Source organism: Erythrolamprus reginae, chromosome 1 (assembly GCF_031021105.1).
Source record: "Erythrolamprus reginae isolate rEryReg1 chromosome 1, rEryReg1.hap1, whole genome shotgun sequence".
Taxonomy (NCBI): Eukaryota; Metazoa; Chordata; class Lepidosauria; order Squamata; family Dipsadidae; genus Erythrolamprus; species Erythrolamprus reginae.
The window spans coordinates 359914635-360019665 of NC_091950.1; the positions used below are offsets into that span (position 1 = coordinate 359914635).

General features: G+C 38.0%; 3 protein-coding genes across 5 annotated transcripts; 1 reads left to right on the top strand and 2 right to left on the bottom strand.

Moving 5' to 3' along the window:
- Positions 1 to 10898: 10898 nt before the first annotated feature.
- On the bottom strand, positions 10899 to 20789 carry FAM177B (family with sequence similarity 177 member B). The gene is made up of 5 exons (XM_070741075.1): positions 20627 to 20789; positions 18629 to 18784; positions 15986 to 16052; positions 15555 to 15652; positions 10899 to 12043 (listed from the first exon to the last, which is right to left on the bottom strand). Exons 1-5 carry the CDS (start codon positions 20654 to 20656, stop codon positions 11852 to 11854), a joined length of 543 nt encoding a protein of 180 aa, XP_070597176.1. The 5' UTR covers positions 20657 to 20789; the 3' UTR covers positions 10899 to 11851.
- Positions 20790 to 24673: 3884 nt separating this feature from the next.
- On the bottom strand, positions 24674 to 55060 carry BROX (BRO1 domain and CAAX motif containing). Of its 3 annotated transcripts, XM_070734364.1 has the most exons (14): positions 54947 to 55036; positions 48429 to 48540; positions 46186 to 46317; positions 45440 to 45546; positions 41537 to 41633; positions 40345 to 40440; positions 38379 to 38451; positions 35005 to 35110; positions 33516 to 33605; positions 32946 to 33031; positions 31629 to 31710; positions 30980 to 31130; positions 28197 to 28356; positions 24674 to 27679 (listed from the first exon to the last, which is right to left on the bottom strand). In XM_070734364.1, the coding sequence occupies exons 3-14, from the start codon at positions 46284 to 46286 to the stop codon at positions 27593 to 27595; spliced, it is 1236 nt and encodes a 411-aa protein (XP_070590465.1). In that variant the 5' UTR covers positions 46287 to 46317; positions 48429 to 48540; positions 54947 to 55036; the 3' UTR covers positions 24674 to 27592. The 3 variants fall into 3 exon arrangements, with proteins under 3 accessions (XP_070590465.1, XP_070590464.1, XP_070590466.1); XM_070734363.1 differs by lacking the exon at positions 48429 to 48540 and having other exon boundaries at positions 54947 to 55060; XM_070734365.1 differs by lacking the exons at positions 45440 to 45546; positions 46186 to 46317; positions 48429 to 48540; positions 54947 to 55036 and adding an exon at positions 44711 to 44827.
- Positions 55061 to 57321: 2261 nt separating this feature from the next.
- Positions 57322 to 94306, top strand: AIDA (axin interactor, dorsalization associated). The gene is made up of 11 exons (XM_070734366.1): positions 57322 to 57582; positions 68086 to 68155; positions 71473 to 71526; positions 71995 to 72049; positions 82127 to 82190; positions 83060 to 83166; positions 88741 to 88752; positions 89908 to 90030; positions 91056 to 91178; positions 91941 to 92058; positions 93854 to 94306. Exons 1-11 carry the CDS (start codon positions 57473 to 57475, stop codon positions 93948 to 93950), a joined length of 933 nt encoding a protein of 310 aa, XP_070590467.1. The 5' UTR covers positions 57322 to 57472; the 3' UTR covers positions 93951 to 94306.
- The last annotated feature ends 10725 nt before the right edge of the window (positions 94307 to 105031 follow it).

Below are 105031 nucleotides of genomic sequence, written 5' to 3' on the forward strand. Positions count from 1 at the left end.
ATTCCTTGTGTGTCCAATCACACTTGGCCAATAAAGTTTTCTACCCTACCCTACTCTACTCTACTCTACTCTACTCTACTCTGTGATTGTCTGATGATTGCATCCCAGATTGAGGTAGGTAGGTAGGTAGGTAGGTAGGTAGGTAGATAGATAGATAGATAGATAGATAGATAGATAGATAGATAGATAGATAGATAGATAGATAGATAGATAGATAGATAGATAGATAGATAAGACCCTTATGCCACCCCTCTCCCAAGAACTCGGGGCAGCTTACAACCTATAATAAAACAATGTATAACATTCTAGATCCAATAAATTAAATATAAAAACTAAAAACTCAAGCCATAAAAAGCAATCCCATTCAATCAACTTTCTCTCACCGCATTCATCGGCCAGGGGGCAAGAATCTAATAGCCCCAAGCCTGGCGGCATAAATTAAGACTCATGCGGAAGGCAAAGAGGGTAGGGGCAGTACGAATCTCTGGGGGGAGTTGATTCCAGAGGGCCAGATAATCCTTTCTTTGGCATTTAGAAATGGACTGTACAGGTAGTTCTCAACTTACGACCGCAATTGAGCTTTATGTTGCTAAGTGAAGCATTTGTTAAGTGAGGTTTGCCCATTTTACGACTCACTACTGTTGTTAACATTGACATTGAAATTGCTAAATTACTTAAGAATGCTAAGTAAATCTGGCTTCTCCATTGACTGCTTGTTGAAAAGTTGCAAATGCCCATCATATGACCTCAGGACAATGTAACCATCATAAATAAAAGATGAAAGATCATCTTCCATACGAATGTGCACTGATTAAAATTATGGAATAGGGGAATTCCTGCTTTCTAAAAGGGAATCAAGGAAAAGGACTTGTAGATTGAATGTTATAAAGATAGATTCTTCCTTCCTTCCTTCCTTCCTTCCTTCCTTCCTTCCTTCATTCATTTATTTATTTATTTATTTTGTCCAATGCATAATGAAGGTTACAGAGGATATAATCATAGTAAAATATATCAATGGAAGAATAGAAGAAAAGATATAGGAATAATATGAGATAAATAATCCTTGGGAATAATAGAGTTCATATACATATGCATGTAGGTAGTAGAAAAATAAGAGAGACAATAGGACGGGATGGAAGGCACGCCGGTACACTTATGCACGCCCCTTAGTGACCTCTTAGGAATCTGGAGAGGTCAACCGTGGATAGTCTAAGGGTAAAATTTTGGGAGTTGGGAGATGACACTACAGAGTCAGGTAATGAGTTCCATGCTTCGACAACTCGATTACTAAAGTCGTATTTTTTTACAGTCAAGTTTGGAGGGGATAATATTAAGTTTGAATCTGTTGTGTGCCCTTCTGTTGTTGTGGTTGAAGCTGAAGTAGTCGTTGACAGGGAGGACGCTGCAGCATATGATCTTGTGGGCAACACTTAGGTCATGTTTAAGGCGTCATAGTTCTAAACTTTCTAGACCCAGGATTGTTAGTCTAGTTTCGTAGGGTATTCTGTTTCAAGTGGTGGAGTGAAGGGCTCTTCTGGTGAAGTATCTTTGGACATTTTCGAGGGTGTTAATGTCAAAGAAGCCGTATAGGTTCAAAGCAGATGAGCTGTATTCTAGGATGGATCTGGCCAAAGTTTTGTAAGCTCTGGTAAATAGTGTGAGATTGCCGGAGCAGAAGCTATGTAGGATTAGGTTAACAAATCTTGAAGCTTTTTTGGCGATGTTGTTGCAGTGGACTTTGGCACTTAGGTCATTTGATATTAGTATTCCAAGGTAAGGCTGCGTTATTTAAAAAAAACAGTTCTCATAATTGATTGAATTGGAATTTAACCAATTGATTTAACTCAATGGTCTCAGTTTTCTGGGTTTTTATGACACTCTGAACCAAAGACAATCCACTGGTTTTGTTACACTAAACTATGCTAGACTAAATTTATGGTAATTTGTGGTTCAGAATGGCAATCACAGATCATATATGTTAAATGCTTCAGTGGCTGTAGCAAACACAGTGGTTAATTCTGAGAATATATTATATGATAGATTATAACAATCTGGGCAATCCAACACACAGTATATTGTTCTCCAGATGTTACAGTAATTAATTCCAGTTCTCATTAGTTACTAAGGATGATGACATTTGCAATCCAACCATATCTGTGGAGAAAGCGAGTTGTGTATCCTTCTGCTACAAAAAGGAAAAATATATTTACCAAGTTATGTTACAGTATCTAACTACCTTATCATATGACTTTTCTAGGTAAACTTTTTTTTTCCAGATGTACCTCATGTAGTAGGCAGTAATTCTACTTTAGTGGATTCCTTAATGCAGTAGCATTTTTTCAGGTTTGCCTGAAAGTCTGAAAAAAAATATTGAAATGAGTAACAGTATTGTCTTTCCACACAAGGTCAGAACAGTCTCCTCCTAACCAAAGCATACACAGCCTTGAAAATTATTTGCCCCCATTTTTTAATAGCAGCTTATTTTTCTAAGCCAATAGTATGGACGAATCCCAGCGACCAGTTAGATCCCACAGAGTGTGTCTTCTCCGGGTCCCGTCAACCAAACAATGTCGCTTGGCGGGACCCAGAGGAAGAGCCTTCTCTGTGGCGGCCCCGGCCCTCTGGAACCAACTCCCCTCAGAGATTAGAATTGCCCCCACCCTCCTTGCCTTTCAAAAGCTGCTTAAAACCCGCCTCTGCCGCCAGGCATGGGGGAACTGAGATACACTTCCCCCTAGGCCTTTACAATTTTATGCATGGTATGTCTGTATGTATGATTTGTTTTTATATAATGGGTTTTTAACTGTTTTTAGTATTGGATTTTGTTATATACTGTTTTATTGCTGTTGTTATCTGCCCCAAGTCTGCGGAGAGGGGCTGCATACAAATCCAATAAATAAATAAATAAATGGATGCAAAGATTTGTGTTGTCCAGGAGCAAGGAATTTGTAGGTCACTATTTGTAGTTAAGACTTTTCTTCCACCAATTGAAATGGCCTGTGTTCAAGTGTGGAAGGAATTGTAGTCTAACATTTGGTAGACCATGGTAGAACATCTGGTTTGCCATATGTATTGTAAGTAAACCTAGAGTGCAGAATTTGAGTTAAGACTTCATATGATAACAAGTAACTGGGGAGAAAAACCATGTTTGAGAGAAAAAGCCTTATTTAGTCATTTAAAGGTAAAGTAAACTATGGATAAATTTATATTTCCTTAAGATCTCATACTTTGGTTTTGATATACAGTGATCCCTCGAGTATCGCGAGGGTTACGTTCCAAGACCTCTCGCGATAATCGATTTTTCGCGATATAGTGGTGCGGAAGTAAAAACACCATCTGCGCATGCGCGCCCTTTTTTCAATGGCTGCGCATGCACAGATGGTGGAGCCGGTGGCTGGGGAGGTGGATTCGCCGCCCCCACCAGCCCTTCCTGCTCTGGGTCAGAGCCGCGGAAACCTTTGGCTCGCCGAGGCTGCGTCTGACCCCTTCGTTTGTATTGCAGCGAAGGACGCAAAGCAAGGCTCCAAGCTCGCCTGCTGCCACCGCCACTACGCCTCTGCCGCCTCAGCCACCCCCTCTGCTCTGCAGGGACCTCGCATGCCACGATCTCCCTCTCTCGCCCTCCCCGCGCTTCTCCTCGGCGGCGACCAAGCGGCAGGCTTAATGGGAGACCAAAGGCGAAAAAAGAAAAGAAAAAAAAATCCCCAAAAGAGGCAGGCACAAAGCGGGGGCACAAGGGGAGCTGCCCGGCAGAGGTTGCTTTTTTTCTTCTCGTGGGCAAGTGGAGGGGGGGGAGAGAGAAGGAAAGAGAGAGAAGGAAAGAAAGAGATGAGAGAGGGAGGAAGAGAGTGTGAGAGAGGAAGAAAGAGAGAGAGAAATGATAGAAAAAAGGGGAGAAAAAAAGAGAAATGAGAAAATGATTGAAGCAGAGAATGACAGGAAAGAAAGAGAAAGAGACAGAGAAGTGACTCTTGGTGATGACGTATGACGTCATCGGGTGGAAAAAACCGTGGTATAGCAAAAAAACCGTGGAGTATTTTTTAATTAATATTTTCTGAAAAATCGTGGTGTAGCGTTTTGCGAAGATCGAGATCGCGAAAATCGAGGGATCACTGTACTGTAGTTCAAAAATCTAGAACACAAATTAAGTAATTAATTTCTAACAGAATCACCAGAATTACTGCAAAACCCTATGAGAAATAACACCATAGAATTTTAACATGTAATCAGCACAATCAGTGAAGCAGCAGAAGGAGTTTTGGGAGTACGTTTGTGCAAATAACACTTCAGCAATGAATATGGCAAATACAGTAGGGGAAAGTGAGTTTCTTGAAATATTTGCCCCTCCTCAAGAAGCCTTTCCTGGAACCGGCTATTTTAAATAACTATCGTCCTGTCTCCAACCATGAAATATGCTATTAAGATTTGATTATTACGCACTTTATAAACTTCTAAAATATATTTTGGTCTATTTGAATTGATTTTCACCACTTTGACTCCCCAGGGTGTGTGCATAGAGGAAAAAATGTAAGGAAAGAAGTGCTAGATCAGCCCAAGGGCTATTTTTGACAGTGTTGTGTTTCCAGCATAGCAACCAGGTGGTGAAAGGAAGGCTACTAGCAGAAGACATTGACCACAGCTTTCTCACTCATGCTGACCTTGCAATCTCTGATAATGAAGTAATAACCGCAATGCTTGCTAGCTAGTGATCAGTAACCAGTCTTATCCCCTATTAATATTGATCTCCTTTTAAAATTATCCAGGTTTTTGGTCATTGCTATAGAGTGGGAGAGCAAGCTCCACAAATTGTGTACTGTAAAGAAATACTATTCCCTGTCTTAAATATTCACTATTCACCTCATTTTATCTGGCTGTCTAGATTGAAAGGGGGGGGGGCACCTTCCTCCATCACTGTTCCATGTGCATTCTTCCTGAAACTGCCTGCTCAAGGAAAAATGATGACCACTGCAAATAAAGTGTACTGTTCTTTTACATTTAAGAGGGAGGAGGAACAAGATTTAATTATCTGTTGAAAAGAAGGTTGGAAGTCATTTATGTATTTCTTAGCTTTAGTTTCTGTTTTCCTTTTCTTGCACTTTTTATATTTCTTTTTATTTCTTTTGCTTTGTCTTTTGTTTTCCTGGGGGGAAAAATCTTAATCATTAAAAGAAGTGTACCATTAATTGTTTGGTTAAGGTTATATGATAGCTTATCAAGTTTACCCTCATTCTAGTATTTTGCAGGGAACTATTTTTTGTCACTTCTTACTGAGTGCCAGGTATAATTTTACACAGCTAGCAAGCTTCTTATTATGTATAATTCAGCTCCAAATTTCATTAACTTCCCTCGTGGTACAGTTGATCATTTGCCTTCTCATAGTGCTTTTTTCTGCACCTTGTATTTATTTTAAAATGTCCTGAGCGTGATGCTGTATTCTAAATATGATCACCTTTCCTAATAATTGCTTGTATGGCTTTTGTATTTTTGTGGAGTGAAACTTGCAGTCTGCAAACTAACACTCAAGCTTGCATGTTGATATCTGTAATGGAATGACTTTGGAAGACAGACTGAGGAGCCCCAGCTTAGATCAAAGTTCCTCCTTTGGACTCCAATTGGGGTGGAAAAAGCATCTCAGAAGGGGTCCTAATTTTTAGGAAAACAAAACTAAGGGAGGAAAGAGATATTACAGACTTTCAAAATTCTCTCATTGTAAACTTACAGTAAATATAGTGTGAATACTCATGGTGGGTACTTGGTGTCTGGATTACCTTGAAGGGCTGACAATAACATGACTAGTGAAGATCATTACTGATGTATAGCACATTTACAAGATACCAGACTAGAACATGTTAAAGACAAGACTAGATTCACAAGTGATCTGTTGGGATATAAAGGTTATAAGGGGTTGGGACCACACCTGGTCCCAACCCCTTTATGCCCATGAAGCTGTCTTTTGACTAAGGTAGCCTGATGTCTATCTATCTTAGAATCTGTAAAACCCATTGGCTTCTCCTATTCAACTTAGCAGGGATGCTTTCTGATACATGTAAAGAGAAAGGACTCATAAAAATAGTGCTTGCTCTTTGGAAAGTATTTAAGAATGTGTATTTAAAACATATTTGCTGCCTGAATAATCAGAGACAACAGTTTAGTCATTTACATTTTCACATGATTAGTCTAATTTATTCATTAAACCCTTAAGTCTAAGCGTTATTCTGTACATAACCATTAGAAAAATGATTTTGCTGAAATGAGAATATAACCAGTTCAGTTAATTGTCTTCCTTTTGTTACATTTTCAGAAATAAAATCCCAATGCATTTCTTAGGATTTACAGGGAGGCACATGTTTAGCGTTAGTTTTTATTTATTTTATTTATTTGTTTTGTCAAGTACATACTGGTGGTATACAAAGATATAGGTAATAATATTTGTATACATGATACTAGTAAAAAAGAAACATTAGGATAGGGGACGGAAGGCACACTGGTGCACTTATGCATGCCCCTTACTGACCTCTTAGGAATTGGGAGAGGTCAACAGTAGATAGTTTAAGGGTAAAGTTTTGGGGGTTGGGTGATGATACTGGTAGTGAGCTCCATGCATCAACTATTTGGTTACTAAAGTCGTATTAGTGCAGGGTTTTTTTCTTTTCTTTTATCTTTTTTTTTGCCCCATAGACCTCTCCAATTTTGGCAACATGTTTACTAAAAGTTAGTGGTTTGTATCATTTGCTTCCACATGCTTACTAAAACAGTTTTGACAGTTATACTCCACTCCAGGAGGTGGGGGGAACCCACTACTTTACTTTATATCTTCATCCACCATCACCACCCCGCCTGCTGCTGGACACTAGTCTAGATCTACTCTAGTTTCTTTTGGTGTCAGATAAACCAGTTCCTTTCTTATACAGAATAATTGCTATTATTTTCTAAGTTAAAGGAGATCTTCCCCAGAGGATGAAACCATCTTGAATGATCTTTTTGTGCTGTCTAAGCCAGGAAACCCTAGAAAATGAGTTTACACATACACCAGCCGGAAAGATATAAGATGGAAATATACTGTATATTGGTAAAAATTGTTCATATCATCAAATAGGAACTGGGCAGCAGTCCATGGCTATTGACCTTTTCAGGCTGGAGTCCAAGAGCTTATTAAAAGTCTTTGAAGAGTCTATTAATTATTCGATAACTCACAACATTTTGGCAGAAGTCCTGGATGAGCAGTCTGTGGCTATTTACAGCTGTCTGGAAGCAAACCTATCTCTATAGCATGGAGAGCACGCCTTGTCATTGTTGGAACATTGTCCTTCGCACTGATTTCTTGCAAGACCTTCCCTTATAAAGTCACAAGGTGTGGCCAAGTATTCTATAGAGCTATTCACACCCAAAACTCTTCCTTCTCAAATAATCCTGTCTGGTCATAGTTCTGCATACCCTTGTGTCCATAAGTGGTTCATTGTCATCTCCTGAGTCACTCAACAACACCTATGGGGCTGCCACAGTCTCTGGTTGGCTTTCAGTCTCTAACTCCTCAGGTTCTCCACTCTCAGACTTGGTGCCAAGAACACTGGTCTAGGATGCCAATCGATCCATTTCTCAGTTGTTCCATGATCAGCTGAGCAGGAATCGGACCAGCCACAATACTTTTATTGAAAGATATTGCTGATAACAATGTGTCAATGTGGTATCTTTCCCTGACTTACTGAATGTCAGAGCTACGGTTTCTGAAGTTTGGATAACTTCAGTCTTCATTTTGTAGGGAAGGGGACTAGTGTAGCTAGCACAGGACCAAAAGTATTGAGATGAAACATGCTCTGTGCTTTTAACACAGGATAAAAAAAGAAGATATAAGCCATTTTCAGGTTGAACTGTATGCCATCCGGGAAAATCTTAGAATCAGTGATAGTGGCATTAGTGAGAACTAACAGTTTGTTATAAAAATAGCAGAATATACCTTTCTTTCAATAGCATGCTGTTTTAGGATCAAGCAAAAAGTTCTTCATAACTCTTTGTTAGGCTAAGTGTGGTGACACTCACAGAATTAGAACAATAACCGAAGTCCATTTGTTCCTAGACATTAAGGATTCCCATTACAGAGTGAAACTTATAGGAATAACCAAAAGAATACTTTTTATTTATTTATTTATTTTGTCCAATACACAATGAGGGTTTTAGTGGATATATATCTATATACACATAGTAAAATACATGATGAAGATTATAGAGGAGATACTCATAGTAAAATATATCTAAGAAATAATAGAAAAGAAGATATAGGAATAGAACATATCAATGAAAGAATAGAAGAAGAGATATAGGAATAGAAGAAAGGTATAGGACATATAGGACAGCAATAGAACAGGGGATGGAAGGCACTCTAGTGCACTTGTACTCGCCCCTTACTGACCTCTTAGGAATCTGGATAGGTCAACCGTAGATAATCTAAGGGTAAAGTATTGGGGGTTTGGGGATGACACTATGGAGTCCAGTAATGAGTTCCATGCTTCGACAACTCGGTTACTGAAGTCATATTTTTTACAGTCAAGTTTGGAGCAGTTAATATTAAGTTTAAATTTGTTGTGTGCTCTTGTGTTGTTGTGGTTGAAGCTGAAGTAGTTGCCGACAGGCAGGACGTTGCAGCATATGATCTTGTGGGCAATACTTAGATCTTGTTTAAGGCGTCTTAGTTCTAAACCTTCTAAGCCCAGGATACGTTAGTCCTCCACAAAACTAAAATAAGTATACAGTTACTCCTGGAATACTAGAAGAATTAGAGAGGAGAAAGCCAAAGTGCATTGAATCCCAAAAAAGCATATTGGTAGGGAATTCTGGGAGTTAAAGCTCAAAGATTTTAAAATTGCCACATTTAAAAAATGCTGCTTACTCTACCAGATATTCAGATTATCCTAACAAAGGTATTACCCAAGCTATGTTTTAGAAATTTGCCCTTCTATTCTACCTGACTGCTTTTTATCATTATTGTGCACTCGCTAGACCTTGTTGTATAGTGCCATCTTGAGGTGAAAGAAATAATCATTGCATTAAAATTGATGCATTAAAATTGATGCACAGTGTTAAAGTAATTTTTTCAACACAAATATTCAGTAATGCTGTTTATTTGAATGCTTTTCTTATTTACATTTTGGTTGTCTTATTGATACACTGGGCAATTAAGGCCTGTAATTCCAATATAGCACAATTGTTTTAGCTGGGTATAGTAAAAATTAAAGTCCAACAGATCTAGAGGTCACCAGATTGAAAACAGCTGCCCTAATCTTGGTTCTGCTGGGCTCTATGGTAAGAGTCTCCGAAAATTCAAGGGTACAAATTTCAGACACACACACACACACACACACACTTGAAAGTTCAAAAACAATGTTCTTTATCACAAAAGTTCAAAAGAAACAAAGCACCCTTTTTGTATTGCAAAGAGCACTTGTCCCAAAACAACCTGGTAGTCTGTACAATCCCCTTAATCAGTCCTTAAGTACTTCTTCCACGAAGTGAGACTCCCATACTCTGCTCTGCTTTGGTTTCAAAGTCGTGAAAAATCAACAAAGTCTGGAAACAGCAAGGCACGGTCCTGAAGAAACAACAATCAAATAATCTTCCACAACGGCCAAGCCAGCACGCTGCTATTTATATCAGCAGCTCTAATTACTGGAGCCCCACCCAAACACAGGTGGCCTCTCTCATCTCCTGTAATATTTCCTCAATTGGTCTCTTCTATGCATAATTCTGCACCTGCGTGGGTCTAACACTTCCTCATCCGAATCGACCGAAGATAATGGAGATTGGCTTCCTGGGCTGTGTACCAAGCCCCCCTCTTCCAAGTCACCCCCCCCCACCTTCTTCTTCGTCCGAGGAAACTGCACTACCTGACTCTATCGGCAATAAAACAGGCCTATGACATGTTGATGTTTCCCCTGCATCCACCTCCACATTCCTTGGGGCAGGAGCTGGGCCAGAGCCAACCACAACAATCTTTAGCTATAAAAAGAACAAAACTGGGGGAGGGAGCTGTGGATTGCAAAGAAAACTGCATCCCCTCCCCATCTTAGTGTGTCATTGAGAGCCTCCTCCCTCCAGAAAGGGGCTTACCTATCAATCACCAATACTGGCCAGCCAACCCTACCTCACCAGCATGAATATGAGACTCTCTCACCTTCCTTTGCTGCTTGCTGCCATTAAGAGATTTCAAATCTCAGGCCCTGTTCTGAAGCAGCCAATCATCACTCTCGCATTGGACTTTGCCATCAGCGAATTGGGTACAGCAGTGGAGTGCGAGTGACTTCCAACTTCCCGCCAGTTTCCTCATTGATTTTGCTCATTCATTCATTCATTCATTCATTCATTCATTCATTCATTCATTCATTTTATTAATTGGATTAATATGCCAATTGGGAAGCTGCCAGGGCGCATTAGAAATCACTGCTCTATAAGATATTTCTGGCCATCATAAAATGTCACGCGCGCATGCACACACTCAGTCTCTCTCTCACACACACCAAGGTCACATGACTGCATTTCGGTTTCATGGCAACTAGTTCAGACTTACAGCTAGTAGTGTTCCATGGTCATGTGTCAGCAACTTGTGAGGTTTTTGCAAGTGTCTGGCAGCAAAGTTTTGTGAGAATGGTTTTGGATTTATGGCTGCATGATTCACCTAACATCCTGAAAACAGTCACAAGTACTTTTTTATTTTTTTCAGTGTATAAGTTACCTTTGCCTAGAGATGCCGCAAAAAAAATTTATATTAATCATGATGAAGATGTAATGATTGAATTTATGATGTAATTATGCAGAATTGCAAATGCAGTTCAATTCATAAACAGGCCATTAAAGTTAAGGTGTTTCACTGTTTGATACTGTTATTTAGTGTTCGCTTATACAACAGATTAGATTAGAATAGATTAGATTTATTGGATTTATAGGCCGCCCCTCTCCGCAGACTCGGGTTGGCTCACAACAATGACAAAACAGTACATAGTAACAAATCCAATACCCACCAATCCAATTACAATTTTAAGCTAGAAAATTCATAAAAACAACCCCAGAATATTAAAAAACAAGCACACAATCAATCCAACACCAAAACAACATGGGCAAGGGGGAGATGTTTCAGTTCCCCCATGCCTGATGGCAGAGGTGGGTTTTAAGGAGTTTGCAAAAGGCAAGGAGGGTGGGGGCAATCCTAATCTCAGGGGGGAGCTGGTTCCAGAGGGTCGGAGCCGCCACAGAGAAGGCTCTTCCCCCTGGGTCCCGCCAGATGACATTGTTTAGTCGACGGGACCCGAAGAAGGCCAACTCTGTGAGACCGAACCGGTCACTGGGATTCGTGCGGCAGAAGGCGGTCCCGAAGGTATTCTGGCCCGGTGCCATGAAGGGCCTTATAGGTCATAACCAACACTTTGAATTGTGACCGGAAACTGATCGGCAACCAATGCAGACTGCGGAGTGTTGGAGTAATATGGGCATACTTAGAGAAGCCCATAATTGCTCTCGCAGCTGCATTCAATAGAGTCTCTTGTGGTATTTCTTCTTGGTTTCTTTTAAAAGATTGGTTTTTTTATTTTTTATTTAAACAATTTAATATTTCTACTCAGTCCATGACATGACTCTGAGTGGTACAACCAAAACCAAAATTTAATCAAGTAGAATCCAGAAATACTATAATAACAGCAGTAATGTTGATATATAACATGGTCTAAAACAGTCCATTTAATCCATAAAGACCAAACAATCCACCAATAGGACTGATTTAACCTCTCAATACACATACCTGAGGATTAGACATTTTGATCCAGCCCAAAACCATGCACATTTTATATACCATAATTTTGATTTATTTTCAATTTTGCAACCCACATTTGTCAAGTTCATTTATATTTGCAACAGTGTCCTTCTGGTGAAGGAATGGGGTATCATTACAATAAATAGACCCGTATCTTAGCTTCTTCATCTCTAGATGGTACTTTTCATTTGATGTGGTTGTCTCCTTCATTTTTGGCATCTCCTCACCATCTTCATCACATTCAATTTTCTGAAACAGCCCAGATAATAAATTATGCATTGTAAAAACAAAATATATTTTTGAAACTCTTATTGAAGAAAGGGAAGAATGATTGATAACTACAGGTTTCCCATTATTTTTCTTTTCAGATTTTTTTAAAAATTAGGATGCTGTTGTAGATTTTGTGTTACATGTTATATTAGAGCCTGCTGATTTAAAATGAAAGTTCTTTAACAGTTTACATGCTTTCGATTCATGCACAGATAACTAGCTCAATCCAGAGTGCAATTAATGTGGAAAGGACTTGAACTTAGTGAAATGAGGTGGACTATGCGCTCAAAGAAAGCATTAGGACCAAGATCTTACAAAAGATCTTACAAAAAAAACTTTTGCCAGACCCATCCTTGAATATAGCTCATCTGTTTGGAACCCATATCGCATCTCAGACATTAAGACCCTTGAAAATGTCCAAAGATACTTCACCAGAAGAGCCCTTTACTCCTCCACTCGAAACAGAATACCCTATGAGACTAGACTTTCAATCCTGGGCCTAGAAAGCCTAGAACTAAGACGCCTTAAACAAGATCTAAGTATTGCCCACAAGATCATATGCTGCAACATCCTGCCTGTCAGCGACTACTTTAGCTTCAACTACAACAACACAAGAACACACAACAGATTTAAACTTAATATTAACCGCTCCAAACTTGATTGTAAAAAATCCGACTTCAGTAACCGAGTGGTCAAAGCGTGGAACCCATTACCGGACTCCATAGTGTCATCCCCAAACCCCCAACACTTTACCCTTAGATTATCTACGGTTGACCTATCCAGATTCCTAAGAGGTCAGTGAGGGGCGAGTACAAGTGCACTAGAGTGCCTTCCATCCCCTGTCCTATTGCTCTCCTATACCTTTCTTCTATTCCTATATCTCTTCTTCTATTCTTTCATTGATATGTTCTATTACTATATCTTCTTTTCTATTATTTCTTAAATATATTTTACTATGAGTATCTGCTCTATAACCTTCATCATGTATTTCACTATGTGTATATAGATATATACCCACTAAAACCTTCATAGTGTATTGGACTAGATAGATAGATAGATAGATAGATAGATAGATAGATAGATAGATAGATAGATAGATAGATAGATAGATAGATAGATAGATAGATAAATAAATAAGATTTCATTTCAAAGCAGCAGAGAAAAATCTCGGTGCTGATACTTTTGTGAGTGCATAGTTCCACTAAATTCAAATCCTTTCCATATTAATTAGGTTATGGATTGATCTAGTTATCCATGCATGAATCAAAAGCAAGTAAAGTTGGATTAATAACACTGTATGAGCATTATAGAAACAGCCCAATTTTTTTGGTGTGTCTGTGCAAAGGTTCTCCATCAAAGGTATGTTTTTCAAAAGTCATCTTAATTGTATGATTTCCCCCTCCCCCCCGATCTCATCTACTACATTTTTGGAACATAGACCATGGCCACTCTAAAAGCAGGTTGATCTTGTGGTGTGTGGGTGTGTGTATAACAATCTTTTATTAGAATACTAGGATTAATATATTACTCTGATTTTTAACAAAAAAATAGCACAATCAATGTCATGTTATCGCACTTGATACAGTAGGAAGGTTTCTCTCCTTATCTATGATCTGTGGAATAAGGACATTATTATTGCCCGACTGTACAAATACTTCTGAGTTTGACTGTTAACATAATGAAAGTTTCTGTATTCAAAGGACCCACCCTCACTATTTTTTTTAAAAAACCTTTACGTCACCCAGGTTTTGTTTTACTCTTCATAAATTTATTTATTTATTCATCCATTCATTTGATTTTTTTATGCCACCCTTCTCCTTATACTCAGGACGGCTTACAACATGTTAGCAATAGCACTTTTTAACAGAGCCAGCATATTGCCCCCACAATCCAGGTCCTCATTTGACCCACCTCGGAAGGATGGAAGGCTAAGGCAACCTTGAGCCGGTGATGAGATTTGAACCACCGATCTGCAGATTTAGCAGTCAGCTTTAGTGGCCTGCAGTACTGCACTCTACCCACTGCGCCACCTCAGCTCTAATTTTCATGGTCTAATTTCATGGTCTAATAAGCTAATTGCATTTGCTTCTAGCTACTCTATCACACGATCAGATTTTAAATAGCTCAGCCTCCAACAAAATGCCAACTTTACAGAGCAAACAGGTTTGTCCACATTACAAGCTGACCAGTAACTTTGCTCTAAATTCTCTAAAAGTTATTAAAGCAAAAGTTGTGATAAGTTGTTACATAGGTGCAGTAATTTACAAGGATCAACATCCTGGACCATGAATCATAATTATGCATTAATTTGCAAAATACCTGATTAGTAATGATTTCTTAAAGGAATAAATGTTTGAATGCATTTTTAAAGATAAGCCATTCTTTTTTACTTGCTGCCTCCTTTCCAATCTTTTTTAGGGCCAAGGACATATCTGGTATTTCCAAATAATTATAAAAAACAAATAAAAATTCAGTTGGAGTAAGGGGCTTCCCAGTTATAATGGAAAATATCTATGAGCATATTGATGCCTATGGTTACTATTCGGGGTGGTGGGATGACTATAAATACTGCATGAAGCTTTTTAAAAAATGCAGTGACTGTTTTACAATCCTAGGATTTAAGCTCATCTTTGAATTCAATTATTGATGATTAATTTAAGGATAACAAGAAGCTTATATGCACAAAGTTTTATTGATATCAGGCTTTTTTCCTTGAAATCTGGACGGGAAACAGTTAATCCAAGAACAAGAATACAACTGCTCTGAGATTTATTATACAGAAGATAGAATAACAAGAATTCTAGCAAATAATCTATTTTTTAAAATGAAACACCTCTATATTAGCAATTTAAGGCAAAACCTCTTGTTCCTCCAACTGAGGATATTTCTTGTTATGTTTGTACTTTAAAATGGTGTTATATTTGCAAGCTGTATAATAAAGGTGATAGCTGATTGGAGCAGGGCGCCCAATAAGCAGCCTGCTAGCCCAACCAATGGGAAGCCTGGGCGCGACCAATGAGGAGCCTCCGGGCTCAGCCAATAGGAAGCTCCAGCGCGAAGTCTTGAAACATTGTCACCAATCCCTGTGCTAGTAACAATGTATATAAGGTGCGGGTTTTGCCGCTTGTTTGAAAGTCACTTTCTACCAGCGAGCTAGTCACTTCAACTGTTCCTGATTGCAAATAAAGAGCTGTTAACCTTCCCAAGCCTCCAGCCTCTGATTTAACATTTCTACTTCATTAATATAGTAAGAGCTCTGAGACAATGTTTAAAAAACAAAATCTACCCCTAACTTCATTTTAAACAGAGATGGTCCTCAAACCAAGCAAGAATATGATGTCTAGAGAAATTTGCTTCCTTGTTTTTTTTTCTTTTACAAATATCCGCAAATGTTTCAGCCATTTTTGGTAGTCAGGGTGCTGCAGGAGGCCCTGGAGGCCGAAAACAAGCCACTTGCTTGAGGCCTTTGCATTGCATTTGTTATATTTACCTTGTTTTGTGTCCTGTAATATTCATCCACTGCATACTGGTATTTAGCTTCATTGAGTCCAAGGAAGGTGGCAACTTTCCCACCAAGAAAATCACAAGCTGTGAGGATGTTGAAAAAAATAATAATTTGAACAAGTCACAGAATTTTGTGGGTGTGCATATATGCAAGTGTATTTTGGGAGTATAAGTACAATCAGAGTATCTATTAGTAGATAGTGGCCACTGGCCAGTATTAGTCCACAATTTTTTCCTTATCATATGCAATTTATTTTCTGATTGTTGGGCGAAGAAAATAAATTCTGTGGCTGGGGCACAATCAATTATTAATTTATTAGGTGTAAGACCATATAGAGGAATTGATGATGATGTACTAAACATTCTTACCTTATCACTTACTTATACTTAAACAGCCCCACCCCCAAATATACTTACCAAAAATTGCTGTGGCTATCATTTGAAGTGCCCAGCTTCGTAGATAATGACCCCAAGAGAGATTGGCCTATAAATAAAGCCAGAGGTGTGTTGGTAACAATACAGAGACTCATCTGCAGCTGCCACAAAGCAATCATACCACGAGGATGCATTTCAGTGCAAGATCATAGACTTCAGTTCAGTTGCAAAAAGAGAAAGAGGAAGTTATTGCTGTACCAAAATTACAATCAAGTGGTCACTTTTGCTGAAGTTTTGTTCTTACATTATATAAAGGAAAGCATCACTTTCCTGGAAAAGAAATCCCAAACAAAATGTAATAGTAATAAGGCAATTCTCTTCCCACCCACCCCTACCAAAATTATTTCTCTATCTTATCTTCCTTTTTTGTCCTTTTTCATGAATAAACAATACCCATAAAATAGAATGGCTATCAGTAAATGGTTAGCATATAAATTGAAAAAGAAAAAAGAAAGAAGATTGATCAGCAAACTACAAAATGAGAAGGGAAATATATGTCACCAAATTGATGAAAATAAAAATATTATTTATGACCTTTACAATAATATATATACAGTATATATAAGATGATTGCAACAGAGAAGAGAAAATACATTAATGTTTTAGGAAAGTGGATCCCCCCAAAGTTCCAGAAGAAATAAAAATTATGCTAAATGAAGATATTAGAATGACAGAGTTAATAGAAGCAATAAAAAGATAGAAAAACAACAAGGCACCAGGACCTGATCGGTTACAACTGAACTATACAAAGAATTAAAAGATCACTTAGGAGAAATACTACTGGAAGTATATAATGCAGTATTAAAAGAAGCAAAGACACCAGGATCCTGGATAGTAGCAAATAAACTCTAGTACCCAAAAGAAAATACAGGCTATACATTAATACAAAACTGCAGAATAATTTCCTTGCTAAATTTGGACTATAAAATATTTATGTTAATCATGGCTGAAAGATTAAAAAGATATTTAAATAATTTTTTACATATTGATCAAAATGGCTGTTTGCCTAAGAGACAAATAAGAAATAATATAAGAACGATATTAAACACGTTAAAATATTATGAAACGCACAATGAAAAGCAAGTTGCATTGATATTCTTAGATGCTCAAAAAGCCTTTGACAACATCAATTGGGATTTTATATTGTAACAGTTAAATTACATGGAATTTAGTAACAATTTTATAAATGTATTTAAGGTAATATATACAGACCAGGAAGCAAGAGTTATAATAAACAGGAAGGTAATGCAAAATTTCAAAATACAGAAGGAAACAAGACAGAGATGCCTGCTTTTGCCATTGTTCTTTATACTAACTTTAGAAGTCCTAACAAGAATGATAAGGAAAAAATAACCAAATTAAAGAATTGGAAATAAAAAAAAGAAATCTATAAATTACAAGATTTTGTGGATGATCTTGTATTTTTACTAGAGGAACCACTACAATCCAACCAGTGTCTCATGGAAGTACTGGGAGAGTATGGGGCGGTAGCAGGATTAAAAATAAACAGAGAGAAAATAAAAATGTTAGTCAAAAATATGTCCACAATAGAGAAAAAATAATAGATGGGGGAAATGAATCTTCAAATAACAAAAAAATAAATATTTGGGAAGAATATTAACAGCAAGATGTATAACAATCAAAGAGCAAGAGGTTGGATAAATTTGAAAAATAAACGAGTATTAACATTGGAAGGGCACAACATACAAGTAGGGTGGCATTCTTTTTTATGGGATGACAAACAAAAAACTCAACAGTAAGACATCATGTGAGATGAGCTATCTTAGCAGTATGGACAAAAATAAAAAAAAGAATATATAGGGGAATCCGTGTCTAGTTTCCACCACTAGAAGCAGTTGTACGCCCAAAATTTCTAAACTTAGGGAAAGTAGTTACTTATACAGAAATCTTAAACGAAGAAGGGGATATAAAATCTAGGAAGGAATGGCTGCAAAATGGATCAATTTGGAATGGTGGGCATATCTCCAGATCAAGTCACGCTATTTAAAAGACAAGAAAGAACAAGGTTCTGAGATGGAACTGACAATATTAGAAAAAATATTGCTGGAATCAGAGGATAAATCGATCAAAAAAATCTATCGATATCCATTAGAATACAAAATAGAAGAACAAGTTAAAGAAATTATGGTCATCTGGCAGCAAAATTTTGGGTATAACATTAATTTGGAGAAATGGCAAGAATCATGGCACAGGAATAAAAAATCAACTCTAATCACATCATACAAAGAAAACCTCTGTAAAATGTTTTACAGGTGGCATATCTCACCAATACATTTGCCAAAAATGGATAAAAAACTCTCACTACGTCTTATATTCTAAAAAATACAGTATTTTCCAGGTGATTGCTGCTGACATGATCAGCAATTGTGTTCATGTTGATTTTCAGTGGTAAAAAAGAGGAGGATCTATTGGTTGCCCTAATGTACCAGCAGTCCAGTGAAGGGCTACCAAAATTTTTACTACCACACTGTCGGCATGGCTTATGCAGGATACCCTCCATTTTCGCTTCCCCACTGTGTCCCCCCTGCCCCTGCCCAGGCAGCAGCCCACCCCTGAAGCAGTCATGCAAATTGATGATGATGATAATAGCCATCATAAACTCACAGTGTCAATTAATGGCTTCTGATTGTCCTCCTCAAGATCATCTTCTTCTGAACTGCAGTCTTCCATTGTTTCACCATTTGCAAAATAAATAATCTTTCCAGATTTATTTTCCTTTAGAGTATTATCTCCCAGTTCCCTTCCATCATTCACTTCCTCCTGTTCATCAAAAGGAAAATAAACTCAACCAAAACAATTTTAGGAAGATGACAACTTTGATTTTCATTTCATCTTCTAAAAATAGAATAAAAACATAATATTTGTAGCTCAGGGTTGAACTGTCGGGTCCTTGGGGCTCTCTGATCTTGGTTTCCCTGCCGATGTCCCATTATCAAACTAGGTAACATTTATTTTTATTTATTTATTTTGTCCAATACACAGTGAGGGATTTAGTGGATATATTTATATATATATATATACACATAGTAAAATACATGATGAAGGGTATAGAGGAGATACTCATAGTAAAATATATCTAAGAAAGAATAGAAAAGAAGATATAGTAATAGAACATATCAATGAAAGAATAGAAGAAGAGATATAGGAATAGAAGAAAGGTATAGGAGATATAGGTGAGCAATAGGACAGGGAACGGAAGGCACCCTACTGCACTTGTACTCGCCCCTTACTGACCTCTTAGGAATCTGGATAGGTCAACCATAGATAATCTAAGCGATGTTATATTATCTCCTAGTTATGTAATCAAATGTCTGCCAAAATGAAAGAAAAAAGCATTCAAGCTCAGCGAACACCAAGGATTTCACAGAATAAGAATAAACTTTTCAACTTTGAAGATTTTATTTGAAGGCTTCTAAAATTAAACTAAAACCTCACAAGCAAGAGGAGAAGAAGGTAGAGGTGGGAAGTGGGAAAAACAGACTGAGGAAAAGGAGCAGGAAGTTGCTGCAAAACAGGATATTGATTTAAAATGTATGTATATGTATATTTCAATGTATTGATATATAAATGGAATTTGTGGAGAAAAATAAAAAAAATTCTTTAAAAACAAAATAAGTAAGTGAGGAAAGTCTGATCTAAATTTTGTAAGTATTGTTTTGAGCAACAAGAAAAGGAAACACATTAATCAATTAGGTGGGAAATAAGAAAGAAATTGGCAACAACATTCTGTTTCCCCCCATTTTTTAGGGTGTTCTTATGTGCATTGTTCGTGAAGATATATTTTATGTGTACTTGAGACTGCTTTAATGTGTTAGAGTACAGGACACTTCATTTGGTCAATCTTCTGATGTTAGTCTTTTGAAATAAATTGGGACCTTTGGTACAGTAGTATCAATTGTTATGAACGTTATAAGATGAAATTGCACATTTTAATGTGAATAAAAAAATCAGATTTACTATTGTGGTATTGATTTGTTATGATACTATATACATTAGTGCTTGAAAATAGTGAGGGTTGGCTATCTATACTTTTAGTTTTCACTCCAGATGGGCTGTTAAATCAACACACACATACAAAACTTCCATCACTGTCTCATTTTTCACACAAAAAAATCAGGAGTAGGTTCTGTTATTTGCACATGGTTACAATGTTGAAAAAGCTTATGCCAAAGGATTATTAGGATATTCATAAGCCAAACAATGTCCTTATGATTAATATGTGCATACTTTGTTGCTATCCATCATGATTCCTGTCTACTTTCCTTATGACTGAAGCCCAAAGGAAACGAGAAAATGAAGCAGGCTTCATTCTTCATTTCTAAATCCAACTTTCAGCTTATATTCAACTTCTTTCAAAACAATACTTAACTATCAGCAGTGAATTTTCAAACCCATTAAAAAGAAAGATTGCACATCAACACAAATTATATGCGTTTTGTTGTAGAATAACAGCTTTCCCCAAACAACAGATTTATTCTCTCACATTATCTTTCAAGTCATTGTTGCAATGAAGTGTGTAAAGTCTTTGAAAAACACAAAAGCATTTCCTCTTGTATCAACTTCAAAGCAATTGAGATTTGACAGAACAGAACAAGAACTCACCTGTAGAGTTTTTTGGGAATTGTCCATCATGGAAATAATATCGGATTAAAATAATGCTGAGACAGAAGATTTATAACACATCACCGGGGGTCCAGGCAGAGAAATCTTGGAAAGAAGAGTATTTCAAAGGAGGTCAGCTGGGAATAAAATGGTATAATGCAGCAGGCTATCCCTTTGTCAACAAGGGTTGGCCAAGTTTGAAATGTGGGCTGAACTTTCTCCTTTCCTGTAATTTAATTACCAAATCTAAATATTTACAGAGATTGCCAGAAAGCTCAAGGAATGCAAAATGAGACTTTAGAAAATGGCTACACATATGATTACAATCAATACATTCTTAGTTTGGGGTGCTATCTTCCGCATCTTCTTTTCTATAGTCCACAATCTCTCTTCCCCCCCCCACTTTAAAGTCAAATGCTTTTGTGGTTTAGAAGTTCCAAAAGTACAATTCTTTTCCAGCAGATCTAATCAGCCACTAACAAATACTGCACCTCTGTTGAAAAACAACATTACCTGGGACTGCAGATGTTATGCCATCTATGGGCTGCTTTATAGCATTGCCGTGTCTTTTAAGATGTCATGACATAGCTTGCTGCATCTTAAGGTGAGTGAGGGAACAATATAAGAGAAAGCAAGGATGGTGGTGAGTGTGAAAAAATCAGTATGCCCTCCCATGCTTTTACACTTTAAATATTTACTGACCCCTCACATCCTGGACATAAACTGTTTCAACTCCTACTCTCAAAAGTCACTACAGAGCAATGCACGCCAAGACAACGACACACAGAAATAGTTTGTTCCCAAACGCTATCACTCCACTAAACAAATAATTCCCTCAACACTGTCAAACTTTTTACTAAGTCTGCACTTCTATTTCTACTTGTTTTTTCTCATCATTCCTATCACCCTTTTCCTCCCACTTAGGACTGTATGGCTGTAACTTGTTGCTTGTATCCTAAGATTTTTATTAATATTGTATCTTCATTGCTTATTTGACCCCTATGACAATCATTGTTATACCACATGATTCTTGACAAATCTATATTTTCTTTTATGTACACTGAGACCATATGCACCAAGATAAATTCCTTGTGTGTCCAATCACACTTGGCCAATAAAGAATTCTATTCTATTCCATCCCATCTCATCCTATTCTATTATAAATAGTAGCAGGACTTTGATCACATGTTTCTATTTGCTGTGCGCAAATTGAGAACAAGGCGTAGGTGTATATATTTCCTTTTTTGATATTTCCAATAGAGGGCAAATACTGAAGGGGTTCCCCACTGCAAACGTAAACATTTTGGATCCAGCTGCAAACTACGATAGACTTTTTGAAGTTTTTTTAAACCAATCTCTTTGTGTTTATTTCCAGACCTGTGTCATGAAATCAGAAAGCCTTGAATTCTGGCCATTCTTCAACTACCTGTACTCAGTCTCTTGGTAACATCATAAGTTTCTTCTTCTCTCCATACTTTGATTCTGATTCATGAAAGCTTATACTGTAATAATGTCAGTAATGATGATGATGATGATGATGATGATGATTATTATTATTATTATTATTATTATTATTATTTAGATTTGTATGCCAAATCTATTTGTAAGTCACACCCACCATCTGGTTGTATAAGATGGCATGAGGTGCAGCCGTAAAAAGTAATAATGATAACAGCTTGTCTTTAAGGTACCCCAAAACATTGGGTTTAATAAATAAATCTCACAGTGCAACACTGCCCTCTGGAGAACTTACAAAAAAAGTACTGTATATATTAGTTTTGTTTCATTTCTCAAGAGCCCCCCATTTAATTCTTTCTCCCTCTGCCCTTCAATAGTAATAACGAACAACCATAAATCGCTTCCTTGCTGCAAATATATGTAGATTGAAAATGAAAAAAAAAGATTTAACATTACAAACCAACTCCAATGAGGAGAGCTTATGTGAAAAGAATGTATCGATTCTGGAGAGAAAACTATCCTGAATCAGAAATGACAGAACAGAGGCTAGCAGAATGTTGATTTATAATATGGAATAGTTACTGTATTTAGAAACATTTATTTATTATTTATTATTAATTTAACTTACATGCTGCCTACCTCCCTGTGGACTCTGGGTGGCTTACGGCAAAGAGAATAACATCTAAAAAGAATAATTTAAAAAATAATTTAAAACCCCTTAAAACCATGCATATCTTTTGTGGACGGATCTAGATGATACCTCATTTGATCAACAGCCCCAGCCCCAGGCCTGTCGGAAAAACCAGGTCTTTACAGCTTTCAGAACATCAGAAGCTTTGCTATCCCACTTCCTTTACATGGACAATCTAAAGCCGTGTGGAAAAGCATGATCTGAAACTGAACTACTGCTCAACAGCCAAGATATTGCGATGGAATTTGGACTGGCCAAATGTGCCATACTCACCATCAACATAGGATAAATATTGAAAACTGAAGGACTCAAGATGCCCTATGGAAATAACATCAAAGGATGGTATGGAGCTGCTTGTTCTTGTGCAATGGAATTCTGGCACTGATGATGGTATTACTTTATTTAAATTTATATGCCTCCCAATTCTGGTTGGCCAAGATATAAAAGCAGATTTTATAGGCATTTCCACTCAAATAAACTCCTTGCTTTACCTCTAAAGTAGTGATGGTGAACCTATGGTACAGGTGCCACAGGTGGCACATGGAGCCATACCTGCTGGCACATGAGCCATTGTCCTATCTCAGCTCCAACGTGCTTGTGTGCCGGCTAGCTGATTTTTGGCTCACAGAGAGGTTCTGTAAGGGCGTTTTTGGTTTCCAGAGAGCCTCTGGGAGGATGGGGGAGAATGTTTTTACCCTCGCTCGGCTCCAGGGAAGCCTTTGGAGCGTGGGAAGGGCAAAACATGACCCTATTGGCCCCACTAGAAGTTGGGAAACTGGTCATTTCCAGCCTCCAGAGGGCCTCCAGGGGGCCTGGGAAGCTGTTTTTGCCCTCCCCAAGCATTGAATTATGGGTGTGGGCATTCACGCATGCGTGATAGCACACGATCATGGTTTTTCGGCACCCGAGGAAAAAAAGGTTTGCCATCACTGCTCTAAAGTCTCACAAAGGTGTGTTCTCTTATAAGTGATTAAACATCGAGTTGTGATAATATTTTGTATACAATTTTCACTGGTAAATGTCACATTAACATGAGAGAGAAATGCAAGAGGAAAAAAATAGGTAATTGAAAAGTTGCATCTTCTATGACCTCCACCTAGAGCAGTTTCCTTGAATCCAATAAGATTTTGAACTGTACGAAGAACTGTGTTCATTTCAGAGCCAATTTACTATAGAGATTAATGTATCATTTTAGAAAGCAGGAGTCTGTGAGTGATAATCCCACTTTAGGAGCCCTGGTTAGAGCAGTGGTTAGAATGCAGTATTGCAGGTTAACTCTGCCTATAGCTAGGAGTTCAATCATCATTCCATCCTTCCAAGGTCAGTAAAATGAGAATCCAGATTGTTGAGGGCAACATGCTGACTCTAAACTGTTCAGAGAGGGCTGAAAAGCCCTATGGAGCAGTATATAAATACTGTATAAATGTGCAATTATGCACAAAGCAGTTGGATGACCGTGGTCCAGTCATTCTTTCTCAGCCCTAGGAAGATGGTAATGGTACTTCTGAAATTTTGCCAAGAAAACCAGTGTCTTGTCCCAACAGTCACGAGTCAAAAACTGACTCAAAAGCAGCTCCCTACTAAATCACTAATTAAGTCTAATGATATTTAGAACGACAACAATTTGTTTCTTGACAATTTCCTGGGGAAAAGTTAACATGCCAGTCATTTTATTATTTATGAAGTGTTATCAGGCTTAACAGCTTTTATAAAACTATTTTAAGGTGTTAGGCTTAGTTCATATATTTGTTAATCAGGAAAGTGTAAAAGTAAGAGCTCAAGATGCAAAAAACATGTCTAATTTTCATCTTCTATAGATACCAAACCCAACTCTAGTAGGTCTAAAAATTCTGCAAACATATAAAGAAACAATTTCAAAAAATTAAACATGGAACATGTTGATATTGAATAATTTGATTATTTTTTAATGAGAAAAGTACATTGGTTGAAAGTAAACCTTTATATACACATACATATACCTTAAGAGTGTAAAATATTATATAGTTAAAAATCATATTTTCTATATTATATAGGATTCAAAATAATAGTAAACATTTTATCTTGAAAAACGCATTTGTCCGCATTTTACAATGGCTAAGTATTAAAATTAACGTATTTGTATTCTAAACCAATGTTGGGTTCGCACCAGTTCAAGAACTCACCCGCCTGGACATCACAAATTCTTTGCGCATGCACAGAATTGTTGCAGGCACACAAAGTGTGTAAGCGTGCTCCCAACCGGTAGCAAAGGTAAGTGGAACCCACTGCTGTTCTAAACATAATATAGCTGGAGTGTTTTCAGAAAAAGACAGAATTGTGTGTGTCTATGTCTGGATTTCTGTGCCCATGCGTGTATATATGTACACACAGCCAAAATAATTTAAAATAGCTGAACCATCACAAATATTACATTCTAATTATAGATGTACTATGAAGCCTTTTAAAAATATACATTACTTCAACTTCCAATTTTATGTAAGGTTCCCAGTGTTTCCATCCTAATTATTGATCAGGTTCACTCCTTTTAAAATGTAGCGATTCTGATATCACTAACCAATAATCTTAAAGATGCAATAAAAAGTTTTTCCTTCCATGGAAAAATAAATATATGAAAGATCTGAGGGCGGCAGATTAGATCAATTTACCGCCCTCAAAAGTGTTTATAGTTTGTAACACTTTTTTAATGGCCGACAACCTTGTTAAAGATATAGTGAAACAGATAATTAACTACTGTAATCTTTTGTCCGTTAAAAGAAACAAAACATGGCTGTGTAAATATGTGGAACTGAACAAAAACTCTCAAAATATACAATAACTGTAATACAATGTATTACTAACCAGAAAGTTTATCAAGACTATAGTTCCACATTGTAATTGCATAACTCAGTTATATTTGATCACTATTTAGAAGTGCTTAGATATCAAGATCTTTAAATATCTAGTAAAATATGTACAGAACAAATTTATGTTTATAATTCAAATATTTTCTTTTGATGGATTTATCTTGTTTACTTCAAGCAAGTAGGAAAATACTGACTTGGGTTTTTGGCGACAGTCAAAATACAGGATTGCAATAGGACTGTGTTGATGAACCTATGACACATGTGACAAAAGTGGCACGCAGAACCCTCTCTATGGGCACGCATGCCATCGCCAGCTGCTTTTCTGGTTTTCAGCACATGCATGAGCGCTGGCCCGTTTGTCCTCATGTGCATTCACATGCTGGCCAGTTTGTCTTTGGGTTTCCGGCGCATGCATGCACACTGGCCAGCTGGTCTTTGAGCACGCTGGTTTCCGGCACTCTGGTGCGCACGAAGACCAGCTGGCTAACATGCATGTGTACCAGAACCCAGAAGAGCAACGGCTGACGACTGACATGCCCAGAGAGACAGCTCTGCGTGCCACGGTGCTAGATAATATCCCTAAGCCACATTAAATATTCCCACTGTCTTCAAAATACAAGTCAAAGTAGTTTAGAGAAACTAATCTAGAGTAGTTTAGAGAAACTTACTATAAACAAATCCAATATATAAATTAACAGATTTGATGTTAATTATACCAAGCACATATGAACTGCAGTTCACCATTTTGAAATGAAATTTTATCAAATTTCATGTGAAAATTATTTAAACATTTGTTATCTATAATTTATCTGTTATTGATTTTTTAATATCAGAAAACATTTTCTGCTGGCAGAAAATACGCAACTGTTGGCAACAAACTGCATACTGCAACTTTCTAATTACATACATATGTATATAAGAGAGATATATAGTATCATAACTGCACAAAGAATATATTCAAAACAATCCTGTTTGTAGTTTTGTATACCATGAAATAATATTACTGAAGTATTACAGTACAAATCTCTCACATTTGAACAGAGGTGGAAATCAATAAGTAAAGATAAAAAGCATGGTTTTACATTTCAGCTTTTACTGCCAAATAAGACTTGATCTTGGTAATACCCCTTTGAATCTTCTGGTATCTAGCTTTCCAATTACATCAATAAAACCCATTTTTGTGCAGCAGTTTCTCCATCTTTAGCATGCTTGAATATTTTTTTATTCAATTTCTTTTCACATTTCTTTGTGTCAAAATTTATAAATGTTTAATAAATATTGACTGTGGAAAGCCTCCTTTATTTAAGGAAGCACCCTTATTGATTTGACTTAAAAGTGATTTCACAAAGTGATCTCATAGAATCAACCATAATTTGAAATCACTTAAGATTTCATTTGTAAAAATTGAAGTGCAAAGATGGCAGCAATCTATATACCTGCAGAAATTTAATTTATACTGTCTAGAACTTTCCTCTGTTTAACTACATTTTCCTCTTGTAATATTTTTCTGAATAATTGGAGGCTTGAATATTTGTCTTTAAAACAAACTAATACATTATTGTCCTGTCTGCTTCACTGTTGTGCAGACCTTACAAACCCTGAGACGAGCCTCAATCTCATCCCTTGCATTCACCATTATTTGTTCCAGAATCTAATGCCTGCTCATCTAAATGCTAATTTCCACTATGGTCCCAATCTTTTTCTAATCTAGCTTTAATCTCTTCTTCAATTTCTTCTTCTGAAAGAAAGCCATTTAACCCAGCCAATGAAAAGATGTGTGTATATTCATGTGTATGTATGTATGTATGTGTTTGTGTGTGCACATACACTCACATATACACACCAAATTGAAAGATAATATATTTTGTTACAGTAAAGGCAGCCAGAAGAACTAGCACACAGGACAGGCAATAATAATCCTTCAGTTTTCACAGAACGCAGTTTGCAAGGAGTGGTTCTTTGCTGTTGAGGATCTTATGAGATCTGGCACCCTGTGTCTTTTTGAGGCTTTATATCTGGTTCTTTCACAGGTTTCACTTCTTCCTCTGCCTTTGGTTTAGCCTATCAATTAAAGAAAAGTAGAAAACATGATAGTGCTTTGGAGGTACAATCAGAAGTGGGCTGCTAAGGTGGAACAGTGACGTGTGCTCTCCCCTGTGGCTTTGAGTGTTAGCGGAGTCCAGCACAATTCTGTTACTGCACCTGGGCAGGTAGCAAAATCGCGTGCGGACACGCAGGGGTGTGTCTGCACGTGATTTTGCAACCTGCCCAGGTGCAGTATCAGAATTGCGCTGGACTCTGCTAGTACTCAGAGCCACCGAAAAACGAGCACATGTCACTGTTCCACCTTAGCAGCCCACCTGTGGGTAGAATAAAGTAAAATACTTTTTTTAAAAAATGGCAGTAAAGTTTAAGCTATAGTCTTTGAGAAAGGATAACACACCCCATCCTTCACAAGACTTTGTCACCTACCCCTCTATCCCCAGCATTTCTCTTATCTTGAGTAAGAAAGAACCAATATAAAAACTGAACATTACAGATAACACTGGTGAAAAAAGCAACCTGTTTGTGTTCTTACATTGTCCTCCTTTGGCCTTTTGGTGAGATCAAATGCAGCAAGGGATTCTGGGGACCACTGAGCATGCACAGCCGGAAATTCAAAAGCAATTGGCTCAACTAGACCATAGTTTGCTTTCAGCTCAAGTTGGGGAGCCTCTGGAGGAATTTTCTGGAAGTAACTAAAAGAAAACCAATTTGAATATTAGCAGTTCTTTTCCACATAATTCTGTATAGTTTAGGAGCAAATTAATGCTACACATACCTTGCATCATTTTACTGCATGCAATTCACAATCTGCACTCCACTTTCACAAATATGATACATGCGAAATACACTGAAGATTATTTTTATAACCACATGTACCAACAAGTCAAAACAGAAAGACAGAAAGACAAAGAAGAGTTTTGGCTGAATGGAAAATTGATTCTTCAAATTACTTCATGGTGGCCAGTCAATGTTAGAGGAAAATAAACTCCTCCCATTATATATTATGATTTAAATAATGTTAATTGTAGAATTAAAGAATTATTCTGTTCAAGGAAGAACTGTCTCATTTTTGGAACTGATTAACATTGCAAGTCTCCCCTCCCACACACAAACACATAGACATTATACACTTACACACACATGCACACATTTCAGTGAAGAAGCTGCATGTTAAAACAGCATTCCCTTAAGGAATATTTGTGGAGGGAGGGAGGGAGGGAAAATTGTCTCTGAGTCAGGGTTGACTCCTGGTGACTCCCCCCACAAATCCATACAGTTTTCCTGTTGGCATTTTCAGAAGTGGTCTGCCATTTGCCTCCTTCCTAAGGCTGAGAATGTGACCAGCTCAGGGCTGCCCAATTGGCTTTCACGATTAGGCCTCAGGTTTTCCCTGACAGCCCTTCTAGAATAATTTGCTAAGGCAGTTCAATAATGGGATAAATATGTTCTTTATATAATAATAATAATAATAATAATAATAATAATAATAATAATAATAATAATTTATTGGATTTGTATGCCGCCCCTCTCCGTAGACTCGGGGCAGCATGCAAACACCCCATTACTGGACTCACTTTTAGGAGATAAAACAGGTACAGTGGTACCTCATGATACAAACCCCTCATCTTATGAACAACCCGAAATACGAACCCAGGGTTCAGAAAATATTTGCCTCTTCTTATGAACTTTTTTCTTCTTACGAACCCGCTGCCGCCGCCGCCAAAAAGCCCCACCGCCCGGCTGTCGCTTTTTGAAACAGTTGGGGGGCTTCCCAGCAGCCTCCTGAACCCGAACGCCAAACCCGAACTTCTGGGTTCGGCGTTCGGGAGGCCGCCGAGAAGCCCCCCGGCTGTTTTAAAAGGTGACAGCTGGGCGGCGGGGCTTCCCAGCGGCCTCCCGAATGCCAAACCCGGAAGTTTGGCAAATGTTCGGGTTCGGGAGGCCGCTGAGAAGACCCGGAGCCCGGTTGTCGTCTTCAAAAAAAGCCGGGGGGCTTCCCAGCAGCCTCCTGAACCCGAACACCAAACCCGAACTTCCGGGTTCGGCATTCGGGAGGCCTCCGAGAAACCCCCCGTTTAAAAGACGACAGCCGGGCTGCGGGGCTTCTCAACGGCCTCCTGAACCTGAACTTTTGCCGAACTTCCGGGTTCGGGAGGCCGCCGAGAAGCCCTGCCGCTCGGCTGTCACCTTTTAAAACAGCCGGGGGGCTTCTCGCAGGCCTCCCGAATGCCAAACCCGGAAGTTCAGGTTTGGTGTTTGGCGTTCGGGAGGCTGCTGGGAAGCCCCCTGGCTATTTCAAAAGATGACAGCCGGGCGGTGGTGTTTTTTTGCGGGGGGTTTTTTGTTGTTGCACGGATTAATTGACTTTACATTGTTTCCTGTGGGAAACAATATTTCGTCTTACGAACTTTTCATCTTACGAACCTCCCCCGGGAACCAATTAGGTTCGTAAGACAAGGTATTACTGTACATACTTTATATATATATATATATCTGTACTGCTTTATGCAGGCAATGTGGTAATTCTATTGCAAAAAACAGCTGGTTTGAGAAAAGCCATGAAGCTGCCATTCCACTTTGCAAGGAGGTTGCCTTGGGGACCACTTGGAAGCTGTAGTTAATCCAGAATGCAGTGGCGTGGGCAGTTAAGGGCATTTCATTGTATGCCCACGTAATATAGTTGTTTCATGAACTGCAGTAGTTACCAGTAGGCTTCTGTGTACAATCCAAGTGGTAGTTATTACCTATAAAGCCCTTCATGGCACAGAACTTTATTATATGAAAGACCATTGGTTTTCTATACTGTCTGCCCATACCATTCAATCAGACAGACTTGGCATTCTCCAGTCCCACTTGTCAGCAGTGTCATCTGATGGGACTGAGGAAGTAGGCCCGCTTTCTCCCAACATCTATTTTCTAGAATAGGAGTGTCAAACTTGTGGGCCAGATGCGTCACACACTGGCCATGCCCACCCCTGGTTTAATGAAGGGTGAAAAAGTTGTGATATTTCACATGACAACATGACGCCCCACATTTGACACCCCTGTTCTAGAATGGCTCCACTTTGACCTTATTTAAATGAGGCCTTAAAACTTGGCTCTTTCCCCAAGAGATTTGGACTACAGTAAATGTCATTTTCCAAAGTAATTGATCTGTTAGAGTTTGACAGTTTTTTCCTGGATATTTGCTTTTATATTATATGCTATCCTGAGACGTGATAAAGTTGGGTGGTCTAATCAGTTTATTAAATATATCTTAGAAAGACCAGACACTAAGCTGTATTTGTTTGAAAATGGTATTACAAATATACTTACATGAATCCATTTTCTCGCTGAGATTTTTCTAAGGTTTTTTTCACTACAGTTCCTAATTTCGTAAAGAAGAGATGTCCAGATGGCTTCGCTGTAGTCCCTGGCCCTTTGGTTTCACCATATTCTTTGCATAGTTTTTCTGCCTTGGCATAAACTTTACAAGAAAACAAAGAGTCAGTCTGTGTTCTTATTACTCTTTTGTACAATTTTTAATAAAGTGCAGTACTTCACTTTATAATCTATTGTATTCAGTCAAGATGCTTTATTCAATCAATAAACTGTTAAGATAGATACAAGGATATTAACTACTTAGAGATGTTGGGTGGCAGCCACAATTACATGGAAAAAGAACAAGTTTTGGGGAAAGAGGATTGCTTTATGTTTATTGTTATGTTTTTCATTCCAAATCTGATTATTTAAAAAAATGACAATTATTATGAACATATATTCTAATATATTTTTAAAGAAGCAGGACGTGATCATCTCTGCAGATTAGACTGTCACAAGAAAATCTATCACAGTAATCCTTACAACCTTTGAAGAATTAAAATTATGCTTTGATTATTCAAATTCAATTTCTTGAGTATTTGCTGGTTTAAATTTTTAGAAATGCTGAGGGAAAAATATTTATAAACTATGAAAAAGCACTTACATTTTTCTGCTTCTTGTAGAGACCTAATAGATTCTCCACATTTATCACTGGCCAAGAGGGTCTGACCATGGTAGCAAAAAGCCTGGGGAAAGCAAGACTTTCTTTAATATGCTTGGCATGCTCTGGAATTAGCCTAATTCCTTAGTTGCTTCACCAGTGATGGCAGAAGAATGAACTTCAAGATTTGGAAGGCACAGAGCTAAGAGAGAGCAATTAGCTATTTCTATACCTCTTACTGCCAGGGTACTCTGCAAAATAAAGGCAGGCTGTTCTAGCTGCACATGTTCACCAACACATTTACAGTAGCAGAGACTTTGATATATGGCAGTTAAGTACAATCCATTAAAAAAGAAAACTTCTTGCTTTATGTTCTCAGCTATCCCGGTACATAGCAAAAAGGGGGGAAAGCATGAAAATGGATATTTATATTCTGCCATATTTTGTTTCCTTATTTGAGATAATACTGTACACTGTTCCCTTGCTGAACAGACTCATGAGACAATAAAATGTCCATTACTTCAAATGGTTTAAATTTACCATTTTAAAGTCACCATTAATGACTTTACCATTAATCCGCAAATGGGATTTTGCAAACAGAAAATACTGTACATGAGAAAATATACTTTACAGGTAATAGGAATACTTTTTGAAATAAATCAGCAAACATCAATTTGCCAAACAGTTGGTTTGGTTCACTATTTGGAGAAAAATATGCTTGCTTGAAATTCAGATAAAACTCAGATATACAGATTTGGTCAATTAAATCTAAAGTCCGCTATCTTGAAGTCCATTAAAACAAAGGTCTACTACATACTCTTTCACTCTTAGTCCCCCTGAACCAGCAAAAGCTTGTGTGTGTAAATTAAAAACCACATCTCTTCTGCTGTTGGCCCAATGAGATCAAACAGAGGTGAAAACTCCAGGCTCCACCTTTAAAACATATCATTTGATAGGTCTCAGGATGCATGTCTTCTCTGTCCCAAGACCTGGGTTTTGGAATAGCAGCTTCCTGGTGATAAGAGTACTTTGGATCCTGCTGTCTTTTAAAGGAGTTCTGAAAGCTTCACTTTCCCCCCAAGCTCTGGTTTAGGGGGGATCTGTATTAAAAATTCTAAGTATATTGATCCCCTGGTGTTTTATTGTTTTTGATTTTATTGTTTAGGAATCATTATGAGTTGAGTTGCCTTTGATTTATAAATTACATTACCTCTAAAAGTTCATGTCACAAAAATATTGCTTGAATAACAAAGATTGCTATTTTTTTTTTAACAATTTCATAACTCTTTGAAAATTATTTTTAAAACCCCAAATACTCACATAAGCCATATAGAAGCATGACTTCAACTGAAGGTATTTTCTCCATTTCAATGCATATGCTGGATCCAAACTAGATAAAGTTTGATCTAGGAAAAGGTAACATTATTTTTAAAATAGTAACTTATTCATTAATTGCAATCATCATCATCATCATTTTAGCCATTGCCTATCCACTGCAGGATGAAGGCCTCTTCCGCATATCTCCAACCAATACAGTGCTGAGTTTTCTTTTGCCAGTTGGGCCCACAATACTTTCTGATGTTGTCGATTCATCTTGTATTTTAGAGCCGTGCTTAAAACCAAAACATTGTCTGTAACAATATACAGTATCTGTGCATGAACCTGAGATATATTCCAAGCCATAAAAGTGAAAGATGTAAGCTGACTTCTTGCCTTCAGTCATCATAAAAATGAAAGTAAATAATGCTCACGCAACTTTATTTGGCCAGAGATTTCATTTTTCATCCATGGTACTTTTTTGGTGTTCTGTCCACAGGTAAGAGTCTATGCCTTAAAATTGGTATCAAATATTCACCAACTTTTAAGTACCAGTAAGTAATAACAACATACCTGCTTTTTGGTAGAAATTGGCTGTTTCATAGGCCAGGGCTGCTATTAGACCAGGATTATGTTTCAGCTCAATAGCCCGGGCAATTGTCACTAAGACAAAAATAAGAAGTACTGTGAACATCTCCTTGCATCCCATTTATTTCTCTAATTGCTTAAAGGTGGACAATTTGTTAAACACATAAAACTACTTAGAAAGCAGTATATTTCTTTCCCCCCCCTTACTTCTAATGTTATGAGAATTGAGCTGAGACACTAGCCTATGTGAGAAGTGAGTTTCTGTCTTTGAATTTATGTTCTAATATTTGGAGAATGGAATTGTTGCGTAAGCACATTGTTTTTTGTGTGAAATTGTAATCAATTTCATTTCCATGTTCATTGTATGTATGTGTGGGTTAGAGTCAGAAGGACGGGAATAGAAATGTTCTAATTCATGGGAATTTACGATTCTTGATGGTAGACCTGGGACTGACTCAGATTGTCACAAATGCCAGCACGTAAAGCAGGACTTCAGTTTGCTCTGGTACATTAATAGGGGAAGTGGCCTGGATATTTGGTTACTGTTATTACAGTAACCTCATAATATAGATTCCCATCTGATGAAACTTGGTGTTAAAGCATATTTGTTGAACAGGTGATGATTTCATTGAGATGACTGATGTTCTTAAATGGTCACAGTCTACGGAGACGGGCGGCCTACAAATCAAATAAATAAATGAATGAATGAATGAATAAATAAATAAATAAATATCCAGGCATTAGAATTAAGGGTTATGTGTGACGTCACTGACCTATGGAATAAGGAAATGGAAGAGGCCATTGAAACCCTTATTCCTGTCCAGTGCTATTCCAGATTTCTTTTTAATACTTTGGTGAACACTAATTAAAAAACTGAAATTTTTACCTATATCATAAGTAGTATAAGGCTTGCCATTTTCTATGACACTTTTACATCCATCCTAAATAAGTAACTTTTTCTGTTTTCTATATGGGATTCTGCTTGTACTTATTTGGAAAACTGGTAGATACTCAGTAAAATATCTATGGACAGGTTAATCTCTATCAAAGCAAATACATGATTGTCTATTACTTACTAAGCCAAAGTTCTACTGGCATTCTAAAAATTGGAGTATAATTTCTAATACCTCTTCACTGCTAGAGACCCTGTAGATTTTTAATGTCATCAGAGATACTTTTGCCACTTGTGGCCAGACAAGTATTATATTGTGATGATATGTGGGTAGACTTGTATTTTGGGATTTTTTACCCCTCTGAAATTCATAATGTGCCTATCATTAAATAATTTATTATATTGTACTTTTTATTCATAATTCCATGGATGCAGCGTCTGAAAGGAATTAAAGGGCAATGAAATACATTATGTCAGACTATGTTCTACCATTCAGTTCTCCAGCAGAAGTTGTTTTAAAATGCCCAGAAAGGAAGCCCCCAATATTTCTCAGATGCAAAGTCTGTAATATTGTGTAAATACCTTCTTGTGCTTCAGCTTGACATTGGATAATATAGGAATCTATTAGTCGACCTTCTAAATCCCTTCCCTTTTCTACAGGAGTGATCAATTTAGGGATATGGCTTTCCTAAATGGGGGAGAAAAAGCATTTTAGTATTGAAAACAATGGTTGTATTTAATTAATCAATGAAACATCTAAACATTTATGAGAACTTAATGACTACAAAGCATACCCATATGAAAACTGCAACCATTCTACCAGATATCTATCAATGATTTAAGAATTGCATCTAATATTTAAAGATCTCCTTCATTAGAACACTAATAAAGGAACATTTTAAAAAACTTTCTATCTAAGGAATAATGGGAAACATGTTCATATCCCCATGTAAATTTCAAAGTGGAACAATTTTAAGAAGATAGTGTGTACCTTCTACCCAAACCTCTGAAACTATTCATAACCCTGTGAATTAAATAAGCCTTTTTAAACGTGTGAACCCTAATGAGCTACTACTAAGAAGAGTAATGAGTTGCGTATACTTCTGAAAAGTTTTGGAGAAAGTGTTTCAGAAGCCACACAGGCATTGCATCAGGCAGGGGTTCCTTTTTTAAAAAAATATTTTTTATTTAGTAATAAACAAAACAAAACAAAACATACAGACACACTTTTATATAGATAGATATATAAAAAACACAAAATGAATTTGCTTAATACTTTACAATTCTGTTTCCATTGATTCATTATTTTTCTTAAACGTTAGTTCAATTTTTTTCTTTTCTATCCAGCTATATAATTCTCCCCAAACTGTATAGTAGTCTTTATTTTGTTTATTCTGTAATTCATATGTTAATTTGCTTAATTTAGCACAATCTAGCATTTTCCTAATCACCATTTCTTCATTTGGTATACAGTAATACCTCATCTTACGAACTTAATTGGTTCCAGGACGAGGTTCGTAAGGTGAAAAGTTCGTAAGATGAAACAATGTTTCCCATAGGAATCAATGGAAAAGCCAATAATGCGTGCAAGCCGATTAGGAAAATCCAAAACATTAAGGCTTAAAAAAAAAAAAGCTGCCAGCAGACGAAGCTGAGGCGAACGGAGTGGGGGGAGGGAAACCCATGGAGATCCAGAGGGGAGAATGGGGCAGGACAGAGTGGAGAAAAACGGAGGAAACCCATGGAGATCCAGAGGGGAGAATGGGGCAGGACAGAGTGGAGAAAAACGGAGGAAACCCATGGAGATCCAGAGGGGAGAATGGGGCAGGAAAGAGTGGAGAAAAACGGAGGAAACCCATGGAGATCCAGAGGGGAGAATGGGGCAGGAAAGAGTGGAGAAAAACGGAGGAAACCCATGGAGATCCAGAGGGGAGAATGGGGCAGGACAGAGTGGAGAAAAACGGAGGAAACCCATGGAGATCCAGAGGGGAGAATGGGGCAGGAAAGAGTGGAGAAAAACGGAGGAAACCCATGGAGATCCAGAGGGGAGAATGGGGCAGGAAAGAGTGGAGAAAAACGGAGGAAACCCATGGAGATGCAGAGGGGAGAATGGGGCAGGACAGAGTGGAGAAAAACGGAGGAAACCCATGGAGATCCAGAGGGGAGAATGGGGCAGGACAGAGTGGAGAAAAACGGAGGAAACCCATGGAGATCCAGAGGGGAGAATGGGGCAGGAAAGAGTGGAGAAAAACGGAGGAAACCCATGGAGATCCAGAGGGGAGAATGGGGCAGGAAAGAGTGGAGAAAAACGGAGGAAACCCATGGAGATCCAGAGGGGAGAATGGGGCGGGACAGGGTGGGAAAAAACGGGAGGAACTCAAGTCTGGAGGTCGGGCATCCCAGCGGCCGGCGGCAGGTTCGTAAGGTGAAAAAAGTTCATAAGAAGAGGCAAAAAAATTCCGAACCCTGGGTTCGTATCTTGAAAAGTTCGTATGACGAGGGGTTCGTATCATGAGGTACCACTGTATTTTCCTTTTTCCAAGTTCGTGCAAACACCAACCTTGCTGATGTTAATATATGTGTTATCAAGTAGTTGTCTTCCTTTCTATGCCGTCCTCTAATTATTCCCAAAAGATACATTTCTGGTTTCATTTCCAATTGATAATTTAACATTTTTTTCAACCAGTTTTGAATCCTAGACCAAATTTTTTCTGCTTCCGGACATAACCACCAAATATGATAACACATACCTATGGCAGATTTGCATTCCAGCATTTATTACTTATGTTTGGATGAATTTTGGCTAAACGTGCTGGGGTTCCTACTTACCGCTGCTACTGGTGCGTGCACAGCTCCAGGTGATCGGTGAGCAGGCGTGCGTAGCCTGCTGAGATTTCACTTCTGTGCATAAGCAGGAAGCAAAATCTTGCAAGAAGAAGCTTGTGTGTGTGTGAAATTTTGGTGATTTTTACTTCCGCAGAAGCAAAAAACTCGCTGAAATTTCTCTTGTGCCTGAAATCTCTCTTGTGCCTCTCACAAGATTTTTCTTCCTGAGCATGCACAGAAGCAAAATCTTGGTGGGATGTGTGCGCCCGCACACTGGTCACCCGAAGCTACACGCGCATTGCCATTTATCAGTGCACAGTGTGGCCTGTACTGGTAAGGAACACTTGGAGTACTGTGTACAGTTCTGGTCACCTCACCTCAAGAAGGATATAATGGAACTGGAAAAGGTGCAAAAAAGGGCAACAAGTAGGATCAAGGAAATGGCGCACCTCCCTTATGATACCAGGTTGCAACGCCTTGGTCTCTTCAGCCTTGAAAGATGTCATTTAAAAAGTGACTTGATCGAAGTGTATAAAATCATGCATGGGATAGAAAAGGTGGATAGAGAAAAATTCTTCTCTCACACACACAATACTAGGATGAGGTGGCACTCCCTAACGCTCATAGGTAAGAAAGTGAGGACAAATAAAGGGAAATATTTCTTCACTCAGAGGGCCGTTGGTTTATGGAATTCACTTCCAGAAGAGGTCATGACAGCTGTCAGCCTTGATAGCTTCAAGGCAGGATTAGACGGATTCATAGATGCCAAGTGTATCGGTGGTTATTGAAACGGATGTCCATGTGCCGCCTCTATGTTGGTTGAGGCAGGCAGGATTCCCTTGGGTACCATTTGTTGGGGGGAAAGGGAGGGTTTTGCCTTATCTTTCTGCTCAAGATCCCCAGGGACAATTGGTGAACCACTGTGTGGCACAGAATGCCAAAGATGGTCTTTGGCCTGATTCAGCATGGCTCTTCTTATGTTCTTAACTCATATTACTATCCATTATTGATTAATGCTACCTCCCCCTCCCCCCAGACTTTTATGCCAGCTTTAAAAATTTCTATTTTAATCTTTCATTCAAGTCAAAGAAAATGACTTTTTTTGGGACGCAGGAGAGAAAGTGTTTTACCTTTAAATGTTTGAAAATCCCAGCTGCTATTTTCATACTGCGATGGACATCTTTTGCTTCATCTTCTGTTATGCTAAAAGGTAGCAATTCATTAGTATTGAAACACGTCAGGAGTTTTAAACCTCATCCATCAAATTTCTTAATAATGCTAGCCAAGTTCTTTTACCAATTCTAAAAGTGTTGTTTCCTTATTTCATATTTGCTCAGCAAATAATATATACTGTTCAAAAAAAAATAAAGGGAACACTCAAATAATACATCTACGGAGTCTACAGAGAGGGGCGGCATACAAATCAAATCAAATCAAATCAATCAATAAATAAATAAACAAACAAATAAATCCTAGATCTGAATGAATGAAATATTCTCATTGAATACTTTGTTCTGTTGAATGTGCACAACAGCATGTGAAATTGATTGTCAATCAATGTTGCTTCCTAAGTGAACAGTTTGATTTCACAGAAGTTTGATTTACTTGGAGTTATATTGTGTTGTTTAAGTGATCCCTTTATTTTTTTTTTGAGCAGTGTATTTTTAAGATATCAGAAAACATTAAGTAATACAGAGAACAAATATCAGCCCCTTTGGTCCATCTAATCCATGTTTATCTACCCTAGGATGCAGAAATATGATGTACACTGCTGAATAAAAATATGATTATCACAATACTCTTGTACTTTAACTGAAGTAACTTCAAACAGATGTCACTCAGGCTAATGTTACTGAATAAGGCATTCATATTTCAATAAAATTAATTAAATTACTGCATATTCATTACTTATTCATTTGTTTTATTTGGCATCTAAAAGTTACAACAGTGATACCAGCCAACTTTCCTGCAACTACAGGTAGTTCTCAACTTACAACGATTGATTTAGTGACTGTTCAAAGTTACAACGGCACGGGGAAAAAAGTGATTTATGACCATTTTTCACATTTGGGACCATTGCAGCATCCCCATTGTGATCAAAATCCAGATGCTTGGCAACTGGTTCATATTTATGACCGCTGCAGTGTCCCAGAGTCATGTGATCACCCTTTGCCACCTTGGGACAAGCAAAGTCTATAGGCAACTCAGATTCATTTAACAACCATGTCACTAACTTAACAACTGCAGTGATTCACTTAACAATTCTGGCAAGAAAAGTTTTCACATAGAGCAAAACTCACTTTAACTGTTTCGCTAAGCAACAGAATTATTGGGCTAAATTGTGGTCAAAAGTCAAGGACTACTTATAGTTTGGACCAGGGCTAGGCAAAATTGGCTCTTCTATGACTTGTGGACTTCAGCTCTCAGAATTCCTGAGCTAATCATGCTAGTTGAGGAATTCTGGGTGTTGAAGTCCACATGTCATAGAAGAGCCAACTTTGCCTACCCCTGGTCTGGGCTATAAAGATCCTACAGCTAGTCAAATCAAAGCTTCTCTCTCTCTCTCATACACACACAAACTCAACTAAGACAGAAGCATGCACTCTTCATACCCACTGATTGTGAAATCATATCATGTTCTGACATTGTTATATCAAGTGCTACTATTACTATATTAGTTTTTTCTCTGGATTTCATATTTTGGATGAATTTTTGTAGACTGAACTACTAAAATACACCAATCAGTTTTGTAAATAAATCAACTGTTAGAGAACCACCTTTCTGGATATATAGTGAAAAGAAGATGTCATCCATCCATTACATAAGGAGAACATTCCAAAACAACTAAACAAAAATTATTCCTCTCTAAATTTTAAATTCTGATATTGCAATTCAACTTGGTTTACATTCCTAAGCATAGGGCTGGGCCAATGCAGTTTCACAATAAGTTGAGGCTTGAAATGGTTTTATTCTCAATAGCAATTTAGGCTGCAATCCTATGAACAGTTTAGCAAAACCAAACCCACCAATTCCAAATGGGCTTAAGGTGTTTTTTTAACATTCTGACATTACTTTAATTAAAGTAAAAATACTTACCCTTCTTCCCCAGCTAATCTTGATGCATATTTAGTGTACCACAAAGCCACATTAAATCCCATAGAAACTAATTCAAACACAGCATCTTGCTGGGCACTAAGGGAAGGGAAAAAGGGGAAAATCTGTCTTTTGAAGAGTTTAGAACACTTCTGAAGTACAAAACATTGTAATACTTCCACTTACCTTTTAGACATAAGGCACAATGCTATAATATCTTTTATAAATATATATTTTAGGAATGTTAAATTAAGTTCAATTGCTTAATCCTTTTTTATTCTTTCTTACCCTAAATCATGGGAGCAAAGCTCCAAAGTATTGAAATGTTTATATAGAAGTTGAATAGCTTAAAAAGTGGAATTGTTCTGACTGAAACAATTCGTGTTTTGTTATAGTCTGGTCAGAAATGCTCAAAATATAGTGTTTTTACAGTTCTTCTCTTCAGAATGAAAATACGGAAGTAGCAATCAATCAAGTTACCACTATTCATTTAATATGTTTAATTGGGTGCTATCATTAAATTACAAATGGTTTTTTTTAATAGAAGTGGAAACTTTACTTGATCCAATATAATACTGAAAAAATAAATTTCATGTTGACTAAAATTAATTTATCTAAGCATATACTGTCATACCAGAGCTTGTTTGTAATTACACAAATCCCAAGGAGATATGTTAACAAATAATTACATTAGAATTACAAAACATATATTCACTTTTAGGTATCACTATCTTGAGGGTAATACAGGCAATAATTTTATTAATTGGTTGTATTTGTGTATACAATATAGGCCATTAGGCAATGAAAAAAGAAAGATAAAGTCATGATATATAGCATATATATATATGTATAGAGGATTGTGTGTTGTTAGCATGATTTATTGGGTTAGGGATTTTCTTTTTTTCACTGTGAGTTATTGATATGTACTTATGTTCGGGGGGTGCATGAAGGGAGGCTCAGCCAATCTCATTGTACATATTGACAGTAAAGGTTGAATTGAATTGAAAAACAAAAATCACACATGGAGATAATTGCAAACTAAATTTCAATTGGTCCCATAAGATGGCACTTTCAAAGTATGAAAGAAATGTAAGAGCATTTTTAAAAAGTCCCATAACATCATCTTGGTAACCCATTAAGTTATTCTTCATATGAAGAACTATCTTAAAATTTGGAAATCATGCTATATGTATACCTTGGTATTTGTCCTTGCAACGTGTCTGTCCATTTAAAATTCTGCATGTATCTCAGTTTGCTATCCTGTGAAGAGTTATCCAGAGCAATTATAAAGCCTGTTAAAATAATGCCAGTATTAAAAAAGCACATTCCCTAGAAATCAAAACGTACTTTAAGTAAGCATTCTTCTTTAATATTTTCCTTTATTTTTTTTACTGATAATGTGACTGTTAATATAAAACTTTTAAATATTTAAAGTGCCTGGTATTCAAAATTAGCCTTAGGGTTCCTTTTCACTTGGCTGATTGGGGATCAGTTTTATACTACACTTGGAGGTCATTTCAACAATTTCTTTAGTTAAATTCAAAGTAATTAACATTCCATCCTCAGAGCAACACAGATAAAGAATTCTAGGAAATAAGACTGAATAAGGCTGAAGCCAATTTATTGGGATCTTTGGCCTGCCACTCTTCATACTATTCCATTAACGCATTTTCTACTGTGGGGAAATGGGAGTGGTGGTAGTGTATGAGGTTGTTAATATGTAGCCATAACAAATTCTTTCTAGAAAGCCAAGGTCATCCTTTGTCTCTGCACCTGCATGGAAGGAGATGGGTAGACTCTGCCAGCATGGTATTTGGAGAGTGGACAACATGATGTCCACAGTAACTGAATTTAAACATGCCTGGGATAAACATATATCCATCCTAAGATAAAATACAGAAAATAGTATAAGGGCAGACTAGATGGACCATGAGGTCTTTTTCTGCCGTCAGACTTCTATGTTTCTATGTTTCTATGGATTTGTGGGTGTGGGGGCAATGAATTGAACTTTCAACCAGTTGGTGAAACCTGGAAGACTTCAGATTCAGGTTTCACCCAGATGTCCCAACATGTCTCTAATAATAAAATGTGATTTTGAAGAATATACTGCTCAAAAAAATAAAGGGAACACTCAAATAACACATCCTAGATCTGAATGAATAAAATATTCTAATTGAATACTTTGTTCTGTACAAAGTTGAATGTGCACATGTGAAATTGATTGTCAATCAGTGTTGCTTCCTAAGTGGACAGAAGTTTGATTTACTTGGAATTATATTGTGTTGTTTAAGTGTTCCCTTTATTTTATTGAGCACTGTACTTTGACTCAGACTGGTTTAATTTTGGTCATTATTTGGAACCCTGACACCCAGTAAGACAATGCATTAAGTATAGGGAGGAAAAGGGGGGGGGGATGATGCACCCTTGTGTCAAAAGAAGTTGATGCACATGGAAAGCCCTTCTACTCATGTGAGGGGGTCATACATTATCCTGTATCATTCCAAAAGTCCTTCCAATGGCTTCTGAAAGATACGGGGAACAGATAGTGAACCCCAATTACAAGGAAGAGATTCAGTTATACAGTATATTACAACATACAGCATATACTCCATAAATACTAACTGCAAATTTATTTTCCAAAAGATAATCTATACATATTTAATATTGAATTATCTAGACTTCATTTGCCTTTTGGAAAACTTCAATGTGCTCCCCCATAGACGTTGGGTGGTTAGACAGGCTGTAAACTATTATTATTGTTAAGTGTTTATTGGCTTTTCCTTGGGAAACATTGTAAGCCTTTATCCTTCTGCTAGTTTTTTTAATGAAGAATTTTAATAGGCTGTTAGCCACCCAAAGGTGCATTTCTTAACCTCAGCAACAATATGGACTTCAGCTCCCTGCTGACTATGAATTCTGGGAGTTTAAAGTCCATACTCCTTAAAAGTTGCTGTGGTTAAAAAACACAGCCTAAAGTACAGTAGGTAAGGGCATATGAACATGCTCAGCTCTGTCTTTTACAACACATTTATAAGGTTATAAATATCAACTATGTAAATGAAGAACTGAAAATGCTAAAAAAAAAGCACCGTGTTCTGTAGCTGGCTTGAAAAATGAGTTTGGGGAGAGAGTGACATATTAATTACTGCACTCATATGGACTATGCTAACCAGACTTTACTATTTCATCCCTCCAATTTAACTGATTTGTTTTATCTACCATGCGCTTACTTAGAATATTGAAATACAGTGGTACCTCGACGTATGAGTTTAATTCATGCCAGAGCCGAGCTCGTATGTCGATCAATTTGCATCTCGAACGAATGCATTTAGATTTTGCTTTTCACGCCGAGATAACTGGAAACATGGAATTATTGCACCACCTAGTGGATGCTCGGCTCATATCCCAAATTTGAGCTCGGGTGTCGAACAGAAATTTTGCTCGCGTCTTGGCTCGTAACTTGGAATACTCGCATGTGGAGCAGCTCGTATCTAGAGGTACTACTGTATAGTAGACCAGTGATGGTCAACCTATGGCCTGGGTGCCACAAGTGGCATGTGGAGCCATATCTGCTGGCACATGAACTGTTGCCCTAGCTCAGCTCCAAGTGATTTTTGGCTCATATGGAGGCTCTGGGATGGCGTTTTTGGCTTCCAGAGAGCCTCCGGGTGGATGGGGGAGAACGTTTTTACCCTCCCCGACTCCAGGGAAACTTTTGGAGCCTGGGGAGGGCAAAACACAAGCCTACTGGGCCCACCAGATGTTGGGAAACAGGCTTTTTCCGGCATCTAGAGGGCCTCCAGGAACAGGGGAAGCTGTTTTCGCCCTCCCCAGACATTGAATTATGGGTGTGGGCATTCGCGCATACACAATAGCATGCACAAACACTCTTTCAGCATCCAAGGGGGAAAAGGTTTGGCATCACTATAGCAGACTATTGTAATTTCTCAAATATATTCAAGCCCAAGGGCAATAAGGCAACCTATCATTGAAAACTCCAAGATCTGCTTCACTCGTTATCTTCCATAATATATTTATAAGGGTGAAGCTACACTTGACCATCAATTATGCCTGGCATCCACTAAGGAAAAAGATTGGCAGAACTGCATTCCGAGAATTTTGCCCACCCCCACAGAAGCCTCTTGAGGAAAAAGGCAAGTCTGTAGTTTTTTAAGCCATGTGTGGGTATGAAGGAATGATGGTGTGTTTCCCTTTACTTGCATTGCTTTGGAAAAACAAAGAAGAAAATGGGAAAATGCCTGTTATTTCTTCTCTTCTTTCAAAACTTTTTGAAAGAAGACAAGCTTTTTGAAAGGATTACTGAAAACATTTTTGATTTTTATAAAATTCTGGACAAATAACTAAATACCAGGCAATATTCCTTCTTGTTTTTGTCCTTCTACAGTTTTCTGCAAATCAGGCACACTTTCATCTTTGTGTTCTATACTCATCAAAGTATCTTGGAAGTGGAGTTAGAGAATTGTCACTATGAGAATTAAAGTAATATCAGAAATAGGTGGCAAGTTCCATTTTTGAAATCAAGGAAAAATGTCTAACTTGGAAATTAAAAGAATAAGTTCTCTGCGTACGTAAACATCTCCGTGATAAATATAGCCTGATGCTTTTTCACTAGTTACCAAACATACATTAAGCATCTTTGATCAATCACAAAAGCAGCCTTTGGATCACTGACAAGGTGTATCAGTGCTCTATTTCTACACAAGGATGTCGTGAAATTTCTACAAAAGGAAATGGAACCTTTTGGAAAGCAAGACTGTAATTAATATTGGGGAATGTCTGAAAATAAAATAGCCATGGCATTGTGCAATGCAATGTCAATGACATGGGCTTGGTTGGCGATTTTCTATTTTCTTCCTCTTTGCCAGTGGGTGAGGAGTTGTTCTTATTTTTAAAGAAAAATCTGTGAAGCATTTTTAAAGATTTAAACTCCAGTTTTACACTCTGGTTTTTGTGTTTTCACACTTCACAGTAGCAGGTTTCACTTCACCACTGTCAGGTTTTGGCAATTGGGTCACTAAAATTTAACAGCACAATCAGAGAAACTTTACCCTCCCAAATAATTGAACTTTTTTTTTACCTTTCAAGAGTGAAAAATAGGAATCAGTTGCATTTTTCATCATATCTGCATTGCAACTTAAATCAGTAAAAAGTTCCAGGAGTCGTGCTCTTGATAACCTTAAATCACTATATTAAAAGAGAAAAAAAGATCAAAAGCTACTTCTGAGAAGTGCAGTTTTTTCATACCGTTTCCCTGAAAATAAGACGTACCCCGAAAGTAAGGCATGTCAGAAGTTTTGTAGAATTTGCTAATATAAGGCACCCCCCGAAAATAAGGCGTAGTCAAGTTTACATACGCTACGGTGGAAAAACATACAGTACCATTCAAAGCTGTTCATAACGGTACCGTAATAATGTGGCGTCCCCTGCTGGCCCCTTCCATCGCTTTGTACCGTCCAGTACAGCAGACACAGTCTGCTGCTGTCTCACCACCATTACAGTCTCCACTACAGTGCATAGACTGTAGTTCCTCTGGTGGCCGGAAGCTGCAATAGCGGGAGTATACTGTATATAAGTGCCATCGTTTGTGTGTGTGAGTGCCATACTGACAGGTACCGTACCGTAATCAGTGTCCCGTACAGTACACTTTCTTTGGGGGTGTCAGCTTTTCTGCCTGTGAATTTGTCTTATTTGAGAAACATAAGGCACCCCCCGAAAATAAGACGTAGCACAACTTTTGGAGCAAAAATTAATATAAGACAATGTCTTATTTTCGGGGAAACACAGTATTAACTTACATTTGCATATGTTCTTACAATCACTTACTTGCAGATTTTTGTAGCAGCTGGAGTTGTGGCTACTCCATAGTAATTGAACGAGACAGGAGCTGTAGCCTTTAAAGGGTTTCGATGAAACCAATGAGTCATTCTCTTCCTAAAAGTTTAGAATACAGCAAGACTAAAATAAAGAAGAGAAAAAGTTACTGATTTTATATATAATTACAAACACAACACTTAAAAATCTAGTTATTTAATACATTACAGTTTTATATGGAAGAACATACACATATGCATATAATATTTGTTAAGAGGAAGAAAATAAACCTAGCCAGATGTTTGAATAAACATATAAAGAATTGCCCTATGTGAAATATTATATTAGATGTGGTACACAGCAGTGAAGTTTCAGATTCTTAAAAATATAAATCCAATAAAAAGAAATGAAAGAAAAGAATTTTGGAAGAAAATCACTTGTTTTAAGAATAATAGTTACTAATTCCATTTATATAACTGCTTCTCTCACGTACAGGACTCTTAGGTGGCATTATAATTGTTACAGCTTGTTCAGTATTAATATTAGCAATAAACATAAAAAACAGTTAAAACCAAGAACTTTTAAAAACAAGTTAAAATTACAAATCTCAATAGAATTTTGAGAAGTATTGTAGATGTTCCTAAAGATGACTAGAAATTGAAAGCATTTGCTCCTCTTCAGGAAGTGCTAATTTTCATTCAGTATGCCAATGATGAATGGGAATGATCTGGATATAAGGCATTTCTGCTATGGGTCACATTATTTTCACATGATTAACAGCCAGTTCTTGCCTCTTCCTTAGAGTCTGCTAAAAAGAAATCCGTTTGCAAAGATAATTGAAGCTCACTTAGTTAATGGAAGAGAAAGTAGAACTATTTATAATATGACCAACTCTAAAATATAGCATTGTAAAATACTGACTAGTGTTATTTATGCAATTTAAATATGGTTTTCTACTAAGGTCTACTTTCTGTGTGTTTCCAAACAAGAGTTATTTGGCTGTAGAACCCAAAACTGTATCAATCATTAATAACGTTTTACTTTTTCCACCCTCGTAGAAGGGGTGGCATAGAAATCCAATAAATAAATAACTTATGGAGTAGCTTCATAAAATAATGGTTTTTAAGCTGTTTTGTGCAGAGGCTTTGCATCCCTTAATATTGTAAAATGTCTTTTGATTGTGAAAACAAACTGTTTCAAAATAGTTTTAGTGTTGTCAGAAATGTATGCAGATATGTTCAAAGTGCTGGAGGAGAGAAAATGTCCTTCATGAAGAACAATTAAGTTCTTATGTTGTACAGTGGTGTGTATAGTTTTTTTTAACATGACTCTGTTTGACATGTTTATTTTTTTTATACATTTTTTTTTGCTTCTCCCATGAATCTAAACACCAGATGACATCACTACTATCAGCAGTGGTGGAACTTTTCATAAGAACACTATGTGAAGAATCTTAGAAACCACATATTTTTTCTTTCTTGCATTTCTTCCCTTTTCTTTCCCTTTTCTTCTTTTTATATTCATTTGTTAGTCTTTTTATCTTCTTTACATTAAAAGTTTAAAAGTTTTAATTTTATATAGAGACAAATCAAGAAAAGGGACTGGACATGAACAACTGTGACAAGCAATCCTAGAAAATGGTTTTTTATGGGAGTTGCAAAGTAGACTGGTAAAAGACTGCTTTTAAAGTTGTAGAAAATATTAGTCTTGGCTTCTTTAAAGCCAAGTGGTGAAAGATCAAATCCTGCAATGCCGTAAAATGCTCTTCAGGACTATGAAGAGCAAAAAGAAAGAATACAAAGTTGTACTATTTGACCAGAGATAAACTACATTGTTATCTCCTAATTGACGTTTTGCTGAACTAGGACTGAGGAAGATGATGAAGGTTTCTGCATTGTATACAAGTTAGGCTGGTGTGTGTGAGGATTCTTTTATTTGTGACTTTAAAAGAGAATGAAAAGCTAGCATACTAGCTTATTATGCTTGGTATGATGAAAATTGCCCTTTTTCTTTTATCTTTTTTCCTGCAGATTTTGAACTTTTTTCTTCTAGTTTAGTTTGTCTTAGTTTTTACTACATTTACTAAAACTTCAGAAAAAAATTAAATAAAAAATAATTGTTGTTTTTTTAAAGAAAAGTTCTTTCCTTCCTTGAAAATTGGTGACTGTTACTCAACTCAGATTGAAGAAATGGTTTATTAATGACAGACATATCACTGCCTCTTTTAAGCGGAAAGACCTTCAAGCATTAATTACCCTGTAAACTTTGAAGCAGTTCTTTCTGAACATTTTAGTCAGCCAGGAAAGGTCAAGAGAGGTTGTCCCTCACTTCTTCAGATATACTCTCTGCATCCTTGAGATCCAAAAACTAAAGAGAATTCAGAATTGCAGAAGCAGTTGTCATGGTTACATCATCAGTTTCTGTTCCAAGAGAACATAAGGATCCAGTATGCTGTACTACAATATTGAACATAAGAACATAACAAGAGCCATGCTGAATCGGGCCAAAGCCCATCGAGTCCAGCATTCTATGTCACACAGTGGCCCACCAATTGTACATGAGCAGAAAGAGAAGGCAAAACCCTCCCTTTCCCTTGACCCCCAACAAATGGTACCCAAGGGAATCCTGCCTGCCTCAACCAACATAGAGGCAGCACTTGGACATCCGTTTCAATAACCACCAATACACTTGGCATCCATGAATCTGTCTAATCCTGCCTTGAAGCTATCCAGGCTGACAGCTGTCACGACCTCTTCTGGAAGTAAATTCCAGAAACTAATAAAGTTGGCTCTTCTATGACATGTGGACTTCAACTCCCAGAATTCCTGAGCTAGCATGATTGACTCAGGAATTCTGGGAAATGAAGTCCATAAGTCATAGAAGAGCCAACTTTGCCTACCTCTGCTCTGGGTGAAGAAATATTTCCCTTTATTTCTCCTCACTTTCTTACCTATGAGCTTTAGGGAGTGCCCCCTCATCCTAGTATTGTGTGATAGAAAAAATATTTTTTCTCTACCCACCTTTTCTATCCCATGCATGATTTTATACACTTTGATCAAGTCACCTCTTAAACACCGTCTTTCAAGGCTGAAGAGACCAAGGCGTTGCAACCTGGTTTCATAAGGGAGGTGCTCCATTTCCTTGATCATTCTTGTTGCCCTTTTTTGCATTCTATTATTAGTTCCATTATATCCTTCTTGAGGTGTGGTGACCAGAATTGTACACAGTACTCCAAATGTGGTCTCACCATCGATTTGTACAGAGGCAATACAACACTTGCCCACCTATTTTCAATTTTCTTCCTAATCATGCCAAGCTAATCATTGAACTGAGACACAAGAGATTTATCATAAAACTACTCAGAGGCACGGTCCATAGAATTTGGAACCAATCAATGTCTAGGTTCAACATCTCTCACATGGTTCTTGAAGGAATAAAATGAATGGAATCCCCCTCTGTCAGGCAGATTGAACAAGAAGTAACAAACAGCAATGAACTCCAGATTGAGTGAATTTGCTTTTATCTGCAAAGTACACCACAAATTGCCAGAACAAACCCTCAACTGCTAATTTCTCTACTCCGATCATTCTGTTGCAGAAAAAACAATGTTGCCCTATTTTGTATAGACACCATAGAGATCTAAAATAAGACATTCTTATTATTTTAATTGCCATAATATATTGGTCTAAGTAGACTTTAGTCCCTGCTTATTTGACTGCCCCATACATTAGTTCCATTTGCACCGAAATTACAATAACCTCTGGAAAAATAACTTGTGACCCATCTTTGAAGTTACAACCATGATACCACCCCTGTGGTCATGTGATCACAATCTGAGTGCTTGACAATTGGCAACATCTAATACAGAATGGAGAAAAGTTTTTGGCATAGTATCATGTCCTGTTTGTTTTCAGAATTCACTGGAGGATTGCTTTTGGAACTGCTATTGGGACTTCATAATGGCCAATGTTATCCACCTAAATTAACTCATCTTCATCTAATAGATCTAATAATCTTGAAATAATATGATTAAAATCTCGTGTCAGAGGAGAGTGTAATTTCTATTCAATACTCCTTTTGACTTCTACTGATGAAAAAGTCCATCAAGAATGACTGATTTGACTTAATATTATATTGTATCACATTGGAAAACTTTTAAAGAATGGAATGGATTCTTTGGATGCAGGGTAAGACATACTGTGCAAGTAGTCTTTGACTTACAACTACAATTAAACCCAAATTTTTAATGCTAAGCAAGACAGTTAAAGGTGAATTTTGCCCAATTTTACTACCTTTCTTCCCATCGGTAAGTGAATCACTGCAGTTAAGTGAATAAAATACTAACTAAATGAATCTGGCTTCCCACTGACTTTGCTCATCTGAAAATACAAAAGGTGAACACATAACTCTGGACTCTGCATTGTAATTTTGAATGGTCGTTAAAAGAATGCTTATAAGTCAAGGATTACCTGTACTATATAGCCGTATTTTCCCAATGCAATACAATAAATAAGAGCACCTCCTTTCTCTAGTATTACATAAGAAAATTCTGCCATTGCTTGCTTATTAGTTCCAGACAGAAACTTGAATAATGAGCCAGGAAAAGGGTTTTCTTGTTGTTTATCCTGCCTCCACTACACACAGTCATAATAAATCAAGATTTTCCATGTTGCAGCTTAAACATAATAACAGCCAAAATCTAAAACTCCGTAGAAAGAAGCGGTGGGTTCCTCCCAGTTCAGACCAGATCGCCCAAACTGTTAGCGATCCACTGGTCATGTGAGGATGGCGCCATGGATCTGGTTCAATCGGAACTGGTCCGTGGGCATTGCCATCTTTTGGGATGGCGGAATTTTGGGGAAATTATTTATTTATTTATTTATTCATTCATTCAAAATTTGTTTGTTTGTTTGTTTATTGTATTTATATGCTGCTCCCTCCAAAACAGACTCAAGAGCGGCTAACAATAATCATAAATACAACAAGAATAAAAAGAAATAAAAATGTACAATAAAATCAATAATGCAGTAAAAACAATATCATAAAAAAACCATACATACTTGTGGTCAATCCTAATTTTACTGTTCTGAGGGTTTATTTCCTGTTCTGCTGCTTGTAAAAGGGCCCTTCCTCCTGCCCACAGGTTTAAGTGAATCGCTGCAGTTGTTAAGTGAGTAACAAAGCTATTAAGCGAAACTGGCTCCCCCACCACTTTGCCTGTCAGAAGGTAACAAAAGCTAATTGCATGGCCCCAAGACATTGCCAGTTGCCCGGCATCCAAATATTGACCATGTGCAGTAGTGAGTTGCTACCGGTGGGGTAGCAGAATGCGCACCGGTAGTGGCCACGAGATTGCGCAATTTACACACGACCACTCTGGTGGTAGTTCTATGGGTGCCGCCATATTTTTTTGTATTTTTTGCTTCATATGCACATGCAGGAGCAAAATCTTGTGAGGGGATGTCTGAATGTGTATGACGGATTTTAACATATCTGGGGATTTTAGATTGTTTGTTGAGTGTAAATAATTTGATTTATCTATTGCATTCTGTTTCTTTTATATGTTATAAACCGTCCCGAACTTTTGGAGAGGGGCGGCATATAAATCCAATCAATCAATCAATATTTTTTTGCTTCCACGCATGCATAAAAGCAAAAAAAAAAAAGCCAAAATCTCACGTGCACATCCCCTTGCGAGATTTCAGCGCATTTTTGCTTCCTGCACACGCGCAGAAGCAAAAACATGCTGGATGCGCACACAACACAACCGAAGCTGTGTGTGCAGCACACCTGTAGCAGTGGTAGAAGCAATCCGCCCCTGATTACCTGGCCATGGGGATGCTGCAACTGTCATTAGGTTCCTTTTTTCATTGCCACTAACTTTGAATGGTCGCTAAACAAACGGTTATATAAGTCGAGGACTATCTGTATTGAACTTTTGCTTTTAAGAAAATAAAGGGACCTTTAAAAGGAGCTTGTCACAGTGCTCAGAAATTCTGCCCATCATATATATTGCTCAAAAAAATAAAGGGAGCACTCAAGGAACACATCCAAGATCTGATTCTCATTAAATATTTCATTTGCACAACTGTTCCATTTGCACAACAGCATGTGAAATTGACTGTCAATCAGTGTTGCTTCCTAAATGGACAGTTTGATTTCACAGAAGTTTGATTTACTTGGAGTTATATTGTGTTGTTTAAGTGTTCCCTTTAATTTTTTTGAGCATTGTATAGTGTAACACACAGGGGCCTCCTCCGGCGTTACACAGGAATCGCGCTTCCTCCCTAGCAGACAGCAAAGCGAACAGCCTCCCCCCATCCCGTCCAGCATTAATCCAAGCCTCTCCCCCAAAAAACATGCCTGGTCTCCGCCTTCTCTCCTTAGGGTGGGGCTGCTCTATTTACCTTCTCAATTTCCAGCGGATTCTTTCTTGTCAGCAGCAGCAGCCACTACCGCACAGCTCTACGGAAATCACTTCATGAGGAGGAGGAGCCGCATCCCCAGAAGTATGAAAGGAAGGCGCGCCAGGCCCGAGTCCGCCTTTCGGGGGACTCCGCTGGAAAGCAAGCCCGGGGGCAGCTTCACTGCAAGGGAAGAGACTCGCCTCTCCCAGCCCTTCTTTTCGACTGGCAAACGCGTGTCTAATAAAAGCCATTTCCCGAAGACACGACGGGGCTTTTCTAACCAACAAGCCCGGTGTGGGAGGATAACCTCGATTAAACTCTTGGTCTCTCGCTTTCTCTGCGGCTACCAGCCATTGCTTGCTTATTAGTTCCAGACAGAAACTTGAATAATTGCCAGAAAAAAAGGTTTTCTTGTTGTTTAGCCTGCCTCCACTACACACAGTCATAATAATAAATAAAGGTTTCCCCATGTTGCAGCTTAAACCCAGTAACAGCCAAAATGTAAAACTCCATAGAAAGAAGGGGGGTGGGGCGTTTCCTCCCAGTTCTCTCGCTTTCTCTGCGGTTACCAGTAATGACTTCGCCAAACGCTCGTTCGAATTGGGTTGGCCTATATTGGAAACCTGGTGCTTCGTGATTAGTAGTCCCACACTCATTGACAGGCCTTGGAATCTGTTATGTTTGAAGGACGCTTAACTACAGCGAGCAACCGGAGCCGGTTTGTAGCAATTCTCAGCTGAACTCTCTCTCAGAAGCACAACAGACTAGCTTACAATAGGAAAGCAGTACGTCAACCTGAGCTTTCATCGTGTGTGTGTGTGTGTGTGTGTATATTCCATCGTTTGTGTATATGTGTGTGTGTGTGTATATATATACAAGACGGCTTCTTGGGGTTTTCACCCGCCGTTTAAAAACACACACCAACTTCATTCGGTTGCTGAAGCCTCAGTCAGGCTTCTTTCCTCACAAAGATTGTTGGCGCACCTCTAAATAACCTCATTGATTATAGTGCGGGAGGGCCCGCGGAGTTAACAGGCCAGAGGCCACGCCCACTCGTAGCTGTGCCGAGCCTCATTGTTCTTTCTTCACTTGAGGTACAACTGCGGTGTAAACAATCCCAAGTAACCTGCCCGAGATTAATCCTCTTTATTTTCTCATATTCCCTGCGTGCTATTTAGCTTGAAATTCTACGCTTATTTGTACCCGGACGATCATTAAGCCTTGTACCTCATGATTCTTGACCACCGTATCTTTTCTTTTATGTACACTAAGACCATATGCGCAAAAGACAAATTTCTCGTGTGTCCAATCACACTTGGCCAATAAAAGAAATTCTATTCTATTCTAATTTCGTCAATTAAGACTAAATCCATTTTAAAACTAGCTTACTCCTTACTATATATACCAGTGTTTCCCAACATTGGTAACTTACCTGGACTTCAGCTCCCAGAATTCTCCAGCCAGCATTCGCTAGCTGGGGAATTCTGGGAGTTGAAGTCCAATTATATTCAAGTTGCCAAGGCTGGGAAACACTGCTATACTGTATACATATAAAACTCTTTATTCTGTATACCAAACTCCTTACTATAGAAAGTATTCTATATACGTACTATATAAACCTTCGTGTTATGAATACTATATAAAACTCCTTACTATAGAAAGTATTCGCATTGCCTGTTTCTGTTTATAGCTACATCAAACCTGCTTCTAATTTCCTAAAGGGTTTGTGTCTGCATCTATTTTACAGAGCCCCCCCCCCCCCAACTTTGTCCTGACTTGGGAAACAATAGGCAAAAGGACGCAACGAACAAGTGGAGGAAGAACAAAGCAGTCCGAACTCAAACCACTACGATGTTCAACAAATCGTTTTAAGGTAAAAAGTCTTGCAACAAAGGCGGAAATGATTCGTTTTCATTCTATTCCGTTCTAGAAATTGCGCTGTGGTTGGAGGTCGGGAGGCTTCGTGAATCATAATAGTAAAATAAGGGTGAGAAAACTTAAGGGGGAAAGAAGTAGTAATAAGTATTTAAAAACGATTTAAAGTGGCCCAGGAATATATACGCAAGAATAGACGAAATAAAGCTTAGGGACGCAAGGAGGTTGGGGGAAACGACAGCCACTAGTTTCGAAATTAACTCTCAACTGAGCAATATTTCACAAAAGAATCAAAGGTAGTCACTATACTGAATGCATTTGATTCCCCGACCAACTGTTTTGTCCGAGGCTTGACCGTGGAAACAATCGGAAGGAGCAGGAAGCCGCTAAGATTCGACACTGCCAGCGTTCAGGTGCAGTATAGAAGAGAGGAGGCAAAAATACAAGCGCCTACGATACAACAAATAGAACCTTCCCTGCCGCTCACTCACCTCGGAAGATTCTCTACTCTATGCCAGAGATCCAAAAATGGTAGAGGAGTTAAAGGATAACTTCTGTAGGGTGACCCCGGGAAAAATAAACCGAGGAAGCCCGCCCGATTCCCTAGGCGCCAATAGCCGAAAATCACGTGACCTTCGCGGACCTGGCAAAGTCTCGCCATCCGGGCGGAAGCGCTTCGCATGTCATGGTAGCATCGAAATGGAGCCGGGCGGGCTCTCGGGTCGCCAAGGCGTAAATGCCCCCCCACCCTTGAGTGCCTAGTTTTTTTTCTATGCATCCCAATTGCTCCACAAAGCAGAGCGACAGGGATTACAGTAGTTGACTCTGAAAATCAATACACAAAGAGCTGGTGGAAAATGATGGAAATTGGGCGACTGCCCTCTTTGCACCTGTTGCATATTTCTAGTTACAGAAGGACGGTGACTAATCAGCCTCCCCTTTTGCTGGCTCAATTTGAGGCGTGAAGGAGAAACATAGAAGATTGACGGCAGAAAAAGACCTCATGGTCCATCTAGTCTGCCCTTATATTTTTTCCTGTATTTATCTTAGGATGGATATGTTTATCCCAGGCACGTTTAAATTCAGTTACTGTGGATTTACCAGCCACATCTGCTGGAAGTTTGTCCCCAGCATCTACTACTCTTTCAGTAAAATAATATTTTCTCACGTTACTTCTGATCTTTTCCCCAACTAACCTCAGATTGTGCCCCCTTGTTCTTGTGTTCACTTTCCTATTAAAAACACTTCTCTCCTGAACCTTATTTAACTCTTAACATATATGTTTCGATCATGTCCCCCCTTTCCCTTCTGTCCTCCAGACTATACAGATTGAGTTCATTAAGTCTTTCCTGATAAGTTTTATGCTTAAGACCTTCCACCATTTTTGTAGCCCATCTTTGGACTGTTCAATTTTATCAATATTTTTTGTAGGTGAGGTCTCCAGAACTGAACACAGTATTCCAGAAGAAAATGCAGTGATGGCTCAGAAAGGGATGTCTATCTGGTGATCTGACCATCTGATGTATCTGGCTTGTGAAGATGATGATGATGATGATGATGATGATAATAATAATAATAATAATAATTATTATTATTATTATTTATTAGATTTGTATGCCGCCCCTCTCCGAAGACTTGGAGCAGCAATAGCATTTAGACTTATATACCACTTCATAGTGCTTTTACAGCACTCTCTAAGCAGTTTACAGAATCAGCATATTGTCCTCAACAATCTGGGTCCTCATTTTACCCACCTGGGAAGGATGGAAGGCTGAGTCAACCTTGAGTGGGTGGTGAGATTTGAACTGCTGAACTACAGCTAGCAGCTGAAGCAGCCTGCAGTGCTGCACTCTAAAACCTCAAAAGTTTCACAGCATCCCTTGGGTTTACCAGGAGTAACGCATCAAAAGGCTACTGGCAAGGGACTTTGTAAAAGCTATAAAGATGTTAACTATTCTCACACATAAATCGAGGCAGATATACTCCAAGCAATAATAATAATAATTATTATAATAATAATAAATAATACAATATGTTATAATATAATAATAATAAAAGACTTGATCTCCTCACCCCAATGCAACAACTTGAAATTTGCCTAAGTTTTTCCTCACAGTTCAAGTAAATGCAGAAAGTAACAATACGTGTGAAGAATATATTCCCTCTTTCGGGATCATAAGGAAAGAGGGTCATATAACTCACACGCATTCTGTGACAGTGTAACCAGAGTGGCTTCTAGGCGCAACATATTGAAAGCCACATTTTTTAAGACAGTGATGTTTGCTTGGGACTTCAGCAGTTCAAATCTCACCACCGGCTCAAGGTTGACTCAGCCTTCCATCCTTCCAGGGTGGGTAAAATGAGGACCCAAATTGTTGGAGACCATACCATATGCTGACTCTGTAAACCGCTTAGAGAGAGCTGTAAAAACATTATGACTATGAAGCGGTACATAAGTTTAAATGCTATTGCGATTGCTATTTCCAAAGTCCTGCAGTTTCCCGCTCTGTAGCGGCTTGTCACTCTTTGCCAGCGCTCCCGTGTACACTGACAGCATATGCACCGAAGACAAATTTCTTGTGTCCAATAATGCTTGGCCAATTAAAAAAAAAAAAGGAACTCTCATTCTCATAGAAGCTCACTAGTAACCAAGAAGCGCCTTTCTCCGAGGGGTTTCCTTGGCAAGTTTACAATAGCTTGGATCTAGGCGCGCACGCGCAGTCGGGAGCCAACCAGCGTTTTCCCCAAAATTCCGCTGCGCAGGGCAAGGAGAAGGAAGGCGGCTTTGGGTACAACCGACCATGCTGGGGAGGGGGAGGGGCCTCGCTAAGAAAGCCACTCCCAGGTTTGGCTGAGAAGGCAAAATGGGCTTGGTCGGGGAGTGAGCGGTGGCAGCGGTGTTGCTTGGACTTGGAGCGAAGCGACCGTTGCCCGGCGAGAGCCCCCTTCGCTCCTTTTGCTGTTTCCCCCCCCGGCGGGCCCGCGGATGAAGGATGAAGCCTTAGCGAGCCGGGACCATGTCGGAAGCGACTCGGAGCCTCCTGCAGCGCTGGGGCGCCAGCTTCAGGAAAGGGACCGACTTCGATTCCTGGGGGCAGCTGGTGGAGGCGATCGACGAGTATCAGATGTGAGTGGGAGCGGGCGGCGGCGGCAGCTTCAAAGGGCCGGGGCTGGCTGCAGGCGAGGGCGGGAGTGGGAGCCCCCTTGGGTGGGGCGAGAAGTTGGGGGTCAGGCACCCGGAGGGCTGGGGTGCGGGTGGCGGGGTCTGGGCGGAGCCCCGGAGGGGTGACCTGGAGGGCAGGCAGGCGCTACAAAGCCTCTGGGTGGGGCGGAGGGCTCCTCCAAGGAAGCCCAGCAAAGGGGGAGTCTTCATGGGGTTCCTCCGGTCGCGCTTGGAAGGCTTTTGTCTGGCGCGGGAAAAGGTCTGCGGGCGAAGGGAGCGAGAGGGCTCGGCGTCGAGGCTCCAGAATTGGGGAAGGGTCGCTTCCAGCCCTGCCCCAGCCAGGTCTGCGCCTGAACACACGATGCAGGGGTGGGGGGGAAGGATGCTGAGGCTCTCGCTGCTTTGAAATGCAACGGTGCGTCTGAAACGTAATGCAATCTGCATCTATTGCCGCTTTGAAATGTGTTTTTTTAAAAAAATAAAATAATAATAATAAAGATAAACTCCAAAAAAAATGATTCTGCTAATGCAGCTTCCTCAGGTTCTCAAGGTTTGTTGTTGTTTTTTATTAAGGTTGGGCAGCTTTGGGATATCTGGCGGAAGTTTTCGGCCTTGGAAGCCACCTGTTGTTTCTCTAGAATAGATCACTAATCTGAACCTTGGGATTCTTTTCAGGGTAGTCTCTAGCACTGCCAGATGTGTGGTGTTAGTACAAGCGGAGAGAAAAAAGAGATTCTGTGGAGTCCCTTGTTTCTATTTCTAGGATTTAAAATTTGGTATTGGTAGTTCTAGCACCCTGGTTCCAGACCTGGGGTCCACACCCCACAAGCGGGCAATTTGATTTCTTATAGGGGCAATTGGAACCTTGTTTAAACCAATTTACTGGCCTTTTAAGGCTTCCTCCACATAGTAAGACTTATATGTCACAGTGTGTGTGTGAGTATTTTAAAGATGCTTAGGTGGGGCATGGGCAAAAAAAAAGGTTGGGAACCATTTTCTAACAAATGATAATAAACCTTTTTATTTGTTTATTTATTTTTCCGATTTAGAAGTTGCCCAACTCCTTCTGGATTCTAGATGGTGTACAATACCAAAAAAAAAAATAAAAACAATTTTAAAACTCTTAATAATAAAACATTCATCCATGACTAGATGGTAGGGTTCACTGGTCCCAGGCCTGCCGGCAAAGCCACATTTTCACAGCCTTTCGAAAGGCCAAGAGGGTGGGAATTGTGCAGATTTCCGGGGGAAGTTGGTTCCAGAGAGCCAGAGCCACCACAGAGAAGGCTCTCTCCTGCGGCCCTGCCAGCCGACACTGTCTAGGCGACGGGACCCTGAGAGGGCCAACCCTGTAGGTCCTAATCGGTCGCTGTTTCCACATAGTATTTGGCTAATTTTTATTGAATTGCCACTTGAAGATATTTTGTAACATTAATGGCTTGTTAGGAAGCAATTAATATATTGTCTGTGGCCAAATCTTGCTTTTGAAAATTCCCATGGTTGCAGAAGCTTCGTGGTTGGAGAAGGAATCTGGCTGAGAGAAAGAACTTGGCTCTTGGGAGGAAATTAATATTTCTTTAGCTTCTGAGCACTATATGTCATATTGAATAGGTGATATCCATTAACTCTTTCCCTTTCAGAATGTATAAATTTGTTTTGTTCCCAACACGAAAGTGTCTCTCCCTAAATGACAGTTAAGGAGCACTTGTATATTATTTTTTGTTTGCTGAAGCTGTTCCAAGACTAACATATGTTATGCTACAACATCAATGTACCTACTTCTGACTAGAGTGTAGCGAGTGCACTTATAGCCCTGTTGGCTCAAAATTGTAAAATTATATTGCATGTGTCTAATAAAAGATTAGACATTTATATTTAACTTTTATGGATTAACGAGCAATTTGGAAACAAAAAAATTCATTTGTTGCTATAATTAAACTGTAGAGAGATTAAGCTGGAAGGGAAGTTACTGAATGCTTAAATGTTTATAGCATTTCCCTTTGCCCATTCAGTTGGAATGTGCAACATTGTGAAGTCTTGATCTATAATTGTATGCATTTCTAAGAGCTTTACTGGATCAAGCCTAAGCTTCTATTATATAGTGTCATAATATGGCTAATCAGCCAGTTGCTAATGTGTCTTTTCTACTGCTGATCTCTAACTGGAATTGATGGTACTCTAACTACATCAACTAGTAGGCATTGAAAGCTGTATCTCTGAATTTATCCAATCCCCTTTAAACTGCCTGTAGCTGCTGGTCATTCTCACATCTGATACCTTATGATATTTATATTTAAAGCATGGTTCCCATTACATTTTCTTAAACTATATTGCCTTATCTAAGCGTGACACTATTATTTTATAAAAATCACATTTTAATTTACATGTTATTTCTGAAAAAAGATGGCAACTAAGTAGTTTTCAATGTAAAAATAAGATAACATAGGTAGTTCTCAATATATGATTATAATGGAGTCCAAAATTTCTGTTGCTAAATGAGACATTTGTTATGTGAATTTTGATCCATTTTACAACCTTTCTTGCAACATTTGTTAAGTGTCTAAATTTTGATCACATTACCATGGAGATGACTCAATGGTCGTAAGTGAGAAATGGTGATAAGTCACTTTTTTCAGTGCCATCGTAACTTTGAAAGTCACTAAATGAACTGTTGTAGGTTGAGCACTACCTGTACCAGTTACCACATTAGTAACACTATAATATTCCTGTGATATATGTATTTAATGTCATATTTAATACAGTGGTACCTCAAGATACGAACCCCTCGTCTTACGAACAACTCGTGATACGAACCCGGGGTTCAGAAAAATTTTGCCTCTTCTTACGAACTTTTTTCGAGTTACGAACCCGCGTTCGGAGACTGCTGGGAAGCCGCACGGCTGTTTTAAAAGGTGACAGCCGGGCGGCGGGGCTTCCCAGAAGCCTCCCAAACGCCGGTTCGTAACTCGAAAAAAGTTCGTAAGAAGAGGCAAAAATTTTCTGAACCCCGGATTCGGTTCGGGAGGTTGCTGGGAAGCCCCCCAGCCCGCCTGTCACCTTTTAAAACAGCCGCGCGGCTTCCCAGCTGTCTCCCGAAGCCGAACGCAGAAGTTCGGCTTTGGCGTTCGGCTTCAGGAGACAGCTGGGAAGCCGCGCGGCTGTTTTAAAAGGTCGCAGCCGGCCTGGGGGGCTTCCCAGCACCCCCCCGAAGGTTCGGGGGGTGCTGGGAAGCCCCCCAGGCCGGCTGCGACCTTTTAAAACAGCCGCGCAGCTTCCCAGCAGTCGCCGAAAGCCGTTTTTTTGCGGGGGGGTTTTTGGTTGCACAGATTAATTGACTTTACATTGTTTCCTATGGGAAACAATGTTTCATCTTACGAACCTTTCGTCTTACGAACCTCCTCCTTGCACCAATTAAGTTCGTATCATGAGGTATTACTGTATAGATTTGATATAAAAATGTCATGGCAAAGATAGATGATTAAAAGTTTTTATTGCAAAACTCAAATTATTTGTTTGTTTGTTTGTTTGTTTGATTTTTATGCCGCCCTTCTCCTTAGACTCAGGGCGGCTTACAACATGTTAGCAATAGCACTTTTTTAACAGAGCTAGGCTATTGCCCCCATAATCCGGGTCCTCATTTTACCCACCTTGGAAGGATGGAAGGCTGAGTCAACCTTGAGCCGGTGATGAGATTTGAACCGCTGACCTTCAGATCTACAAGTCAGCTTCAGTGGCCTGCAGTACAGCACTCTACCTGCTGCGCCACCCCGGCCCATATATTATTATGCATAATTGTCAGTCATTCTTGTACTTGTAATGAATGAGCCAGTATCATTTAATTCTTTCTTTCCCTCCTTACATCTCAACATTTTCTTGAGTGAGAAAAAGAGACTGGTCCAAAAATCAAAAGTAACAATTTTCATTATTATTAAAGATTGTGTCCTTAGAAAGCCTAGTTTTTGATGTTAGAACTCTCAACTGTGGTTCCCCATTAGTAACTTAAATGTGAGCATACTTTTAGTCCCTACAACTATTCATACACATTTGTGAAAGATAATAATTTGTCAAATTATAAGCTTGAAGTAGTAATTCTAGCCATTTCCAAGAAATACTGGATAGTGCAATCAGCTGGGCAAGATTTGGAGTTTAAGCTAGGTCCAAGTTGTAGTTTTGCAATTTGATTCATTGTATGGCCTTGTACAAATTGCCATCTTTCAGCATCAATTTCCCACTTTAAAAAAAGATGTATTATTATGGACCTATTCACAGCTGTTGAAATAAAAAGAGGTTTTGAGGACTACATTTGTGTTTTATGATTTATCGGGAAGCCTAGATCAGAACAGTAGGATCTTCCTGTTCTTTAAAGCAAGGATCGACAAACCCAGGCGCCTGGTCGCCAGTGGCGCCTAGAAAATGTTGTCTGGCGCCTAGAAAATGTTGCCTGCTGTACTGTATGTATACAGTATATTTTTCCCGCCTTGTGTTTACGCCCAGAAATGGTACATCTTGGCTTCCGTAGCTCCGCCCATCAACCTCGGAGCGAGCTGCTTTCCCAGCGTCCCCTGCGCTTGCGTGCGTCTCTCCCTCCCCCCCTTGCCTCCATTCCGCCTCCTACTCGAACCCCTTCACTCCCCCCCACCGCACACAGACGCTCCGATCTTGGCCGCTCACCCGCCTTCGGAGAGAAGCGGAAGCCCCTCCCCTCCCGGCGTGAGGTTTTGTTCATTCCTCCTCCGGCCGCGTGCGCGGTGACTTCCGACCAGTAACCCCTCCTCCCCCCTCCCCCCCTCACCCGCGTCCCCGGCCCGGTCTCCCTTTCCTTCTTCTCTGTTTCGGTTTCTGACTAACGGTCTCCCCTCGGATCCCGACGGGAGTACAGCAGAGCCGGCTCGGCGGAGCCAGGCCTGCGCCGGGGGGGAGGGGGTGAAAGCGATGTCAGGTGGAGACTCGGCAAAAAACCAAGTTTGCTTTAAAAAAATTCTGGCTCCTAAATTTTTTGGCTGGCTCCTAGATTCTGAACAACTTTGTCGACCCCTGCTTTAAAGTACGTGTATCATTTTCCATGCTTATGTGGCAGGTGCAGAAGTAGACAACTCCAAGACACCCTTGTTATAAAGTGTTGTAGACCGGCATTATGCTCATACTTTTTAAGTGTAAGGTTGCGGTAATTCACAGAAAGAAAGCAAAGGACACAGTCCTGGTTTGCAATTGTTTTATCTTCGTCATGAATAACTCTAGCATGAACTGACGATCACCATGTGAAAATACAGTTTTGTCAGCTTCTTGGCTGACAGGAGGCTGCAACTCCTGCCCATCCGTCTGGTGTCCTTCCGCAGTTTCGTTGGTCCGTGTGGTATGGTGCTTGGTTGGCATGGTGCCGCTGCACGGCTCTTCTTCCCCCGCCGGAATGGTAGCCCCTAGCTGCCAGAAACACCAGGGCTGACATTAAGCACATTTTCTGAATTGTTTCCAATTTTCTGTATAATTGACTTATGATTGATATATATATATATACAGTATATTTAAGGTATTTGTATTAACTTTCCCCTTAAAATTATGACTGCAACTTTCTATAAATATTACAACATTTGAATATTGTCAATCTACATACAACTCAAACCCTTTCTTATTAGGCTAGAGAGAGATTTCTGTTTAAGAAAGTTGAAAATAGTTTGTGAAAATAATCTTTGTTTTCTATACCTAAATGTTTTTTTCATGACAGTTTATGGAGAAAATGTCTAAATTCAAACAGTTAAGAACTCTTTTGGATTTATTATTTTTCCATGTATTATGCAGCTATTAAGAACTAAAAGATGCCTGTATCTTGCTGCCATGGCTTACTGATTATTTTTTAAAAACTTTTAAAGACACTTTTACATTACATATTATTGCATTTTATATCTTTATAGCATATTTTTTGTAACTACTCAGAAATGGATCCCATTGAAAATTAATAGTGGGCATAACACTTGCATCTAAAAACAATAGAGTGCCTGTTCTTGATGTTAAGAGAGAAATTGAGATGGACACTTCCATTGAAAAATAGAAGCCACTGGATCCATCCTCATTGGTTTCAAGTCTTTAGTCCAGCTGCGAATGAAAACCCCTCGTATAAATAAGTCTTATGTTTGCCTTTTCTATACTTTGCCAACTTCTTCAAACTTAAGATTTTATATTCCTTTTGCATTTTCTATGTTATCATTGAGGATAAAGGTATTTCTTATTAAAAATCTATTTTGGGGGGGACATGTGTTTTTGTTTCTAATTTTATCTGAAAGCAAAGAATGAGATTGTTATCTCTATTTTTAGTACTGTTTACTAATATGTGTTAAATAGAGATCATTTCCTCAAGTAGTTTCCCTCTTTTAATATTCTGAGCTTGTTGGTACATTGAAAGCAAATTCTAATTTGTCATTTATTGTAAGCCACCTAGAGTGAAGTCAGTAGGCAGCAGACAATTATTTGTTATAATTGTAACGTATGTCATCATTGTTATGGTCTGTTTGACCTATTTCTTTAGTATTAATCCTACCAGTTAAGTTACTCTTTTTGCTGAATATAAAGTTTAGAAAGAATATTATGATAAAATTTAGGAATTCTCCGTGGTCAACATTGAATACTGTATCAGTAGTTTTTCAAATTTCAGTCATTAGAGAAGTCTTTATTTACGTAAGGCAATAATGTTGTTTGGCCAAAATATTGTATGCTTTATTATTGTTCTGCATGTATTAATATATATAATATTAATATATTATATTATATATAATATATATAATATATTAATATTAAGTTGATAAATTTCAATAATGGTTCATGGCTGTCTTTTATAGAAGATTATTGTTATTGCTGTTCTGTTTCGACAGTCCTGTTTTCCTGTTTGTAGAAAATCATTACCTTTGGGATGTAACTGTTGGACATCTCATTACTGTTAAGGTATCAAAGTCATTGAACATACAAACAAGTGAATATTTGTCTGGTGTGTATGTGTGTGTGTATAAGGTCAGATCAATCTTGACTCCTGTTGACTATCTGGATTAGTTGTTGTAGTTTTTGGGGAAAGATTTTTCAGCGATAGCTTTCTTTTGCCTACTTCCTAGTGATGAGAGAGTGATGAGCCCAAAGTCATGCAGCTGATTTTGTGCCTCATGATCATCTGGTTTCTACTCTGGTATCTTAACCACTGCAGCAAAGTAGTTCTTTGTGATTAGCTAATGCAGTGTTTCTCAACCGTGGCAACTTGAAGATATCTGGACTTCAACTCCCAGAATTCCCCAGCCAGCAAATGCTGGCTGGGGAATTCTGGGAGTTGAAGTCCAGATATCTTTAAATTGCCAAGGTTGGGAAACATTGAGCTAATGGATATCAATCTTTGTTTTTTCCCCAGTCTTTAAAACTTGGAGACATGAAGCTTATTCCAGGAGGCCAGCAAATAGAGATTCCTTCAGTGATGCGTCAAACAGATGGCAATAAGGAAACAAAGTGGTGAAAAGGGGAAAGTGTGCTAAAAACCCACAGAATAGATTGAATCCTTCCTTGTATAGTTCTTGGAAAAAAGCACAAAGTTCTAGATTATCTTAGGACAATGATGGCAAATCTTTTTTGTCTCGGGTGCCGAAAATGTGTGCAAGCAAACTGTTGTACTTGCTTGAGTGCCCACACCCATCATGCAATGCTCATCCCCTGCACATGCGTGCACGCCTCCCCTGTTTTGGCCCCACATCCCAAAATAGCAGTGGGAGAGGGGAAAAACCTCTTTTCCAAAACAGAGCTGGGGGTGGGGGTGGCTTCCCATCCCCAAACAGAGCTGGGAACAGAGAAAAGACTTCCGTGCTTAAACAGTGCTGGGGTGGAATCTCCGGAGATCTGGGAAGGTGCGGACCGCAGAAAGTGAAGAGAAAGCATGAGCTTGTCTGACCCAGAAAATTAGCTGGCCAGTGGGAGGCACTTGCCACAGTGGAGCTTTGCTGGTCAATGCCTCGCATGCCTGCAGAGAGGGCTCCGTGTGTCACTTGTGGCATGCGTGCCATAGGTTTGCCATCACGACCTTAGGATGTTTATGTCAAATTTTTATTTAAAATCAAGTTCTGTTGAAATCATTGGGGTGTATTGCTTCACTGTTTGCATTAAGAGAGAAGCATAAACAAATATACAGTGTTCCCTCGATTTTCACAGGTTTGAACTCCATGAAAAGCCTATACCACGGTTTTTCAAAAATATTAATTAAAAAATACTTTGCAGTTTTTCCCCTATACCATGGTTTTTCCTGCCAGATGATGTCATATGTCATCGCCAAACTTTTGTCCGCCTTTAATAAATATTTTTAAAAATAAACTTTAATAAATAAACATGGTGAGTAATAATCTAAATGGTTGCTAAGGGAATGGGAAATTGTAATTTAGGGGTTTAAAGTGTTAAGGGAAGGCTTGTGACACTGTTCATAGCCAAAACTAGTGTATTTACTTCCGCATCTCTACTTCGCGGAAATTTGACTTTCGCGGGTGGTCTTGGAATGCATCCCCCGCGAAAATCGAGGGAACACTGTACAGTGGTCTTACGAACCCCTCGTCATACGAACTTTTCGAGATAGGAACCTGGGGTTTAAGATTTTTTTGCCTCTTCTTCCGAACTATTTTCACCTTACGAACCCACCGCCGCTGCTGGGATGCCCCGCCTCCGGACTTCTGTTGCCAGGTGAAGGTTCCCCTAGTTGGGAAACCCCACCTCCGGACCTTCCGTTGCCAGCGAAGTGCCCATTTTTGCGCTGGTGGGATTCCCCTGAGGCTCCCCTCCATGGGAAACCCCACCTCTGGACTTCCCTGTTTTTGCGATGCTGCAGGGGAATCCCAGCAGCGCAAAAACGGGCGCTTCATTGGCAACAGAAGTCCGGAGGTAGGGTTTCCCAGTGAGGGGAGCCTCAGCAAAATCGCAGCAGCTGGCAAAAGGGGTGAGTTTTGGGCTTGCACGCATTAATCGCTTTTCCCTTGATTCCTATGGGAAACATTGTTTCGTCCCAAGAACTTTTCACCTTACGAAGCTCGTCCCGGAACCAATTAAGTTTGTAAGACGAGGTATCACTGTATATAATGTACAGTATACTGCTCTTACATGGGTTTCTAAGGAAAAAATAATTTCAATTGATCTATCAGTTTTTATGCAGGAAATAGCTAAGAATGCCTCTACTTACGAATTTTTCTAGATAAGAACCGGGTGTTCAGGATTTTTTTGCTTCTTCTCAAGAACCATTTTCCACTTACAAACCCGAGCCTCCGAAACCGCAACTGGAAAAGGCAGGGAGAAGCCTCCATGGGGCCTCTCTAGGAATCTCCTGGGAGGAAATAGGGACTCCATCCTCCCTGTGGTTTCCCCAATCGCACGCACTATTTGCTTTTACATTGATTCCTATGGGAAAAGTTCTTACAAACTTTTCTACTTAAGAACCTGGTCACGGAAGGAATTTCAAACAACCCGGTCTATACATGTTAAAAATTAGGTTTGAAAGATCACATCTAGTCATGTCACTATTTGTTTCATATTCCTGTCACCCAGTAGTTTTTCAGATATCTCAATAAAATTGTATCACTCCCAGTTTGGAAGAGAGAGAAATTTTTGGATAATGCAAATTTACAGATGTTTATTTCCTTGCCCGGATGTATTTCGTACATCGCTGTATAAAGCAATGTGGGATCAGCATCCAGGATCAGCATTGGCTGTTACATGAAAGAATACTGTAATCAAGTAACAAATGTGTTGTACAGTATTATTTATTCACTTTTGCAGCAATGTCACATATATAATTCATACAAATCAGAATTGCATACATTTGGGGGAAGCAGTTTGTAGATAAAATAAGCTTTATGGTTGATTTGATCATCCATAATTTGATTTGATCATTAAAATACAGATCGATGATTTGTATTGTAATGCAGAAAATTTTCCTTTTTAAATATATGGGATGGATTTAAATTTATAGAAGATGTGCTGCTGTCTGATTGGATTGTCATAGGCTGCAATAGTTTCTTTATTTACTTTTACCTTGGGGTAAGGGCAAGGGGGCCAACGATGCCAGGGCAGAATGTTCCTCATTGTCAATATAAATGAAGTTGTCCCATTCTCCATGCATAAAAAAGGACTATTAATAGAGGTGTCATGTCGTCATGGCAACATCACATGATGTATTGGGACTTTTCTCTTCTTCACTAACATGAGCTGGTCAACATGTGACGCATCTGGCCCGCGGACTGGCAGTTTGACATCCCTGGACTATTAGATCGTTAAATATTAAAAGTTTTGTAGAAAATAGAAAAGTTGGGTTATATACTTTATTTTATAGACTTCTTGGGATTAGAAGATACATTCTGCCTATAATTTGTTTAATGTACTATTCAATTTATAACTCCTAGTGAGTACTTTTATAATTAGAGACTCCTTAAAGCCCTTAAATTATTTGTTTTCTTTATCTCTCACCAGCTTAGCAAGACATTTACAGAAAGAGGCAGTGTCTCAACCCAACAATTCAGAATTCACAGAAGATCAAAAGGTACATGATGGTGTATACTGATTTCATGGTGAATCTATTTTTAGAAGGAATGTTTCATTTGTTTCTTGCAGTCATTTATATAATTTGCTTGTGTCGGCTGTGGTTTACAAGGGCTGGGCTTGTGTAGCACTTATTTGTATACACCAAATTCAGAGAGTGAACTTAATACTTCGGTTTTTTAAATATATAAAATAGTTTGCAAAGGAAAAATACCTATTTTATTGCATTCATATCTAATATAAATTATCTAAGAGGGTTATCATAATAGAGTATACATTTTTATCTTATTAAACATTGGGTTACTTTTTCCTATATACTAGTTATACATGCCTCCACTACATTAAGTAATACATTAGTATAGTTAAATGAAATGTGAATATGTGAAAAAAGAAATTATAATGCAGACAAGTGTGTTCTGAAATACCTGTTTTATATCAACTTTACAAAGTATGTATTACTTTTGGTGGATTATTGCATTTTTTTTTTAAGAAGACCAATCAGGTTTCTTGTTCTGAAAGCTGAAAGCCAAATATTTCAGGGGACAGGTTACCAGAAATACATTAATTCTTCCCCAGAGGTTTCTTCCATTAGGAATTCAACAACCCAGCTTTTTTCTCAGAAGCATCTTTCTTTTATGCACAGACTGCTACTTCTTGCTACGCTATTCCTCTTACATCAGGCTGTTGGGGAATAAAGAAACAGCTTAAGTGCTGCCTCTTCAATTGTGGTTGAGCTTTGTCATTAATAAAATGGCTCTGATTAATATGAAATATTACTGGTGGGATTTTATTCATATTGTTAGGCCTAGTTTTCAACCTATGAGCTCTGGCCCCACCCAAATCTAAACTTGTGAATTTGGAGACTTTGAGGACACTTTTGAATGGGAAGCTGCAGCTGGAAGGTGGACTTTCCCCTTCCCTCCTCTTTCCTCTTCCTCTTCCTGATAACATGGATGGAAGGGGCCTTTTACTTATTCTCAGGCTTTGTTGTATCTCTGCCATTAAGTAACAAATCCTTTGTGTAAAAAATATGTGATTTGATATGGGAAGAGTATTTCCCTACCTTGTCAAAGTAAATCCTACAAAGACATGGATTTGTTCATTTTTATGGAAGATGGGAATTGTTTTACAGAATACAGTGGTACCTCATGATACGAACCCCTCGTCTTACGAACAACCCAAGATACGAACCCGGGGTTCAGAAATTTTTTGCCTCTTCTTACGAACTTTTTTCTTCTTACGAACCCGCCGCCGCCGAGAAGCCCCACTGCCCGGCTGTCACCTTTTGAAACAGCCAGTGGGCTTCTCAGCCTCCTCCTGAACCCGAACGCCAAACCCGAACTTCCGGGTTCGGCGTTCGGGAGGCCTCCGAGAAGGGCCCCGGCTGTTTTAAAAGACGACAGCCGGGCGGCGGGGCTTCTCGGCAGCCTCCCGAACCCCGAACCTGGAAGTTCGGCAAAAGTTCGGGTTCGGGAAGCCGCCGAGAAGCCCCACTGCCCGGCTGTCACCTTTTGAAACAGCCAGTGGGCTTCTCAGCGTCCTCCTGAACCCGAACGCCAAACCCGAACTTCCGGGTTCGGCGTTCGGGAGGCCTCCGAGAAGGCCCCCGGCTGTTTTAAAAGACGACAGCCGGGTGGCGGGGCTTCTCGGCGGCCTCCCGAACCCGAACTTTTGCCGAACTTCCGGGTTCGGGAGGCTGCTGAGAAGCCCCGCCGCCCGGCTGTCACCTTTTGAAACAGCCGGGGGGCTTCTCGGCAGCCTCCCAAACGCCGAACCCGGAAGTTCGGGTTCGGCCTTCGGGTTCAGGAGGACGCTGAGAAGCCCCCGGCTGTTTCAAAAGGTGACAGCCAGACGGCAGCGTTTTTTTGCGTTGTTTTTTTTCATTGCACGGATTAATTGACTTTACATTGTTTCCTATGGGAAACAATGTTTCGTCTTACAAATTTTTCGTCTTACGAACCTCCCCTGGGAACCAATTAGGTTCGTAAGACGAGGTATTACTGTAGTTGAATGCATTTATGTGTTAATGTTGAGATGTAATCTCTGATATATATCTTGGGCTGACCAGGAAATTCTCTTTATTCTTTATAGTAGCAAAACTTCAGACATTTGGATGAATTAAGTACTCCTTTCTTTCTTTCTTTCTTTCTTTCTTTTCCTTCCTTCCTTCCTTCCTTCCTTCCTCTTTCCTTCTTTTCCCATGCTAAATTTTGACATATTATGTTTTGGGCATCTTAAACCCTTAGGGGTTTTTTTTCTTCCTTTTTTTGGCCATGTGAATTTCTAAAAATTCAGTTATAGAGGAAGTATTTTTATTTTATAAGGTTCTTAAAATGGATTTAAGTTTCTAAAAAGATAGAATTTCATTGAAGGTATAAAATTCTGCATGAAATCTGAAGTGTTTGCTTGTTTGGTGGTAACTAACAAATCTCGTGATCAAGGAATTTTAAAGATTATTTTTTTTTAGAAAAATATAAAGTGGGTATATTCACTTTATTAATTTAATGTGTTTAATAAGGTATTTTCATTAGTGAACAGTGAAGTAAGTGCCTGGTTGGGGATAGGATCATTAGAAAAACATTACTGAAGCTAAGGCTAGCTGTAGTGTTTTAATTTTTTTTAATATTTGTGTTGGGTGCGGTTCCTGAGAAACAGTTGTGAATAATACTTTTTGGTATCTTGCCACAATTCAGAAGAGGCTTTTATTTTAAAAAATTATCTACAAAACTTTCAAGAAAATCTGTACAGAATACTTTCATTCTTCAACTCTCAAGTGCCTTTTAATATATATCCCAAAAGTTTCTGGTTCATAACAAAGAATAGTTGCCAAATTCAAGGAGCAATATTTTTTTTAAGGCAAAAATACAATCTTTTCAGCATACTTGCTAAACTGGAAAAGGAAAGGAGGCTGAAAGCTCAATTACCTTTGCTTTATTGTAAAGGATAAGTGGGTGAGAATATGATAGAGGAAAATAGTATCTTTGTCCTTATTGTACATATATAAAAGTTTCTACTTTCATATATATAGATTCACAGTAATATATGAACATGTATATCTTCATTATGGAGTCTGCTAACTGTATGGCATTCTGTTCTACATTAAAAAATGAACATATTTGTGCATGAGACTGGGAACACAGTTTTGATTGTGTGTTTGCTGCCCTAGAAGCCATATCAAGGTTTTCCTTTTTCTGTTCTACCTATTGTGTTGCTGTTCCCTCTGGGATATATCCTTAACAGTCATTTTGGTTTATTTTTCATATAAAAATATTAATACAACTGGTAGCATCAAATTAATATGTCTTTCCTGTGTTGCAGAAAACTTTAGCTAAGATTGCAACATGCTTGGAGGTCAGAAGTGCAGCTTTGCAGGTATAATTCTGGTTTCATCTTTGATTTCTGTTTTCTTTAAATATTAAAAACTTAAAGAACACTTTCGGTAAAAACCTGACTTAGGGGCAGCTTTCTGTTATGTGTGATTTATTACAGCATCTTGGTCCAAGAGAATAGAAAAATTAAGCAACGACTTATAATATGAATCTTAAAAATGAATGATTAAAAATGACTTTGGAACAATATAAAATGCTAGTTTATACTGGTTTCTCTAATCTTTCCATTCAAGCAACTTGGAAGTTATAATACTGTAGTTATCTTCTCCCTATCCCTCGGCAAAACTGAGTTCATGCTGAGGGTCATGATGTCACCTTGATTAGATTAATAGGTGCTATGTGTGAGTGCGATGTTTTATACTCAATAAGATTATGGAATTTTTAATTAATTATGGTTGCACATTTTTATCCTTGTTAAATGCTGGTGGGTTCTTTTTTTTTTTTTTTGTAGTCTACCCAGTCCCAGGAAGAATTTAAGCTGGAGGATCTGAAGAAACTAGAACCAAGTAAGCATTTTCCTTTTTTTAATTAAAAAAGTACTAAAGAAATGCCCCCGCCAGAAAAATGGATTTCACCAAACTGTATAACTTTTATGCAACAGAGTGCCTTTTCCTTGCAAATGATTATGGTACATTATTCTTCAGGAAACTCAATTTATATAGCACCTTTTTTAAATAAGTAAAGTCTTAAAGGTTCATGTTACTACTCAGTAGTCTAGGAAGGAGTGTTTGGAATAAATAAGTAAAGTCTTAAAGGTTCATGTTACTACTCAGTAGTCTAGGAAGGAGTGTTTGGAATATAGTTTCTGTGGTGATTATTGAGTTTCTGTGGTGATTATTGAGTTTCTGTGGTGATTATTGAGTTTTTTAGTAAAAGATGTTGGGGCGTTGCTATCAGAATGGCTTAATTGGCAAAAGGATTGCCACAAATTGCTTAGGGAATCATTGGCTAAACTTTATTGGCAGATATAATTTTATTTATGTATTTATTTAGTCAAGCATGTATTAGATAACAGATATTTATTAATACATGAAATGGATATGAATAAAAGGGGACATTAGGACAAGGACAGTAGGCACATCCTTTACAGACCTCTTAGGAATGCGGTGAGGTCAACAGTAGATAGTTTAAGGTTAAAGTTTTGGGGGTTTGGTGAAGAAACCACAGAGTCAGGTAGTGTATACCAGATATTGACCATGCTGAAGTCATATTTCCTGCAATCGAGTTTGGTGCGGTTTACCGGTATCTATTGTGTGCTCGTATATTGTTGTGGTTGAAGCTGAAGTAGTCATTGACAGGCAGGACATTGCAGTAGATAATTTTATGTACAGTACTACACTTAGGTCAGACCTAAGGCAGTGTGGTTCTAAGTTGTCTGAGCCCAAAATTTCAAGTCTGGTGGCATAAGGTTGTGAGCAGAGGAGTGGAGGGCTCTTCTTGTGAAATATCTCTCAATTGTATTAATGTCTGATATACAGTGTGGGTTTATTATTTATTTATTTATTTATTTTATTCATTTGTCCAATACACAAATGCATAGGAAGAAAAATAGACATGTAGTAATATATATAAGGGTAAAAGTGAACTTAGAGGAGAGGATATATGAAAGAAAGATAATATATATGATAAGTGAGAGAAAGGAAAGACAATTAGACAGGGGACGAAAGGCACACCAGTGCACTTATGTACGCCCCTTACTGGCCTCTTAGGAACCTGGTGAGGTCAATCGTGGAGAGTCTAAGGGAGAAATGTTGGGGGTTAGGGGTTGACACAATTGAGTCCGGTAATGAGTTCCACGCTTCGATAACTCGATTGTTGAAATTATATTTTTTGCAGTCAAGTTTGGAGCGGTTCGTATTAAGTTTGAATCTGTTGCATGCTCTTGTGTTGTTGCGGTTGAAGCTGAAGTAGTCATTGACCGGTAGGACGTTGCAGCATCTGATCTTGTGGACAATACTCAAATCGTGTTTTAGGTGCTGTAGTTCTAGTCTTTCTAGGCCCAGGATTGTTAGTCTGTTTTCGTAGGATATTCTGTTTCGAGTGGAGGAGTGGAGGGCTCTTCTGGTGAAATATCTTTGGACATTTTCAAGGGTGTTGATGTCTGAGATGTGGTATGGGTTCCAGACAGATGAGCTGTACTCGAAAATTGATGAAGCAAATGTTTTTTTTTTATAATTTTTTGTATTAATTTTCATAAAAAACAAACAAATACATACAAACAATAAACATAAAGTGGGGGTGTATTTCCCCCGCTTCTTATGAAAGTATACATTCAAATATAGAAAAAGAATACATAATTAAAAATATGTTAATTATTGTAGAAAAAAAAAAGTTAATAAGTTTGAGTTAGTTTTACAAATCTTGAATTCAATGTAGATGTTAAATAGGATTAGTATAACATAGTTGCCAGAAAGATACCTTTAATATAACGCTAATTAGTATGATGAAATAATGTCAAACCATCAATCCAAAGATTTAAGCTAATATCAATTATTATACATCAAAGATCTTAGTATATTGCATTATATTTGTGCATACACTACTATATCATAATCATCAAAAAGTACTTTTGAACTAGTATTAATATTGTTATCACCTAGGTAAAAACAAATACAAAAGAAATAACTAAAAATCAATCTATATGTCTTATTTTTTCTTATCTATCCATTTATAAACATTGTTCCATGTTTCATAAAATTTAGTATCTTCTTGATCGTTTAGTCTTCTTGTCATCATGTCCATTTCAGCGCAATCTAATATTTTGGCTATAACCTCTTCTTCCTTGGGGATTTCCTCCCCTTTCCAATTTTGCGCATATATTATTCTAGCCGCGGTTAATATGTGTATAATTAAATAAAAAATTTCTTTCTTGTAGGTCTGATTTGTAACACCTAGTAAGTAGAATTCCGGGGTGTTATCTATATCTTGCTTTATTATTTCTTTTAATATTTTTTCAATCATCTTCCAATATGTTTTAGCTTTACCACATGTCCACCATTGATGGTAATAAGTTCCTATATCCTTCTTACATTTCCAGCATACTGGGGATGTTTTGGGAAACATTTTTGCTATCCTATTTGGTGGGAGATGCCATCTATAAAACATTTTAATTTGATTTTCTTTTAATGAAACTGATTTAGTCATTTTCCAATTATTGATCCACACTTTTTCCCATGTATCTATGTCTATTTCCTTGCCGATATTTCTACACCATCTTATCATAGTGTCTTTTAAAGTCAGCTCTATATTTTTATGAGCGATGAGTAGTTTATATATTTTCCCTATCATTTTTGTTGAATTAGTGGTAATTAAGGTAGTTAAAGGATTCTTACTTTTATTAAAAATGTAAAGAGTTTTATCCTTCTGATATCTAGATCGGATCTGGGCGTAGTGCCACCAGTCTATTATTATCCCTTCTTCTTGTAGTTCAATTCTAGATTTAAGCTTCATCTGATCATTTAATAATTCTTTATATCTATGAGTTATTTTCTTGTCTTTTATAGACTTTGGATGCGTTATTGCTTCTAAAGGAGCTAGCCATTCTGGGATATTTAAAAAATGATTTTTCTTTATGTCTTTCCATACTTCTAATAAGTATTTCCTTAATGTATGCCTTTTAAAATATGAATGGTTTTTGTCTTTATCATACCATAAAAATGCATGCCATCCAAGCATTAAATCATGTCCTTCTAGGTTAAGTGTTCTTTTATTATCTAGGATTATCCACTCTCTAAGCCATGTTAATGCAGCAGCCTGATAGTATAGTTTCCAATTTGGAAAGCCAAATCTTCCTCTTTCTTTAATATCTTCTAAGCAATTTATTTTTATCCTTGCTTTTTTCCCTTGCCATATGAATTTTTTAACTAGGTTTGTTAAAGTTTTTAAAAAAATTCCGCCTGGGTTTATTGGTATTACCTGAAAAAGAAATAAAACCTTGGGTAAAATATTCATCTTAATTGTTGCAATTCTTCCTAGAAAAGATATTTTCAAATTATTCCACATTGCTAAGTCTTTTTTAATTTCTACTAATAATTTTATATAGTTATCATTTTTTAATGTTATTGTTTTCGCTGTTAAATTTATTCCTAAATATTTTACTTTTTTTACAGTCTTTATTCCAGAAATACTTTCTAATTTGGTTTCTTGTGTTTTATTCATATTTTTGGTCAAGAAATGTGTTTTACTTTTATTTATCTTTAAACCTGCTACGTTTCCGTATTGTTCAATGGTTTGCAGTAAGGTAGAAACTGTTGTTGTCGGTTCTTCAATTATGAACATTAGATCATCTGCAAAGGCCTGGAGTTTATAGGTTTCGTCTCCTACAGTTAAACCTTTTATTTTAGGGTCCGCTCTTATTTTAATTAATAAGGTTTCAAGAGTCATGATAAATAACAATGGTGATATAGGACAACCTTGACGAACTCCCTTGTTTATATCAAGTGTTGGTAATTGATTGTTGTTCAGTATTATGTTCGTTGTTTGTTTTGAATAAATAGTATCTATTAGGTTAACAAATTTTGAGCCAAATCTCATTTTATTTAATAGCATTTTTATGAATATCCAATTAACGTTGTCGAAGGCCTTTTGAGCATCTAGAAACATTAAAGATGCCGTCTTGTCTGGGTGTTGTTCATAGTACTCTAGTATATTTATTACAGTTCTAAGATTATTTTTAATTTGTCTCCCTGGAAGAAACCCATTTTGGTCTTGGTGTATTATTCCATTTATAACTCTTTTGAGTCTCTCTGCATAGATAGCAATAAATATCTTATAGTCTACATTTAATAATGATATAGGCCTATAGTTTTTAATTTTTTCTGGTTCTGTACCCTGTTTGTGTATTAAGGTTGTCAGTGATTCTGACCAAGATTTGGGGATTTTTCCCTCAAGTCTACATAAATTAAAGGTTTCTAACATATGGTTTCTTATTGTTTCATTCTCTATCTTGTACCATTCTGCAGGTATGGCATCTGGGCCTGTGGCCTTATTACTTTTCTGTTTTTTAATTGTTGTTAGGAGTTCCTCCATTGTTATTGGTCCATCCATGGTGGCCTGTTGGTCTTCTGTTATTTGTGGTAAATTTGAAGCTTTTAAATAGTTAAAAACTTCATCTTCAGTGACATGATCTTTAGCATATAGCTCTTTATAGAAATTATACACAATGTCTGCCTTACCTTCTGTATCATATTTTATTATGCCATCTTTGTCTTCTAATTTTTGGATTAATTTTGATTGGCTCTGTTTTCTAAGTTTATACGCTAACCATCTGCCGGGTTTATTTGCGTGTTCAAAATATTGTTGCTTTGCTCTTTTGATCTTTTCAGTTAGTTGGTTTTGTTCTATAACTCTAATTTTATGTTTAATTACATTTATTTCTGTCTTTAAATCTCTGTTCTTAATGTGTTGCTGCGATAAGGATTCTAATTGTTTTAGTTCATTTGTTAATTGTAAGTACTCTAATTTCTTTTCCTTATTATGTTTTGCTGTATAAGATATTGTTAAGCCTCTTATATACGCTTTAACTGTGTCCCATAAATTCTGTGGAGTAGTGTCTGATGTTTTATTAATTTCAAAAAATATTTTTAATTCCTTCTCAATCCAATCCTTATATTTCTTATCATTTAATATATATCTATTCATCCGCCAGTTGTTCTGTTTATTATTCATCGTCATATAGACCACTATTGGGTTGTGATCAGCCCATGTATTAACATCTATCTCGACCTCTCTTATTTGTTCTGCCACCATTTTTGGCGCCCATATCATGTCAATTCTCGTCCAAATTTTGTGAGGGTTGGAGTAGAAGGTAAATTGCCTTTTGTGGGGGTGTCTTTCCCTCCAAATATCACTTAGTAATAATTCCGCTTTCATTTTTTGGAAAGTACTAGGTAGCAAATTCCTTCTTGTTTTTTTACCTTTTTCCCTTTTTTTGTTACCTCCCCCTCCTGAATGGTCTAATTGTCTATTCGTAATAGCATTGAAGTCACCTATTATCAATACATTGTCGATAGCTAAGTCTATTATTATTTGGTGTAAATTTTTATAAAATGTCATTTGGTCTTCATTGGGAGCATAGATAGAAACAACCACTAGAGGTCTAGGTTCAATATCAACTTGTACAATCAGTATCCTACCCTCTTTATCCTTATATATTTGTTTGGAATTTATAGAATTCTTAACATACATCACTACACCTCCTTTTTTTTTGTCTGCTAATGCAGCATACATTTTTCCAATTTTGGGATTCAACAGTAATTTTTGGTTATCTTTTTTAATATGAACTTCTTGTAATATTGCAATCTGAACATTTTGATTTCTAATTTTAGAAAAAATTTGCTTCCTTTTTCTTGGTTCGTTAAGTCCATTGACATTTACGGAAAAGATTTTTAAGTCTTTATTTGTTGTCATTTAATGGGGTTTTTGGTTTCTCGCTGAGGTTGAACTCTTCTAGGACCTTGGTCCTGCTCTATTACTTGAGCGGTGGCTCCCAAATCTTCTTCTTGCTGGGTTGGTAATTTTTCCCCTGGTTGCTGTTGAGCTGGTTGTAGTTGGACCACTTGTTGCTTACTTGTGTGATCGGAGTGGACGATGCCACTCTTTTCAAGAAAGTACATGGCTTGTTCTACGTTTTCCAGTTTGTACCTTGTAGAACGCCATGTCAGAGAAAGTCCTTGTGGAATAAGCCAACGGTAAGTGATATTTTCTTTGATCAAGATTTTAGTTAAAAAGTGATAATCTCTTCTGTTTTCTCTGACACTTCTTGGAACTTGTTTTAGTATCTTTATGTCTACTCCATGTCGTTGAGGCTGGGAATTTCTTGAGTAATGAAGTATCTCATCTCGCAACGCTTTTCTTGTGAACTTAATATGTATCTCTCTTGGGAGGTTGTGTCGACGGATATAGCTATTCGAGATTCGGTATACTTCATCGATTTCTTTCAGTAGAGCTGCAGGATCCTCTTGGAGTATACCTCCAATAATCTCCGCCATAGTCATTTTTAAATCTTCATCTTTTTCCTCTTTTATATTCTGAAATCGAAGTCCGTACGAAGCTCGTTGCATCTCCAGCTGGATGATTGATTCATCATATCTTCTGTATCTTTCATCAGCTCTCCCTTCAAGGTAGTCCATTCTTTTCTCATTTTTATCAGATTGCTCTTCAACTTTTTTAACTCGGTCATCACTTTCTTGGAGTGTTTGTTGGATCTGCTTTATCTGGTCTTTCATCTCACCCATGTCAGCTTTCATTTGGGCCATCTCCACTTTGAATTCTGCCAAGTCCGCTTTTATGGCTTCTCTTTGTTGTGTTGCCTCCTCCTTTATGGCTTCTCTTTGTTGTGTTGCCTCCTCCTTTATGGCCTCTCTTTGTTGAGTGGCGTCTTCTTGTGATTTAACCATGAAGTCCTTCAAAGTATTTAAAGTCTCATGTATAGTTGCAAAGTTGGACTGCATTGTTTTGTCTTTGTCTTTATCTTTGGTGGACATGGTTATCACCTGGTGTGAAGGGGAAGAATGCGGTGACACTTGTGGAGAGAGGGTAGTTGGTGTAGTTTGTTTTTTTGCTGTTTTAACAAGGGTTGAGGTATGGGACATTATCAAATTAGAATCCACTATTTCAAATTTGAAATTGGTTTCAATTTATATATAGTGAAAAAGAAAAAAAATTGCTATAAATTCCAAATCTGTGCAGTGTAATTCCAAATCTGTTCAATGAAATTCCCTTAAAATATAACTATACCAATTCAATACCAATTCAATTAATAACAGAATTCAAAAAAAAATATTATTATTCAATGCCACAAGAAGAGAGAACAGGTATTAACCTTTGCAAATAAGAGGGAGACAAAAAATAAAAGAAAAAAAGAAATATCAGCTATATATAGAAAACAAAAGAAAAAGCATTGGAGGAGAAGCTTTGGGAGGAGGGAAGAAAGGGGAGAAAGGGAAAAAAATAAAAGTTATTAAAGTTATTAATGAAAAGTGAAAAGAGTTGTTCAAAGGGAGAAAAGAAAAAGGGAGGTAATATTTTAATTCAACTATTTAAAATAGAGCAGGAACCCAAGGGTTATTAACAATGCATATAGTTCAAGCTAAACTTCTTCTAATAATAAGAATGCACAAGGAATTAAAAAAAAAGTCAAAGGAAAGTCAGGAAAAAGAAATAATTATGCAAAGACACAATAGCAATATTATATACTTAAGTTCTTCTTATGGAACCTGTAATTTTGCTAGAAAGTAAAGATGAAGATCCAAGTCTCAGAGGGTGAAGTTGTATTTGGTTTCAGTTCAAGGTTCAAAGAGTAAGACAAATCAGAAGCTTGCTTGTATTCAGAATGAAGTCAGTTTATTTTCCAAGTTCAAGGCAGGAACAAAGAAACAAATCCCAAGATGGAGTCAAGTTAATTTCTATGCAGCAGGGCAGATGTTAAACAAAAGAATTCTCAACAAATAATCCAAAAGGAGTCAGCAAATAATCCAAAAAGGCTCAGCAAGTAATCCAAATAGGTTAATCCAATAGTAAGTAATCCAAAAAAGAAGTGATTTCAATCTCTTCTAGATTCCATTTAGTTCATAGTTATTAAATTATTTCATGTTGTGAAAAAGAGCAACAAGAGAGAGAGAAAAAGGCAGCAAAGCTGTGTTCCTCCGCTTCAAAATTTAAACCCAGAACATTATGATTTTGACAGTCTATCAAAAACCAATTCTAATCATCACTAGTAATTTCCTTTAGCAGTTAAAATTTTCTAAATAGTCATGTCAAATTTAGGCTATTTTGTTAAACCATGAAGTCAAGAAATTATTTTATAGGTTCCAAAGTTCACGTTCAAGATGGAAAAGTAAAAGTAAAAAAAAAATTAGATCCGGCTGTTATTTGCGGATGAATTCAAACAGGGAAAAACTTTCACTTTCGCCCTGAAGAAAAAAAGACTTTTACTTAAAACTTTCACGATCTTCTCTTTTGAACACGAAACACAATGGAGATTTTTTACCTTAGGTCCTTTGTCTGATATTCTTTTTCAATCAAGAAATTTTGTACTTTCACTTCTTAGATTTTTTTTTCTTCCCGCTGGGTGAGGGGAGAAAGCGCTGGCCGGTCCTCTTAAGCAGAGAGGAGCGGTTCTCCCGTCTCCGAAGCTGCGGGGCGAACCGCTGCCTCCGGAGTCCTGGCGATGGGTCCTCGGGCAGAGGAGAGCCCCCTGTTCATGGATCGGGCCATCCGGGCCCGATCCGATCGCAAATGCGACCTTCGGAGGGGGTAGAAGGGATCGCCTGGCAGAGCCCTGCCAGAAACGTCCCGCCGCGATCTCCTCCAAACCGGAAGTTCTGATGAAGCAAATGTTTTGTATGCTCTACCAGAGAAGAAGCTATGCAGTATTAGGTTAATAACTCCTAATGGTTTTTCCCCCCAATGTTGTTATAGTGGGCTCTGGCACTTAGATAATTAGAGATGAATACACGAAGGTTTTTGACAGAACGAGGGTCATCTACAAGGTTGTGTCCATCCAGTTTGTATTTTATGTTCTATTTTTTTTGGCCAATATGTATTTGCTGGTTGAGATTTGAAATTGCCATTTGTTTGATCATTCTGACACATAATCAAGGTCTTTTTGAAGGTTAGCAGTATTGTTGGTGGTGTTGAAGAGATTCACATAATTGGCAAAGAGAACGCAGTTGCTTTTAATATGATCACAAAGGTCATTTATATAAAGCATAAAGAGAGTTGATCCTAGAATGCTGCGTTGGGGGACACCGCTGGTAACGGTACAGGCCACTCCCTATTTTGACCATTTGCTGCCTGTTTGACAAGAATGCAGCTGTCCAATTATCCAGAGGTACAGAAATGCCATAAGATTTAGTTCTAGAAGTAGTTTGTCATGTACTACTGAATCAAAAGCTTTACAGAAGTCTATGTAAATTGCATCTATTGTTTTTTTTTAATTGGAGCTTCCTTATTGTTATGGGTAATTTATTTTTCCTAATTTTGGGCGTTATTAGTGGTAAGTATAGGTTAATGACTCTTTTGACTTCGAGCAAAAAAATGTTATAATTGTCTTGAGCAGTATTGCAGCCAGTGAATAGAATTTGCCAATCAAGAGATGAGAGATCGGTGTCTATGAGATCATAGTTGGCTTTTTTTAAGTTATAATTGGGGAACCCATCATATGATGGTTTTTGTAAGGTCATATGATACAGGAAGTACTATTAGTTGTTTAATTATCAGCATATAATTCTCTTAATTTCTTAATTTGTTCCTGCACAATATCAGTCCTAGATATTGCCTAAGTTAATTTACCCTTTCATGACAGACAACTCTGTCTTCTAAAGATACCTTGAGCTGGTCAGAATCGAACTGCTGGCAGTCGACAGAATTAATCTGCAATACTGCATTGTAATCCCTGTGTCAGTACAGCTTGTATAGAAGTTTCATATTTAACATTTGCTTATTTAAGTGATCTTAATAATGTAGGGAAAATATAATAAGGACTTAACTGTTTTCTTATTCTGATTATAAGGATTAAGCCTATAATTTTTGATATAATTATGTAACATTTTGATGGTAATTATTACTGTCTTTTCTTACAGTCTTAAAGAGTATTCTTACCTATAATAAAGAATTTCCCTTTGATGTTCAGCCTGTTCCACCAAGGTATGGAAAAATTGCATGTTAGAAAGAACCTATGTCAGAAATTGCAAAATTTCTATATTTCAAAGGGTCAATAGATTTTACCAATTACTGGATCCTATAGATCTACGTATATTGGTGTATTTCAAGTTTTATTTATATCTTTTGTAAAATAAGTTAGAAATCACTTCATTTTTATACTATATATAGCTTGTGTTCTGCACTCCTACTCTCTGTTAGCTTTTTTCTCTGCCTATCCATCTTTCTGACTAATTATGTTTGTTAGTTTTTGTTTTCATGTTCTATAAAAAATGCAAAATACAGGTCTGCCCAATGTAGAAATTTTGGGATTCAATTCTAAGCTTCTGATACTTGAATGGAGGCCATAAATATAGATAGTCCTTGGCTTACAATCATGATTGAGGTCAAAATGTTTGTCGTCAAATGTTAAGTGAATTTTGCCCCATTTTTACAACCTTTCTTGCTACAATTGTTAAATCATTGCAAATGTTAAATTAGTAATTCGGTTAAGTGAATTCTACAGCCCCATTGACTGTGCTTGTTAGAAGGTCGTAAAAGGAGATCACATGGCTTCAGTGATGTGATTTATATGATATGATCATATTTATGATGTGATCACATGACTGCAATCATCATAAATATGAACCAATTGCCCAGCATCTGAACTTTGATCACAGGATTATGGGGATGCGGCAATGGTTGTAAGTGTGAAAAAGTCTCGTATGTCACTTGTAATGGGCTGCTGTAAATTCAAATGGTCACTAAATGAACTGTTGTAAGTTGAGGACTACCTGTGTTCCCAGTCTTATATACTGGCAGTTCCTATCCAACTCAGTTTTAAGTTATAGTATGTTGTTTCCCTTTTTAAAAAGGAAAATATTAGCACCTGGTGAAGAGGAAGACTTAGAATTTGAAGAAGATGAGGAGGAAGGTGGAGCTGGAGCAGGATCTCCAGATGCATTTCCTGCCAGAGTCCCAGGTAAGAGGCCAAACTGAATCAAATGCAGTTATCTGGCGGGGACCAGGGGAGGGGCAGGAATGTTAGATTTATAGTTAGAAATAGAAAACGCAAGGACGGGAAGGAACCTTGAAGGTAATCTAATCCAGTCACTGACCAGTGCAGGAATTCACTCTTGCAGCCGTCTAGCCATCACTACTTCCTACTGTTAAGATTTTTTTTTCTCTTGTCCAATTAAAATCTATTTCTTGTTCTTTAAATCCATTGCTTCTAGTTTTTGTGTTCTGGAATAGTTTCGCCCCATCTTCTGCAGATATTTGAAGATAGCTGTCAAATCTCTATATAGTTTTCTGTTTCCAGCTTAAACATACTTTATTTATTGGATTTGTATGCCGCCCCTCTCCGTAGACTCGGGGCGGCTAACAACAATGATAAAAACAGCATGTAACAATCCAATCCAATACTAAAATAACTAAAAAAAAACCTTATTATAAAAACCAAACATACAGACAGACATACCATGCGTAAATTGTAAAGGCCTAGGGGGAAAGAATATCTCAGTTCCCCCATGCCTGACGGCAGTGGTGGGTTTTAAGAAGTTTACAAAAGGCGAGGAGGGTGGGGGCAGTTCTAATCTACTTCGCCACCTTCAGATGTTCCTCATAGGTTTTTCTTTTCCAGGCCCCTTTTCTCCTATGATATGCAGCAGAGTTTTTTTGGGGGGGGGGCGGTTTGAGGGGTGGGAGGAATTTGCACCTGGAAGTTTGCTTGCTAAACTTCTTTCTGAATAAAGAGCAGCTCAGCATGCCTCTGCTAGAATGCCTGTGTGCTAAGATTTTACGAGATGCCCGTTATTGTTAGCTGAACTAAAGAATGTTGTCCCTTATCATCTGGAGATGAGATGAAGGACAGAGAGCAAAACAGAAATGGGGAGTTTCCTTAGAAAAGCCTGCCCAATATCAAGAAACCTTGCTTTGTGAAAATCTATACTAATTTTTTCAGTTGTCAAATTCAGATTGGGTTTTGAAGTTTACCGTTTTATCAATGCATAATCCCAATGGAAAGTGGTGCTTCATATTTATTTATTATTAGCCAGTGGATAAATACGTTTATGGATTATCGGTCTTTACTAAGCAGAAAAAAATGATTTAAGCATAGCTAACGTCTAAACTCAGGAAAGGCATGGCTACCCTGAGATGTGCTGACAGGTGTCGTGAAAGTACCCTACACTCAGTCTAAACTACTTTTTCCTTTATTGGATCCTAATTTCTGATAATTTGTCTTAAGTGCCAAATTGATTGCACGAAAGTTAATCAGGGTTATATGCTGGCATGGATAGGGCAAAAAAGCATGAGTGATTTTTTTTAAAAAGAGAGGGGCTTCATACTTTCTTATGTTTTGGTTTTTAAAATTGTATTGTTTTTAATCTTGTATGCCACCCTGAGTCCATAGGAAAAGGACAGGACTGCCTATAAATGTAAACAAATTAGATATAGATATAGATATATAGATATATATATATACTGCTCAAAAAATAAAGGGAACACTCAAATAACACATCCTAGATCTGAATGAATGAAATATTATCATTGAATACTTCGTTCTATACAAAGTTGAATGTGAACAACAGCATGTGAAATTGATTGTCAATCAGTGTTGCTTCGTAAGTGGATTTTACAGAAGTTTGATATACTTGGAGTTATATTGTGTTGTTTAAGTGTTCCCTTTATTTTTTTGAGCAGTGTATATAGATGTGTGTGTGTGTCCAAATAAATAAATAAATAAATGTTATTTATTTATTTTTGTTAGCCGCCCAGAGTCAATTGGCATTCGGCAGCATATAAATCTTGTTAGTTAGTTAAATAGATAGATAGATAGATAGATAGATAGATAGATAGATAGATAGATAGATAGATAGATAGATAGATAGATAGATAGATAGATAGATAGATAGATAGATACCCCATGCAACAATTGTGGTTCAAAAGTAGCCCCAGTTTTAACAATTTTATAAAAGCTCTGTCATTTGCAATTAGTTACTAATATAAAATTGGTGCCTCTTGAGGCTTGAAGTAAAAGCCTGATGTGGCCAGGAACTGCATTGTATTTCTGTTCATCAAACTTACCCACTAGCTGAAGTTTTCAAATTTAATTTTAAAAGCTTTGGGAAGGGGTGAAAGCACTAAAATTGACCAATTTTGGACAGCTAGTAAATGGTTTTTTGGAAGTGTCCGAAATGAGTCTTCGGAGTTTTCGGAGAGGGGCGGCATACAAATCTAATACATTATTAAATTATTATTAAGTAATATAGTTCAATCTTGAAGTAACCTTCTGCCAGTGAAACAGCACTAGCTGAAGTCAATACCCATTGCAATTTGTTTGTACTAACCCAGGGGGCGGCAGCTTGCGGCTCCAGAGCCGCATGTGGCTCTTTGGGCCCTCTGCTGTGGCTCCCTGTTGTGGCAACGGTATGGCTGGAGCCTTAGCGCAGGAGCAAAGTGCCTCTGTACTTGCCTTTGTATGACAACAGCATTCGGCCTTCGTCGCGCAAGCAAAGAGGACTAGGAGAGAATAGCGGGAGCAGATCTTGCATGGTCTTCCTTTTCCATTGTGAGCGGGGCCAAGAAAAAGAAGGGGGCAGCTCGAGGAAGCTCCCCTCCCCCAGCCTAGGACAGAGCACAAAAACCCAGCTGGGTGAGAAGAGGCTGTCCTGGCAGAAGCGTCCCCATTGGCGAGTCAGAGGGTGGCGAGGCCTGGCCCAGATTTCACAGCTAGATAATGTTTGCCACCTCCAGACATGAGCTGCCACCTTTGAAATGCCGCACGCCTTTGAGGAAGTCGGGCAACAATGACTCGGGAGTGGGGGCAGCAGAGGACTGAGCCACCCCATCCTCAGCAAGCCAGGTCTGGAGGAGGGTGGAAAGTTGCAAGCCAAGTGCTGGAGAGTCAGGAGATGCTGTTCCACATTGCCCCAATATGCGTTTCCAGCACGTTCCTCTTTCCCAAAGTAGGATTATAGGGGGGGGGGGGGGGCAGGGGGAAAGGAGCAGAGGGCATGGGAAAGGATAAGTGGGCTTCCTATGCCCAGGTGTGACGCCAAAGGTGAAGCAGAGTCTAAACACGTGTGTTGGGGAAGGTCCATGGTCACAGTTTATCCTCTTCCATTCACCTCTCGCCTTGCTGTGTTTTTTTCTTCCATCTGTAGCATGTGCATGAACAGTTGCAGGGGTTCCCGGAGGTAGATGCAACCTGAGAGTTGGGATTTTCTCCTCCCATTGCATAGGCTGCGTGCAGGGAAGGCCCTCAAAAGCAAGGATGCTCAAACTGGCTTTGCCTGCTTTTTTGTTAATGTCTCTGGAACCGATGCTAGAGGAGAAGCCCGGCTGGCTTTCCTTTTGTGTAGGGCAAATGGGGGAGGTCCCCTCCTCCTGGAGCCCATTCCTACCACACTCACCCCTGGCAATTCTACCTCTCGGGGCAGAGAGCCGGGCGCACGTCCAACACCAACAAAGCTGGAAATAACTGCCTGCTGTTTCCTGCTGCAGTTGGGCAGTGCGCAAAAGACAGATTCTGCTCCTCTCAGGGCAACATTGTGGTGCTGTGCTATAACAGCCTGACAGTCGTTTCTTTTGCACCAGAAGGTTTATTTTTGTATCTTTCCAGAGACAGAAAGAACGTGGCCAAATTTCCTTACAGTTATTCGCTGGGTGTGGGGAGTGTGGGAGAGGGAGGCAGGGAGGGAGGCAGAGAAAGAGAGAATCTATTCCCCCTAAAATCCTTGAATGGTCTTATCTAATCTACTGAGCTGCACAACAAGAAGAAGCATAAGACCAAAAAACTGACAGGGATTTATAAAATCTGTAACACAACAATCCACGCCTTGCTATTTATTCTTCATTTGGCATTTTACATGGCAATAGTTTCTCCCAAACTCCATGATGCTCTCTGTAAAGGACAAAATACACTCCTATGGTTTTTAATGACTATGAATGGAGATGATAGTTACTAGGTGAGGAATGAGTGACTGAGATGAGAGAAAGAGAGAGAGGGAGAGAGAAAGAAAGGCGAGAGAAAGAGGGAGGGGTAGATAGGGAGAAGAAGGGAGGAAGAGGGAGAGAGAGATGGGGAGAGGGAAAATAGAGAGGGAGAAAGAGAGATGGGGGAAAGAGAGGAAAAGACATCTGTTTTCCAACACCAAAACCCACAAAATCTGGGTAGGTGTGGCTGGGAGTTGGTGTCATGTGACTTGGTGTCAGTGAGTGACATTGATTTGGCCACGCCCACCCAGGTTTTGCCGCTCCCATTGTATTGTTTTCTGTGAGAAAGGAGTCCAAGTGGCTTTTTGAGTGTTTAAGGCTGCTGGCCCATGTATTAACCAAATGTATTCTAGGGGACTGGTAAGATCAGATCTTCATATTTAGCAACTTTAAGACTTGTGGACTTTAGCTCCTAGAATTCTCCAGCCAGCTATGCTGGGAGTTGAAGAATTCTGGGAGTTGAAGTCCACAAGTCTTAAAGTTGCTGGCAGGCCAAAGTCTCTAATTCAAAATGATAGCGTTTTGAGTTAGAGACTTAGGCTTGCCAGTTGCCAGGTTTGGAGACCCCTGGGTAAGATCTTTTAAGATCTTATGAAGCTAAAAGGAGAAGAGTTAATAAACTTTATATTGGTTCTGTTGAAAATCCATTTATGTAATATTAGATTTAGCACAATAATATATGATTGTCACTCTTTTCTACAGTATGTTCATTGCCATGTCTAAATTATATAAACTTCCAACATAAGCTTAAGTTCCAAGAAATACTGTTTTGGGGATATATCCATCTACAGTGTTCCCTCGATTTTCGCGGGTTCGAACTTCGCAAAAAGTCTACACCACGGTTTTTCAAAAATATTAATTAAAAAAGACTTTGTGGTTTTCCCCCTATACCACAGTTTTTCCCACCCCATGACGTCATATGTCATCGCCAAACTTTCATCCACCTTTAATAAAAAAAATTTAAATAAACTTTAATAAATAAACATGGTGAGTAATAATCTAAATGGTTGCTAAGGGAATGGCAAATTGTAATTTAGGGGCTTAAAGTGTTAAGGGAAGACTTGTGATACTGTTCATAGCCAAAAATAGTGTATTTACTTCCGCATCTCTACTTCGCGGAAATTCGACTTTCGCGGGTGGTCTCAGAACGCATCCCCCGCGGAAAACGAGGGAACACTGTATTACACAAGTAGACTTTTCCCATAAACCTGCATGCATCATTCAATTCTCTAGATAAGAATAATTGGGTACAACCCTGACCTATGTATGTCGATTAAAGTGGTTAAATGTAATTTTGTAAAAGTTGAAATACCATGGTGCTGAGATGATGCCATTTAAAAATGAATTTTGAGATAGATTACACATTATGGTACTAGATTTAGGAGACTGTTTTGCTGACATTGTAACTTCCATTGTGTGTACTTCATTGTACAATCTGTTTCTTTTCACGGATCCCATATTGCATTATTTTGCTGCCTAATCATTCATGGTCTTGTCTTATCTTCTACTTGCATGGCTCCATTGTGTAACCATGTGCTACATCCTTCATCTAATCCAGGAACCAATGAAGGTATGATGATATTCTAATGTTAATAGTTGCTGTTTATTAAGATAATCATATTGCGATTGTTTTATTATTTAATATTGTAAATACGAAAACTCTTATGTTAAAATTTGCCATTTGGATCTCCCCCAACCCGCACCCCAAATAAATGGTAGATGATGAATGTCTATCCTAGAGGCACAGGATCAAATTGTACAAATTTCTGAATTGCTTTTGACATGGAGAAAATCTATTTTTTTAAAAAAAACAGTCGGCATGTGTGGAGATTGTAGAAAGTTTTTTGCTATCAGAAATGCAAGTTTGTTTTAATACACTGTAATAGTTGATTCAGATTTATACTCATGTATGTGACATACTGTGAACATCAAGAGTGAGCAATGTTCTGATGTTTTGTACTTTTGTTCCCAGTGCCCCATCCATTGTAGCCAGTGGGTTGTAGAACTTATCATTTAGAAGACTTGTTTTGGCATTTATGTCTTAGGTTCCAGCAGTGGTGCTACTAAAAAATTATTAAAATATATCAAATGTCCCCTTCAATAAAGAAGGTTGTATGGTACCAGAATTTTGCTGTGTTTATTGTTTACAGTACCCTTGAAACATTCTAAGTTTCAATGTCTTCACCCATGTCTCATCTCTAAATATATGTATCATAGCTTAAAAACTACAAGTCTAAAATATCCAGAAGGCAATTATATTGCCTATCTCTGGATTGGGGGGGCGCTGCAGACTTTGACTCGGACAATAATTCTGCATTTGGCTTTGACTTTTCCCCAAATTGGTATTTAGCAAGTGGGTTTAGTCTAATATTCGAAAAGAAAATCTTTAAGTCTACTCTTGGCTCTCTCCCAACTGTTAACTACTTGTCTTGTCATTATGGATATGTTTCCGTGTTTGTTTGCTCATTCAATTCAGCTGTCAAATTATTTGGAGGGAGAATTTATTAGATAATGGTTCCTTGACTCTTTTTGTTCAACTATGAAAAGGATCCTACTTTTCCAAGATGCTGTAATTTATAGTCCGATCATATGAATAAATTATGCCAGAGATTGTATCTTATGAAGTTATTATCAGATATCCTTTTGTTGACAAGCTTAATAATGAGAGAACAAAAGTATTAAAAATGCTGAATGACTTTATTATTCTGACCTATTTTTCCCTCAGGTACTTTATTACCCAGATTACCATCTGAACCCGGGATGACATTACTAACTATCAAAATAGAAAAAATTGGTCTTAAAGATGCTGGGCAGTGCATTGATCCCTATATCACACTCAGTGTGAAAGGTAGGTATATTTTTCTTAATTGATTTGGCATGTAATTTTGGTCCTTTTTATCCAATATTAGCTAGAATTGAATGGGCAAAATATTCCAGAATTTAATCGGCATTTAGAGTTTACAGTATTTCTTTTCCCCATGGAAACTCTTCAACATGCTGTCTTTCTAGAACTGCCTTATCGTGACTCCCTACAAGACTTAACACGTGAAAACTCATGTGTGTTTTTAAATTTTCTAATGATGGGTCACTTTGATTTAGCATACAGAGTTCTTGAAATTTAATCCTCCATTTACATAGCAGCTAATTTAAGATGATTTTTAAAAAATAGATTAACTTTTCCTGAATAGTGAAAGGGTACAGTTGGTCCTCAAATCTATTTCCATTAAGTTAGTGTCCATTGCTTAATGTTGTAAATTCAGGTCCCAATTGCCGTTAGAAGTCAAAAATTACCTGTATTTAAAAGATTTGCATCACTTTTTTAAAAAAACCTTTGATAGTTGCTTTTTGGCCACATTACTTCAAATGGGAAATCCTAGTCCCAATTGACATTAGAGTTGAGGACTACTTATATTAAATGGTTTCTACCCGCTATTTTTTCAAGGAGCCTTGATTAAATGTTGGGTTTGTCCCAAATCTACTTCATTTCTGTCCATGAAATGTTCCTCTAGACTGGACGCATGATCAAGTCTCTATTGTAACTACCAAATATTTCATCACTTTAGAACGCATGTGTCACCTTTCTCAGAGAATGTGCATTGGGAAGGCCAAATAGGCAGGTTACTTTACCATAACTACACCACGGTATTGTTTACTCACGATCACTATCATGTTTTTGGAAGTGACATTCCTGTGAAGAATCTTGTGTAAAGATATTTTTTGAACTGTTTACAAAAAGAAACTATCTTTGTAGCACTTTGACTTTGTAACACTTAGATCATTAATGTAATGACCCTGGGAAGTACTCCTTGTTCAGTATGCCAAGTGTCACAACAGTTTTTCCCGTTTAATGTTTAAATTTTATTCTTGGGACAGATCTCAATGGGATCGATCTTACACCTGTACAAGACACACCTGTTGCTTCAAGGAAGGAGGACACTTACATTCATTTTAATGTGGCCATTGAAATTCAGAAACATGTTGAAAAATTAACAAAAGGTTTGTTGCATGAAGATTTGAAAATCATGTTAAATTATGATTAATAGCTGCACGAATCCCAGCGACCAGTTAGGTCCCATAGAGTGGGCCTTTTCCGGGTCCCGTCAACTAAACAATGTCGTTTGGCGGGGCCCAGGGGAAGAGCCTTCTCTGTGGCGGCCCCAGTCCTCTGGAACCAGCTCCCCCCAGATATCAGAGTTGCCCCCACCGTCCTTGCCTTTTGCAAGCTCCTTAAAACCCACCTCTGCTGTCAGGCATGGGGGAACTGAGATATTCTTTCCCCCTAGGCCTTTACAATTTATGCATTCTATGTTTGTTTGTTTGTATGTATGTATGTTTGGTTTTACAATAAGGGTTTTTTAGTTGTTTTAGTATTGGATTTACATGCTGTTTTTTATTACTGTTTTTAGCCTCCCCGAGTCTACAGAGAGGGGTGGCATACAAATCCAATAAATAAATAAATAATAGGACAAAGCATAATTTAGATAAATAATTTAGAGAAGACAGTTGTGCTATCCCCAGAAAAATATGGTTACCCCATAGTGCCTTAACCAAACTTCTCAAAACTTTTTAAAGATGTTATTTATGATTTGGGATGGGAGCAGATCAAAAGACAGTGGCTTCATGTTCTTAGGGTGATTCTTTGCAAAGGTTCAGAATTTTCAATGAGGATCGTGTTTCCTCAAGACAGTTCCAACAATATTATATTAACTATGCTAGAAAGGAGAGTGTTTTAGATTTTTTTCCCCTCCTACCTTTCAGGTGCAGCTATTTTCTTTGAATTTAAACACTATAAACCCAAGAAAAGGTTCACCAGCACAAAGTGCTTTGCCTTTATGGAGATGGATGAAATTAAAGCTGGACCAATTGTTATAGAACTGTAAGTATATATGTGCATGAAGCACAACAGACAGTGCATTTCAGAACATCTGCTAAATTCTTTCAGATCAGTCATTGTTGGTCAGAAACAAAACTTGCAATGGTTTGCTGGTCCCAGGCTTTTTAGAGCAAATCAAATTAGGGGTGATTTTAATGGAGCAAATGTGACAAAATTATTATGCATTATCTTCTGTGATCATCAGTGGTCCATAGGTCCATCCCCCTGCCACTTATCTTCTCAGTATCTTCTCTCCACTCCATTGCCAAGAAAATACCTTACATACTGTTGTGTTTCCCTCAGAGCAGTATATTTCAATCCATATTCAGAACAAAATATTTCTGTTTTATTTCATATACAGCCAAAATTTTAGTTTTAGTTGAGGTATGGACTTCCCAAAAATAAAAATTGCATGCATATCTCTAAAAGTTAGTAAAATTATGCATAAAGCAAGCATCCATATTTGCTATTATACAAATGATTATACTTGGAAAGTAGTGTATTTCATTAACTTAGTTCCCGAACATGAAGATAAATACTAAGCTTCCATAATGCTTGATTTACACATTATTTTATGATAGCTGAGCAATATCTTACCTTTGAACCCAAATAAAAGTGTGCACATTTAAAAATTTGAAGTGCCCCCCCCCAAAAAAAATAATAATAATAATATTCAGAATAGATATTAGATTATGTTTGTGACTCTGAAACCATTTTACTTGCTTTGGCTTAATTTAGAAGAAAACCGGTAGACAGAAAAATGAAAGAATGATTATTTGAATAACTAGTAGAGAACAAATTTTGAGACAGTTTTATACCAAACGAGTGCCACTAAATTTAAATGAAACAATTATTGTGGAGGTACAAATTAGGATTAAGAGTTGTATTGGTCGATACCAATTACTGTAAAAGAAACCTAGGGGTTACATTGTATAGTTGTTTGTGTGTTGTTTAATAGTGCACATGCACGCTCTTTTGGCACCCAAGGGAAGAGGGGGTTCGCCATCACTGTTGTAGACTATATGGAATGATCCCAATTAGGGAAGACTGTAATGAAACAGACATACGTGTGATTCTTCTTGACCACATTTGGAATACTGTGTTCAGTTCTGGAGACCTCACCTACAAAAAGATATTGACAAAATTGAACGGGTCCAAAGCCGGGCTACAAGAATGGTGGAAGGTCTTAAGCATAAAACGTATCAGGAAAGACTTAATGAACTCAATCTGTATAGTCTGGAGGACAGAAGGAAAAGGGGGGACATGATCGAAACATTTAAATATATTAAAGGGTTAAATAAGGTCCAGGAGGGAAGTGTTTTTAATAGGAAAGTGAACACAAGAACAAGGGGACACAATCTGAAGTTAGTTGGGGGAAAGATCAAAAGCAACATGAGAAAATATTATTTTACTGAAAGAGTAGTAGATCCTTGGAACAAACTTCCAGCAGACGTGGTAGATAAATCCACAGTAACTGAATTTAAACATGCCTGGGATAAACATATATCCATCCTAAGATAAAATACAGAAAATAGTATAAGGGCAGACTAGATGGACCATGAGGTCTTTTTCTGCCGTCAGACTTCTATGTTTCTATGTTTCTATTGTTGTCTTTTGTTTTTGTTTGTGCCTTTTTTCTTGTTTTTTGTATTTCCTTTTTTAAAAAATGTAAGTAACCTTTTTTTTTTAAAGAGTTGTATTCGTTTTACCTAGCTTCTTTGAAGTAAGAAAAGTATCATCTGGAGTAGGTTCCTAAATAGCATTAAAATTAATTCTGATACTATTTTTATCATTATAGGTACAAAAAACCCACTGATTTCAAGAGGAAGAAACTTCAGTTGTTGACCAAGAAGCCACTTTATCTTCATCTTCATCAAACACTGCACAAAGAGTGACTTTTGTGAACTGAACCACTTGCCACAAAATCATAGTAGCTGCATATGTAGCACTTGTCTTTCAGGAGGAAGGAAGAATTGGATGCATTTACCTTGTGGTCACAAATGCCCATGAATGCTGCACAGCAGTGGACCAGCAGCCATGCTCTGCATCCAAGCCCAGTTTCTTTGGAATGTATATTTTTTATCTCAGATGTTCCAAAGTGTGTTGCAAGTTTTTGATAAATGGGCCAGTTATTAAGTTCAGTTCTGTAACTTGATTTATACAGTTATATCAGAACCCTTAATTAAAGCAGTTGAGGAATCCTCATCTGCCTAACCTAATACAGCAATAAAGATATGCCAGTATCAAAAAACGTTTCATCTTCTACTGTATTTTGTTTGTATTTTCCCCCCGAGTTCATTAAATTTATAATGTTTTATTACCATCTGAGTTTAATTATATATGTCAAAAAGACACTTCCACGTCCACCACATGCTGCATCCATTTTTGTTAAACTTGTTTTTCTCAAGATTGGGAATTACCAGTCATAAAATGAGTTAACTCATTACAATTAGTCTTCAGCTTACAACGGCAATTGGACACAGAATTATAATTGCTAAATGATTCAGTCATATAGTTGCGCAACATCTCATTTACTACTTTGCTTAACAATGGCAGTCCAACTTTTCCTGGTTATTGTCATTAAGGGAGGACATGACATTGACTTCCAATTTCCTCCAGCTTTCCCATTGCTTTTGTAGAAAGCCAGCAAAGAACATCAGAAATTATCATAGCTCACTATAACATAATAACCATGAGCCAGGAACCTGGATCACAATCATGTGACCATGGCAATGCAATGGCCAGAACTCCAAAGATCCATCATATAGTAAGTACTATTCATTCATTCAGTTCTATCATAATTTTGAACAGTAGCTGAATGAATGGTCATAATCCAAGAACTACCTGCACACTTGTTCCAGATAATTTCAACTGCTATAGAGTTTTACTATTGGGAATAGGCTAACACTGTGAAAGGAATAAACCCATCCTCAATTGCTCTAAGCAAAAAATGTTGAACTGCTTCAAGTTTCTAAGTTTATACTGCATTATGTACACAACAATGAATGGTTTATACAAATGTCATGAATTATGCATATGCATAATCTGGGTATTAATATCTAACAAATACATCTTAAGGTTATATCTTTCATGGTTATAATTAATTCTGTACTGAAGTATAGGAGACTTATTATTCTTAACAGTAATATATCATTTTCTACAAACCAATATTTTCTAACATTGGCAAGTTTAACAAGCAAAGACTTCAATTTCCAGAATTCCTGAGTCAGCATGCTTGGCAGCAAAATAGGAAAGTTTTAAGATATCCACACATCTTAAATTTGCTGAGAGATGGGAAACACTGATTTAGACTACCAATTCATATCTCTATGCCATGCAAGAATCCAAATTAAGGCATCCACGAGTTATACTGCTGCTACTTGAGCTCCTCTAATGAAGCCCATCATTTTAGTATCTGATTCTGCCATCAAATAGCTCTATTTAATTTTTTTAAACATTCACCAGAAATCTGCATCCCCATAAGTTAAATCCATTATTTACAAACTTCACAAGCTCCACTCTAGAATATAGAACAGGATGACTATGGAGATTCGCAGTCACCCAAGTCATACCGGTAGTTGTCCCAAATATGCTTTTTTTTTTTCAAGAGGCACCTGAACTTTCTGTTTTTTCTTTGAAGACATTTCACTTTTCATGTATTTGAGAAATACTGGAGAACATGTGAAGGTCACTTTTTTCCCCCTTTTGGCTCAATCTTCCCCAAGAACAGGCTACACATTTCATAAAGCGAGTGCAAAAACTAGGTTGAATACTGGAATACATACTGTAAACCTTAGATACAGAAATATGGTACTGGAATGTTGGTATCTGTCCAGATTGTACTGTAGGAACTTGCTGATAGTTTGGCCAAATTATCATGTATTTGAGAAATATTGGAGAACATGTGAAGGTCACAGAACTGCAGGGTAATTAATCTGCCATTTCTACCCAGAAAAGTTATATTGTCCGATTTTAAACAGTGAATAACATGTAATTGCCTTGAAAAAAATATCAGCAGATAAGATTACAAGTTCATTTAAAAAAAAAATGAGCTCACTTCCTTAATACAATGTGGAAATTTTGCAGATGCAATTATTCTGATATTTGCAAGGTTCAGTCTCGGGGTCTTTACTGTGTTTGAGATGAGATCATACTTGGATGAGAACAGGATGAGAATCCCCATCACATTTGTACATGATACAGAACACATTTGGAGGGAATAGCTATCGCTAGGAAAAATTCAAAACGATTCCAATACAGAAAGAAATGCAAATAACTAAAAAGTTTGATACAGACCCTATAGAAAAAAAGCAGTTACGATAGGTGGAGAGGTTAGGAATGGTGGATACTTAGTATCAATATTTCAGGAAAGAATTTGGAAACGTTTATTTCATTTTGAGAAAGATTAGCTGTATGAAAACAAAGACGTGATGGCATTATCTCATCCTCTTCTATTGTCCTAAAAGTACTTTTTTTTTTTTTTGCAAAAGACACCTGGGCTTTCTGTTTTTTCTTTGAAGACGTTTCACTTATCCAAGAAGCTTCTTCGGCTCTGATTCCCCACCACCCAGTCAACAAACTATCAGCAAGTTCCTTCCGTATCCTAAAGTGCAATCTGGACAGATACCAACATTCCAAGACCATGTTTCTGTATCTCAGGCTTCCACAATGTCCCTTCAACCTACTTTTTGCATTTGCTTTATGAAATGTGTAGCCTGTTCTTGGGGAAGATTGAGCCAAACAATAATAGATTAAGAGCACCTTTGTATTAGGTCATCTTCATTAACCAAGGGAATTGACCAAGTCCTATGGTCAATTCAGGAGAGAATGGTACAACCAAGTCCTATGTCAGTGATGGCGAACCTTTTTTTCCTCAGGTGCCAAAAGAGTGTGTGCGCACGCCAGTGTCCCCTCTAATTTTTTGGGGGGGTGGGCGGAAAAGTATAGTGTCTGAGCGGCAGTCCCTTTGGGACTGGGCGGCACAGAAATAATAAAATAAATAAACAAACAAACAAATAAAAAACCCACCCTGTTTTGCCTCAGAGAATTTCAAAATAAAATACTGTACTGTGTGTCTATAACAGTGAGCTCATAACAGGCCAATTCTATCAATATCAAAATGCCACTTAAATAGTTGAGCTAGTTTCAAACTAGATTTTGATTTTCTTTTTCTCTTCCTTACTCCCATTCTTTTTCTTTTTCTTTTCCTTCCTCTCTTTTTTCTATTTGTTTCTCTCTCTTCCTCTCTTCCTCTCTCTCTCCTTCCCTCTCACTCTTTCCCTCTCGGCTTCTGGGCAGGTTTGGAAAACTCTGATTTGATTATGATTTTTAAGTGAGCGATTGCTCACTGCTCAGCTTAGAGGGAACTATGGTGCACGCTATCATTTTATTTAGTTATTCATTCATTCCAATGCACAATAATACACAATGAAGGTTATAGAGGATATACTTGAGTAAAATATATTAGAGAAAGAATAGAAGTGAAAATATAGGAATAGAATATATCAATAAGGGAATAGAAGAATATTATGAGAGTAGTAAAAGAAGAATAGAAGAATAGTAGATACGATATAGGAGAGCCAATAAGACACGGGACGGGAGGCACGCTAGTGCACTTATGCACGCCTCTTACTGACCTCTTAGGAATCCAATGCCTGTGGAGGACAAAAACAGCTCCCCCCCCCCCCCCCCGGAGGCTCTCTGGATGCTGGAAACAGCCTGTTTTCCAACTTCTGGTGTGCCCAGTAGGCTCGTGTTTCACCCTCCCTAGGCTCCAAAGGCTTCCCTGGAACCAGAGGAGGGTAAAAACACCCTTGGCCATCCACCCAGAGGCTCCCTGGAAGCTATAAACGCCCTCCCAAATCCTCTGTGTGAGCCAAAAATCATCTGACCAGCACATACATGGACATTGGTGCTGAGCTAGGTCAACAGTTCATGTACCAGCAGATATGGCTCCGCATGCCACCTGTGACACACGTGCCATAAATTTGCCATCACTGTTCTATGGAATTGAGCGGCATTCTAGTAAAATAGACTATTTTTAATCTTTCTAAAGTAGCCATTTGCTACAGTTTTTAATATCCATTCAAACAATGTTCACGTTGCATCCTACTTGCCTAAGACTGACTGCTATCCCAGGCTACATGTTCCTCATTGTAACCTCTATGATGAGAACTTTTTGTGCAATCTGTACTGGCTTTTTCTGTTTGTTTTTTTATTTTCATCTTGTTGGAAGTGGAAATGCAAAATGTGGGACTGTGTTGTTGTTACTAACTTCTTAGGAACTTTTTATAATCAGCTAAGTGGCAATTGTTTTAATAGCATTACAAAGAAAATAAGCAAACATGGGACATGACTGAGGAAAAGGAATGAAAATATATTTGCATAATGATGCATGTTGGATCACTACTCTCAAAATATGGCCTATTTGGCCTTTTATAGTGTCCTGCTATAAAAACAATGGGCTTACAATCTCTGCTGTTCTCCAACTTGATTCAAAAGGAGGTAACCCAGAGATGAAAATAAAGTACAGTGATACCTCGTCATACAAACTTTTCGAGATACAAACCTGGAGTTTAAGATTTTTTTGCCTCTTCTTCCAAACTATTTTTACCTTACAAAGCCAAGCCGCCGCCACTGGGATGCCCTGCCTCCGCACTTCTGTTGCCAGCGAAGTGCCCATTTTTGCGCTGCTAGGATTCCCATGCTGGGACTCCCCTGCAGCATCACAAAAACACGGAAGTCCGGAGGTGGGGTTTCCCATGGAGGGGAGCCTCAGGGGAATCCCAGCAGCGCAAAACGGGCGCTTCGGCTGGCAAAAGAGGTGAGTTTTGGGTTTGCACGCAATCGTTTTTCCATTGATTCCTATGGGAAACATTGTTTCATCTTACAAACTTTTCACCTTACAAACCTCGTCCCGGAACCAATTAAGTTCGTAAGACGAGGGTATTACTGTACTTCTAAAAAATCAAGACATGATATGCTATGTGCAATCGTAGGACAGACTGTCAAAAACAACTGAAAATTGACAACCTGTTGGCATCCAAAACTCAATTTGTTCTCAGAATGGTTCATATCTATTGCCATTAAATAATAGTAATGAGAAATTAACCGTATTAGAAGTATAAGCTAAATGTAGATGCCAGGGGAGAAAACTATTTGCAGCAATGACCACACATCAGAAAATAAGGCTCAAGGCCAACTCTGAGACAGTACTGGTGAGTATAAAGTAACAATTGATTTTATAGCTAAAACAATACTTTTAGCTGCACAAACTGTGCTTTCTATTTTTAAACAACTGGATAACAGTTATAACAAAAAAATGAAAACAAATTTTAATTGCTTTACACATCTGTTCAGAGGCCACTAAAGAACATCAAAGTTAACTAAGGTTTAGGAAAAAAATGTGAATGACCATATAGATAACTTTTCTTTCTGTATAGTCAGTCACATTCTTTTTCACGTTCACATTCTTCAATTAGACAGTGGACATAATATAGAAAAGAACAAATAAATTCAAAATGGAAAAGAAGCCTTAGAGAATCTTACTCCATTCCACTTTTTAAGCAGTAAGAACAAACGTTTTTTAAAATAATGTTACTAAATTTTATCAAGATCTAAAATACAAAAGAAAATTGAAACAGTGGAAAAATGCAGGAGAAAAAAAGAGAACAGAAAAAAGTGTAGGGGAAAGGGAAAAAAAAGAAAAACATTGACTTCCAACTCCTTTTAACACAGTAGAATAAGATAGCAACATTATAGCTTCGACCTTTTTTACATACTAATACGTACTAGTCATTTCTATAATAACAAATTATCTAATCTGCAAAAGCCAATGTCAAGCAGTAAGAACAAATTTGATGTCACGGCAACCCAATGCTCTTACAGATTAAAAGGATCAGCTTTAAGAGAAGAAAATGATGTTCACATGAAGTGATTACTAAATTCTCTGTGAGAACTGATACAATATCAAATTTACCATGATGATATGGGGACTATAGAATAGTTACGTCTTAGGCTAGCGATAGAATAATGACTACATTTACAAAAACCACTTTTCTCTCAATGATATTACATCTTCAAGAATTAAGAAAATTCCACATATTAAGAGTCTTTTAAGATACATACTGGTTCTGTGAACCAGTAGTGGTGGCGGCAGGAGGCTCCCACCTACCCGGGAAGCTTCTGCACATGTGCAGAAGCATTGCACGCAAGCTTGAGCGCCCCCGCAATATAGTAGCTGTAGAACCCACTACTGCTTTATTGGAAATTTATCACTTTTTTCTTGAAAGGAAAAGGGATAGTTTTGTGATCTAGAAAAAAAAATGTAAGTGCAATACACAGATTAGAGAGAAGAACAGAAATCTTCTCAACGTCATGAAGTCCTCTGTCTCCATCAAGGCCAATTTTAAGTAAACATTCTCTGAGAAGGGAGGCAGCTGAATGTCAAAATCCTGGTGAGGGTGAATAACTAACTCCTTTTTTGTGCCCCCTGCAGAACAAAAAAAGAAGTTACAAAACCAGAAATACAGTGTTCCCTCAATTTTTGCAGGGGATGCGTTCCGAGACCCCCCGCGAAAATTGAATTTCCACGAAGTAGAGATGTGGAAGTAAATACGCCATTTTTGGCTATGGACTATCACAAGCCTTCCCTTAACACTTTAAACCCATAAATTACCATTTCCCATTCCCTTAACAACCATTTACTCACCATTTTTACTGGTACTCACCATTGAATAAGACACTTAGTGATCCTGATATTTATAAACATAATTATGTAATAACAAGAATTATTATTTTTATTTATTTGCAAAAATTATTATTTTTATTTATTTGCAAAAAATATTATTTTTATTTATTTGCAAAAAATATTATTTTTATTTATTTGCAAAAATTATTATTTTTATTTAGTTGCAAAAATTATTATTTTTATTTAGTTGCAAAAATTATTTTTATTTAGTTGCAAATATTATTATTTTTATTTAGTTGCAAAAATTATTATTTTTATTTAGTTGCAAAAATTATTAGTTTGGCAATGACGTATGACATCATCGGCCAGGAAAACCCGTGGTATAGAAAAAAAACCGCGAAGTATTTTTTAATTAATATCTTTTGAAAAACCATGGTTTAGGTTATTTGCGAAGTTTGGACCTGCGAAAATTGAGGGAACACTGTACTAAAAAAAAAACCCTCTCTGTTACCAATGTTATATCATTGATTTCACTGAGATTAAGTCCAAAGAAGTCAGGTTTGGCATAAACAAGAAGACAAGAGTTCTCTCCTCATGATGACAGGAAAAAGAATAATTTATTGCTTCCCAAAATACATTATTTTCATTAGACCAAAAATTACTAACCAATGAGAAAATTTCACAGCAATAGAGATACTCAACAGTGTCACTTTTGAATAATTTCTCATCAAATTCACCATCATTCAGCTAAATCACCAAATTTAGCTTTGCAGTTTGCAGGAAAGAATAATATATCAAAAGAGAGTCTGGAAGTAGAAGTCCTTTCTTCTTCTGAGATCATGGGAATGGCAGTCCATTGGGGCAAGTACTAGAGTGATTTTACTTACTTTGTCAATTCATTGCAAATACTGAATCTGTCCTGAACTAGTAGATCCAAAGGGATTTAATCTAGGACAGACCAGCAAGAGGTAGCAGTACTGGAATATCAAGGAGAGAAACCTTGCTGGAACTAGGAATGAAGGCTGCCAAAAAAGGACCGGGGATCAATAAAGCATGTAGATTTCCTTTGAAGGCTTCATTTGAAATTAGAGAGCCTTGCCCAGACCAATTATTGAATATATCCACCCCATATCAAATGAAACATCTCTGCAAGAATATAATATTGTAGGAAGGGCCAGTTGATGCCAACAAGGAAAACCACTACTAGAAAAATGAGATAAGATTAGAATCCTGGGCAAATGGGCAAACCGGAAGTGCATTTCCTGAACTTCCGGTTTGTCCATTGGGGGATATTTTTTTTGGCCTCCAGAAAAGCTTCCATGAAGTGTCCAGAGGATGAAATTTTCTTTCCCAAAGCTAAAAATCATCTGGCCAACATGCGCATGCGCACTGGAGCTGAAACATGTAAAAGTCTCACGTGCCCTTCCATATGGCTCCATGTGCCATCTGTAGCACGCATGCCATAGGTTCACCAACACGGGTCTAAGTCATCAGTTTAGATCAAAGCACTTGTTTGATAAATTCTGATCGATACTTACCAATAATCTGAATAGAAACATAGAAACATAGAAGATTGATGGCAGAAAAAGACCCCATGGTCCATCTAGTCTGCCCGTATACTATTTCCTGTACTGTATTTTATCTTAGGATGGATGTTTATCCCAGGCATGTTTAAATTCAGTTACTGTGGATTTACCAACCATGTCTGCTGGAAGTTTTCAACAAGCATCTACTACTCTTTCAAAATAATATTAATAATATTAATATTGTAATAATGTTAATTAATATATTATAATAATATTAATAATATTAATATTAATAATAATATTTCCTCACGTTACTTCTAATCTTTCCCCCAAGTAACCTATTAACTTTCCTGGGAATAGTTCTCAAGGAGGCCTTCCCTGAATTAGGATTCATGCTGCAATACACAGGTACAGTGATCCCTCGATTTTCACGGGTTCAAACTTCGCGAAACGGCTATACCACAGTTTTTCAAAAAATATTAATTAAAAAATACTCTGCGGTTTTTTTCCCTATACCACGGTTTTTCCCACCCGATGACGTCATATGTCATCACCAAGTCACTTCTCTCTCTCTCTCTTTCTTTCATGTCATTCTCTGCTTCAATCATTATCTCATTTCTCTTTTTTTCTCCCTTTTTCTATAATTTTTTTTCTCTCTCTCTACCTTCCACTCTCCCCCCTCTTGCTCTCTCTCTCTTTCTCCCCCTCTCTCTCCCTCTGTGAGAACGCCTGCCCCCACCTCTCCTGCAGCCCCCTTGCTGATAGCTGGGACGAAAGCGCTCTCAGCTAAGGGACTGTGAGAGGGGCGGGGCGGGCATTCTCAAAGCGCTCAGAGCGGCTACCGGCCGAATGAGGAGGATGAGAAGCCGTAGCCACCAGCGCTGCTGCAGGAGGACCCGTGTCCCAAGAAAGCCGGTGAGAGGGGTGGATCGGGCGGGCGGTAGCGGCGAGGGGGCCGGAGGCGCTGGGGGCAGCCGACATTCAAAGCAATCTTTGCCGGCCTCCGCACTTTCGTTGCTCCGTGCCCTAATTTCAAGCCCGGCTCCTTGCGCTGCCTTGAAAAAGGGTGTGTGGAGGTAGTTTTTGGCTGTCCATAGCCAAAAATGGTGTTTTTACTTCCGCACCGCTACTTCGCGGAAAATCGACTTTCGCGGGAGGTCTTGGAACGTAACCCCCGCGAAAATCGAGGGAACACTGTAATTGAAATGCTCATATCACCCAAATTTTGTTGAATGCTCAGCAGCAACCTTTTTTTAAAAAGACAGTTGATTAATTCCAACTGTGTTGTGTGTTTGTTACCAGGTAACAATTACTGCACACTAAGCTTGAAAGAGGAAAACTAATTATTTATGAAAGTTGTTCCAAGTAGCAAAATGTATCCCTAATACAGCCTATAGTTGGAGGCTTCAGACAAAAGGGATTTTAGAATTTTCATACACTGGCTAGAGATTGATTTCCATTAAAAAATTGACATTTTGATCTTGTTAGACAACTTTCATTTCACATGGACAAAGAAAAAGAAATTGGAGAGTTTTGAAACTAGTTTTATGTCAGAGACATTATTGTTGCTGGGACAAGAACAGACTACAGCTGTTCCTAGACAAAAAGATAAAGAGAATCGCAAATGGAATACAGAAAAACACTATGTGGAATGCAGTTGAGGGATACTAAACTTTATTTTCAATCATATTTTCAATTAACATTTTAATCAGATTGTACTTGAGGTGCTTTGGTATCCTGCCATCACCCACACTGAAGGACAATTTTCATAAACCCAAGGATTTGTCCCTGACTGTCTGGAAATACTGTATCTGTGGGCCATGTGTTAATCTTTTGAGATAAGTAAAATGAATTCTTAGTATCTTTCATTATTAATCATTTTCTGGACGAGCAGAATTTGCAATAAATCTCCTTCTGCTAAATAAAGACCCCAGATAAAACAAACCATTGCTATATGCCGCTCATTCCAAAAGACACTCATAGCGGTTAAAATGTGTGCTTTACTAACAGCAAATGAATTCTGGATTGATTTGGGCTATTGTGTGTAGAGCAGAGAATTCTGTAGTTTTGGAGTTCCATATTGCAATAGCATTTAAACTTATATACTGCTTTACAGACCTTTACAGACTTCTCTAAACAGTCTCAGCATATTGCCCCCAACAATTAGGGTCCTCATTTTATCCAACTCAGAGGATGGAAAGCTGAGTGAACTTTGAGCTTGGTGAGATTTTGCCAAATTGCTGGCAGCCGGCAGTTAGCAGAAGTAGCTGAACTCTAACCTCTGCGCCACCGTGGGCAATCACATTTCCTTACCAGATTTTACAGTATCTTCTGCCCTGTTTTTTCTTCTTCTTTTTTTACCATTTTTTTCTTCTTTTACCGTACTTTATTTTATTGCTTTTATTTTGACATGTCTGGGGGCTCTATTAGATTAAGTATTTAACTTCAAATTGTATATAGATGGATTTGAGGCTTATTAATGAAGTGGCCACATTTGTTAATGCTATCAACTATTCAGGACAGTGCAATCAAAAAATGGATTCTAAAAAGCGCTAAAAGATCTCCAAATCAGGCAAATGAGCTTCAAAATAATAAGTGAAGTTATGTATGTTAATACAAAATAATTAATAATCTTCATTTGCAATTATGCATTTGCAAGATCTGAGATAACAGAGTCTGAACCAAGAAATTATCCTGGAGTTACAATGTACAGCTAGGCAAAAATAGCCAGATGAAAATAGCTGTTTTATTAGCAGCTGCT

Bases quoted from the DNA above. Each gene is read 5' to 3' on its own strand.
- FAM177B (XM_070741075.1), bottom strand. From the start codon at position 20,656: ATGATGGACAATTCCCAAAAAACTCTACAG. The intron at 16,053-18,628 runs GTGAGTTTATGA...CTTTATTTATAG, and splicing joins AGAAGCCATTAATTGACACT to GCCAATCTCTCTTGGGGTCA. The intron at 12,044-15,554 runs GTAAATATAACA...GGGCTGTTTCAG, and splicing joins ATTACAGGACACAAAACAAG to AAAATTGAATGTGATGAAGA.
- BROX (XM_070734363.1), bottom strand. From the start codon at position 46,286: ATGACTCATTGGTTTCATCGAAACCCTTTAAAGGCTACAGCTCCTGTC. The intron at 41,634-45,439 runs GTAAAAAAAAAG...TTATTTTAACAG, and splicing joins CTATTTTTCACTCTTGAAAG to GCTTTATAATTGCTCTGGAT. The intron at 31,131-31,628 runs GTAAGTGCTTTT...TTTCTTGTAAAG, and splicing joins TCTACAAGAAGCAGAAAAAT to TTTATGCCAAGGCAGAAAAA.
- AIDA (XM_070734366.1), top strand. From the start codon at position 57,473: ATGTCGGAAGCGACTCGGAGCCTCCTGCAGCGCTGGGGCGCCAGCTTC. The intron at 71,527-71,994 runs GTATAATTCTGG...TTTTTTTTGTAG, and splicing joins TCAGAAGTGCAGCTTTGCAG to TCTACCCAGTCCCAGGAAGA. The intron at 92,059-93,853 runs GTAAGTATATAT...TTATCATTATAG, and splicing joins GGACCAATTGTTATAGAACT to GTACAAAAAACCCACTGATT.